Source organism: Mesoplodon densirostris, chromosome 19 (genome assembly GCF_025265405.1).
Source record: "Mesoplodon densirostris isolate mMesDen1 chromosome 19, mMesDen1 primary haplotype, whole genome shotgun sequence".
Classification (NCBI taxonomy): Eukaryota; Metazoa; Chordata; class Mammalia; order Artiodactyla; family Ziphiidae; genus Mesoplodon; species Mesoplodon densirostris.
This window is the reverse complement of record NC_082679.1, coordinates 646291-789166: the sequence shown is the minus strand read 5'-3', so window position 1 is coordinate 789166 and position 142876 is coordinate 646291. Positions and strand designations below refer to the sequence as shown.

Sequence of the window (142876 nt, the reverse complement as noted above, 5' to 3'; positions counted from 1 at the left end):
AGATGCAGACAAAGGACAAAATGCAAAATCTGTCGCTGTCAAACACTCACTGCATACTCAGAGAGCGCACAGACCTGGGTCAGTTTTTGGAGTTACGGCTGGCGGCCCTGACTGCTCCAACCTCCAGCACTATCCACAACTCAGAAACCAACCAGATTCAGGGACCACGCTGCCCAAGGAAGCAGGCAGGGCTCTGATTTTCACTGGGATGCAAGCCCCTTTCCACCGGGAGTCCAGGAGCAAAGAGCTCCTGGCCGGCAGCCCCAGCCCCTGAAGGATTCCGGCTGTTACCGAGCAAGGGGAGCCATGGGGGACTTGGAGCACAGATGGGACATGATGTGACACATAAGCTGACGGGCTCCTGCTGGGGAACTGACGGTGGGGAGGGCAGAGGCGGGGGGGGGCAGGGAGCAGTCCCGTTCCAGGGAGAAGGGGTGGTGCAGTGGCTGGACTCTGGAACTATACTGGAGGTGCAGGCGTGGGACTTTCAGGCAGAGATGATGTGGGGGTTGGTGAAAGGGAAACATCAAGGCAGACGGTGAGGAACGTGGGCAGAAGGCGGAGGCGCTATTTCCAGAGGGTGGAAGGACTGGCTTTGGGGCCCAGAGGTTCTGCTGAGGACCCCACAGTCTGAGGTGTCTGTGCCGGGGGACCGGGGGGGCGCGGTGAGGGTGGACGACAGCTTCAGGGGATTAGGGGCCTGTGGGTAAGGGCACCTCAGTCCACGACCGGGCTTTGGGGGTGAGGGAGAGTTCCCAGTGGGCAGGGGCGAATCGGCCTTTGGAAGAGCAAAGCGGGGCGGGCAGGAACAAGCCTGGGGGGTGAGGAAGACGAAAAGAGGGGAAAGCAGCCCTGGGAGCGCGACGCAGGGAACTAAACAGGTTGCGCAAGCCCAAACCTTGGGAGACTGCGGTGGAGGCGTTTGCACCTAGGCAGGGGGGCGGAGGGCTGCGCACCTGAGAGGGTGAAGACAGGCAAGGACCGGGAGGAGGTGAGGGAGTCGTGCCCAGGGGGCGGGAGAAAGAAGGGGAATCCGCCCACGCGGGAGGAGAAAGGACGAAGGGAGAGGAGGGGGATATAGGGGCCCGCGCCCCACGGGAAGAGGCGAATGGGGGCCTGCACAGCACGCGGAGGAGCGAACAGGGGGTCGGTACCTCACGGGTATGGGGAAAGACTAGGGGTTCCGCACCCCATGGGGAGAACGGGAGATAAGGGGGTCCGTGCCACTCAGGCAAAGGTGTCCCCCCCACTGCCGGGCACCCGAGCCCACCCCGCTCCCGCCCCGCCCGGAGGTGGCCGCCGCGCAGCTCCCAGTCGCCTTGGACGCCCTGACGTGCCCCACAGCCAGGCCTAGGGCTCTCTCCCCGCCCTGGGGTTGAAAACCGAGGCCCAAGAACCACCTGAAGGGAACTCACAGTGCCGGACACCTCACCGTCGACTTCCTCGTCCCTGTCAGCGAGCCACCTGGCTGTGCGCATGCGCATTCCGAGCTGTGGCTTTGCCGGGCGCCGGGGGCGGGGCCGGGCGCCGGGGGCGGGGCCGGGCGCCGGGGGCGGGGCCAGGCGGCCGGGGTTCTCTCCCAACTCTGTAGGGGGTCGTGGTGAGTCACTGCTCACATTGTCTGTGCTTACCTGGACTATGTGTCTTTGATGAACTTTATGAACAATATCAGTGTATCATTTTGATGTACGTTCCTTTGTCCCGAAAATGTGTATGAATGTATCTTTTTTTTTTTTTTGCGGTACGCGGGCCTCTCACTGTTGCGGCCTCTCCCGTTGTGGAGCACAGGCTCCGGACGCGCAGGCTCAGCGGCCATGGCTCACGGGCCCAGCCGCTCCGCGTCATGTGGGGCCTTCCCGGACCGGGGCACGAACCCGTGTCCCCTGCATCGGCAGGCGGACTCTCAACCACTGCGCCACCAGGGAAGCCCATGAATGTATCTTTGACTTCTAGCAGGTGATACAGTTCTCAGAACTTTTTGAGATCTCCTGGGTTATAATCCTCAGTTTGGCTCAAATAAAATCCTCCTCTTTCTCTTCTTAGTTTGATTGTTCATTGAATTTTCATCGACAGGTTAAACAGAGTTGCCATGTAACCCCGCAATTCCACTCCAAGGCATCTACTCAAGAGTACTGAAAGCATATATTCACAAAAAAACTTGTACATGAACAATTATAGTAGCCTTATGCATAAGAGCCCCAAACCGGAAACAACCCAAAGGTCCATCAACTGATAAACAAAATGTGGTATAGCCATATGATGAAATATTATTCAGCCATGAAAAGGAATGACGTACTGACACTTGCTACAACACGGATGAACCCTGACAACATTACGCTGAGTGAAGTCACAGCACCTGTCGTATGATACCATTTATATGAAATGTCCAGCGTAGTGAAATCTGTAGAGACAGGAAGTATGTTAGTGGTTGCCAGGGGCTGGAGGAAGGACGGAATGGGGAGTGGCTGCTAATTGGAGGGGGAGGGGGTAATGAAATGTACTGGAATTAAAGAATGGTGATGACTGCATGACCTCATGAAAATACTAAAATCCACTGATTTCTACACCTACAAATTTTTCTACTTAAAAATTGTTTAATCTATTTTACCAGAAAGGATTCAGTTGAATTCCTTTGGTCACTCTAAGCCTAGACATCCTAGACTTATGTATTTGCTATTTTCTTCTGGGTTAAACACACTCTCAACCTATTCACCTCTTGGGGTCTTAAGTGCTGCCCTTGTAAATGTGGGTTTTTTTAATCTGGCAAAGGCAGCCTTGAACCCTATACCCGCCTCTTCTCCAGTGAAGCCATTTCCCCAACTGCTGTCCACGAAGGGATTTCACCTATGGCCTTTTGCCCCTCCCACGGTGGAGGGGGTCTCTCCTCCCTAAATCCCGTTCTCTCTTGGTCCATAACATCACCCACCCTTACCTTCCCTCCTCCCTTCTTGGCCATTTCGTCTTCATCTGGCTGCCTCCTTTCCCTGTTTTCCCCATGGTTGCTTGCTTCCTGGGTCTCCTCCCTGAGTGTTCCCCTAACCTAATCTGAGGTCTACAAGGCTCTACCTACCTCATCCTACCCACTCCCCTCACCCCTTTCTCCCTGATGCCCCTACTTCCCCTCCCACATGAGCACATACCACTCCCTGTAGGGGCAGTCTTCCTTCTCTACCACTTGGTTAATCACTCCTCACAGCTCTCTGCTGTTATTTTGTTTCTTTTTCCCATTCAAGTTCACGTCGATGCTTTTGTGATAGCTTGATAAATGTCCATCTTGTTTTCTAACTAGCCAGTTCCACAAGGCTGGACACACTGTCTGTCGTGCTCCTAGTTAGACTCTACAGGGACCAACGTGCTGATATACATCGGAGATGCTCATCAAGTGTTTGTGGATTGAATGAACTGGAAGATGTTTTCCAAACCATGAATCATGATTGCTGGTGATAGCTGAGACTCTGGATGTGATTTCTTATTTTCATATTTTTCTGGACATTGCAAGTCTTGGCTTTCAGTGAGCAAGGATTACTTTAGAATCAGAAAACAACAAAGACATGTACCCAAGGTGTGGCTGCCCACTGTTCACTTGTGCTGGTGTACCTCCATCTAGCTATTTTAGTTCAACAAACATTTATTGAGTACTTATTGCAGTATTCCAGCAGCCAGGGATAAAGCAGAAAACAGGACAAGGTGTTTACAGTCCAGCAGGGAAAGTAAACAAGCACAATGCATCATGTATCAGTCGGATGGGTTGATGCCTTGGAGAGACATAAAGCAGGGAAAGAGGATGGAGTGTGACTGTTGGGCAGGGGCAGTTGCAGTTTTAAATAGAGAATTCGGGGAAGGCCTCACTGAGTACGTGCTGTGTGACTGATGAATTGCAGGAGGTGAGGATCTGAGCCAGAAGGTGTTGGGGGAAGAGGATCCTCATGGAGAGAACAAGGATTGCAGAGGCCCTGACATGAGAACATGCCTGGTGTGTATGAGGAAGAGCAGGGAGGCCACTGAAACTTGAATAGAGTGACCAAGGGGGAGATGGGAGAAGAGGGAACAGGGAGGTGACGGGGCTATCAATTAAAACATTATGGGGCTTCCCTGGTGGCGCAGTGGTTAAGAATCCTTCTGCCAATGCAGGGTACATGGGTTCCAGCCCTGGTCTGGGAAGATCCCACATGCCAAGGAGCAACTAAGCCCGTGCACCACAACTACTGAGCCTGAGCTCTAGAGCCCGCGAGCCACAACTACTGAAGCCCGCAAGCCACAACTACTGAAGCCTGCGTGCCTAGAGCCTGTGCTCCGCAACAACATCGGCCACCGCAATGAGAAGCCCGCACACCGCAACAAAGAGTAGCCCCCGCTCAGCGCAACTAGAGAAAGCCTGTGTGCAGCAAGGAAGACCCAATGTAGCCAAAAATAAATAAATATATATATATATATTAAAAAAAAAACTACACAAATGTATTCTGGAGCCAGAAATCTGAAATGAGTCATATGAGGCTAAAATCAAGATGTCAGCAGGGCTGGTTCCTTCTGGAGGCTCCAGGGAGGATACCAGTGTCCCTGCCTTTTCCAGCTTCTAGAAGCTGCCTCCATCATCATATCCCACTGTGACTCTGATCCTCCTGCTTCCCTCTTGTAAGAACCCCTGTGATGACACTGGGCCCACCCAGATAACCCAGGATAATCTCCCCATCTCAGATCTTTGACTTAATTACTCCTTCAAAGTCCCTTGGCCATATAAACCATCAGAGGTTCCAGTGATTAGGATGCAGACCTATGTGGGAGGCCATTATTCAGCCTACCAATGAGGGCTCCTAACTGCTGTGTCTGATTTTTATTTTTTTGTCTGCGCCACACAGCGTGTGGGATCTTAGCTCCCCAACCAGGGATCAAACCCTCCTGACCGATGTGTTAATCAAGTATTGCAACCCAGTCTGTGGGAGAACAGAAGAGGGCCTGGGTCTAGACAGGAATGGTTAAAACTAGCCGTACTGGCCACCAATCAGTCAAGGCTTGTAAGAGGCTATGCCCTGGGGCTGCCCTGGTGGTGCAGTGGTAAGAATCTGCCTGCCAATGCAGGGAACATGGGTTCGAGCCCTGGTCTGGGAAGATCCCACATGCTGCAGAGCAACCAAGCCCATGTGCCACAACTACTGAAGCCCACACGCTCTACAGCCCATGCTCTGCAACAAGAGAAGTCCCCACAATGAGAAGCCTGAGCACCACAACGAAGAGTAGCCCCTGCTCGCCACAACTAGAGAAAGCCCGTGCACAGCAATGAAGACCCAACGCAGCCAAAAATAAATTAATTTTTTTAAAAAAGGCTATGCCCTGGGTCTCTCTCAGATTCAGCTGTTAGCCCTGGTGTAGAGAAGCCCAACATCCAGTTGCAGCATCTCCAAAGCAAGAGCTGCTCCAAGGAGAGAGTTTTCCTCTTGCATTGCCCTGCGGGGGTGGGGGTGGGGTTGGTGTTCCTAATTTGTATGAAGGTGAGGTGTAGACTATCAGCGGCCCTGCTGCGGTCTCAGCCGGGAGCAGGCTGAAAGAGTGCAAGGAGGACCAGAAGAAGAGGGAAAGGGCAGGAAGGAGTTTTCCTTAATGCCTGTGCTAGTTTTCTATTGTTGCCATAACAAAGTCCCACAAACATAGCTTAAAACAATGCAGATTTATTATCTCATAGCCTTAATTAACTCAGTGACCTTCCCTCTGACGCTGCCTCCATAGGAACAAGTCAAACTTCCAAGGGGAGCCACCCCGGGGCTCCAAGGCTATGCCAACCAGTGTGAGCAGCTCTCAGCCAGCCAGCACTGCAGGGCCTCAGGAGGGATGCTCCCAGGTCCTCCCAGACCTCTCTGTAGCCTCCTACTCCCCATTCCCGGAGACCCACCCTCTTCTTCACAATAACACCCTCTCATGATCCAACTCCCAAAGAAAGAAGTTATTCTTAGGCCCTGAGCTGTGGGATGCTGATTCAGAGAAGTTTCTGCCGAGATGCCCCCATCCATGCTTACAACTGCCCTGCGACCCTGACTTAGCCACTTCTGGTTTTAAAAAAGTCCAAGGAAAACCCAAACTCACCTCTTTTTATCTCCACCTTTTTATTCCTCATCAAATGATTATAACAATGTATGATTTGTGATAGAAGAAAAATCATACACAAGTAACAGTCACTTAGGAGACCCCATGTTTATTTCTCCATGATCAACTCCCAACCTACATCCGTATGTGTGCACACTTTACATGGCAAATCTTCTATTTTATGCTTTTGGTTGCCGGCCATATTATAAGCGTTTTCAATATGGCAACAAAACCTTTATCATCATGGTTTGGCATGGTTGCATGGAGCAAATCACAAGTGTCCCAAATGAACAATGAGGGGTGACAACGTAAACATAACAACTCAGTGTTTTTCTGTTTGTTTGTCTCAACAACTAAAACAACGCATCATATTTCTCAGCAGCAGCCCTTTCCTTCTTAGGAGAACCTGCTTTGGTCTCCATATTAAGAGGGATAACATCACTGTTCATTCACAAGCGACTTCCTCACCCAGGTGCCCCTGCTGAAACGAGTCCTCAGCACCTGGCAGGAAGGTAACGCGGAAATACATTCAAATGTCAATCCGCTGTAATTCTGTGGTTGCTGTGAGCTGGAGCACTGTGTGGGGTTTTCTCACCAGCATGCCTTTGCTGACACAGCTAAGACAGCAAGGGCTCCTGCCGACAGCCTCCCTTGCTGGATTCCAGTAAGAGTTTGCTTACGTACAGTAAGGCAGACACTCCCTCTTAAAGGATTCCTCTTCCTGATTACACAGGCTCTTTCCAGTTTAAGGACTCGGATGTACGGGTAGGTGAGTTCTCCAGGGAAGTATCTACCTGACTTTCTCAGGTTTTATTCCAGTGTATACACTATCATGTTTGGTACAGGCTGAATCATCCCTGAAGCCTTTGCCACATTTACTACCATCCTGTATCCTCTGCAAGAGTTCCCTAATGTATAGGCCTAACAGGATGGCTAAGGAATGTCTCACATCCACCAGTTTGCTGGACAGATCGGAGCAGTCTTTTCCACTGACAGGGAGGAGCCACCCCTGAAGACACTTCTCCCTCACATAGGTTTTTTTTTTTTTTTTTTTTTTTTTCTTTTTTGCGGTATGCGGGCCTCTCACTGTTGTGGCCTCTCCCGTCGCGGAGCACAGGCTCCGGACGCGCAGGCCCAGCGGCCATGGCTCACGGGCCCAGCCGCTCCGCGGCATATGGGATCCTCCCAGACCGGGGCACGAACCCGTATCCCCTGCATCGGCAGGCGGACTCTCAACCACTGCGCCACCAGGGAGGCCCCCTCACATAGGTTTTTGAGAGCCAGTCGGAAGATGAGTGTGGCCCACGTTCATTAAATATCCACGGGTTGCTCTCCAGGGTGTGATCTTTGGTGTCGGATGAGGGAAGAGCTCCTTCTGAATGTTTTCCCACACTGAGGACAATGACTGGGACCCTCCCTGCTGTGGAGCCTCTGATGTACTGCCAGGTGAGAGTTCTGCTTGAAGGACTTTCCACAATCTGGACACTGGTACGGGGTCTCCTTAGTGTGAATTCTCTGGTGTTTGGTCAGACAGGAGCTGTCCCTGAAAGCTTTACCACACTGATTACACTCATAGGGCTTCTCACCAGTATGAGTCCTCTGGTGACGTATGAGGCCGGCAATGTTCCTGAAAAGTTTCTGACACTGATCACAGCCATAGGGCTTCTCACCAGTATGAATCCTCTGGTGCCTGATGAGGTAAGCACTCTCAATGAACGTTTTCCCACATTCTTTGCACTCATAGGGTTTCTCCCCAGAATGGATTTTCTGGTGCACAATGAGGTGAGAGTTACGGTTGAAGGATTTCCCACATTCCACACATTCAAAGGGCTTCTCTCCAGTGTGAGTCCTCTCGTGCTGGGTGAGGTATGAGCCATCTCGGAAGGCCTTTCCGCATTTGCTACATTCATAAGGCTTCTCCCCAGTGTGGATCCTGAGATGCACAGTGAGGTGGGAGATGTCGGTGAAAGGTTTTCCACACTCATTACATCTATATGGTTTTTCCCCTGTATGAGTTCTCTGGTGCAGAATGAGGGACGAATTTCGGTTGAAGGTTTTCCCACATTCTAGGCATTCGTAAGGTTTCTCCCCCGTGTGAATTCTCTGGTGTTGTGTTAGAGCTGACCCATCACTGAAGGCCTTCCCGCATTTACTGCATTTATAGGGCTTCTCTCCTGTGTGGATTCTTTGATGCACAATTAGGTTATAGTTCTTGGAGAAGGATTTTCCACACTCATTACAGGTATAAGGTTTCTCTCCCGTGTGCGTTCGGTGATGCAAAACCAGAGAAGAGCTCCGTTTGAAGCACTTGCCACATTCAGTACATGTGTACCGTTTTTCTCCAGGGCTGTTCCTCCTGTTTTCGTTAAGGGATGAACTCAGGGTAAAGAGGTCCCCACAGTCCTTACCTCCGTACAGTCTCTTCCCTCTTTCCATTATTGTTTGTTCACCAAGAGGGGCAAAACGGTTGACCGACTTAACGCGTTCAGGGTATTTACAGGGCTTCTCTCTGGCTTGAGTCCTTCCAACCTGAACAACTTCCATGGGGTGGCTGAAGGCTTTCCCACCGGTGTCACTGTCGTCCGTTCTCTTAGCTCCATAACTTTTCTGACAACTGTGCAAAGCTGGGTCACGGCCCAGGCTCTTAACACCCGAGCCACGTACACGGAAACCGTTTCTTGTGGAAACTCTCTGACGTCGTGGAAGGTCTGGGCTCAGGCTCAGATGCTCCCCACATCTGGGATATTCACGAGTTGCTTCCTGAGCTCCTGGTTCCTCCCGAGTTAAGGCTGATGGCCTCAAATGTCCCTCCTGGTTCTCACAGTCCCAACTGTTACCTAGAATGGAGAAATGAGGACCGTCTCGTGTAAATCCTTCCAGCTCCATGTCACAGGACAGTTCTTCCTCAGGAATATTCTCAGCTGTCATGTTCAATCTTCTGTCCCAGGCTGGAAAGCAAAGAATGAAAAAGACAGACTTAAGTACATGAAACCGTGTGTGGAAGAGGAATGAAAGATGGTGACAGGCCAAGTGTGTGAGTGTGTCTTTTTACTTGTTTTCTTTTTGAAATTCAGATCTATATGAGGGGGAGATACTGTGAGTCGACGGATGGAGCCAAGAACAGGTTCAAGAAGAGCCACATGGCATTTCCATCCTCCTAGAGAACAGGCAGGGGGAATGGTGTTGGGGGTAAATATCACCAAAAGTATTAGCCTGAGACGTGGGAGATCAGAGGCCAGGTGTCACTATGATCACACAGGAACACATCTCGGCCACTGTGTGCTTGTCCCCATCACCCACTTCCCCTACCAATAATCAGTACACACTCCAGATCTTCCACTTCACGATGGGTTTACAATAGCATTGAACGAGCACTTTTCACCCCACCTTTGTGGTCAGAGTTCTGCCTTCGTGGATGGGACACACACAGGCCTGGTGGCCTGAAAGTTCTGAAATTCCTAGATCTGTCAACGATCTTCCTGCAGGGTTATTATGAGAATTACATCATGTGTGCTGGCTCTGAGCTGGGGAACAGACAGTACTGTAAGTGGCTGCCAGTGTCTTCACTGTTACGGCTATTTCTCTAACCATGCTCCCACCCCTTTGACTTGAAGATATCACGAAAACTGGCTTCGGGCTTCCTTGGTGGCACAGTAGTTAAGAACCTGCCTGCCAATGAAGGGGACACGGGTTTGAGCCCTGGTCCGGGAAGATCCCACATGCCACAGAGCAACTAAGCCCATGTGCCACAACTACTGAGCCTGCGCTCTAGAGCCCACGAGCCACAACTACTGAGCCTGCGTCCCACAACTACTGAAGCCCATGCACCTGGAGCCCGTGCTCTGCAAGAAGAGAAGCCACCAGAGTGAGAAGCCCGCGCACCACAATGAAGAGTAGCCCCTGCTCGCCGCAACTAGAGAAAGCCCGTGCGCAGCAACAAAGACCCAGCACAGCCAAAACTAAAATTAATTAATTAATTATTTTTTTAAAAATTCCAAACAACAAAAAACAGAGTAAGAGTCAAAATACAAGTGGCAGGTGGAGAGACGATACTATAAAGTATAAAAGAGACAAAGGAATAGTGCCGGAGATCTATAAAAAAATTCTTACAGAACAGCACATAAAAGGGAAAAAAATGGGTAAAGGATACAAGGAGGAACTTGATGGAGAGAAAATAGAAATGTCCTGAATACATGAATTCTTGCTCATTCGCACCTAAAGGTATTTACAAACTGTAACTTTAAGAATACAAAGTATGCACATTTCACACGAGTAAAAGTAAAACAAGGCATGATAATATAATGCTTGAGCAGGTCATGCAAGAAGAGAGTTGGTGGGCACGTAAAGAGGTCAGTCCACTTGGCGGTGTAACTTGGTAGTGGCCATCGAAACATAAAACAGGCACATTCCGCCACCTTGCAATTCCACTTGGTGGTGTCTTAGATTCAAAAAGCCTGAGTCCCAGGCATAACTGGACATCAAGCTATACCTAAGGACATGGTCTTAAAGGCCACCAGGAAAAAGACCACTAGTGAAGGAATGAACAGTACTGTGATTAACTTGGTAACAAAAATAGAAACCTGATAGTAATGGAAGATTACCATTAAAGTGCCGAGGGAAAAAACTGTCAGAGTGAAAGTAAGGGACTTCTCTGGTGGCACAGTGGTTGGGAATCCGCCTGCCAATGCAGGGGACACGGGTTCGAGCCCTGGTCTGGGAAGATCCCACATGCTGCAGAGCAACTAAGCCTGTGCACCACAACTACTAAGCCTGCACTCTAGAACTCACAAGCCACAACTACTGAGCCCTCATGCCACAACTACTGAAGCCCGTGCCCCTAGAGCCCATGCTCCGCAACAAGAGAAGCCACTGCTTCTAACTGCCCGCGCACAACAAAGAGTAGCCCCCGCTCACCACAACTAGAGAAAGCCCACATGCAGCAACGAAGACCCAACGCAGCCAAAGTTAAATTAAAAAAAAAAAAGAGTGAAAGACAAAGGCAGCTTCAGAAACGCAAAAGCAGGGTTTATATCCAAGGACACTTGCCAAAAGAATTAGAAAAAAACTGTTCTTCAGGGGAAAAAAAAACCCAGAAGGAAGGAATAGAGAGAACATGTATTTAAATAAAATCCAGCACTGACCACATAAAATGAACAGTAACAATGACTCAGGGGTTAACAATGGGATGGACTAAAATACTGAATGGCAGTGGCCTGTGATATGAAAACAGGGTAGCAAAATTAAGTGTCCTGACATTCTTATATTGTTCATGATTCATGTTAGACCTGGTCAAGTCAGGAATATGTAAAACTTCCAAGCCCACAGAACAGTGGTTCTCAACCAGAGACGGTTTTACCCTCAAAAGACACTTGGCAACATCTGGGAACATTTTTGGCTGTCATGACTTGGCGTCAGATGCTATTGGAATCTAGGGATGCTGTGAAATACATTTAAAATGCAAGACAGCCTCTCACACATAGATGACCAGCCTCAAAACTCAAATGTAAATAGTGCTGAAGTGGAAAAACTCTGTTACAGGAGAAAAGAATAATAAAGAAAAGGAAAAAAGATCAATCCAGAAGAAGGTGCTAAGGGGGAAAGCTCAAAAAGGACAGGTTAAGATAGAAAGTATAAAATAGGACATCACCAATAACAATAAATGTAAGTGGCTTTGATGGGCAAGATAAACACTGTGTCAGACTGTATTAAAAAATGTGTTTGTGGGCTTCCCTGGTGGCACAGTGGTTGAGAATCTGCCTGCCAATGCAGGGGACACGGGTTCGAGCCCTGGTCTGGGAAGATCCCACATGCCACGGAGCAACTAGCCCCATGAGCCACAATTACTGAGCCTGCGCGTCTGGAGCCTGTGCTCCGCAACAAGAAAGGCCGCGATAGTCAGAGGCCTGCGCACCGCGATGAGGAGTGGCCCCCACTTGCCGCAACTAGAGAAAGCCCTTGCACAGAAACAAAGAGTCAACACAGCCATAAATAAATAAATTAATTAATTAAAAAAAATGTGTTTGTAACAGACACCAAAAGCAAAAGGACACAGAAGACAAAAGCAAAAGTTCGGAACAGACAAATGCTAACCAAACAAAGATTGAATGGTGCTTTGCTAACCAACAATAAACTTCAAGGATGATAACAGGGCAATATAACAATGGCAAAGATGTCTACATTAACAGCATGCCTCCAAACACAGAGCAAAGTCAGCAAATCCAACCATACTGGGAGGGTTTATGAACCTCTTTCAGAAATGGAAATGCAGAAAGACTGAATAGAGACAAGCATAAGAGAATGTAATTAGCCAGCCTGGTCACACAGCTGAATGAAGACCCACTACCAACAATTAGAGCCAAAGGCTTTCCAAGCACAAGTGGAACATTTGCTAACATTGGTCATAAACCAGGCCAAAGAATAAGTTCAACAAAGACCAGACCACAGTCTCTTGACTACAAATGTGGTCAAGTTAAAAACCAGTAACAGAAAGAACGCCAAATACAAAAAATAATAGTAAGTTTTTTTTAAAAAAAAAACCTATTTATTTGGAAAAATGAAAACCTGTTTCTCAGTAGTTCACAGAGAAATCTTGATGCAAATTAGAAAGCATCTACTTAGAAAACACGGAGAACGGAACAACTGATGATGATGGCACATCTCAAAACATGCAGCAAAGGAGGATGCTGCTAAAGAAGTTCCTAGGCGAAAAATGCTGGTCTTTAATGCGTGGGGCTTTTTTTTGGTTTGGTTTTTTTTGTTATTGTTTTTATTTTGTTTTGTTTTTGTTTTTGTTTTTTGTGGCCATGCCATGCGGCTTGCAGGAACTTAGTTCCCCAACCAGGGATTGAACCTGAGCCCTCAGCAATGAAAGCGCAGAGTCCTAACCACTGGACTGCCAGGGAAGTCCCTGATGCTTGTATTTTAAAGAGAAGACTGAAAGTTAGTGAGATCACTGTTCGACTTAAGAAGTAAGGGAAAGAGCCACAGAGAAAACCAACAGGAGGTGAAAGGAAGGTGATAATAAAGGTAAGATCAAAAATTACAGAAACCAAAAACAAGGAAACAGCCAAGAACATGAAGAAAACCAAAAGTCTGTTATTTGAAAAGACTAATGAAATTACTTTTGGCAAGAGTAATCATAAAATAAAGAACAAGAAGGCATACATAGGTGATATTCGTCATAAAAAGGGGATTTAATTAAGAAACAGAAGAAAGTTATCAAAATGGCAACATTAGATTTATCCTACAAAGGAAGGCCTATGAAACATTAGAACACCTACTGATACGATGCCCGACATTTTCAGATTAAAGTAGAAGACAGCCCCCTACATCCTATCTCAATAAATTCAGAAAGTAATTTGAACAAATCTCACCCAGACTCTTGATCAAAATGCTCTCAGATTAAAGTAGACCCCTTTACCCTACGTCAATAAACTGATAAGGTATTTTAAGGAAAGCTCCAACTCATGATGAAAATTCTTATCAACTATGAACACAGGGAATTAAGGTAAACATCACACGTGAGGAAACATGAGAATTGTTCAGTCTGAAGCCAAGGCCAAGACCCCAGATGCCTGCTAGGTCCACAGCATTCAACAGTAATGCAGAGGGGCCAGCTGGCCAGGAGGACCATATCCCCAGCTGTCACTCCTGGCTGCTCCTGCTTTTCAGACCTCCGGAGGCTGCCTTATTACCATGCTGCATGTTTCCTCTACTGAGCCTTCTAAGTAGACTGGGGCCTGGGTGGCCTACAGTTGTCCTGTGGAAACAAGAGATGGAGAGCACCTCCCTACAAGTCTGTAAGGGGAGGATGTATGTGTGCACTTAAAAGAAATGAGGTAAGTCAGACATATATAGGATGATACCACTTAGTGAAAATTTTTAGACACACAAAGTATTCTCGAAGTAAAAATATTAAAATGCCCTGGCAACACATCTACCAAAGCTGTGATCATGACTGTCTTGGGAGTGTGGAAGGGAACAGCCCTAGAGGAGCAAAGGGAATGTCCATTTCATCTATAATAGATACTTCCTTTATTGAAATAAGACTTACATACCACTAAGAAAGTGAAAAGACAGCCTACCAAACAGGAGAAAATATTTACAAAGCACGTATCTGATAAAGGACTTGCAGAAGATATAAAAAACTCTTATAGCCCAATAATTACAGAACAACCCAAATTTTAAAAATAGGCAAAGGATCTGAATAAACATTTCTCCAAAGAAGACATACAGATGGCCAATAAGCACGTGAAAAGATGATCAACATCATTAGTTATTAGGGAAATGCTAATCAAAACCCAGGCTTAGGGGCTTCCCTGGTGGCACAGTGGTTGAGAGTCCGCCTGCTGATGCAGGGGACATGGGTTCGTGCCCTGGTCCGGGAAGATCTCACATGCTGCGGAGCGGCTAGACCCGTGAGCCATGGCCGCTGAGCCTGCGCGTCCGGAGCCTGTGCTCCACAACGGGAGAGGCCACAACAGTGAGAGGCCCGCGTACCGCAAAAAAAAAAAAAAAAAAAAAAAAAAAAAAAAAAAAAAACAGGCTTTCACTGCCATAGGCCTGGATTCAATCCATGGTCGAGGTCAAGCTGCACAGCACGGCAAAAAAAAAAGACAATAACAAGTGTTGTGAGCATGTGGAGAAACTGAAACCCTCACACACTGTTGGGGGGAATGTAAAATGGTACAGCTGGGACCTCCCTGGTGGCGCAGTGGTTAAGAATTCACCTGCCAGGGCCTCCCTGGTGGCGCAAGTGGTTGAGAGTCCGCCTGCCGATGCAGGGGATACGGGTTCGTGCCCCGGTCTGGGAGGATCCCATGTGCCGCGGAGCGGCTGGGCCCGTGAGCCATGGCCGCTGGGCCTGCGCGTCCGGAGCCTGTGCTCCGCAGCGGGGGAGGCCACAGCAGTGAGAGGCCCGCATACCGGAAAAAAAAAAAAAAAAAAAAAAGAATTCACCTGCCAATGCAGGGGACACAGGTTTGATCCCTGGTCCGGGAAAATCCCACATGCCATGGAGCAACCAAGTCCATGTGCCGTAACTACTGAAGCCCGCGCACCTAGAGCCTGTCCTCTAGCCCCTGCTCGCCACAACTAGAGAAAGCCCGCGAGCAGCATCAAAGACCCAGAGTAGCCAAAAAATAAATAAAATGGTGCAGCTGCTTTGGAAAACAGTCTGACAGTTTCTCAAAAAGTTAAATAGAGGGGATTCCCTGGTGGCGCAGTGGTTGAGAGTCCGCCTGCTGATGCAGGGGACACGGGTTCGTGCCCCGATCCGGGAAGATCCCACATGCCGCGGAGCGGCTGGGCCCGTGAGCCACGGCCGCTGAGCCTGCGCGTCCGGAGCCTGTGCTCCGCAACGGGAGAGGCCACAACAGTGAGAGGCCCGCGTACCATAAAAAAAAAAAAAAAAAAAAAAAAAAAAAAAAAAAAAAGTTAAACAGAGTTATCATATGACCCTGCAATTCCACTCCTAGGTATCTACTCAAGAAAAATGTAAACATATGTCTACACAAAAACTTCTCCATGAACTATGAGTACATAACAGCACTATTCATGATAAACAAAAGCGGAAACAACCCAAATAAATGTCTACCAACCAATGAATGGATAAACAAAATGTCGAAATACACACAATGGAATATTCTTCAGGCTTAAGGAGGAGTGAAATACTGATAAATGCTTCAATAACACAGATGAATCCTAAAAACATTATACGCAGTAAAAGAACTCAGACACAAAAGACTCCATATTGTATGATCACACTTAAGTGAAACATCCGGAAGAGGCAATTCCATACACACTGAAAGTCAATTAGTGGTTGCCAGGAGCTGGGAGAAGGCAGTATGTGGAGTGACTCCTAATTGGTATGGGGTTTCTTCTTGGATTGATGAAAACGTTTTGGAAATATATAGTGGTGATGGCTGCACAACTTCGTGCATATACTAAAAACCACCGAGTTGTGCACTTTGAATGAATGAATCATATATGAATTATATCTCAATAAAGCTGTGATAAGTAGATTTACACCTATAAGGGGACAAGTTTCACCTAGGCTGACCTGCAGCGCTTGACCTTGGCAGTATTTCCCCTGGGGGCATCCAGAAATCTGTGGAGGTGTCAGGTTGTCACAAAGATGGAAGCAGGGTGAACTACTAGCATCCGATGGGCCTGGACCAGGGATGCATATTTGCTACCACACTTGGGACCTGCTCCACGTGATGTTTGACCAACCTGTGGACCAAAGTCCCTGCAGGTATTAACCTGGGGTATTGAACTATGGAACAATACTACATGTGTTACATGACATCAGGGAAAAGGTGCCTTCATTTAGGGGAAGGAAGTTGAATGGAAATCCAGATACAGCCCTGAATTTATGAACTCATTCCCTATTTTGCATCTCTCTCCTTGACCAAAACTGGCCGTTCCAACTCTACGCTCAATCAATGAGGGCCTGAGTGCCATAGCGGTTACTGCAAGAAGAACAAACAATCACAAGCATACAGGAGGACATTAGGACAGACTTCAGGGAAAGAGTATTAAATTAGGGTATTTAATGCAGGAACTACACTGAATTTCATTAATTAAGGTTGTTTTAAAAATCTTGTATTATTGCCCTCATACATATCTGTGTAGCTATTTCTGGCAGTACAATGATACCAAAACTATGTTGTAAAAACTTCACCTTGATGCTGTTCACAAATTTGGGGGGGGGGCGTCTCTATTCCCCCCCACACCCCACTCATCCTCTGACCTCAGATATTCACAATACCACTTCTCTGGAGCCCCGGTATGACTCATTTCCCCCAGCCTGTCCTTCTCTTCCCCATGGCCGCCAAAGAAGGTGGTCTCTAAGACTTTCTATACACTGAATGTTGCCCCAGCACATGTTGAGACTTCAGGTCTGTTTGGAGAACTGTTTTCTGTGATAGTGTCCTGATGTTGTTCCAGGTCATAGCAGAGGGGGTGACGGACCCTTCACCTGTCACCCCAGATCATCCAGGCAGCTTGGGTTGCCTTAACTGCCTTAAGTGCTTAGAACCTGCTTCCACCAAGGTACTTTCTTCCATTCCTATTTAATACACCTGGTCTGGATCCACCCACAACACTCACTGTTCCAGCAGCATCCAGCCATACCTCACCTCATTCAACTGCACTGAAGACAATGAATTCTGACTGTCCTATTTCTCTTAATCCAAACCTACAATCTGCAGCAGCAGACTGCTTCTTATGTTTTCAAGGTAGCTGTGCCAAACATTTAAATAGAGAAATATTTTTTAATACAAATGCCTTTCCTTTTATTGATTCTTTACATTTAATTTTTAAAGTTATATGGATATTTAATATTATCTATAAAATTCTTTTCAGGACAGTAAAAGGCATATTGCTACTATTGATCATAAAGACTGAGCATTGGGCTTCCCTGTTGGCACAATGGTTAAGAATCCGCCTGCCAATGCAGGGGACAGAGGTTCCAGCCCTGGTCCGGTAAGATCCTACGTGCCGCAGAGCAACTAAGCTTGCGAGCCACAACTACTGAGCCTGCACTCTAGAGCCCGCGAGCCACAACTACTGAAACCCGCGCGCCTAGAGCCTGTGCTCCATAACAAGAGAAGCCACCTCAGTGAGAAGCCCATGCACTGCAACGAAGAGTAGCCCCTGCTCACCACAACTAGAGAAGGCCCGTGCACAGCAACAAAGACCCAACACAGACAAAAATAAATAAAATAAAATAAATAATTTTTTTAAAAAAGTAGAACTCCTCCTGTGGAAAGAGCAGAGACAGAATGGCTTCAGATAATCCACCTTTAAAAAAAAAAGACTGAGCATTACACAAAAAATAACTCAAAATGCATCACAAGCTTAAATATACAAGCTAAAGCTATAAAACTCTTAAATGAAAAACATAGGCATAATTCTTCAGAAACCTGAATACAACGCCAAAAGCACAAGTGACACAGTAGATAAACTGGACTAATCAAAATTAAAACCTTTTGTGCTTCAAAGAATGTTACTAAGAAAGTAAAATGACAATCCACAAGATAGGATAAAATATTTGCAAATCATGTATCTGATAAGGCACTGGTATCCAGAATAAATAAACAACTCTTACAGTTCAATAATTAAAAGACCAATAACCCATTTCATAAATGGGCAAAGGATCTGAATAGACAATTGTCCAAAGAAGATACACAAAAGGCCAATAAGCACAATGAAAAGAAGCTCAATATCATTAACCATCAGGGAACTACAAATCAAAAACACATCGAGATACCATTTCACACCCCCTAGGGTGGCTACAATCAGTTCCACTCCTAGGTCATCCAAGAGAAATGAAGACATATTTCCACAAAAAAACCCCCACAAAACTTGTCTGTGAATGTTCACGGAAGCATTATTCGTAATACTCCCAAAATGGAATCAACTCAAATGGATATCAACTGATGAATGGATAAACAAATTAATATATTCATACAAGGGACTATTATTCATCCATAAAAATGAACCAAGTACTGATACACTGTAACATGGATGAACCTTGAAAGCATTTTTAAGTGAAAGAAACCAAAACAAAGGACTACATATTGTATGGCCATTTGTATGAAATGCCTTCAATAGGCAAATGCAGAGACAGAAAGTAGATTAGTAATTGCCTGGGGCTAAGAAGGATGGAGGAAATGGGAAGTGAGTGCTGACGGGCAGGGGTTTCCTTTTGGGGGATGATGAAAATATTCTAAAACTAATCTGTGTGATGGATGCACCACCTGGTGAACATACTAAAAGGCACTGAATGGTATACCTTAGAGGGTGGATTATATGGTATATGAATTATACCTCGATACAGCTATTTAAACAACTAAGCAGGTGTTGAATCTGCTGGAGTCAGAACTACTGGTCTAGGCTCCACTTGGCATGTTTCTGGTATCTTGGGATTAAAGCTTGCAGAGAGGGCTTCCCTGGTGGCGCAGTGGTTAGGCACATGCCTGCCGACACAGGGGACACGGGTTCCAACCCTGGCCCGGGAAGATCCCACATGCCGCGGAGCAACTAAACCCGTGCGCCACAACTACTTAACCTGCGCTCTAGAGCCCACGGGCCACAACTACTGAGCCCATGGGCCACAACTACTGAGCCCGTGCTCTAGAGTCCGCGAGCCGCAACTACTGAGCCCACGAGCCACAAGTACTGAGCCCGCGAGCCAACTACTGAGACTGCTCTCTAAAGCCTGCAAGCCATAACTACTGAGCCTGTGCGCCACAACTACTGAGCCTGCACTCTAGAGCCCACAAGCCACAACTACTGAGCCCGCGCGCCTAGAGCCCACACTCCACAACAAGAGAAGCCACTACAATGAGAAGCCCATGCACCAAAATGAAGAGCAGCCCCCGCTCGCCACAACTAGAGAAAGCCTGCGTGCAGCAACGAAGACCCAATGCAGCCAAAAATAAAAATAAATAAATAAATAGATAAATAAAATAAGGCTTGTGGAGAATTCCACTTCCAGGCACTCACCTCTGAAGGGCTTTATACCCAGTCTCTATGACCCTGCAGAGGGATCCACTTAAGCCCAATGACTGGATGTTTGACATCAATGGTTACCAGACCTCAGATGCCTGACCCCACCTGCATGGTTCTTGCCATCTCTGTGGACCACACGTGATAATGTTTACTTCTTCAAATGATACATTCTTTCACAAAAATAAATTGTTTGCCACTAACTTTAGCCCTGTCCAAATAAAGTTACCCACCTCATTACCAATTGTGATTAACAGCCTAACTTCATTTTTTTTTTTTTTTTTTTTTTTTTTTGCGGTATGTGGGCTTCTCACTGCTGTGGCCTCTCCCATTGCGGAGCACAGGCTCCGGACGCGCAGGCTCAGCGGCCATGGCTCACGGGCCTAGCCGCTCCGCGGCATGTGGGACCCTCCCGGGCCGGGGCACGAATCCGTGTCCCCCGCATCAGCAGGCGGACTCTCAACCACTGCGCCACCAGGGAACCCCCGTATGTCTTTTTTTTTTTTTTTTCGGTACGCGAGCCTCTCACTGTTGTGGCCTCTCCCGTTGCGGAGCACAGGCTCCGGACGCACAGGCTCAGCGGCCATGGCTCACGGGCCCAGCCGCTCCGCGGCATGTGGGATCTTCCCGGACCGGGGCACGAACCCGTGTCCCTGCATCGGCAGGCGGACTCTCAACCCCTGCGCCACCAGGGAGGCCCCTGACTTCATGTTTGATGACTGACTGCCGACAGCTGTCAGCCCCCCGTCCTCACCACCACCTACTGCCCCTTCTCCTTCTGCAAACGAGGCAAACTAACAGGAAAGCCTGAGTATTTTCTCCTCGGTGTTGGCAGGAAGTTCAAACCATGCAAGCCCCAACCAATGCAAGGCCACCCTCATCCCAACTCCATTAATCACTATAAAAGCCCAGCGAGCCGCCTTTTCCTGCTGGCTCACGAGTTTTGTTTATTTGGTTTTTGGCCGCGCCACGTGGCATTCGGGATCTTAGTTCCCGGACCAGGGATTGAACCCACGCCCCCTGCAGTGGAAGGGAGAAGACTTAACTATTGGACCACCAGGGAAGTCCAACTCACACTTCTTTGGATCATCATGGGAAGTCTGCCCTGCTCTCCAAGACAGTCTCATTATGTGAGTAATAAACCTTTTGTCTTCTTGTGGGAGGGTATGTAAGATATAAAAAGATCTGTGTTTGAGGCAGGGAGAAAAGAAGGGTAAAGCTAATGAGGCAAAGTATTAATAACTTGACAATCTGGATGGTTTTACAAGTGTTTATTGAACTATTCCTGCAACATTTCTGTAGGTGTAAAACTTCAAAATAAAAAGTCGGGTGCTAAGGGAGAGAAACAATCAATAGAAGGGAGAAAAGTTGCTTGCTGTGGGTGGACAAAATAACAAACTCTTAGCGTTCAAAACATATTTTTACAAGCCCAAGTCGCTAACAAGCAATTTTTTTTAATTGGCAAAGGACAAGGGATCCTTCTGGGGTGATGGTAAATTTGATAAAGGTTTGGACTGCATTTGCCAAAACTCATCCAGTGATACAATGAATATCTGTGCATTTCAATGTAAGTCAGTTTTCCCTCAAAAATTTAAAAAGCAATATTGAACTCTAATTGATGTTAAGCGTAGTAAGGTGTTTGAGGGGGGAGTGGAGTGATATCTGCCATTTACTTTGACTGTATCCCAAAAAGATTAGTGGGTGGCTAAAAGGGTGGACAAAGGGAACAAATATGGGGCACACAGCAAGTATTGCAGAGAGTTAATGAGTTGGTATAAGGACTCACAAGTGTCTCAACTTTTCTATATGTAGAAAAACTTTTATCATAAACTACTGGGGGAAGAGGATCTAAGGAAACGAACCCACTAAACCAAGGAAGAGGAAAGCGAAGTGGCCACCAACAGTTGGAAAAACGCAGCCCGCACTGAGAAGTGCTGCAAGATCTGATTTTGCAGCTATTAGGTGGGGAGAAAACAGGTGATCTGACACCTCCCGGTCTGCCGAGTGGTGGGAAACGGCACAGTCTGCGGGCGCAACGCGGCCACCTCGGCCCGAGACCCACCGACGCCCACACGGGCCCTCCCACTACCCGGCAGCAGAAGGGCGGCAGACCCGGGGCTCGCCCCAGCGGCCGAGCCAGGACACCCAGCAGGCAGGGGCAAAAAGGCCCCTATGGAAGGACGAGCTCAATACGAGCGCGGAACCGCCGGGAAACGCGGAGGAAATCGCTGGGGCGTCCTCACACTAAGAGGGAGCTTCCACACCCGCCGAGGTACGTCCACACCCGCAGCGGGGCGTCCACACTCGCCCGGGGGCGTCCTCAACTGCATGGGACGTCCACACTGCAAAAGGGGGTCGTCCACGCCCGGCGGGGGACATCCACACCGCAGGAGGGGGGCGTCTACACTGGCTGGGGGCGTCCTCACTCGCTAGGGCCGCCGCGCCTCGGGCGGACCCCCGGCCCTGCGAGTCGGACGCGCCCACTGCCCGCGGGAAATCCGCCGGCAGACGCTCCGCTCCTGCGTCACCAAGACCCAGCGGACACCGCCCCCCGCGACACACACACCGCCCTCAGGGGGAAATCGGGGCACCGAAAGGGCGAGGGGCGCAGCGGACTCACCGGAGGCCGCCCGGCGGCACCTGCGGCAGCGGCAGGGACTGCCGCGGCCATGTTCGGTGCAAATGCGCGTGCGCGCGCCGGGACCCGGATGTGCGCGTCCCAGGAGACTCCGCGGCCACCGCTGGACCCGTGCGGTGTAGAGACCCGAGTACCTGCCTTTCGCTTCTCCTCGGCACCGCGCCGGATCCAGTCCCCTCGCCCTGGGCGGGGGTCAGCCGCAGGGTTCCGGGCTCCCACCGCCCGCCCTGCGCCCAGTCTTCGCCTCCAGCCCAGGGACTTAAGAGCGGTGCTGTCAGGAAGAGAGGTTCCTTCGCCGCATTTACTTACTCAGTTATTTATTGATATCAATGTGGATTCACTGACATTTATTTTCGCTTTATCCCAGGACATCATTATTGTGCAGCCTTATTTTTATGTACTGCATAGTTTGCTGAAATAATTCTATATCATCACATTTTTTAAAGAAAAATATGTTAAAATTCAGATAAGGGCAACTCATTATCCATTGACAGTATAGTTATTTCCTTAGGAATCTAAACAGAAGCTGCACATTTTTGGAATTAATGGGAGTTAGGTAAGGATTTTAGATGGACGATTAGGAATGCAAATCAATGTATGTGTTGTGGAAAAATCAGTATATAAAAATTAGCAGCAAGCAGTTAGAAAATGTGCTTTTAAAAGAAATAAATGTTCGCAGTTTTATGTATGTGTATAAAATAAAACAATTTCAAAAAGAAATAATTAGTATATGTACAAAAAATAATAAATACCCACACTTACACTATCCAGCATGAATGTGGGGGGGGCAACCCCCAGAGTAGCCCAGGCGGGATGTGTGTGAGGTCTAGGGTACCAGGCACAGTTCCTACACAGCCTAAGGTGAAGGAGACAATTCTCAAAGAATCTCGCCCAATATATACACTTTTTTGTTTTCGTATTGGTGATTGTGGATTTTTTTAAATTGAAGTATAGTTGATTTACAATATTGTGTTAGTTTCAGATGTACAACAAAGTAATTCAGGGTTTTTTTCAGATTCTTTTTCCACTATAGGTTATTATAAGATATTGAGTATAGTTCCCTGTGCTTACAGTAATCCTTGTTGCTTATCTATTTTATGTATCATAGTTTGTATCTGTTAATCCCATACTCCTAATTTATCCCTACCTCTCTCTCTTTCCCCTTTGGTAACCATAAGTTCGTTTTCTCTGTGAGTCTGTTTCTGTTTTGTATATAGATTCATTTGTATTATTTTTTAGATTTTACATGTAAGTGATATATTTGTCTTTCTCTGTATGACTTACACCACTCAGTATGATATTCTCTAGATCCACCCAAGTTGCTACAAATGGCAATATTTCATTATTTTTTATGGCTGAGTAATATTCCATTACATATATATACACATATATGTATATGTAATGTTTACATATATAATATATACATACCACATGTATATATGTAATATATACATACCATATCTTTTTTTAATATTTATTTTATTATTTATTTGGTTGCACTGGGTCTTTAGTTGTGGCAGGTGGGCTCCTTAGTTGTGGCATGCAAACTCTTAGTTTCAGCATACACGTGGGATCTAATTCCCTGACCAGGGATCGAACCTGGGCCCCCTGCACTGGGAGCGCAGAGCCTTAACCACTGCGCCACCAGGGAAGTCCCCATACCTTCTTAAACCAATCATCTGCTGATAGGCACTTGGGTTATTAGGGTTTTCCTCTTAGTCCCCACCCAGGGACACAGGTCCCAACGTGGTCACTTTTCTTCCCTTCCTACCCAATTACTTGTGGATCTCTCTTACAGCCTTGGATGTACAGGAGTCTTTCTGCCAACTTCCAGTTCGTTTTCAGTGAGAATTGTTCCACATGTAGATGTATTTTTCATGTGTTCATGGAGGGAGGTGCGATCCATGTCCCTCTTACTCCACCATCTTGATCTATCACCAATAATCTCCCTTTTGATTAGGTTAAGGTCAACTGATTTAAAACCTAAATTACATCTTCAAAATCCCTTCATCTTTGCTGTACAACCGAAATGAATCAGGGTGTAATACCAGGAGGTGGAAATCATGGGTGCCGTCTTAGAATTTTGCCTACCACAATGTCCACTCTAGACGTTGAAATGCATTGATTTAACTTACAGGCCCTTGACAACCAGCAAGTCTGCACACTTCCTGTATGTCTGTTCATTAGCTACCCAATCTTTTTCGGGACTGGTCACTTCACATTGTTTATCCATGTATATGCTGGAATCTATCTCACAACTGTGTATGAACTTCTATGTAGCAGCTCCCCTGCCTCCTTTTCCTCTGATGTTCCTGTCTGGCTTCTCCAGGTGTCATAGTCAGGGTCAGCATACCCTGAGATGGAGTCAGAAGTACAAAAGGTTATTGGGGAATACTACTAGTAAAAGAATGAAAAAGTGAAAAGGGGAGAAAGCAGGACTGGCCAGGAGGCACTGTCAGACCACCATGCTGCCCAGCAATAAGCTCAGGGCAGACTGCCGGTGAGAGGAGTCTTGTGTGGGGTGCAAACATCCAGGCCTGTGGACCATGGACTTGCGCGCTTGGTGGCCAGAGGCTGCTGGGAAAAGAGTGTGACCTGGGCTCCTAAGGAGCTCACAGCTGACAGCAGGCCCCTCTTTGAAGGCAAGTCAGGGTAGCAGCCAACCAATAGTCTATCCTTGGTGCCTTGTCCTCTGTTGGTGCACATAGTGCCCTTAAAGAAAAAGATCCTTCACTCAGGTTACAAAGCCTTGCCTGGTCGAGCCCTGCCCCCCAGCTCCATCAGGTTCTAGCCCCTTGGTTTCTGTGGCCTCTGATCCTCTTTCAATTCCTAGACTTCTCCATCAGGAACAGAAGCCAGAGTGCTTAAGATTCCTTAAGGGTCTGCCAAAATGGTATCATTCCTTTTAAAATTAGAGGAGAAAAATGAATGTAATCCAGTCTGGCTTATGTTCATCTTTATACCAATGTAGTCATAAAATGTATTTTTTTCTATTTTTTGATGGAGGAAGGAGCCCACGAAGGCCAAAGTGCCTCAGGCTTGAGAAAGAAGGTCGGGATCTGCCCCTGCCTCACCCCTCCTCACACCAGGTTCCCCATTATCAGACTCCCCTGCTCTGCAGAGCGCTCTCCTCTGTACTCCCTCTTCTGGTCAGTGCCTCACTTTTCAGATTTTCCATTGCTGATGATCCCCAAGTACATCATACCGGCCCAGGTCCCTCCCTGTACTCCAGACTAAAACAGTCTCCTGCCTCCTTGACTCTCCCCGGAAGGCCTGAGGAGCAGCTTACACGCCCCAAAGCGGATGCCAGTGCTGTCCTCAATCCCAGCTCCTCTCACAGCGTTGCCTGTCTTGGTCACCAGCATTTCCATTCTTTCCCTGATAAAGGCCAAATCTTTTTATTTTTTGGTAATAAACTTATTTATTTATTTATTTATTTATTTATTTATTTAATTTGGCGGGGGGCTGCGTTGGGTCTTCGTTGCTGTGTGCGGGCTTTTTCTAGTTGTGGTGAGCAGGGGCTACTCTTTGTAGTGGTGCACGGGCTTCTCATTGTGGTGGCTTCTCTTGTTACGGAGCATGGGCTCTACGTGTGCAGGCTTCAGTAGTTGTGGCATGTGGGCTCTAGAGCACAGGCTCAGTAGTTGTGGCACGTGGGCTCTAGAGCACAGGCTCAGTAGTTGTGGCTCGCGGGCTCTAGAGCACAGGCTCAGTAGTTGTGGCTCACGGGCTCTAGAGCGCAGGCTCAGTAGTTGTGGCACACGGGATTAGTTGCTCCGTGGCATGTGGGATTTTCCCGGACCAGGGCTCGAACCTGTGTCCCCTGCATTGGCAGGCGGATTCTTAACCGCTGAGCCACCAGGGAAGTCCCAGGCCAAATCTTCTTTGGTGTCTGGACTCTGCTAATTCATATCCTACCTGTGACTGGACAGCAGGTCCTGCCAGCATCATGCTCAAACCTACCCAGAATGCAGCCAACTCTCACTGCCTGCCTGACGGCCAGCATCTCTTACAGTGATCATGTCACCAGCCCCCCTGGTTCTATCCTTCTCCCCAACTAAATTTCCCCATAGCAGCCAGAGACTTCCCATGGCACCTCCCTCCTTTGCTCAAAATTTTTGAGGGCTCCCAGCTCCCTCAGTGGGGAAAGTCCACACCACAGCCTGCAAGGCAGCCAGGTCAGCACTGAGCTCACTGTCCACACCTTTCTTTCTCTCTGCCGTACTCAGCTCCAGCCACACTCGTCCTCTCCCTGGTGCTCACATGCATGATATGCTCCCACGTCAGGGCCTTTGCACATGCTGTTCCCCCCTTGCCTGGAATACGTTTCCATCAGATATCTGCCCAGCTCATTCCTTATCCTCTTTAAGTCTTTATTCATACCTGGCACATACTAGGTACTTAATGAATATTCATTGACTGAAAACCAGTCAGTTGAATTGTTGGTCCCAATTTTTCACTGCCCTCCTTGAAGAAGGATTACATGTCCTCACATGTTGCTAGTGACTTGCAAAGCCTCCCTGTGCAAGTGGGAAGGAGGCATATATATGTGAGATATATATATATGTATATATACACACACACATATATGTCTATATTTGTATAATTATTTATATTTTTTCCAGGTTTGGAAACTGGATTCAAAAACAAAGAGTTAGCCAGAAATCAGGGCATTTCTCTTAGAATCATATGCTGTCCTGAAAATAGAAAGATTCACAAAGGCTGAACTACATCCCTCCACATTTGGCAGAGACCAGGAATGTGAGGCTCACTTAAAGAAGCAGCAGGAGAACCAGAAAAGAGGGGTGGAACACATGGCCCTTGAGGAAACACTGATTCAGGACAGAGGCGGCAATAATAATACATTTTGGGGAAAAGTTAATTAGAACTCAGTCCTTCCTTCTTCCACTATATAATGACATCAGAGAAGTCATACTCAAGAGAGATCATACCAATGTGTTGAGTGTACAGAAGTCTTAACAGAGCTCCACCCTTATAATGATGAGCAAATTCACTCAGGAGACAAATCTTACAAATGTGTTGAGTGTGGGAGAGTCTTTACTGAGAAAGATTGTCTTTCAGTACATTTTAGAACTCATATAGGAGAAAAATTCTATAAATGTATAGGCACAAATTATCCCTTACTCAGTATGAGAGATTTTATACTTATGAGACACTTCATATTTGCAGTGAATTCAGGAGCTTATTTTCAAGGTATGATTGCTTTATGTTACATCCAAGGATCTATAAAGGAAAGAAAGCCTACAACGTAATCATTCAGGGAAAAGTTTCATGCTTTTCTGTTACTCAACATCACAGCACACACACTGGAGAGAAACATATGGATATATTCACTGTGGGAAAATCTTTAAACATAGCTCAGAACTTATGATGCTACGTCAGAGAACTCATACTGGGAAAACCCTATACATGTAAATGGTGTGGAAGAGCCTTCAGGCGGTGTTCTCACTTTATCCAACACAAGAGGACTCATACTGGAGAACATTTTGAAGAGAGGCAATATTGGCAGGCTTTCGACTATGGCTTTCACATTATTTGACACCAGGAAATTCATATAGATTAGAGAAACCATTGAACATAATATGTAAAAGCTATTGGTTGGAATTCCATGTGATTTGATATCAGAAATAAACCACAAAGAAGGCAGAATCCACAAGTTATTTTTGACCCATAAACAGGTACCTGAATGTAATAAGACTCTGCACTTGTAACTTGCTGCAGTCACAGATAATGAGGTATGAGCAGTTATGCTCTGCATATGCCCTTGATTTCCCATAGAACGTCATTTAATGGGACTCGGGGTCTAGGCCTGATGGACAATGTCTCATAGAAATGACTGCCATAGATAATAAAATGTAAATGTTTCAATGACAACAGCATATTTTTTACATCATATAAAAATCAGAGAACCACAAAATTTGAAGTATCATGCAGAGATCATTTCTTATAGTATCATAGAGATCAACATATGTACAATTTTATAGTAGTCACAGAAGAGAGCTGAAAAATATGCCAACAATTTCTTTCTTGCATAGTCCTGTCACGTCAAGCAAATTACAGACTTTTATAAAAACTCACAAATGTTTCACAAGTGGCATTCCACTACTAACTTTAAGAGAGGTATCATAAAGAGTTGCCTGCATCTTCATGTTTCTAGGAGCATAGTCAGTGTTCAGGCAGGACTAAAAAGACATACCACACACAAAACTATGAGAACTCATCAGTGAATTCTGTAAAGTTGCAGGATACAAAATTAATATACAGAAATCTGATGAGTTTCTATACACTAACAATGAGCTATCAAAAAGATAAATTAAGAAAATAATCCCATTTACAATTGAATCAAAAAGAATAAAATAACTAGGAATAAATCTAACTAAGGAGGTAAAAGACCATACTGGGAAAACTATAAGACATTGATGAAAGAAACTGAAGATGACACAAACAGATGGAAAGATATACTGTGCTCATGAATTGGAAGAATTTATATTGTTAAAATGACCATATTACTCAAGGTAATCTACAGATTCAATGTGATCCCTATCAAAATACCAATGGCATTTTTCACAGAACTAGAACAAATACTTCTAAAATATGTATGGAAACACAAAAGACCCCATATAGCCAAAACAGTCTTGAGAAAGAAGAATAAATCTGGAGGTAGCATGCTCCCTAATTTTAAACTATACTGCAAAGCTACAATAATCAAAACAGTATGGTACAGGCACAAAAACAGACATATAGATCAATGGAATAGAAAGACCAGAAATGAACCCACACTTCTATGGGCAATTAATCTACAACAAGGGAGGCAAGTATATACAATGGGGAAAAAGATGGCTTCTTCAATGAATCGTGTTGGGAAAACTGGACAGCTACATACAAAAGAATCAAACTGGACTACTTTCTCACACCATGCACAAAAATATATTCATAATGGATTAAAGACTTAAACATAAGACCTGAAACCATAAAACTTATAGAAAAAACCAAAAGCAGTACACATTCTGACAATAGTCTTAGTAATTTTTTTTTTTTGCTATGTCTCCTCAGGCAAGGGAAACAAAAGCAAAAATAAACAAATGGGACTATGTCAAACTAAAAAGCTTTTGCACAGCAAAGGAAACTATCAACAAAATGAAAAGGTTGCCAGCCAACTGAATGGGAGAAGATATTTATAAGTGATATATATGATAAGGGATTAATATTCAAAATATTTAAAAATCTCATAGAGCTCAACATCAAAAAAAACCCCAATTTTTAAAAGGGCACAGGATCTGAATAGACATTTTTTCAAAGGAGACATACAGATGGTCAACAGGCACATGAAAAGATGCTCAAAATCACATTCAAAACCACAATGAGATATCACCCCACACCTGTCAGAATGACTATTATCAAAAAGACAACAAATAACAAGTGTTGGCAAGGATGTGGAGAAAAGGGAACCCTTAGCCACTGTTGATGGGAATGTAAATTGATGCAGGCACTGTGGAAAACAGTATGGAGGTGCCTCAAAAAATTAAATCAGGGAATTCCCTGGCAGTCCAGTGGTTAGGACTTCGCACTTTCACTGCTGTGACCCAGGTTCAATCCCTGGTCAGAGAACTAATATCCCACAAGCCATGCAGCACTACCAAAAAAAAAAAAAAAGAAAAAAATTAAATCGAACTACCATATTATCTAGCAATTCTACTCCTACGTATTTATACAAAGAAAATAAAAACACTAATTTAAAAAGATATACGCACCCGTGTTCACTGCAGCATCATTTACAATAGACAAGATATGGAAGAAAAACTAGTGCCCATCAGTAGGTCAGTGGATAAAGAAGATGTGGTATATATACACAGTGAAGTATTACTCAGCCATGAAAGAATGAAATCTTGTCATTTGCAACAACATGGATGGACCTAGAGGTATTATGCTAAGTGAAATAAGTCAGACAGAGAAAGACAAATACAGCATGATTTCACTTATATTTGGAATCTAAAAAACAACACCAAAAAAGAACAAACATAACAAAACAGAAAGAGTCACAGATTCAGAGAACAGGTGATTGCCAAAGGAGAGAAGGGTGGGAGGAGGAGAGAAATAGGTGAGAGGTATTAAGAGGTACAAACTTCCAGTTGCCAAATAAATGAATCATAGGTATAAAATGTACAGTGCGGAGAATATAGTCAATAATTATGTAATATCTTTGTATGGTGACAGATGGTAACTAGACTTACCATGGTGATCGTTTTCAAACAGATAGATATATCAAATCACTATGTTGTGTATCAGGAACTAACATAGTATTGTATCGTAGGTCAATTATACTTCAAAATAAACAACCATATAAAGTTATAGAAAAAAAGATCAGATTTGTGGTTACCAGAGGGAGGGAGGGGGTGGGGGGAGGGGGAATCGGATGAAGGCAGTCAGATGGTACAACATGATAAATATACTTAATGCTGCTGTATGCTATATACGAAAGATGTTAAGAGAATAAATCCTGAGTTCTCATCACAAGTAAAAAAATTTTTTCTGTTTATTTAATTTTGTATCAATGTGAGACGATCGAAGTTCACCAAACTTATTGTGATAATCATTTCACAATGCATGTAAGTTAAGTCATTATGTTGTACGCCTTAACCTTATACAGTGCTGGATGTCAATTATATCTCAATAAAACTGGAAGGAAAAAAAATAAAATGTTTATTTTTATTTATTTTTTTTTTAATTTTTTTTGCGGTACGCGGGCCTCTCACTGTTGTGGCCTCTCCCATTGCGGAGCACAGGCTCTGGACGTGCAGGCTCAGCGGCCATGCCTCACGGGCACAGCCGCTCCGCGGCATGTGGGATCCTCCTGGATCGGTGCACGAACCCGCATCTCCTGCATCGGCAGGCGGACTCTCAACCACTGCGCCACCAGGGAAGCCCAAAATGTTTATTTTTAAAAAGACATACCACAGCCTGGTGAAGTGTCCATACTCCAAGGGTGATACTGGGAGGACTGGGAGCAACCTCACCCATAGCTGCTCAAAAGGGTATATGGTTCTGGGGAAGGGATGAAGGGAAATGTCCCACACATGAACTCTGAAGACCTTCCTCTCCCTCTCCCTTTATGAGAATCCTTTGAAAATCTGGTTTTCCTCCTAAACCCAAGGGAGAGCTCCTGCTCTTCCCTTATAGTCCATGAATACCACCTTTCCTTTCCAGCACTACCATCAAATCCTCCACCAAGATCCCCATCTCCTTGCTGCTCCCTGGATGTTGAGACTTTGTTCAGTTCCAGATCTTTGCTGGTAGCAAGTCCAGAAACTACTAGCACCAGCTGCTCTCAGATGGGGCATATGTCCTTAGACCTCAACTTGAAGAGAGGCTTCACCCACGCCGGCTTTTGTGCCAGCCACTGTGGAGGGGTCACCTACAGATGCCCAAATGCGAGCCACCCTCTTCCAGCTTTTGTCACAGCCAGGACACGGACACGTGTGTCAACCTGAGCCAACAGGGCCTGAGGAAGTCTACAAGAAAGAGTGCTTCTGAAGAGAATGTATTCCTTTGTTGAGGTAGGCAAAGTAATGGCTCCCCAAAGCTGCCCACATCCTAATGCCTGGAACCAGTGACTATGTCATCTCACAGGGCAAAAGGAGCTTCGCAGATGCAATTAAGTTAAGGATCTTGAGATGAGATTATCCTGGGCCCAATGTAATCACAATTGTCCTTGTTTTAAGAAGAGGCAGGAGAAGTCAGAGTCAGAGAAGGCAATGTGATGAGGAAGCAGAGGTCAGAGCCAGAGAGAGACTTATAGATGCTACACTGCTGGCTCTGGTGATGGAGAGAGAGGCCACGATCCAAGGAGTGCAGGACGTCTCTAGAAGCTGGAAAAGGCGAGGAAATTGATTCTCCCTAGAGCCTCTAGAAGGAAGGCAGCCCTGCCAATGTTGATTTTCGCCCAGAAAGACCCGTGTTGGACTTCTGACCTTCAGAGCTGAGATGATAAATTCGTGCTGTTTTAAGCCACAAAGTTTGTGGTAATTTGTTACAGTGGCAAAGGAAACAAACACACTCCCTGATGGCTGTATCTTCAGCCAAAGGTTGTATGGCTTCATGTGATGCATGAAACTGTGACAACCTCCTTGAGGCCATGAGGACACGAGCCTTGGGATTAAGCAAGACAATACACTGAGGAGAGCTGAGCAGAAGATGCAGAAACCTGAAACCATCCCTGGAAGCCCTTGCTCTGGATTTCACGCAACGAGATAGTGCATGGTGGCATGTTCTGTTACTCATGGCCCCCAAAAATCTCACATGATAACCTTTCTTGCTCCCAACCAGCTTCTGCTCTCAAGTCTCTTGTTTAATCATGCTGAGACACAAGTCAGGGACTCCTAGGAGCAGCCATCACAGGTAATAAGGCTCTGCAGGCTCAGGCTGACGCTTGCTTCCCTGACTTAAGAGTCACTCCTCAGGAGGTGGACACCCCACAAGGAGCAGAGACCCACTGGTGAGCAAGAAGGGCCAGCTGCAGCCTGAGAGGCACTGCCAAGGGGCTACAGAGGAGGCAAAGAAACATTCCAGAGCTCCAAGGATATGATGTGAAAACACACAGGACCAAGGGCATATGGTGGATTCACCAAATTACACTTGCAGACATGGGTACACTCTCCCCCTCAGTCTTCATAGTGGGTGACATGAGTCCTTTCTGGGTAGGGAAAAAAAACAAAAAGGTGCTTGAAGAAAACCATACCTCCATTAAAAAAAAATCTGCCAACTTGTTGAACAAGATGAATGCCCTGTCACCACACACACACACACACACACACACACACACACACACACACACACACACACAATTCTATGATTATTACTGCATGCTGTTGATAGCTTTGAAGTCTAAATTTATTGCAAAGAAAAAGAATTTGTTTGAACTAGTACTTTCTGAGGGCATTTCTCCTTAACATGAGTTTGAATCCAACTTGATTGTTCTTGTGAAGATGGCGGTCAGCTCCTTCCCTCACATTTTAAAGGGGAAGGAAGTACAAGCAAAGTCAAGGGCCAGGCTCCCAAAGAGCCCACTGTAGTCCCGCAATCCCATTTGCTGTTGTACTGAGCCTAATGATTTGGGATTTATAGTTGGCCTTCCCAACCTGGAACATAATACTCATCTTCATCTATGCAATTTTACTTGTAATTCTTTCCAGAAACTTATCTTCCTGTAGGTTCCCTGCATTTCCCAACAAATTAATCCCAGACAATTACGTCTTTATGCTTCTACTCTGAATCTCCTTTTCAATATACTTGTTAAGGTTATACAGATTTTGTGTGTATCTGTGTGTTGATTCATGTATTTTTTTTTTTTTTTTTTTTTGCGTCACGCGGGCCTCTCACTGTTGTGGCCTCTCCCGTTGCGGAGCACAGGCTCCAGACGCGCAGGCTCAGTGGCCGTCGCTCACGGGCCCAGCCGCTCCACGGCATGTGGGACCTTCCCAGACCGGGACACGAACCCGTGTCCCCTGCATCGGCAGGCGGACTCTCAACCACTGCGCCACCAGGGAAGCCCTATCTTTATTTCTTATTGTCTGGTTTATTACAATCTTATGGATTTTTAAAATTTCCAATTGGATTTTTAAAGTATTCTAACGTTATATATATATTTTTTTAATATTTATTTATTTATTTATTTATTTAGGCTGCGCTGGTTCTTAGTTGTGGCATGCGGGAGCTTTGTTGTGGCATGTTAGCTCTTAGTTGCAGCATGCATGCAGGATCTAGTTCACTGACCAGGGATCGAACCTGGGCCCCCCGCCCTGGGGGTGGGGTGTCTTACCCACTGGACCACCAGGGAAGTCCGTAACGTTATCTATTAATAGAAGCATGTTTATGTTTTCTTTTCTAATAGTTACAGCTCTTACGTCTGTTTCCTATCTTTTTTGTGGTAACGAGGACATACAGAAACCTTAAACTTCAGGTTGCTGAAAGCAGATATCCTTCTGCACTGGATGTGTGTATCCGTCCATGGTTATCGAACAGAGGAGTGAATAAAGAAGAGAATGGAGACAGATGGGGGTCAGTTTTCATCAGAGAGGAAAAGGTCAATGTCCTAAGGCAGAGAGGAATATTGAAATGGGTTGTATTCAGGACCCGCAGTAAGCAGGTTGCTGGCTTATCCCTTGTCTACATCCTAGTGGCCAAAGGATGAGACCCTCCTACACTTGATGATACCAAGAGGGTCCCTGGATGACATTGGTGGCAGCTTAACCAGTACCAGGAACCTCCTACTTGGAGGCATTCACCTCAGTGAGGAGATGGTGTGTATTTACGGTAGCTGGATTTTCAGTTATTTACGGCTAAACACACCCTATAGGATACAGGGCACAAAGCTTTGAACTGGATTATTCCAAAGTCAGCTTACTGGTTTGTCCAGTATTCTGTGGACTTCCTACACTCCTTTCTGAAACAGATCACTTTCTGGAAGCTGTACGCGGTCTGTCTCTGCTCAGAGCTCAGCTTCTTCACCTTTCCCCCATGTGCTACATCCTGTCTGGATGATCGTGATTTTTTTTTTTTTTTTTTTTTTTGCATTACGCGGGCCTCTCTCTGTTGTGGCCTCTCCCATTGCGGAGCACAGGCTCCGGACGCGCAGGCTCAGCGGCCATGGCTCACGGGCCCAGCCGCTCCGCGGCATATGGGATCCTCCCAGACCGGGGCACGAACCCGTATCCCCTGCATCGGCAGGCGGACTCTCAACCACTGCGCCACCAGGGAGGCCTATCGTGATTTTGAACTTATTCTTGACGTGTGGGAGAACAGGCGAAGAACAAATGTGTAGCAGTAATAAACAGACCCCAAAGCCTAGTTTCAGGAAATGGTTATGATACTAATAATTTACAGGTAAAATGCTGATTCATTTATTCCTCCTTCTCTAACCTGAAGTTCTTAAGCTCTGAGGAGTTGAGAAGTGTCCTAGAGGTTCATGTTTTAAAGACAAAAAATATACATCTTTCTTCGTTTTCTTGTTTTTTAAATGACTTCTAAAGTGTTCCCCTTCACATGGAACACGTTGAGATGCTATGTGTGATGAAATAATAACGGTGAATGGAGATCAAACTGTAGGTCCATGATTCAGTCGATTGAATGCCACCAGCTACCACAGTGATTTGGTCAATATATAGTTTTATATCTCTTATTCTTAGTCATATATTGTTTAAATTAAACCAATAGTGGACTACTGATTTTAAAAAGCATATGAAAGAATGTTAAACATATTTCAACAATTCAGTATCTCAATAAACATGTTTTTCAGACAATACTAAGAGAGGAAAAGGGCAAATTAAACTTTGCAATTGAATGAAACAATTATTACTGCTAATCCAGCAATTTTCATAAATGATCCACAATGCCTTTTCTGCAATTCTAAATTCTAAAACGTTTTCTGATGAAAAGCTTCTTCCCCCTATTATGTATCTGCAAAATTTACCTGAACTAACACGGCTATTTACACTTTGTTTCTCTCTTAACTTAGTGGGACTCCTCATATATTTTGATAAAGATATACCCAGACGCTGCCCCAGACCTGTTGGGATGTTACATATTGCGCAGTGTATGCACCTTACTATACTGCTAAAATCCAAATGCTTATGAGTTCTAAAATACTTCTGGCCCTGAAGGCTTAGAACAAAGGATTAGGGTCCTGTATGCAAACAGGGTGCATAACATTTTTGACGTTTTACATGCTTAATAGTTAACATCTGTTCAGAAATTTTTTAAATGTAATCAATTACAGTAAATTAAATAGTGTGCTTAATTTGCTAAATGAAAAAAGAACATGCAATTTATTATTAAAAGTTGTATTCAAGTGGGTTTCATGAAATCAATCTCAAATACTATACTTATTTAAAAACACTTTTTAACCTAAAATCATGTTTTTATTCTATACCACACAAACAGAAAAAACTGAACTTCCAAGAAGGCTTTCTTTCTTAAGATGTTAAGGCCTCCATCAAACTTGATGGTGAATCACTGGAAGCATCTCTAGTCACACCCAAAACAAAACAATAATATGGCTAATTAATTGCCCAGTCCCACTACCTAGGGCTATAGAACATCAATTTTTTTAAAGTCAAAGTATGGAAAAGAGGCCTAAATTATTTAATGAATGGGATGTTGTTTTATCAACAGCCAAGTAAAATCCAGGGAAGTGCTGTTAGAAGTAAAGACATCTGCATAGTCTCTAAATAATAATATGCAAAAGTCAACAGATACACTGTCTTAACTGCAACAAATAAGATGAACAATGTGCACCCTGCACGTGGATATTCTCCACAGTGGCCATAGAAATTAACAACTCCTGGATCAAGTTTAGCATGCAGTGGACAGGATGATCCAAGCAGAGGAACAGGGCTGCTGAAACCTGCTAGGAAACCCCAAGGAAGGGGAGAAAGAGTACACTGCGCCCTGGGTCAGAGTAGGATAAGAGAGCCCCAAGCACCGAGGAGGAGAGAGGACATCAGAGCCTGGGCCCTGGGACCTAAGGAAGGTGAAAGGACACCAGATACTGGACTCTGAGGAAGACATGACAATAATTTGTCCTGGGCTCCCAAGGAAGATGAGAGTGGGCTGGGTTCAAGGAAGAAGAGCACACACCAGGTCCTGGGCAGCGAAAGACTTCTCCCATTTCCTAGCTATGGGCATCTCGCTCACAGAAGAGGACGCAGGGCCGAGAACCCTGTCCCGCCCACTCCAATTCCCTGATTCTTTGCTTAACCAAACATCAGACAGGCTACCCAGAACCTTCTCCCCAGTAAGCCCCATACGTGTACTTTCTCGTAGAATCCCATTTTAGCAAGAATCCTAAGTCAGTTTATCAAGAATTCCTTGATAAAGCATCTGGATATCTGATCAAACTTCTCATCTCCACTCTCTATCCCAGGTGATATCCCATCACCTGGGCCTGCCTTCAGTAAAAAAGCCTATTATCTTGGTTCAGCCAGAATCCCCCCAGACTTGATGTCTCCTTTTCTTCATTTTCTATCCACCAGTATCCCACTCCGCCAATCCTAGGCCATAAATCCCCACTTATTCTGGTTGTATTCAGAACTGATCTCAGTTCTACACTGGAGTCTCCCTTCCTCGGTTGCAATAGTTTATTGAATAAAATCTACTTTCACCGCTTTAACTTCCGTCTAGCTCTGGTTTGCCGTAGACAACAGCCACACTCCCATCCCTGTGCCTTGGGTCCACTTAACCCTGCCCTTCGCACAACTTGAGTAGACAGTCCTGACCCCCACTCCCTTCCCTGGGCCTGGAGGACATTTAGTCTCACCCCCTGCACACTTTGGGGCACACCCGTCCCTCTTTTCCTCCCAGGACCTCTGGCAGATTTCAGTCCCGCCTCCAGAACATTTCCCACCCTCCCAATCCGCCCCTTTTTCCTCTCCATTAGACGTGGACGCACCTTTAGCACCGCCCTCTTCCCAGAACTTGGCAGGACTTTAGCCCCGCCCCTCCGCACTTCCGTCCCGCCCCGCCTCCCCCTATGTTGGGTGTGAGCAGAAGCTCGCCCCGCCCCTCAGCACTTCCGGCCCTGCCCCTCCCAAGCTTCCCTTTCTCCACTTCCGGCCGGTCCCATGCGTTGCAGCCCTCGTGGCAGGGCGTGGATCCCTCCCGGCCTGCGTCGTCGCCCACCCAGGTGCTGGGGGCCAGCGGCCTGACTTGCCCCTCACAAGGCCCCCTCCTGCCCAGCGGGACCGCCGAGGGCGCTCTCCGCCGCCTGGGCTTCGCCTGCCGCCCCGAGTTGGCCGGGCAAGATGGCCGCCGCCCGCGAGGTGGGGCGCACCGCGCCGCGGGGATGCCTGGGAGTTGTAGTCCAGGCCGGCGCGCTGACGCACTTCGCCGCGGGCCGACGGGCGCCATTGTGCGCTGTGCGCGGGGTGAGTGCGGCGGGAAACTTGCGCCCGTCGGGGGCTCAGTTCTAGGGCCACTCCGCGGGTAGCGCCCAGCCGCGGCCCCTACCACACCAAGCGTAGCAGCCCAGAGGCAGCCTCGCCTGCCGTCCTTCCGCCGTGTGGCCTTTAGGGGTAGTGGGAGTCGGGGACTCGGGGCCCAGAGGACGCGGGGCGGGGCCACCCCCTCCCGGCGCTTGCGGGCAGACGGGGCGGGGGGCAACTCCCTCTCGGTGAGGAAGGTGGGAAACCGTCCCTTTGCGTGTTCAAGAGCAGGTGGAGACATTCCTTTAGGGCGTCTTCCGAGGTGGGGAATGGACTTGTCATTTCCCGTTGATTGGGCCGAGGGGGGCGGGGGGCCTTGGCGTAGCACTCACGCCCCTCCCACCTCCCAAATTCGACCTTCTCAGGACTCTGCCCACTCCCACGAGACACGTTGAGGAAGAGGAAGGTATGGCCACCGGGCTTCCGACGGCCTGGTTCCGTGTGAGTAGAGGCTTCTTTCTGAGTTTCTGAGTCTACCCCTGGATTTGGGAGCGGGGGTGGCGGGATGACGGTGGGACACCACCTTCCCTGAGATGCCCCCGGGCCCCGTAGCATCTCGGGAAGGGGAGGGGGAGTGGATGGGAAGAAGAGACCCTCGTGAGTGGAGAGATAGCAAGTTACTTTCCAAGGGAGTGGTTAGAATAGAGGTCCAAGTGTGGGGGATACTAATTTACCGTTTAAACTGGAGGTGGCGTGGGGGTATGCATTGTCAGGTCTAAACAGGGATCAGGCTTATATTTAAACAGTACTTTGGCATTAGAGCTTAGTCCCTGAGAGAAGAGAGCTGAGGATGAATCCTTGACAGGTGAAGGAAGTAGAAGCAGTATGGGCAGTGGGTGGGGGCTGAAGGCTGGGGTTTGATGATTCAGCTCACACAATCTCCTAGCAGGAGGTATACACACTGATACAAATGTTGGAATCCCCAGGTCAATAAAAAATGGAGAGGTTTTCAGAGAATGAAAAATCTTCTCCAGCCTCATGGGTTGTCTTCCTTGCTGTGACCTGATAGGGTCAAGCTTGGGCTTGCTGTTTTAGACAAATGCAGGAACTCATGAGGAGACACACCTGGAATGCTCAGGTCACCTTGCTGTGCCTACATGTGCTCAGCCAGCCTCCCCTTCCTGTCAGCATGGGTGAACAGGCCCTGGCTGAACACACACCTGTGGGTTTTAGGAACCAGTGACCTTTGAAGATGTGACCCTGGGTTTTACCCCGGATGAGTGGGGAATGCTGGACCTCGAACAGAAGTCCCTGTACAGGGAGGTGTTGCTGGAGAACTACAGGAACCTTGTCTCAGTGGGTAAGGATGGCCTCTGTGTCAATAAAGATCTGCGCTTTGCAGCACGAATGTGGTGCCTCTGAAGTGTGTGTCTGCTTCGGCTCAGCCTGCAGGGATCCGAGTTCAAGTGTCAAGGCCCTGGAGCCTGAGGGAGAGGGCCTTACTCTGTACCCATTGGAAAAGGGCAACTTCACATATAACTTCTGAAGCTTTACCTAGTCCATCCGTCAGAGGCGTTGAATACCAGGGAGGTGGGTCTATCAGGGATGTTTCCAGCTGCCGCAGTGTATGTTTACTGTCTTTGTAACAAGAATTTCAGGACGTGGTGTCTGTGTCTGACAGCTCAGGAGTATCATCAGAGACCCTGATCCTTTCCATTTTTCCATGGTTAGTGTGAAGTTTTCCATTCTTAGGTTAGTATATGCATGGCCGTGATGCCAAGCATCATGTCCGTGTTCAAGGCAGAAAGAAGGAGAGACGGCAACCCTGGCTAGTTCTCTTTCTACAGCTGTCATACTTACAAAGAAAAAAAAAATGCCTTAGGGCCCTAGCTGACAAACTTCCCTTTGTGTCTTGCTGGCCAAAACTAGGTCCCAGTGCCTCCTTTACTGGCAAGAGTCCAGAAAAGCAAGCAGCTGGCAAATGGGATGGGTGGGGTTATTAACACTGCCCTAGACCAGAAGTCATGCCCTAGCAGGGGAGAACACAGGAACAGAATTGCTACAGCAGGAAAGTATTTTCTCCCGAACACAGACCCCCCCCAAGCACTGTCTCTTTTCCCTTGGGCAGAGCATCAGCTTTCCAAGCCAGATGTGGTATCTCAGTTAGAGGAGGAGGAAGAGCTCTGGTCCGTGGAGAGAGGAATTCCTCGAGACACCTTTTCAGGTGAGAACCAGGCACATGGGAGTCCTGGCACGTGAGTCCTGGTTAGTGAGGAACTAGTGTTTTAGAAAAGGAGGTGGATGGGGAAAACCCCCAGTGGGGTGTTGTGATGAGTAGCTGCAGACATGCTGAATCAAGCCCTGCATTTTCCTCTGGCTTCAGAATCAGGGGTGTACTGCTTGGGTGAACGTAAACCTGTTGCCGGTGCCGTGTTGGCAGCAGGGGCTCCCTCACCCTGCTTCACTCGTCGTCTAACTGCCCTTCCAGCCTGTCATCTCCAGTAACTGGTGTGTGTCTCGGGCTAGATGTTTTAGATACGTTTACATTTACGGATATATGTTTGTTTTGGGGGGGGTGTTTCCATACTCAGTGCAGACAGGTCTCCATCATTCATTTTAGCAAATGCAGTGTAGTCCACATTTGATTTTTTGACTTTTTTTGTTTGTTTTTTGCAATACGCGGGCCTCTTACTGTTGTGGCCTCCCCCGTTGAGGAGCACAGGCTCCGGACGCGCAGGCTCAGCGGCCATGGCTCACAGGCCCAGCCGCTCCGCGGCATGTGGGATCTTCCCGGACCGGGGCACAAACCCGTGTTCCCTGCATCGGCAGGCGGACTCCCAACCAGTATGCCACCAGGGAAGCCCTGGATTTTTCTCTTGATGGACATTCAAGTTGTTGCAAAAAACTTCCTCGCATACTTTTTTTTGCAGTCAAGTTATCTTTTTGTAGGTAAGGATTTCTAGAAATGGAACTTAGAATCAACCAAGATGTAAATGAAAAAATCTGGTAGCAACAAACTGTTGCTAAGATCTTTTAAAATACATATAGCTGCTCAAGAACATGAGAGCTCCTTTTCCTTTTCATAAGATACCAGCGATTTATAGTCCTCTTTTAAGATTTGCAGATCTGATGGGAAAAGATATGTTCAGTTTAGTTCATATTTCCCTCATGAAGTTGCACGTATTTTCATAAGTTTACAGATCATCTGTATTTTTGCTTGTTTATGTATTTTCCCTTTTCCTATTTGGTTTGTCTTTGTGTGGTCAGGAGGACTCTATATACTATATGTTATGGATGTTAATACTGCAAATACCAGTCCAACATTTATCTTTTACCTTTATTTAGTCTCCATAAAGAAGTTTTATGATTTCAGATATTTTTTCTTTCAAATCTGTGCTTACTCGTATTCTAGGTTTCACGTCATACATAGGCAGGTTGTACAAATACTTTTGTCAATTGTGGTATTTCTGTGGGGGGTTTTTAGCTGTTTCCTATAACTGGGTTTTCCTGTGTATATGATGTGGGGCACAAGTTTTTTCAACACCGTTTTCTGACTTGGTTCTTCTGATTATTGGAAACGCCATCTTTATCACAGACTTAATTCCCATAGTCATCACCATGTGCAGGCCTTCTTGGCCCCTTATGCTCCCTTGGTCTGTCAGTGTCTGAGTAAACACCATATTGCTGTACTTATTGTAACTTTACAACAAACTTGGATAAATGGTAGTTCCTCTCATTATTTAAAAAAAAAGAAAACAACACACCTGTTATCTGTTCTCAACCAAATGCTCACTCACCATCAGCTTGTCAGGATTCATTGAGAAAATCTTGTTAGAATGTGTCTTACATTTGATTGAATTCAGACATTCCTTGATGCAGAACTGGTCTCAGCTGAGCTTTGGCACAGGTGTACAGAGGGATCTGCTTACCTCACCGTGCTAGTCAGGCCTTCCAAGTGCTGCTGGGAGTTCACTGTAGTTGCTGTTAATCTGCTCAGGTTAATCATCCCTTGCAGTTTTCCTTAGTTGTCGCAGATGAACCTGTCATGCTGCTAAAGTCTCTTATTATTTGTAACAGTTTTGTTAGAGTCTCACTAATTTTCTCAGTACAAAGTCATCTTACTGGCAAGTGTAAAGGAGGCAGTTGTATTATTTTACTTCATTTGCATGATCATGTCATTGCATTCATCGTATCTGGTACTTTCAAAACACTGGGCTGAGAGTGTGATGATTTGAGTATCTGGTCTTAGACTTAAAAGGGCAAGTCTCTGGGTTTTGACAAGCATGCTGCTGGATTCTGTGATTCAAATCAGTTTTTATCTGGATAAAGAAATAGTCACCTCACCCTTTCTAATAAATGAAAATTAGTAATAGCCCCAATTTCCCCCCTCCAAAGCGACCATGGGGATTTTCTCATTTGAACAATTAACAGTGACATAATCATAGAAGTGCCCTTGTTGTAATGTGTTGCTGGTGTCTGTTAACTTATTTTTTTAGGGGTTTTGCATCAATATTCATAAATTAGGTTGGGGAGGTGGGTGGTTTTCTTCTTTGTGTTTGTTATTTTTGGACACATCTGTATCAGAGTGTCCTGGCTTTATAAGGAAAACTTCGGGTGTTCTCCCCGCCTTTGTTCTCTGCTCTCATGAAAGTGGCTTCGGAGCAGCCTGGCAGTCTTCGGCTGTGAAGCCTGCACCTGGCCCCATCTTTGGCGATGACCTTCTGTTTGCCACAACATAGACCAGAGTCTCCACTGACTCTTTGTCCCCCTTTCCTGGACTCCTTTGTTAGCCTGATGGCTCAACATTAATATTTTGTTTTTCTTTTCCATATTCACGTCATTCCTTTCATTCTCTACAATGAAAACCTCCCTTCTAACCATGAGCACAGGTCACTAAACCAAACCTTACCTGGAAGGTCCCCAGCAACACAAGCACTTTGTATTCACCCAACATGGTTTCTGTTCTCCCTGGTTGATCCAGCCTCCTAAGGTCTCTTCCCATCTTTGTGGCTCTGGCTTAGGTCTGTGTCTCATCCTCTCTGGAACTTAGGTCCCATGTGGGCAAACCTCCCAGCCATGCAATTCTGGATGGTCTAGTAGTTTCCTAAATCTAGCTGCTGTCGGGGGGGGGGGGGGGGGCATTGGGCACCTATGGTTCTGCACATCTCAGGGGACCTGGCCTGACAGGTGACAGGAGATGCAGGGGTGGTGCCCCAGAACAAGAGACCTTGTGCAGGGAGGCTTATCAGGACACTTGCAGGCTAGGCCTGAGGTGATAGGTGCTTAACACGTTTCTGCTGTGTCACAAAGAGTCCTTTATGTGATTTGTTTCCTCCACTGCCTCCTCTTTCCTTCACAAATATTTGTGGAAGGCCTCTTGTGTCCTATGCAATATAAAAAAAACAAAAACAAAAAACTGTACACTTAGGTAGTAAGCCAAAGACCTAACATAATCCCTGCCATTGTAGACTCCTTAGTCTAATAGATGACAGCCTTCTACAAACAAGCTACATAGATATAACTGTGTAAACACAAACAGTGGTAAGTACTGAGAAGAAAAAGAACACGGTGTAAAGTAGGGAGCAATGGGGAATTACTCTAGAGGAGTTGGTCAGGTGACAATGCAGGGGTGAGATTTAAGCCGATTCCTGAAGAAAAGAAACTCAGCAGACGTGTAAGAGTGGTGGGGAAGAGTTTCCAGGTACAAACACCACTTGGGGTTACTGTGAGAATGGAGCAGGCATGGCACATTCTGGGAATGGAAAGTCACCCAATGGGCTGGGAGGAGGTAACCGAGGTGTACTGACGTGCAAGTTAAGTTTGGCAGAGCACACAGGGCTTCCTGAAAAGGGATTTTCATTGAGTTCATGTGTGGTGTGCTTTTCACAGCTCACTCTGTGAAGATGGAAGGGCACAGACGGAAGCAGGCAGCAGGCTGTGGTACCATCTAGGGAAGAGGTGCTAATACCTGGCCCGAGAGCGTAGCAGCGGGTTGGGGAGAAGCTGGCTCCTCCCCATTCGTAGGTGGATTCAGTGGGGCTAGTTGAGTAATTGACCCAAGAGAGCAAAGGAAAGGAAACTGCTGAGAACTGCTCATAGGTGAAAGCTTCAAGGGATTTCCTGTGACTATTCTTTGTAACATATATATTTACTATATACATTTTTTTAACGTATAAGTATTTCATTTTAAAAATACAATAACAGCGATATTACGACCCTGGAATTTTTGGCATTAGTCAGTGACGTGGTAAGTCTGATAAAGGCAGAGACTTTTGAAGGGTGGAAATAGAGGTTTTCTTTGGTTTTTATTTTTATGTTGAAATAGTTTTAGGCAAACAGTTAGTTGACTAGTACAAAGAACTACCTAATAGCTTTCACCTAGATTCAAATGTTTTTAGAACTCTCCCATGTCTTGGCTGGCTCTGTTAATGACGTATGAATGAGAGGGGACTTAGAAACACCCAGGTGGAGGTTTGTGAAGCCAGCTGAATGTATCTGCCTGGACCTCCTCCTGAGGCAGTGCATAAAAACATGGGAATCATAGGTGTTTGGAACGGCCTGCTTTACTATTAAGAGAACCGTCTCCTGCAGTGGTCTCTTCCTCCCAGCACTAGTGTAGCTGTGCCTCTCCTCAGTGCAGAGAACTGGAACTGAATGAAAGCTAGGCCTCTCTGGTGCAGCTCATTTTGCATGTGTCTTCAGCTCTCCATGACAGTAAAAATGGCAGCATAGGCATTGGTTGAAGTAGAAGGGAAACTGGATAAATGCTGAAGACAGGTATTTATCTTCAAGTAGGCACTAATTTGAAAAGATGCTATTAAGATAAGGAATGTGGAGAAATATTTGATGGCACTCAAATCTCCCGCCTTCTCACTCAGTGTTCTTCAAGAAAGTATTACTGTATGTGTGGTTTGGGTGGAAAGCTTGAGACATAATCTAGATTTAAACATTAGGAAAGCAATAAAGACACTGTTTTGAAGGTCATGATTGTAGGAAAGCCTGCAGGATATTTAACTTTTTTTGACTGGTTAAGAATTTAAGCAGGAGAAGAGCCCTGCAAATATGAATGTGGCAACTCTCAAATTAGTACAAACATCAGTAGAAAAAAATAGCTTGTACAAGAAGATTTTTTTGCTGAAAGGAAAAGAAGGAAATTCTTCTCCAGATTTCATCCTTTGTGTAGCCTGAGAGGACTCACATGGGCTATATAAAACCAACATGTGGGGGATGTAGGAAATCAATTGTCTTATACAAAGGATAATTCTTTCAAGAACAAGACTAGTGTGAGAAAGCCTATTCTCAGCTCAGCCTTTAAGAGAAAGCTCACACAGGAGACTCACATGCAGACTCACAGGAGACCCTGAATGGAGGAAGTCCTTTTCATCATGAGTTTTCCAACATGAGAACTCAAACATGGAAGAAATCTCAGGAATATAATCATAGCAGGAAAGGCTTCTGGCCTGATATAGTCTGATTTGAGAGAATTCATACTGGACAAAAAATTCCAGTTCTGTTAAATTTGGAAAAATTCTTATACCAAATAATTATATCTGAGAACTCTGAAATCATGGGAACATGATTGCTGTGGAAAGGTTTCATGAATAGCTCTCTTTTTCAGCATCATAGAAGTCATACTGGAGAGTGTCTGAGAAAATAATTAGTGTTAGGAAGGTTTCAGGAGTCACAGAACCCACTGGCAAGAAGCCCTTCAGTAGGAGTCCTCATTGTGTTCAGCATCAGAGGACTCATATGAGAGTAGACTCTCAATGCAACATGCACAGGCAAGTCATTAATCTTAGCTCTCACCTTATTTGACAGAACAACAGAAAAACTTACACTGAAGAGAACCACACTTAATATAAATGAAATGTCTCATTGTTTTTATATCAGATAGGTCATAAGGAAGGCAAACTCTGCAAAACTTTGATCACGTAAGGATAGCCATCCCTTGGTATCCATGGGGGATTGTTTCAGACTCCTATGGGTACCAAAATCCGTAGATGCTCAAGTGCCTTATATAAAATGGTGTAGTACAGTGCTCGCTTTGGCAGCACATATACTAAAACTGGAACGATACAGAGAAGATTAGCATGGCCCCTGCATAAGGATGACATACAATTCATGAAGCGTTCCATATTTAAAAAGAAAATAAAGTGGTGTAGTATAGTCAGACATGAAGGGTCAACTGTACAAATATATAGTAAAACATTCTGTTTTTCCAATTTGGGTTCTATTATCTATCTGAACTGAACATCTAGAACAAATGTTAAGTACCATGGGTGAGAGCATGCATCCTTATTTCAGTGTCCCTTGTAAGTCCCCAGTTGCTAGGACAATGACTGACTTTCTAGCTCAGGAAACTGTTGAGAGAATAAATGGTTGGAAAATTTTCAAGAGACAAGAGGGAATCTTCAAAGAGGAGACTCTGAAGACTAGGCCAGGCTCTGAGACAAGACAGTGGGTAAGGGATGATAAAGGGAAATCTTAAGATACTGCTACAAAGAACTTTGAGAGGGTCACATCCTTGGGGACGGAGCAAAAGTCTAGAATCTTGAGTGACCATCAAACATGTTTTGGCAGGAATCCAGCCTATCAGGGTGTGGTCACATACTGTGCAGTCTTTATTCAAGAATACTTTATGTTCTCTGTTACCTATGTGTTCTCTAGGACCATGTAATCTTAATCCTTTTATCTGGGGACCACTCTCTCTGGTGTCCAGATACAGTCCCTGGAGTAATTTCAAAGCCTGAAGTGCTTTAACTGTTAATTGAATAAGAAGGAAAATAAATGAACTAAGCATTTGACTCAAACCTTTTTTGGCAAAAAAATACTTCCAAAAGTCCTGAGGGAAAATAAGATAAAAGCAGGAATAAATGAGTCAGAAATGAAGAAGAAAAAAAGCCCATTTTCTGGATAGACAGAATAAATAAAAGGCAAGCTAAAAACCTATACAGGGAAAAGAAACTCTATTCAGATATTCAGCAATACATGTAGTTCTCATTATAGTACTTTACCCAACTGTCATAAAGAATAAGCCAGCTCTATGTACTGATATGAAACAATCTCCAAGGAATATATATTTCTTAAAATATGTATCTTTTAACATATGTATCTTCACATATATATATATATATATATATAGATGTACATGGGTTTTTTTTCCTTAAAAACATACACACAAACACACACCAAGTATGAATGTGTCAATTGGTTATCGTTGGGAGAACATAGAAACTGATAGGATGTAACTGTCTCCCAAGAAGGAAACTGGGTGGGAGGGTGACTTTCCATTTTTAGAGGTGCTGCCGGTAACTATGCTTATAAAATGGAAACGACTGTCTTCTTCCTGCTATGTCACCAGTTCCTGCCACAACGTAGGTGCTCAGTAATTATCTGTTGAGTACAGGAATGAACCAACAATAAGATGGAAAGATTTCTGGAAAAGTGTAAAGTTGGCAAAATTGGTCCCAGGAGAAATGTTAAAACCAACTTTTTCTTAGAACAAAGTGGCCAGTTAGTTGTGTTTCTATATTGACCTGGGCAGTGAATATTTTCCAGCTTCCTGTTAAAAGACAGTTTCCATGGAACATGAGCTACTCAGTGACAACACAGGGTGCTATGTTAACAGGTTCTTTTGCAATGTATACATAGCATCCTTCTCACCAAAGCACAAAATGAGAAAAATGTTGAAAAAGAGGAAATACTTGTAGCTTGTAACAATTAACACCTTTTTTAAAAAAAAGCTAATCCTCTGAAATAGTTATAAGAGTTGAGCAGTTGCAACAGATTGCAAATTACAGAAGCTAATAGCTCTGGCTTATACCAGGAATAACCAATTTAACACAGATAGAAGAAAGATTTTGTGAGTGATACTTTTTTGAAATGGAACCTAAGAATAAATTGTTAATGAGCAGGCTCAATAAATTGTTAATAGAGCCTGCTCAGAATGCCATGCAAGACTTAAGTAAGTACTGTAAAAGCATTGACTTCTTTTGAGGGCTTACAAAGGCTAGAAGTGTGTGAAGTCCCTTTCTTAAGTCCTATAAGTCCTCCACAGAAGTGCTGCTGTGGGAGCATGAATGCAAGTCCCTGACCTGGCTGGTCTGGGAAGAAGCAGGTGGGGTGCAAACCAAGTGTCCTCCTACCCCATGGCCTGCTTAGGCTCCTAAGTAAAAGATGGGAACTTTGTAGAAACAGCCATCCTCCCATGATAACTTCAGAGGGGACACTCACAGTGCCAGTGAGATTTCCTGAAATTTGAAATATGGGTAAATCCAGACATAAGGCTAAAAGGCCCAAATGTCTTGGTGAACCGTTCACCAAGGCACTTAGTAGCTGTGTTGTGTCAACAAATACTGCTTGAGCACCTGCCAAAATGCCAAGTACTGTTATAGGGGTGGGTCACCACGATGAACAGGGTGGAGAGGCCCCGGCTCACTGGGCTTACATTCATTCCAGAGTAGCCACTAGCACGTGTGGCTGATGAAACATAAACCGACTAAAATGAACTTACCAGTCAGTTCCTCAGTCACACTGGCCGTCTTTCAAATGTTCACTGGTCACCTGCAGCTAATGGCTACTGTGTTGGACAGTGCAGATCTAGAACACTTCCTTCACCAAAGAAAGTTCCACTGGGCAGTGCTGTTCTAGAGGAGGTGGAGAGAGAAATTAGTGAGTCAGATACTTTAAGGTGGCAATCAGTGCTATGAAGAAAAATGAAACAACAGGATATCTATCGGGGAGTGGGGAAGCATGGGTGAGCAATACTAGTTTAGAACTGGGCGGGAAGATAGCTCTGGGATGACATCAGAGCTGAGAGCTGGATGGGGAAGGAGATCAAGGTGGAGATGCTAGGAGAGACTATCAGGCAAGTGCAATGACTTCTGGGTAAGACACATTGGGGCACGTTTGAGGAAAAGTAAGATAGTTGCTGTGTGAAGCCCTCTTTGGTGTAAAGGGCATAAAAGAAGAGGGTTTGGATCCCAGCTGCTCCCTTCCCCAGTGTGTGGCCTTGGGCAGGTTCCTATCCTCTCCCAGCGTGGACTTCTTTTGTGTAAAGGTTGGACGCTATTGCATAGTGGGGCTGTGGTGGTGTAAAAGCCCAGGTCCTGGGGGGCCTTCATGAAATGGTAGCTACTGTTACTGATTCAAAGACTGACTGATGTAAAGATCGCCGTAAGTGGCTTTGGCAGATCCTCCTCTGGGTCTGGCCTAGGGGTTTCCAATGCACGAGACCCAGTTAGCAGCCTTAGCAGTGCAGTGGGGGAGACACGTTTAGAAGGCGAGATAGCAGGGTGCCCAGCAGAGCTGAAGAGAGTGATGGGGAAAGAAGGAGAAAGGGTGAGAGCTGGGGGCATCCTGGACAAGGAGGAAGAGGGACAGGGGAGTATGCAAGAGGGATGAGGGGAGCTGACCCTGCCCCCCAACAAGCTGGTAAAAGATCACTGTAATTAGTTACTATTATATTTGTGGACTGGGAGCCCTAGTGTACCTGGTTCATCAGTCCGCGTTCGCTAGGAAAGTGGGCACTATGAAGGAGACAGCTTACCTGGAAAGGGGGCAGCAGAGAGAACATGAGAGAAGAAAACGGTAATTAGAAGAAGAGAACAGCGGCTCCCATCAGCCTTTACCATTGTTCATGCAGTACTGGCTTTGGGTCCCTCATCACTTAGGGCTTAGGGGAAACTGAGGCCCAGAAGAATTAAGACCCTTGCCCAAAGGCTCCGTGAATTTGTGTAATAGCCCCCTAGCTAGATAGGAAGTTGGGGGGAGGGGACTAAATTGCCCAAATTCCCCCCAGGGTTATTCAGCTGGTGGGTTGAAAGCCAGTACTTGGAGCTGCAGCTGATAGGGATGATTTTATGCAGCCCCAGGCAGGTGGGTGGGTAAGTGGGCGGGTCAGTCAGCCCCGCCTCAGTGAGGTGGAGATCCAGTTTCAGCCTTGTTAGCTGTTAAACACAGCTGTCAAGTGGGGCGAATGCCGTGAGGATTACCTTAGAGGTTTGGGGGAGTGGTCCAAGAGATGAGAGGGTTAGAGGACTGAGGAGCCTAGGATGACATTTACGCATGGGTTTAGAGGCTTGTGGCCATCTCACATACTGCAGAGTACCCTGTAGGTGCTTTATGACAACTGCAGAACCAGTGTCCGCCTGAAGGGCTGCTACAGCAGGGAGAGGGCGGATACACTGGACTCTCAGCACCAAAAACATCGGCAGAGTTCCTGGCATCCAAACCCAGACAGGCTCTACAGTTTAAAACAGTTAACACTTTAAGTGAGCGTTCAATGCAAGATTCTAAGAAAACACCCTGGTGCCCCCGAGGATAAGAGGAGGAAGTAAATACATGATCAAGATTAAAGGAGAAGGGCTGGGGATGGAGGGGATGAAGTAGAATAAAAAGAACCCAACGTGGTTTTTTTAAAGGACAAAGCATGAAATAAAAATTCCTCTGATTAACCAAGGAGTACAAAACGGAAATTTCAGATGTTAAAAAGCTGTGAAGCAATACGGAGACTTAAGTTTTTTCTTAAGTGTCATGCATGCATGATTATTGCTCAAAATGGTGCCTGTGGCCCAGCACGGAGCCGCTAGGGAGCCCCACGCCCACCCCTTGTGGGGGCTGCTTCTCAGGCCAGTGTTGCTGAGATGCTGGTATAAACTCCTATCCCTGGCTTCCCAAGTTATCCTCAGAAATTCCAACGAAGCCTTAAGAGCTGTTAAGAGCTGTAAGTGAAAGAAAAGTGAACTAAGCTTTCAAATCAAGAATGACCGGGTTGCGGGGGTGGGGGTGGGGGTGGGTGGAGATAACCCTCCAGAAATCCTAAGGAACAGGAAGGGAACTAAATGCTCAAGATAACGCAGATATGAATTGGGCGGGCAAGCCTCCCGATGAAACGAACTCAAAACCTTATTTGGGAGGAAGTGGGGGGAAGAGGTTAGAAATGGGAGATCAAATGCCTGTCATGATTTTTATCAAGGAAAAACTCACTTTAAACGTAGGAAAGAAGTGACTGGCAGCGGCCGGTAAGTCATAGTATGGCCCAGGACCTGTTTTTCAACCCTGGAGCGCCCAAGGCCAGTCTGGGGTGGCGGGGCGGCCCCACCCGGCACTGGGCGACTCCTGACCCCGAGCTGACTCACTCCTCGGATAGCGCGCCAGCAACGGACGCCGCCGCCGACCCGAAGTGTGTAGTCCGGAAATTCCGAGAAGGGAAGACAAAGCCGTAAGGAGACAGGGGAAGAGTGTGGGGGAGGGGGAGGAAAGTGGGTGGGGAATCCGGGTGCTCGTTGCTCGCGGGGAAAGCGGCCGCGCTCCCTCACCCCGCGTCACCCAACGGGGAAGACCTGCAGCTCGGATAGGTGTGTGTGGAGGCTCCGCCGGCGTCGCCCCAGGACGCGTCCACTGTCGCCGGGGAGGCCGGGAGAGAGAACGCGAGTGGAGGCCAGAGGCGAAAGCCCCACCAGTAGCCGACCGGCCGCCATCCTGCCAAGGGCCTCAGGCGAACCCAAACCCTCAACATGGCGGGGCCGGAAGTCCGAGGCGTGGAGGCTCCTGGGAATTGTAGTGAGGAGGGTGCCTGACGCACTTCCGTCCAGGCCGGAAATCGCGGCCCCGCGCTCCTGGAGCTCTGAGAGGAGCGAGTGAGGCTTCAGGGTGGGCGGGGTGGGGCATGGGCCTTTTACTGCTTCACCCTTCGGAGGAGGGGCCGGGCGCGCTCCGCGGACTCTGCCAAAGCCAGCTCCTCAGTAGCCAACGCTGTCTGATAAGTGCGCCCGGTGGCCGATGTGACAGGTGCTTGGGAGGCCGCAGACGGCGAGGAAAAGCACAGAGGCAGCGTATGCAGGGAGCCGCTGCTCCTAATCGCTTCCTGAGTCTTTTTTTTTTTTTTTTTTTTTTTTTAACGCAATTGCAATTACTCCGCAGTAGTGTGAGCAAAGTTGCTCCTGTGCTCCAGGCATAGAAAGCCAAATTCTGACAGCAGGAGTTTGCAGCAAAGTAAGAGGTTATTGCGTGGAGACAAGTCTCAGATCCACTCCAACTTGGTCTTTGACTTAGGAGTGTTTTAAAGGAAGAACTGAGAGGCTAGGGTTAATCATCGTTTTGTGACATTACTTAATCGTGGTTTCAGAAGTCATCATGTCTCTGGTTTAGGATTGTCTGGCCAGGTGGTCCATGGTTCCAGGATCTGTTAGCTCATATTACCGTGAAGAGACAACTTGAATTTGTACTTTAATGATATTATCAATCACAGCAGTATTGGTCATCTGACACTGGTTGATTGATGTTCAGTTAGCACAGGATTGAGGTCAGCAGGGACAAGAAAGGGGATAAAGTTTTGGATAACAGAGGTTAATCATAAACTCGGCAGGGGAATCGGTTTTAGGAGGACTCATTCAATAGTAATTTCCTGTTCTGCTTCTTACTTCATGTGACAGGAACATTCCTATGTTGTCATAATCCCCCTAAAACCAGTGTATTAATTTTTTTAATGCTTACATGGAAATCTTTCACAATTTTCTTGACCTGTGTTTTAACACTACCTGCGTCTTCCAGTTTTATTTCATCATTTACCACATTGCTAGGAAGTGAGTGTTGTGGAAATAAAGACCACTCAGAGGAGGACATGCAGAGGCTGCTTACTCAGAGCCCAGCCTAGCAAGGGGGCAGCCACCGTCCCTTATGTTTGGTAGAGACTAAGGCAGGCTGGGAGGGGGAAGATTCATAGTGGGAAAAAGGAGAAGGTTCTGATTGGAGATTGTTGGCTTGGGGTCAAAAAGAAAACTCTATAAAACAGAAATCTAACCAAAAATAAATCATAGTCTGTGTTATTTACTTTTCTTTATTTTTTTAAACCTCTAAGTCATTTAGAATTAGCATTTCTTCTTGGAGTTACAGAGAGCTTTCCTTAGCATTTCAGGACCATCCTGGAGTTGTGTTCAGCAAATGCTCTGTGGACTCTATGACAAGACCCAGCGTCCCTGCCTTTCCCAGACATCCTTGTTCTTGGCCCCCATGGAGGTGGGATCAGGTTCTATTCCCCTCATGGCTGCAGGCATATACAGCATACCAATTCTTGTTATCTCTTGGTCTTTTTTTTCCTTCTATGTTGAGATATAATTTATATACCATAAAGTTTACCCTTTGAATGTATACAATTCAGTGGTTTTTACTATGTTCACAAGGCTGTGCAACCATCAGTATGATCTAACTTCAAAACAGTTTCTACATCCCAAAGAAGAAACCCTGTATCCATTAGCCATCACCCTAAAGCCCTTCAATTCCCCCATCTCCTGGAAACCCCTCATCTGCTTTCTGTCTCTATATATTTGCCTATTTTGGGCATTTCATATAAATGGAATTATACAGTATGGGGCCTTTTGTGTCTGGCTTCTTTCACTTAGCATAATGTAGTCAAGGTTCATCCATGCTGTATAGCTAGACCATATTTTGTTTGTCCATTTATCGTTTGATGGACATTTGAGTTGTTTTCCCTTTTTGGCAATTATGAATAATGCTGCTGTGAACATTCTTGTACAAGTTTTTGTGTTGACACATGGTTTCAATTCTCTTCGACTGAAACTCCCAGATCATGATACAACTCTGTGTTTAACTTTTGGAGGAGCTGTCAGACTGTTTTGCAAAGTAGCGTAGCAGTCTGTATTCCTGCTGACACCGTACGAGGGTTCCAGTTTTTCCACATCCTCACCAACAGTTGTTACCACCCATCTTTGATCATAGCCATCCTAGAGAGTATGAAGTTGTATTTCACAGTGGTTTTGACTTGCATTTTCCTGGTGGTTAACGATGTTGCTCACCTTTTCATGCATTTTTTGGCCATCTGTCTTGCTCTGCTTTTGACTTACAGAGTGTCCTGAGGCTCCGTTGGGCCCTCAGTTCCATCCTTTTCCTGCTGGGAATCCCCTGATGAAGATCGAGGTTGTTGAAATCCTCACACTGAACGAGGAGGTGGCTCTTCCCCGGAACGCCCAGATCCGCGCCCTCTATGCTGAAGATGAGGGCCTGAGCTCAGACATCCTCAGGGAGCCCACTCAACATCTGGATAAGCATCTCACTGACCCTGAGACCGCTCGCCAGAGGTTCCGGGGGTTCCGCTTTGAGGAGGTGGCGGGTCCCCGCGAGGCGCTGGCCCGGCTCCGGGAGCTGTGCCGCCAGTGGCTGCGGCCCGAGGCGCACTCCAGGGAGCAGATGCTGGAGCTGCTGGTGCTGGAGCAGTTCCTGGGCGCGCTGCCCGGGAAGCTCCGGGTGTGGGTGGAGTCGCAGCACCCGGTGGGCTGCCAGGAGGCGGTGGCCCTGGTGGAAGATGTGGCCTGGATCTCTGAGGAGGACGGTGAGCGCAGGGGACGGGTGGGGAGGTGGCAGCTCCTGTGACGGCGTTCCGCAGGGAGGGGGCGAGGGAACCCCGGGCTTCCGCGGGGGAGGGGAAGGCTGGTGCCCACTCCAGCTACACCAGGGGCATCTGCTCCCCCCGCTCCCCCAACCCCAGTTCAGGGATCAGAGCTTTATCTTTTTTTTTTTTTCTTTTTTTTTTTTTGCGGTATGTGGGCCTCTCACTGTTGTGGCCTCTCCCGTTGCGGAGCACAGGCTCCGGATGCGCAGGCCCAGCGGCCATGGCTCACGGGCCCAGCCGCTCCGCGGCATATGGGATCCTCCCAGACCGGGGCACGAACCCGTATCCCCTGCATCGGCAGGCGGACTCTCAACCACTTGCGCCACCAGGGAGGCCCAGGAATCAGAGCTTTAGACACGTGCTTGCTGACGTACCTGTCACCACCCCTGGGCCAAGGCTCTGAGAATGGCCTTCTCTCTGGACCCTTTTGTGGAAACGGAAGGTCTCAGGCCCCACGTCAGAGCTGCTGAAACCCTTGGGTGAGGCCTGGCACTGCGTTCTTTTTTTTTTTTTTTTTTTTTTTTTTTGCGGTACGCGGGCCTCTCACCGTTGTGGCCTCTCCCGTTGCGGAGCACAGGCTCCGGACGTGCAGGCTCAGCGGCCATGGCTTACGGGCCCAGCCGCTCCGCAGCATGTGGGATCTTCCCGGACCGGGGCACCAACTCGTGTCCCCTGCATCGGCAGGCGGACTCTCAACCACTGTGCCACCACGGAAGCCCTGGCACTGCCTTCTTTAATGAGCCCTCCACACATTTCTGATGGAAGCCAGCAGATAATGTGCTTCATTTTCATCCCTCTGGGATCGCTGCCATATCAGTATCAGTCACAGAGGTTTTGTATTTCTGGTACGCCTTCTCTTTTTTTTTAAATATTTATTTATTTATTTTACTATTTGGTTACACTGGGGCTTAGTTGCGGCACGTTGGCTCCTTAATTGCCGCTCGCGGGCTCCTTACTTGCGGCAGGCGGGCCCCTTAGTGACAGCATGCCAACTCTTAGCCGTGGCATGCATGTGGGATCTAGTTCCCTGACCAGGGATCGAACCCGAGCCCCCTGCATTGGGAGCGCATAGTCTTTTTTATTTATTTATTTATTTATTTATTTATCCATTTTTGCTGTGTTGGGTCTTCGTTTCTGTGTGAGGGCTTTCCCCAGTTGCGGCGAGTGGGGGCCACTCCTCATCGCAGTGCGCGGGCCTCTCACTATCGTGGCCTCTCTTGCTGCGGAGCACAAGCTCCAGACGCACAGGCTCAGCAGTTGTGGCTCACGGGCCTAGTCGCTCCGCGGCATGTGGGATCTTCCCAGACCAGGGCTCGAACGGGGTGAATGAAACCAGTTAGTGTTACAGGGGACGACGAAAGAGGCCTTCCAGGGAACCTATGAGTCCTGCGTTTGTGGTCAGCATGTCCATTGAACCTCTTGGGCATGACTGCCACAAGCCTTACACAGAGTGGCCCAAGGGAGAAGGACAATATATTGAAAAAGTCTAACGGTGATGCAGCTTCAGGCATGGCTAGACCCAGCAGCTCCACTCGTCTTCAGGACCCGTCCTCTCTGCTATATCATACTTCTGCTGGCCTCTGATGGCTTCACTCACAGGCACTGTTTCCATGCAGGGGCTCCCAGGATGGAATTTCTCTTTCCTAAATGTTCCAACAGATGCTCCTTTGGCTCTGATTGGCTGGCTGGGGGGCCCATGTTCATCCCTGATCCAATCATTTTGGCCAGGAGGAAGCAACGGCCTGGTGGGCCAGCCTGGGTCACATCGTGTGTCCCCCTTGATAGTGGGGTGGCATCATCATTATAGAAGCCCAAGGACCATGTGGGGATACATAGGGAAAGTCAGACATCAAAGAGCCATGGTCAAGAGGGGCCATAAAGCCAGGCACAGCTGTTTTCTGAGGTGGAAGAAACTTGGTAAAATTTGCATCGAGATGAGTTTGGGGGAATGAGTCTGGTCCTGGGGCCAGGGGAAGCTCCCCACTCCGTGGGGTAACAGGAAAGAAGGATGAAGGGCTGGAGGGCATGGAGGCCAGAAATGGGGTCTTTGTCTCCGAGGAGAAGGTGTGAGGCCAGCTGCTGAGGTGAGCATGGCGGTGAGGCAGCTACTTCGGTGGAGGGATGGGTCCGGAACAGTCCTTGGAGGGCGAGTGGGTGGGACCCGCGGTGGGGACAGTGGCGCCCTTTGGTCACACACATGGGGATGTGGGCACAGGCTTTGGGAGAAGAATGGGGGGCACAATAAGCTATGGGTCCCGGAGACAGACGTGGGCTGTCCTTGCCCCACCTAACCCCGCGCTGCCATCTTTTCCCAGCACCGCCCACCCAGGGCCCCACCAGCTCTCTCCAGACCACAGCTCAGCAGGAGGAGGACGTGGCCACCAGGCTGGCGAAGGCACTGCCTGAGGTGAGTGGGGAGTGTCACCCTTTCCTTCTCTGGTCCCAGCACCCCCTGCAGGCCTCCACGGGCAGGCCTTTCAGAGTTGCTGAGTGTGGAGGGCAGGCCTGCCCTCCGGTGACTGTGGTGTCATTGGAGACCATGACAGGGCCCAGTGACCAGGAGTCAGGAAGTCTGGAGGGAGGAGGGGGAGGGCCCAGGCGTCCAGATCAAGGCTGGATCCCAGTTAGAACAAAAGAGGCTTCATCCCTCAGAAACGCAGAGCTGGGTGTTTATAACTGAAACAAAGCCTGGGATTTGCTTCAGAATAGTCAGAGCTGGGGTGTAGACGAAATAGGACTGGCCCTGTCTTGCTGACTGTTGAGGCTTAGAGCGCAGCCAGTGATGGTGTCTGTGTGATCTTGGTCGGGGCTTACATCTGGCTTGAGCATAGGAGTGAATTTATCAGCTCTCATGTAGTGAGTGGTCTGGTGCAGGCTTCAGGCACAGCTGTATTCAGGGGCTCCAGCCTCTTCCTTCTCAAGCAGGCTCTGCGCCTTTTGGGCAAAATGCCTCCCAGATCCAGACAGAGGGCGGTGGGAAGCCTCTTCCTCCCAGAGTGCTGGTCAGCTCCTCGCAAAGGACTCATCATGGTGCGGCCCAGGCAGCCACCCCACCCCCAGGCAACCCCTGTCCCCATGGGGAGGGGCTGTTCCAGAATGGGGCATGCCCAGGGAGGTGCAAGGCTGGCCCGAGGGTTGGTCTCCGGCGGGAAGTCATGGGCAAAGGGTAGAGGCAGTTTGTTTGTGGCACTTTGTAGTTCCTTGCGAAGTAGGGCTCTTCCTCCAGCCTGGGCCCCAGACTCTGGTTTTGTGAGAACAGACCCATTGGACCTTCTACAGGCCCCAGTCAGTGTTTCCAAGCAAACCCCCAAAGCTGGGGCATCCCCAGCACAGCGAGCTCTGTCGGAATGTCCCCACCAGCCTCTCTTCTGTCCCCATCAAGGACTCCCTGACCCTCCTGCTGAAATACAAGGTGTGTGACATTGCAGGAACCGGTGACCTTCCTGGACGTGGCTGTGGACTTCAGCAGGGAGGAGTGGGGGCTGCTGGACCCGACACAGAGGACCGAGTACCACGACGTGATGCTGGAGACCTTTGGACACCTGGTCTCTGTGGGTAAGGCCCCTCCACGCTTCCGGGACTGGGATGCCATGGGGGCTCTGAGTCTGGGCTTACACACTTTCTGGGCCCTGGACATGCCCTCGAGTCCCCTGCACTGTCCAGGGCCTTTAGCTGACACTGTACATCTGGAGGGGTGGGACTCGTATGAACAGAGGCAGCCTCAGGTCCAGTGAAGGACTGATTTGCTGTCCACCCTGAGGGTGAATGAGAACAGGGACTCTGAGAGCTGGGAGACGCTCGCAGCCCTCGCCCAAGCTCGGTGTGCCGCTCTTTGCTGCTTCACTGCTTTCAGTCTCCCTCCCCAGGGTGCATGACTGTACTTGGGGGAAAACACAGCTTCTGGATATTGAATTATGTTGTACTGTCGACCCGTTTTAGCACTTTCTGTTTACAGTATCTGTACCTTTGTGTTTCTTTCAGGGTGGGAGACTACTCTGGAAAGCAAACAGTTAACTCCAAACCCCAACACGCCCGAGGAAGAGCCAGCCTGCCACCTGAAAGTGGAGGAATTCTCGAGGGATGACGCCCAGCCCTCTACCTCAGGAGACACCTTGCAGGCTGGGGCCCCGGAGGTCTCGGACACAGCGCTGAAACCAGTAGTGCTCACTCAGGAAAAAACCCTCCCTCAGAAGCCACCCGGTGAAAGCCCCAAACCCCAGGCAAGCACAGGTCCCGCCACAAGCCACATCTCCCTTCAGAAGATCATTTCTAGAAAACGCTTGCGCAAGCGTGACCCCAGGGTCAAAAAGATGACACACAACCCCTGTGTAAAACTTCATCAGAAGAGCTGCAGCAGGGCAAAGGACCAGGAGAGCGGGAGCTGTGGGAGGGCCTTACCCCGGAGCACTCAGCAGATCACGTTTACGCGAATTCACAAAGGGAGTCAGGTGTGCCGATGCAGCGAATGTGGGAAAACCTTCCGGAACCCCAGGTACTTCTCCGTGCATAAAAAGATCCACACGGGAGAGAAGCCCTACGTGTGTCCGGACTGTGGGAAGGCATTCGTGCAGAGCTCCTCCCTCACGCAGCATCAGAGGGTTCACACTGGGGAGAGACCCTTCGAGTGTCACGAGTGTGGAAGGACTTTCAACGACCGCTCGGCCATCTCCCAACACCTGCGGACTCACACCGGGGCCAAGCCCTACCCATGTCAGGACTGTGGCAAAGCCTTCCGCCAGAGCTCCCATCTCATCAGGCATCAGAGGACTCACACCGGCGAGCGCCCCTACACCTGTAACAAGTGCGGAAAGGCCTTCACCCAGAGCTCGCACCTGATAGGGCATCAGAAAACGCACAGCGGGGTGAAATGCAAGAAGAAACAGCCTACCTCGTAGCCCTCAAGCCAGGTGAAGAGACATCGCCTTTGAAGCCTGATCCTGCAGTGTCACATGAGCAAGCCTGGTTGAGATTCGGGACTGAACGTGGAAAGCCTTGAGTGATGAAGTTCTCAAGACCAAAGGATGACCAGGGAGACCGCCCTGCACGTAAGTCAGTAAGAAAAGCAGTGGGGAGTATCGCTAATGAATACATCAGTTGGAAAAACATTTAATTTTTCACTTAGTTGATTTGCCATTTTAATTTGTTCATTGGTTGTTAAAACTGATATTAGTGAAACCTGAAAATGCTTATAATCTAAGTTTAAAAAGCCAGGTACCAAAAAGTCTGTGCACTGATATTATATTTGTGGTAAAGTATTTATGCATATGGACAAGGATTGAAAGAGACCATAGATAAATAAACTATATATTTCTGTGGTAGGATCTCTGTGTGTTTTTTCCCACCTATTTGATTAAACGTCTTTTCACTAATGACTTGATTAAAAGAAGCAATGTTAAAACGAAAGGGGTGGGCCCTGGGTAGACCTGGGAAGTTGTGCTGGGGTAGATAAGGGGAGTGGGGGCCAAGGCAGTGAAGGAAGTGCTCTGGGAGCATGATCAGCAGGTGGCAGGGCAGGTGGTTGCACGAACCTCCTTCAGATGGATGGACATCTGTCAGGATTATATGAGGAGCCTGGATGATGAGCTGGAGGGTGACCAACCAAGGGAATGGTGGATGGTGCCACCAGGAGGGCTAGCAATGCCCTAGTCTCACGGCAGGAGCCTCTGTACTCACCACTCTCACTAGAAAAAACCTGAAGGTAATAAATGCTGAGTTAGGAAAGATTTAAGGCTATGGATAACTTAATATCATAAGTTGACTTCTTCAGAAGGTCAGAGAAACTCACCTCTGAGGTGAATGGAAGAGTTTCCACTTTCCTTAACGTAGGATGAAATGATGCAGGATTTGAATATACATGCGACTTCCCTGCTGGTCCAGTGGTTAGGACTCCACACTCCCAATGCAGGAGGCCTGGGTTCGATCCCTGGTCAGGGAACGAGATCCCACATGCGTGCCGCAACTAAGAGTTTGCATGCCACAGCTAAAAGATCCCCCATGCCACAACTAAAGATCCTGCATGCCACAATGAAGATCCTGCGTGCTGCAACTAAGACCTGGTGCAGGGCTTCCCTGGTGGCGCAGTGGTTGGGAGTCTGTCTGCTGATGTAGGGGACGCGGGTTCATGCCCCGGTCCGAGAGGATCCCACATGCCGTGGAGCGGCTAGGCCCGTGAGCCCTGGCCGCTGAGCCTGCGCGTCCGGAGCCTGTGCTCCGCGGCGGAAGAGGCCCGCGTACGGCAAAAAAAAAAAAAAAAAAAAAAAAAAAGACCTGGTGCAGCCAAATAAGTAAATAAACTGGTGGCTCCTAATCTTTCCCCAGCCCCACGTAATTCACACGGGTACCACCCAGGATTTCAGTCATAAATTTGCCATCAGGGCTCAGAATGTGTCTGAATATCCTGGGTGCAGGGTTGTGAGTGGCAGAATGATGGCCCCCAAAGATGTTCACTGCTAATACCTGGAACCTGTGAATATGGTACCTCACGTGGCCAAAGCGACTTTGCAGATGTGATTACATTAGGATTTTGAAACAGGGAGATAATCCTGGATCATCCCAGTGGACCCAGTAACATCACAAGGGTCGTTACAGGAGGGAGACAGGAGGATCTGAGTAAGAAAAGAAGATATGGTGACAGAAGCAGAGATTTGAGTGACGCAGGACCATAAACAAAGGAATATGAGGGGCCTCTAGAAGCTGGAAAAGGCAAGGAAATGGATTCATTCCCTAGTACTGGCAACACCTTGATTTTAGCCCAGTGATAGACTTCTGATCTCCAGAGGGTAAAATAATAAATCTGTATTGTTCAAGCCACTGGGTTTGTGGTAATTTGCTTCTGCAGTAATAGCAGGGGGTGTACATGATATGAAAGTTTCCACTAATGGATACTGTACCCAAAGGGATGGTGTATCCCTCCAGGAAGCACTGGATCTGGGAAAGGGAGAGGGGGCAGGCACTGTGCCTAGGGTTGGCAGACCGCAAGGAACTAGGGGCTTGGAATTGTGTGGAATGGTTCTCTGTTCTCACAGAAACATGGAGATTGCGTAGGAAATTCCAACAGTCTGGAAGAGTAGGCTGCTGAGACTTTTTGGTGAGCCTGGGACTTAGACTTTTGTCTGGTGGAAAAGGGTGCACATGTATCCTCTGGGGCAGAGGCAGCTGAACTTGTGGAAATGGATGAGGATAGTAACTGGGAGAATTACAATGAGTCAGCTGAAAGCTGGAGAAAGTGGAGAAGGGTCCCATTCACGAGGTAAGATGTGGCTTTCCGCTGCCCCAGATTCCTAGATCACAGAACATAGAAACAGCCACCATTATGGTTCCTTTGGAGCTGGAACTGAATGAAAGCCAACCAGCGGATTCTTAACCACTGCGCCACCAGGGAAGCCCACTGTGGTAAATCTGTTAAGTGGAGTTCTCATCTGGCTGCACATTAAAGAACTCATACCTAAGAAAAACTGTATAATGTAATCAATGTGGGAAGTCTTTCACCTGGTGCTCCCCACTTGTTGACATTACATAATTTGTACTAGAGAGAGACTCCATGCATGTGAATATGGGAGAGCTTTCAGCAGGAGGTCTTAACTAATTAGGCATCAGAAAACTCACACTGAAGAAAAACTGTTCTGTTGTATTCAATGTGGGAAGTTTTTTAGTCACATCCTTGATTTTAATGTGTATCAAAGAAAGAATAATGGAGGCACTTACCTGGTAGCGCAGTGGTTAAGAATCCGCCTGCCAATGCAGGGGACATGGGTTCGAGTCCTGGTCTGGGAAGATCCCACATGCTGTGGAGCAACTAAGCCCATGTGCCACAACTACCAAGCCTGCTCTCTATAGAGCCCACGAGCCACAACTACTGAGCCTGAGTGCCAGAACTACTGAAGCCCACACACCTAGAGCCCATGCTCTGCAAGAAGAGAAGCCACCTCAATGAGAAGCCCGCGCACTGCAACGAAGAGTAGCCCCTGCTCACTGTAACTAGAGAGAGCCTGCGTGCAGCAACAAAGGCACAATGCAGCCAAAAATAAATAAATAAAATTTTAAAAAAAGAATAATGGAGAGAAGCCTTATGAATGTAGTTAATATAGGAAGTGTTTCCTGCAGAGCTCTGGCTTTATTTCACATCAAAGAATTCACATTGAAAAGAAAGAAGCCTTATGATTGTAATCAGTGCAGGAAATGCTTCAGTTGGAGTTCTCACTTTGTTACTCTTCAGAGAACTCACACAGGAGAGAAATCTCATGAATGCCATAAGTGTGAAAAGTCTTTCCACTGGAACTGTCACCATATTGGACATCAAAGGATCCATATTGGAGAGAATCCATATAAATGTAATCAATGTGGGAAATCTTCAGACGGAGCTTTTACCTTACTGTGAATCAGAAAATTCATAAGGGTGAAAAACCACATGAGGGACTTCCCTGGTGGTGCAGTGGTTAAGGATCTGCCTTCCAATGCAGGGGACACAGGTTCAGTTCCTGGTTGGGGAACTAAGATCCCGCATGCCTTGGGGCAGCTAAGCCTGCACACTGCAACTACTGAGCCTGCGCTCTCTAGAGCTTGAGCGCCACAACTGGAGAGAAGCCCACTCCCGGCAACAAAGATCTGGTGTGCTGCAACTAAGACCCAACACAGCCAAGTAAATAAATATTTTAAAAATAGAGGCTTCCCTGGTGTCACAGTGGTTAAGAATCTGCCTGCCAATGCAGGGGGCACAGGTACGAGCCCTGGTCTGGGAAGATCCCACATACCGCAGAGCAACTAAGCCTGTGCGCCACAACTACTGAACCTGTGCTCTAGAGCCCACAAGCTGCAACTGCTGAAGCCCGCGTGCCTAGAGCCTGTGCTCCACAACAAGAGAAGCCACCGCAATGAGAAGCCTGCACACTCAACGAAGAGCAGCTCCCACCAGCCGTAACTAGAGAAAAAGCCCGTGCACAGCAACGAAGACCCAACACAGCCAAAAAGAAATAATAAAATAAATTTTTTAAAAAAACAAAAAACTTGAATGTACTGTGAAACAGCCTTCAGCAGACCATCTGACTTATGGAACACCAAAGAATTCATAGTGAAGGAAACCTTATGAATGTAATCAGTGCAGAAAGGCTTTCAAATGGTGCTCTCCCCTTGTTGGACATCAGAGAACTCATTCTTGAAGAAAACTGTTAAACAACAGTTTTTAGTGTAATGACATATGGTCAATCTCTGCTCTTATGACACAGTCCTACAAAAGCTGATCTACTAGTCAGTGTTCTTAATAGCACTGAGGCCTAAATCTGAGAAGGAACAAGAACGTGAAAATGAATAATATAAACACTGAGGTGGGGAAATTGTTTCCTCAGATGATTACAGTATTTGTACAGAGATTGAAACAGTTGATGGAAATGTAATATCGGTGTTCTTTTTTACTTAGATATTTTACCATTTGGGGACATTTGTGTAGTTTCTAATCTGTTTTATGCAGATTCTGTAAGACATAATTATGATGTGAAGTGAAAAATGCATGATGTGCATGATTGTACTGTCATATTAAAATATGTTTGTACATGGGCGAGAATAAAAGTGGAATGGATAAATAGTTGATTTGATTTGTCCCATTTAAAAATATTTAAATGTTCCTGTGATAATTACTTAACAACAAATTTTAAAAGTCCAGAACAAAAATAGAATCCTGTCGACCTTTTACCTCCTTTGAGGATATCAGGAAGAAGGACAAGGAACTAAGAAGTTAAGTGCTACCTGGCTTCTGGGAAGGATTTCTAGAAAAGCGTGTGACGGCCACAACTCCTATCATTCTCGGGTTCCCCAGAGAGTCACCATTGAGGACCCAGTAGTTTCTCAGGAGGTGACTTGAAATCCACTGGAGAATCTCATCACAGAATTGAAAGTGCCTGGGCAGCACAGAAGGTATGTATGCTCCAGTCATTGTACTCACTAGTGCCGTTTACCCAGAACGTCCTTACATCCTTCTGTGTCCAGCCTGGGGAGAGTGACCAGTGATGCAGGAAACCTAGAAATGGGAATGTTACCACCCAGAGTTCTTGGCTTCCTTAATCAATAGAAACTGCTGAGAAGCCAGCTAAGAAATTCAGGTAAGTCTATTAGGACTCATGCTGCAGCACAAGGAAGCGAAAACAAGTAACAGGTGCCCTTTCTCGCTCCATGACGGGGAGCCAGCTGGTTCCTTCCATGGGGTGAGGGTAGGGGTGAGTCCAGTGGTTGGCCCAGAGGGGTGGCTTAGGTGGTCTGCCCACCCGCTTGGTGGCGGTGTGTGCAGGGTGCACGTGCGGTGCGCTGCTCTTGCTCCCAACACCCTGCTTTTGCTGGGTTTTTGGTCTTTTTGTATCTTGTCCATAATTTGCCCCAACTGCACATGCGTGCAGCTGTTTTGTCCCTTATAGTTTCTTTGCATTTTGTTGCTCGAGGAGACATTTGTCCAGGTGCCAGCCCCACGGCAGAGGATCCTAGGTCCCAGGTTTCAGGTCCCAGGCTGTCTCAGGAAGGAAGAACTTCAACCCATTGCCCATCACCTGAGTCTATCTCACTTGAGTGTCTGACATGAAACCAGAGTGAGATTCATTCCATAAGCCGGCTGTAGTTTTCCTGGGGGTCAGTGTTTGCTGCTTTCCCTTAATGAAAGAAAGTTTATATTTTAAGGCAGGATGAAAAAAAATTAAACATAAAATTCTCTGTTTGTTTGCACCTCCTCTCTCCCTCCCTAATGTGCAGTGTGCATTTGAATTATGCAGTAACCAGAGGGCCTCAAAGATGGGAATGCCTGCTCAACCATTCTTCTGACACTAGCAATGAAACTTCTTAAGAGAATGGCTTTCATTCCCGGCTTTGTAGGGGGTCTAAAAGATCCTTCCCTACACTAAGCCCATAGGATCTTGTTTTTCACTGAAATCAAGCCCTCAGCAACAAGAAGCCCTCAGCCAGTTTCACTCTGCACCACCCCGAGGTGCATCTTAGGTATTAAGTTGGTGTGATGCTCTGACTTTAAAATTCTGTTTAAATAAAACATGTAGGGGCTTCCCCGGTGGTCCTGTGGTTAAGACTCCGCACTCCCAATGCAGGGGGGCCAGGTTCAATCCCTGGTCGGGGAACTAGATCCCGCATGCTGTAACTAAGACCCTGCGCAGCCAAATAAATAAATAAATAGAACATCTAGCAGAAGCCTGTAATTCCACCCCAGGCATGGGGCTTGTGGCAACCACCGTCTTCTGGGGCTTTAACAAAGGGAACTCTCGGGATCTTGCAGGTGTCAAATGAAAATAGCTCTGACCACAAGATCTGCATCTCAAAGGTCAGGCAGAAAAAGGCTTTGCTTTTACAGGGATGCTAAAAGGAACAGGCATTGGGCAGTTGATCAAGCAATTTTTTTTTAATTTTGTCAGCTGATTTTCTGGAGGAGTTGTTAAGGAGGGACTGGTCAACATTCTGACGCTGGCCCAGGCTGATGTCAAAGTTCACGGTCCTGTGGGAAGGACAGAAGATTAACTAAAACTTGGTCAACAAAAGTTCTAACTGGCAAATGGGTCAAACAGCTCAGTTAATCATGTGTGAGACAAAGAATGGAAAAGTGTCTGGTCTTATCCTAGATAAACAAGGGGGTTATCTGCGAGTCTTAGCTAAGTCAAGTGTGGAAGGGTGGTTCTTTGCAGTAAGAAGTTTCCAGGAGCACAAGGTAGAGAGGCTTCTTCTACTGCTGCTGTTTCCCTGGAATACAGGGCTGGGTAGCAGGGTCAACGTTCTCAGAAGTATATCATCAGGGCCACATTGGTGATAAGACAATCAATCAGAATTAGAGACTTTACTTAGAGGTTAACGTTTACTCACACAGGGGATAGCAACAGCTCCTATAGTCCAGGTGGCTGACAAGTCTTCTTACCTCTGCAAGGTGATCCCCTGATACAGCAGCGTAGCTGCTGCAGCTCTAGTGGCAGAGAATATCCCTGCTGTCTTCTCACTGGGAACAGCCAAAGGCAGGAATTCCTTTCCTTTCATGACACCAAGAGAAAGAAAAGCTGGTTTCAAAAGTTAAAAGCCCACAAAATGGGAAGGAAAGGGATGTGTGAGCAGTGCGTGGGAGTGGCGCCCCCTGGAGTTTTGTGAGGGGCTGCCCAATGGGGCAATGTTTTGCTCCTGGAACCAGGAGCACACCCAAGCCTGCGGGGGCCCAGCTGATCGAAGGCGAGCTAGTCAGCAGTGTTCCATCTGGTCCTGGGTGGGGTGCTGGGCTTCTTCCGCCTGCAATGTTCCCTCATCCATGTGAGGCAGAGTGGTTCCTGCCAGTGGCACCAACACTCAGCTTTTACACCCCAACTTTGAGGGCCCCCCCAGTAACAATGAGGAAATTGATCTTCCAGAGAAGAGGAGACATGGCTTAGGCCAAACCAGGAGTTGAGGGAATCTTGGATTTCCAAGTCAGTCTGGTCTAAAACTGGCAGATATTTGAAAACAGACGAACAAACAAACAAACAAAAAACACAAGCTCTGCAGCAAGATGTCCTCGGTTCAAATCTGGGCTTTGCGTCTTACCAGCTGTGCCCTTCGAGTTAGTTACTTAACCTCTCTGTGCCTCAGCTTTCCTATCTGTTCCAAGGGGAAGTTCATATAGAATCTATCTTATAAGGTTGCTAAAAGGAGAACTGAGTCAATACACACGTGTGCTTTACCAGGCTGGTAGTCAGTAAGCCCTTAATCTATTACTATTGTTATTACTATTGTTACTAGCTCCTCTTTCAACACTCGACAATTTATAAGCACTAAATAATAATAGAGAAAAACCAGAAACACCCTGAAAAACAAAGGCAATGAGGGAGAATCAGCACTGCTAGACAGTAAACTGTATTATGAAACATCTATAATTTTAAAGTTGTAGTATTGGCACATGAGTAGACAGACATATTCAACAGAAAAGAAAATCCAGAAATAGACTCAATTACATATGGAAAGTTAGTGTATGATAAAAGGAGCACCTCCAACAGTGAGGAAAAAGTAGACAATTTTGCTAAACTACTTAGTCTACCTGTGGCAAAAGATAAAATGAAACTCATTCCTCACACCTTACACTAGGATGAATTCTGAGTGGATCAAAGAGTTAAATGTAAAATATGAAGCTATACAAGTACTAGGAGAAACATGGGTGAATGTCTGCAGAACTTGAGAATATTTCCTACCCACGAATCAAAATCCCGAAGCAATAAAGGAAAATATAAATTTGATGGTGTAAAAATAACTATTTGCATGGAAAACAACAACAACACTATTAGCAACATAAAAAGATTACAAACTGTGGAAAATTGCAATTTGCAAGGTTAATATTGCTAGTAGGGAACTTCCAAAGCTAGAGTAAAAGACCAACAAAAAAAATGGCTAAAATATGAACAGTTCACAGAACAAGAAATGTAATAGTTCTTAAACATATTAAAAGATGCTCATAACTAGAGAAATTCTCACTCACTAGAGAAACACAAATTAGAACTGTATTGAAATACCATTTTTTACCTATCAGATTGGCAAAGATTCAAAAGTTTGGTGCCATACCCAGCTGATGAGACGGTGGGGAACAGGTCCTACCATACATTGTTAGTGGGATGCAAAAGCTATAACCTCAAAGGACAGGAATTGGGCAAAATTAAAAACACATCTATCTTTGACCCAGTAATCCCACTTCTAGAGATCTATTCCAAATACACACTGCCAAAAATGCAAAATGACATAGGCACGGGAGTATCCATTGCAGCACTGTTTGTAATAGTAAAATACTCAGTACAGCTTACATGTCATCAGTAGGGGGCTGGTGGAAGGAACTGTGGTCTTGCAACACAATGGTGCCCTAGCAGCTGGCAGAGAGTGATCGCCCACCAAATCACTAGGTATAAGCAACAAAGTACATCAGAGCACTATGTGTGGTATGGAATATTTTACCCAAGGAAGAGTGTGGGATACACATGCAGAATGTATTTGCTTAGATACTTTTTTAAATGGAAGGATAATCCAAAATTAATATAAATGATTACCAGTGGGAGAGGGCAGGGATAGAGGGAGGAGCAGCCAAAGAGGCTAGGCTTCTCTAAGCGTAATTTTGCTTTTGTAGTTTTCATTTTGGAACCATGAGAGTGCTTTGCATAATTAGAAATTAAGTTTTAAGTGATCTCTAAAAATTGAAAGTGTTCAGTGAAAAGCTTATCACGTGAGTAATTATTTCCATTAACTTTAAAACACAGCAATTTCACTGTAGAGATAGATCCTAAGGACAAAAAGAACTGCAGATAACTCTTGAACTGTAATAAGATTGGAGGTAATTTGAAACACAAAGCAACTAAGTAATTCTGCTGATGTAATTGGGAGCCAAGATTTTCAGCTTAAAAAAAAAGATCAAAGCATAAAATAAATAATTAAAGCCCTGTCACACTAAATTTGATATAGAAATATCAGGATAAATCTAAAATGTTTCTCTTTAAAATATATATATATATATATATCCCAATTTTTAAATGTCCACTGAAGAGGTTTTTAACAATAACTACCATAGTAGCAATGAGTACTAATAGTACCCAGATTATGGTCTCTAAAACACATTTCCCATTAAAAAGAACCAGGGTTCCTCAGCAAAATGGTCAATTCCAAGGCTGGGACTGGAAATTTACAGAATGAGCCTGTAACATCTTCTCAGACAGGAAAGTAAATAAGCTATCAAAGGCTACTGAGGTCGTGTCAAAAGGACACAGGAGCCAGACTGAAGGAGCTGATCTTGGCCAAAGTTTGGTTAATTGAAGCATCAAATTGTTCACTGAAATAGGTTAAAACACAGAGAATATGTTTAAAATCCAACTATATAAAACACACTCATTGTCCACCTTTGAAGGATGCTAACACATCTCAGTTTTTTCAAAGCAAAGGGAAAGAATGAAGCATTTATCCTCTCTCTCCTGTACATCTTAGGGAAACCAAAAAAGTTGGTAAGGGAAAATTTTTCCTTATGGAAGAATTCCAGCAAGTAGACACAGAAAGAATGATATAATTAGAAAACCACTATTTTGTAACTCCTAATGAAATAATGGGTGTAAGGCAACGATCATCAATGACTGCTAGAACCCATTCTATGAAAAATGTTGGAGAACTTTGTAATAGACGGATCAGGCTGTCAACACCTGAATGATCAAAATAAACATCAAAGAAGCATGCCAGATATCATGTGCCTTCTGATATGATGCAAAAGGAAATGTGCAACACCTATGAAAGACCGTCAAATATACATAAAAATCTGAATCTAATTAAGCCTCTAGATCCAACTACCAGTTTACAGGATAAACAAGGGAAAGAGAAATGACACCATAAGGATACCATTACCAAAATCCAAAATGTAGTAAAAATTTACAGGAAAAATTTACCTGGTTTCAACAAATAAATGGAAATGAAAAAGCATTTGTGGAGGAAATCCATAAACTACAAGACTTAAGCACACATTAACCAAATGCAAGGTGTGAACCTTTTTCAGATCTCAATTTGAATAAACAAAAAAATTTTTAAAAGACACAATTTGGGGTAATTTAAACACTGCATATTTGACATTAAGGAATTATTGCTGATATTTTTAGGTGTGTTAATGATTTTGTAGTTATATATTTAAACTCATTTTTTCCCATGATATCTTTTTTTTTAATCGCTCAGACATCCCAGGAAGTTATGCCATCATTAGCTCTTTTTTCTTTTTTATAACATTTTATTTATTTATTTTAAAAAATTTGGACTATAGTTGATTTTCAATGTTGTGTTATTTTCAGGTGTACTATCTTTTTTTCTGATAGATATTGGTAACTTTATGTACTGATTATTAACAGCTTTATTGAGACATCATTCACATAAAATTCACCCACTTAAACTGTACAATTCACCCACTTAAACTGTATAATTCAATGGTTTTTAATATACTCAAGAGTTTTACAATTTTAGAACATTTTCACCACCCCCAAAAGACACAGATATCCATTTAGCAGTCACTCACATCACCTCAAAACTCCTCCAGCTCTAGGTAACCACTAATTTACTTTCTCTATGGATTTGTCTATTCTGGAAAAAATCATTACCTTTTAGAGATACGTTCTTCGCATTTATGCATGAGATGATGTGTCTGGGATTTGCTTCAAAATCATCCAGCGGTGGCTGAGAGCAGGTAGGGATAGATTAAATTTAAAAAGCAGAATGCTGACAGTAAATGCAGCTGAGTAGTGCATAGAGGAAGCATGGGGTTTCATCATACTATTCTCTTTACTCCTGTATGTTTGTAATTTTCTGTAATAAAAACAAACAAGGTCGTCTATTTTACCATAATGAAAAGTCCCAAGGTGGGCATAGGCAATATTGATTCAGTGACTCCGGGAGGATCCCATTACTTATTCTGGTTCTTTCCATCTTTCTGCTCGGCCATTCTCAACATGTTGACTTTGCCTCTTGGGCTGGTTTCCTCATGGTGCTGGCATGGCAGTACTTTTCTATACATTACATGCAGACAACACTGTCCAGAGGCAATATAAGGGGACACACTAGTGTCTTATGTCCATTTTTAAGGGAGAGGGAAGCTGCCCCAGAAGCCCCCAGCAGACTTGTCATTTCTCCTTGGCCAGAATGCCCTTGACTAATTCAATCACCGGGCAAGAGGCATGAGACCACTCCATCAAGACTCTCCTTTGGGAAGCTAGGTTCCAGACATTCTGGAAGAATATACAAATTGCGGAGTCACACGAGCAAGTATGAAGTGTACAAATAAGAAGCAATGGCCTTGGGTAAAGCAACCAAGAAGGTCAACTCCATGAGAGTCAAGGCAAGGAAGACTGGTCACAGGAGCAACCCCGACACAAGAGCACAATCCAGGAGCTTAACGATGCTTGAGGTTCAAGTAGAGCCAGAGTGGTTCCCACCAGAAGGCAGGCCTGGGAAGGTTTCCTGTGGTCTCGCCCTCCTTGAAGAGCCAGGGCAGGTTACCAGGTCTGTGGGTCTTGGCCCCACAAACAACGGCCAGACCACATAGAACAGAACTCTCTGACCCACAACCTCTGTAGCAACAGGCCCAAAACAGGACTTGGTCACTAACTGCCAGCTTCCCTATTTTTTGCCCCTGTCCCACTTACGACCCACTGGAGAAAGCCAGATAAGCTCCCCTGAGCAATCACATAGGATGACCCACTACTAGTTAGCCGGCCTCCAACTTCCATACTCCACACTCAGGACACACCTGAGGCCATTTCTGTTTGTTGCTGTCAAGCTTTCCCTCTCCTGTGCCGGCCTTTGAGCCTTTGCCAAACTTAAAGACTGTGGTGGACTCCCCTGCTCTAGCAGGCTCTGAAAAAACATCTTCTGTGGTCCTCATCAGGTGGTCTCCCTTTACTTCCACGGCAGGTCTGGCCGTTGCAAAGGCCCACGAGGAAAGCACGAAGCCGTGCACGGTTCAGACACGAACGTCGCGCCCTCGACCTGTGTCGCAGACGCCCATGAGGAGAATCAGAGTCGTCCATTAATTCGGGGCCGAGGGGCAGAGCTAAAGGGGAGCAACATTCTCAGCCACAACCCGAGCTGTTGTAAGAGATAAAAAGTTGGGTCGCCGACGCGCAGACACCAAAGGCCTCGACGCTGCCGCTGCCGCCGACGCCCAGAGCAACGGCCGCAGCAGGAACTGGAAAAACTGCCACCGAAGCGAGAAAAACGGCCGCCACCCCACGGCCTTCTGGGACTTGTAGTTCGTTGCGCCAGCACTTCCGCCACCAACCGGAAGTGCCGCCATTACCCGCGGGCGCAGGTGAGCCTGGCCCGGGAACCCGCGTGGGGTGTCCGCTGTACCCCCGAGGCCACCCCAGCCCCAGAACATGGACACGTTTTCTTCCACTGGTACGTGGACTTTGAATTTAACTGGAAGAGAAAGCGTATGTTGTCCAGATGAACAAAGAATTAGGGGCAGTCCTGGCAGAGCAAATGGCATCGGGCCAACTCCGGACCAGGGTGTTGGCCTGTGTTGGTTGTGTTTGGTGATGCCCCAAATTAAGGTCTTGGTGTGAGAAGGGGCTGTATTGGTGAGCAGGACTAGTGGTGTGAAGAGCAGGGACACAAATTCCCTTGTGCGTGAGGGCTGGGGTTTGGATTACAGAGCCTCAGTAAGTAGAAGCATCAGGTGGTGGTTAACGCAGTGCAAGGGATAGTGCCAAGGGAGTAAAAAGAATGAGGAGGACTTTGACTTTCCATGTCTAGTGAGGAGCCAGGATGGAGGCCGTAGTGCAAGAGATGAGGAATCCGTGGTCACTCTCAGCTGTGTTGAGTCCAGGAGTCTTGTCAATGATAGATTTAATCCATAGTTGATCTAAGAAAGAAATGGAACTTAAAAAAAATTATTTGTTTTATTTATTTATTTTTGGCTGCACTGGGTCTTTGTTGCTGCGCGCAGGCTTTCTCTAGTTGCCGCGAGCGGGGGCCACTCTTTGTTATGGTGTGTGGGCTTCTCACTGGGATGGCTTTTCTTGTTGCGGAGCACAGGCTGTAGGTGCATGGGCTTCAGTAGTTGTGGCACGCAGGCTCAGTAGTTGTGGTTCGCGGGCTCTAGAGCACAGGTTCGGTAGTTGTGGAGCACGCACGGCCTTAGTTGCTCCACAGCATGTGGGATCTTCCCGGACCAGGGCTCGAACCAGTGTCCCCTGCATTGGCAGGCGGATTCTTAACCACTGTGCCACCAGGGAAGCCGAGAAATGGAACATTTTATGCAAGTGAACCTGAGGATTATAACTCAGGAAATAGTCTTTCAGAAAGCTCTGAGGACTGTTCCACCCTAGAGATCAAAGCACAGTTATATACCTTTTTGAGACAAAGGGTCATATATCAAGTGATGAATTGACAGTTTATGTAATCCAAAGCTGCAGTACAAAGCCAGTAGTGGGTCACTGTGACCCCTTACAAAGAAGGAAGTTTGTCTCCTAAGGAGATAGGGTTAATGAAGATACAGGATACACACTAAATGGGAGGGAAGAGACCCACACAAGCAGAGAAAAAGTTTATGTTTAAATTTTTCTTGTCGTAAAATATGAATTTTATTTCATCAAGTCTTTAGAGGCATGGCTGGATGTGAAGGAGGGAATGGCAGTGACAGGGAACCTGGGAGGGAGGTCTAGGCTGGACATAAAGCCTAGGGCAGCCCTTGAAACCCCACCCCCTCACAGGCAGGGAAAGAGGAAACTAGAAAAGGAAAGAGAAAGAGAGGCCACTAGAAAGAGGGACCCCTGCCAGACCAGCCCCCTCCTGGGTCCAGCATGAGGAAAAGAAGGGGAGTTTTATGTCCAACTATAACCAATATAATGAAATCTGCTGTGCGCCTACTGTGTGTCAGCACAATGTTAAGCAATTGTAAATGCAGCTCACATAATCATCACAGCAGCACCACAAGGCAGGGCCTGCTTTTCTCCCGGATGTCTAGAGATGAGGCTCAGAGAGGTTACGGAGGCCTGTTCAGAGTCCTACAGAGGCACGTGGTGGAACTAGGACTTTGAAAGCAGGCAGTCTGGGGCTTCCCTGGTGGCGCAGTGGTTGAGAGTCCACCTGCCGATGCAGGGGATACGGGTTCGTGCCCCGGTCTGGGAGGATCCCATATGCCGCGGAGCGGCTGGGCCTGTGAGCCATGGCCGCTGGGCCTGTGCGTCCGGGGCCTGTGCGTCCGGAGCCTGTGCTCCGCAACAGGAGAGGCCACAACAGTGAGAGGCCCGCGTACCACAAAAAAAAAAGCAGGCAGTCTGGCTGCAGAGGGGAGGTTTTCCCAGCCCTTACCCTGGGGTGTCTCCAGACTAGGAAGAAGAGAATCAGAGGGTAGAAATGGACACGGGTAGTAGGAGATTGCCCGTGGATGGATGGGAATGTCAGAACAAGGTAGCGTCATACATACAGAGTCTCCAGTGGCCTTCTTACGTGTGGTGAACATCTGTGTGTGTGCATGGTGTGGGTGTGCTTTTGGTACAGGCAGGGTGAGAGGGAGTCAAACATAGGGGTTTGGGGCAAGATCCGGGAGGATTTTTGCCTGGCTGTTTCAGTGGGACTGTCACGTGACTACAGCCAAGATACTAGATGGGCAGAGTATGGGAAGCCACGACAGTGGTGAGTAAAGCAGGGGATAATAGGTGTGGCCCACGGGCAGTAGGGCAGCACCCAGCAGCTCCAGAAGGATGATACCCGCCTCGCAGAGTGCCCTTAGCTGTCCTGGTGATTTTCATAGCCTCCTTGTCCCCATCCCCCACCTCCATTTTTAGAAACCAGCTGATGTTTCATTGGGATATTTTTAAATTGTATGATTAATTGTTTTGACCCTGCCTCCACTTCTCTCTATTTAGTATCTTGAAATAAGAAGAAAAACTGGTCCCTGCCTTATCTGAGTGTTGAAGGACTGCTGTGTATCTTTGGGCTCATGGTTCAGACACCCCAGCATGTGCCTCAAGGCATTTACATTGAGCCTAGGGTAGCCCAGGCCCGGACCCAGGCAGACTGGCCCTCTCCACAACTGGAAAGCTGGCTCGGCCACCTCAGCTGACCTCAGAGCTTTGAACAGGGAGAACACGTGGTCAGAGCCCCGCCTCCCTGCCCCTCACTCCCCAAGGGATGGTCCTCAGCTGGCATTAGCCACCCTCTCCTTTGGGGATGGGAATGGACTCAGGAGCGTGGAGATACTTAGGTGGGGCCGAATCCCTAATTGTTCCCCCAACCCCAGCCCTGCCTTCTGAGGACCTCTATCCTCTTCAGGACAGCTTCTCCAGGTATGAGGAGGAAATGGAGGCATATACTCAGCAGATCCTGTCTCAGGTGAGTTGGGGACCTTCACTTTCATTGCCTTAGTCTCCTTGGCTGTAAAATGTGTCCAAGGATAACACCCAACTCCTCAGGCCAGCACACACGAGAGTTCTGTAATGCTGCCCTATGCCTTGGGGTGAAGTCTACAGGCTCCCTGCGTGAACAAGCCAGGAGCTTCACAAACCTGGTTCCCTGGGCCAGGTCTGTGCCTCAGACTTTTTATTTGTGGTTTTTGCTCAGTGGGCCCTTGAGGGCAGGCAGAGCTGAGCCTCCATAAACATGCAGGCACTCTGGGCCCATTGATCCTCGCTGAAACCACTCAGGAGGGCATCTGAGAGTGTCCCCATAAAAAGCCAGAGTCGCCCTTGGACAGCTCACGGTGCAGCACATGGTGGGTGGGGGCGGGTCCCTGACCTCCTTCAGGGTCCCAGCATCATACACTTGCCTGTGCTTCCTGGGTGCCAGGGGTCAGTTGCACTCATGTCCTGTGAGACTCCCTGGTGCAGGAGGCTGTCTTCATAGTCGCATCAGGGCAGCTCATGCTGAGAAGTTCAGGGACACGTCCAGGTGTCTAGCTAACAAGTCGTGAAGCAGAGGGGCCAACTTAGCCTGGCCCCCAAGGCCAGGGCATGTGGCCCCTTACGTCCTGGCCTCCCTTGAGCATAGGCTTGACCAGCCTTTTCTGTAAAGGGCCAGGTGGGAACTATTTTAGGTTCTTAAGGCCACATACAGCTTCTACCTCATGTTCTTTTTTTTTATGTGGTCCTTTAAAAACATAAAATCCTTTCTCAGCTCTATTAGTCTACTTGGGCTGCTGTAACACAATACCATCCGCTGGGTGGCTTGGACAACAGCCATTTGTTTTCTCACAGTTCTGGAGGCTGGAAGTTCAAAATCAGGGTGCTAGCAGGGTTGGTTTCTGGTGAGGACTCTTTCTGGCTTTCAGATGGTGCCTTCTCTATGTCTCCACATAGTAGGGAGAGAGAGAGGCCTCTGGTTTCTCCTCCTCCTCTTGTAAGGACACCAGTCCCATCACATTAGAGCCCTGCCCTATGACCTCCATTAGCATTAATTACTTCCGTAAAGGCCCTATCTCCAGATAAGTCACATTGTGGGGTAGGACTTCAACATGGGGATTCATGGGGAAACAATTCAGCTCATGGCATTAGCCTTCTAAAAACACACCGCAGCCCTGATTTGTCCCATGGGCCACTGTGTGCTGACCCCTGATTTAGAGCATCCTCTTTGACTGGCTTCCAATCTGTGATTTTGTAGAGAGGCTGGGGATGGGGATCTCCAAGAGGGGTCCCCGTTGTTTCCCAAAACAGAAAATCGGGATCACTGGTGTGACCAGCAGTAGATGAGATACCCAGGCAGAAATGAAAACGCCATGGACCTGAGTCTGGGACTGATCTGAGCAAGGGGTTCTCCCTCCCCGGTACTGTCCTGTCCCCCAACCCTCCTCGTCGAGAAAGCAGGGTCCCATGGTAACACCAGTGATGTTTCAGCCCCCTGTGAGCTTCAAGGACGTGGCTGTGACCTTCACATGGGAGGAGTGGGGACAGCTGGACCTGGCCCAGAGGATGCTGTACCGTGAGGTGACTCTGGAGACCTGCAGTCACCTGGTCTCCCTGGGTAAGGCAGGCACTGCCCATCGCAGAACCCAGAGTGCGGCTCATCTCAAGGGTGTGCCCAGGCTGGGCCAAAACGTGCTGGAAGTGGGTCCCTTTGAGATTTGGGTCCTGGTATTGCCGCTTATTCCACCTCCAGAGCAGGTCTGTAGCTTGTGGTTCAGGTAGTGGGAAATCTCCTTGGGAGGGTGTGGGGGCCCTCCTAGTCCATTCACGTCTGACCCCAGGGGTGAGGGCTGGGCCTGTCACCAAGCAGGAGACCAAGCCCTCTGTTTTTCCTCCATTGACCAGGGCTTCTGCTTTCAAAACCGGATGTGATCGCCCGACTGGAGCAAGGGGCGGACCCATGGAGGGTGGAGCAGGGACCTCCCCAAGGTGAGAACAGGCCAGCTGCCCAATGGTTAAGGTCCAAGGAGCAGGGAGGCCGTTTTCGGGGAGTTTGCTCAGGTGTTCTCTGCTGCCTCCTCGTGTCCAACAAGGCAGCTATGTTCTCATCCACATCAGCCTGTCTCTGTGCCCAGCCCACCCACAGAGAACACTTGTTGCTGTCGTCAGGACATGTCTCACACATGGGTTCATTTCTGTCCCCGTCTTCCTCTGGTCTTCACCCCTCTGCTGCTGCATCTCATTCCCATGTCCTCATGCCCCCTCTTTTCCTCCATCCTCTCATCCTGACTTCTACCCAGGGTGGAAGCTCCTCAGCCCTCCCCTTCAGGCTGGTCTTTGCTCTGCCATTTGGGTGATCAGCCCTCCTCCATGTTGGACGTACCCATGTCTTCAAGATGATCCCAAGGTGTGGTAAAAACTTGTGCATCCAAGCCTTCCAGAAGGATTCCTACTAAATCTTCCTGGACCTGCTTTCCCACCTCCCCTCATCCCATAGGCCCACCTCCTACCCTGTGTGTCAGCCTAATTGGAATTATTTTTTCCTTTTCTTTTTTTCTTTTAGAGCTGTATCAAAATACAGTTTACACACCTTACAATTCACCCATTTAAAGTATGCAAAGACTCTTAGTATATTCGCAGCATGTGTATCCATCACCACGATCTATTTTAGAACATGTTCATCATACTGACTAATTGGGCTGCTTCTGATCTTCTGTTGTTTTGTTTTAATTCATAGACTTTATTTTCTTATTTTATTTATTTATTTATTTAGCTACGCCGCTTCTTAGTTGCGGCATGTGGGATCTTTAGTCACGGCATGAGAACTCTTAGTTGCGGCACATGGGATCTAGTTCCCCGACCAGGGATCAAACCCCAGCCCCCTGCATTGGGAGCACGGAGTCTTAGCCACTGGACCACCAGGAAAGTCCCCATTGATAGACTTTATTTTTTAGAGCAGGTTCATGCTTACAGAATGTACGGAGTTCCCATAGACCACCCCACCCCACACAGGTTCCCCTATTATTAATGTCTTGCATTCTTAGGCACATTTGTTACAGTCGGTGAGCTTATATTGATACATTATTATCAACAGAGATCAACAGTTTACATTAGGTTCACTGTGGTGGTGTACGTTCTGTGGGTTTGGACAAATATATAATGTTATATGTGCACCACTATAGTATCGTACAGAGTAGTTCCACTGCGCTAAAAATCCTCTGTGCTCCACCTAGTCACCCTCCCTCCACCCTAACGCCTGGTAACCACTGATTATTTTACTGTCTCTGTAGTTTTACCTTTTCCAGAATATCATATAGTTGTAATCATGCAGTATGTGTTCTTTGCTGAGTGGCTGCTTTCATTTAGCAATAAGCAACATGTTTGTCCTTTATACCACCTTGCCCCAGCCTGGAGGTGTTTAATTTATCTCATGTGTTCCTGCGCCTTTTTACTCTTACTCTCTTGCCTGCAGCTTCTGTTATTTCTTACTTCTGAACTCTTACCTACTTTTACTTACCCTTGGTTCTCAAATGACATCATTCTGAATCTAGTTTACCAACAGTGTCTTTCTTCTCTTCTGTCATAGGCGTTACTTTCTTGCTGACCCGCACAATCTGTCTTCCTCATTTCAAGATCTTGGTGCAGATGCTACTGTAGAATTTTAACCTCCTTTGCCCAGTTTCCAACAGCCAGGCACATCTTGGACATACCTTAGCCACTCGAAGATTTCTTTCCTTTCCTCCTCCAAATACCCTTTCACTCCCCTTCATGGGGCTGTTGTTTCATTTGAAAAGTTCTCATCATCAGAGATTCCAAGTCAGCACCCCAAAGGAACACAGCAGAGTCTTGGGAAGGAGAACAGTGCTGGTCGTGGGAGGGGTTGGGCATAGATAAGGACCTTCCCCATGAGGGAAAGAAGGTCTTTGTTGGGCAGAAGGGAAACGTCCTCCTGGAAGTCAAAGGATAGCCGAGAGTGTAGGTCATACTTTGCCAAATGGAGGATACTTATCTCCTTGGCAGGCATAGGGAGAGAAGCATGGGACCCTGGGCAAAGTCCTTGCTATTACTGGATGTGGGTGGCTACCTGACTGCAAAGGACAGTATGTGGGCAAAGTGACAAGTAAAAAGGGAAACCTGGAGGATGCAGGTGAGGATCATGAGCTGGCAGCCTGTGGCAGTCTTCATTAAAGGCCCACTATCTTCAACAGGCAGAGGAATCCCCTTTAGAACAATAATAAGGGTGATGACATCAATAGTACCGTGTATAGCAGTGCACCGTGTGCCAGACACTGTGTGAGGCTCATGTGCTGATTCGTTTACGCCTCAAAGTAACCCTTGTTAGCTAAGCATTCGTATTCCTAGCTTACTGCCAAGGAAATCGAGCCTCAGAAGTCGCCAGCTGGCAGAGTCCACCTGTGGCCCAGTCTGGCCAAGCACCCTGCTTCAGGGACCACAGCACTTTTCTGGGGAGTCTGTGACATCAATTCTGGAGTGGTTAAAGGGCCTTTTTTTCCCTCTGTGGGCTGCCTGAAGTGATGGTAGAAATGGTGCATTAAGAATATTAAATTAGTGTTGGTATTTGGGATCTTGTTTCAAGATCCAGCACCAGGAAGTGGATAGACTAAGATTGTGGATCATACGGTTGAGGTACATGTTAAGATCCTGTTTCCTGTGACTGCTATTACAGATTACCAACTTGGTGGCTTAAAACAACACAAATTGATTCTCCCACAGTTCTGGAGGCTACAAGTCCAAAATCAGTATCATTGAGTTCAAATCAAAGTGCAGCAGGGCCATGCCCCCTCCAGAGGCTCCAGTAGGGAATCCATTCCTTGTCTCTTCCAGGTTCTGGTGGCTGTGGGATTCCTTAGTCTCTGCCCACATCACTTCAGTCTTTAAGGCCAACACCTTCAGATCTCTTTGCTCTGTGTTCAGAATGCTTTCTCTGTGTGGATCAAATCTCCTTCTGCCTCCCTCATATAAGGACACTTGTGATAATATTTGGGGCCCATCCAGATAATCTCCCCATCTCAAATCCTTAACACACCTGTAAAGATCCTTTTTCCAAATAAGGTGTCATGTTGACAGGTCCCAGCAAAGAGAACGTAGGTATCTGTTGTGGTGATCGAGGGCTTTATACCTTCAGACCCAAATGTTTTGTGTGAATTTCTCCTTTAAGCGTCACCCTTCCCTGCTTAGTTTATGCCTCTGCTCCCTCTTTGGGGACCAGTCCTCCTGAGTCATCTCTTCATTATCTTTGCTTGCATTTTTGTATTTTACCACTGATTTCCTCTTTGCTGAGCCATCCCTTCCTTTCACACCCTGCATGAAATTACAGTCCCTGGATTAGAAACAAACCCAGAGATACCTCTCATACTTGGTGGTCTCCTTCATCCCACTCTCCCCTTCTAATGCCTCTCCAGTAATTCAGGCAATTTGGATTTCTTTCAGACTGGAAGACTACACTTGAAAAGAAAGAATCAGCTTCTGAAGAGGGTATTGCTGTGGAAGAGCCATCTCACCACATGGAAATGAAACACTGTGTACAGGAGGAGGGCCCCTGGTTGGTGTCATTAGGAGAAGTGCAGCATTGGAGGGACCAGCTAGGGAAACACCAGGAGGACTCTCTGAGTCAAACAGTACTTACCTCAGAGAGACTTTTAGCTCAAGGGGGTAGTTACCTGAGTCTAAGCCTTCTGCCTCCAACATTACCCACAAGAACACATTTCCATAAGCTCAACTCACAGGTTAAAAGGTTGAAACAGAACTCGGTTTTCATTAATCATCAGAAAAACTGGGCTGATCTGAAGTCCTGTGAAGATCATCAAAGTGCTAGAGCCTTCTGTCAGAGCATTTACTGGAATAAAATTGCAAATGTTGAAACGGGAAATAAAAAACCTTATGATTATACTGTCAGTAGTGACTCTTTCAACTGTGGTACCTCCCTTCATTTTCTTAATAGAATTTTTTCAGCAGAGAATGGCAGTGACAGTACGGACGATGGAAACAGCATTAACCATAGCATGTCTCTGCATGAACACAAGCCAGTGGATTTTGGAGAAGGTCAGTACGAGTGCGATGAATGCCTTGTACAAACCGAAATAAGTGATCCTGGAGAGGCACCATTCAGATGTGAGGAGGACTGTGGTGCCTTCCATGTGGCCTCATCTTTTCCTGACTGTGACATCATTCAGACTGGAAAGAAGTCATATGCATGTAATCAGTGTGCAAAATCTTTCAGCTGTTGCTCTAAGCTTGTTGTACACAAGAGAACACACACAGGAGAAAAGCCATATGAATGTACTCGGTGTGGGAAGTCTTTCAGCCAGAGCTATGACCTGGTTGTACACCAAAGAACTCACACTGGAGAAAAGCCCTATGAATGCAGCCAGTGTGGGAAATCCTTCACCCAAAGTTCCAAACTTATTAGGCATCAACGAACTCACACTGGAGAAAAACCATATAAATGTCATGAATGTGGAAAATCTTTCAGGTGGAACTCTAACCTTACTGTTCATCAAAGAATTCATACTGGAGAGAAACCTTATGAGTGTGCTCATTGTGGAAAGTCCTTCAGTCAAAGCTCTGACTTTGTTGCACATAAAAGGACTCACACTGGAGAGAAACCCTATAAATGTAATCAGTGTGGAAAATCTTTCGTTCGAAGCACTCAGCTTATTAGGCATCTGCGAATTCACACTGGAGAGAAGCCATATAAATGCGATCAGTGTGACAAAGCCTTCACTGGGAGCTCTCACCTTATTGAACATCAGAGAACTCATACTGGAGAGAAACCGTTTGAATGTAATCAGTGTGGGAAAGGCTTCACTGGGAGCTCTCACCTTCTTTCACATCAGAGAATTCATTCTGGAGAGAAACCGTATGAGTGTAATGACTGTGGGAAAGCTTTTCGGCAGCGATCTCAGCTTGTTGTGCATCAGCGAACACATACTGGAGAGAAACCTTATGAATGTCGTCATTGTGGAAAAGCATTCAGCCAGAGGTCTCCCCTCATTGTGCATCAGAGAATACACATTGGAGAGAAGCCCTATCAGTGTAACATGTGTGCTAAAGCCTTCAGTCAGAGGTCACGCCTTATTGAACATCAGAGAACACATACTGGAGAAAAACCCTATGAATGCATGGACTGTGGGAAAGCCTTCAATGATCGATCAACCCTTACAAAACACGAGAGAACACACACTGGGGAAAAACCCTATGAATGTAATCATTGTGAAAAGGCCTTCAGCCAGCGGTGTCAACTTACTAGGCATCAGAGCATCCATACTGGAGAGAAACCCTATGAATGTAATGAGTGTGGAAAAGCTTTCAGTTATAGTACATCCCTTACTCAACATGAGAAGACCCATGGGAGAGAAACCCTATGAATAATCAATACGGAAAAGCTCACTGCCAGACTTTCTTTACTAGACATCAGATGCCCAAGGTATGATTCTCAGAGTGTAGTCTAATGACCACATACATCAGAATTGCTTGGAGTGTGTGTGCTGAAACTGCATATTACCAAGCTTACCCTCATTTTACTACATCAGAATATCTAGCAGTAAAACCCAGGAGCCTGCAGTTTCCAGAAGGAGCACACGTGATTTGTATGTATACTAAAATTTATATACTTCTGCATTTAGGTCATGAATATGACCACTGATGAAAAACAGAGCTGTTAGCAGAAGTTAGAAAACTCAGAATGGAGCTCTACCCACCAGATAATCTTTTTAGTGCATACAGCCACCCAAACTCAATCAGACGTTGTCTCCACATTTATGGAAATGATGGGGAACTGAAAGATACTCTTTACACAGAGCCCCAAACACTCAACCTAAGAAGAAACCATTGCATGAGGAAGTTGGTGTTTGGAAATGAAATTTGAAGCCAGCCATGTTTAGTGTAAACCAGCAATTAAAAACACCAATTGGGGGCCTCCCTGGTGGCGCAGTGGTTGAGAGTCCGCCTGCCGATGCAGGGGACACGGGTTCGTGCCCCGGTCCCGGAGGATCCCACATGCCGCGGAGCGGCTGGGCCCGCGAGCCATGGCCGCGGAGCCTGTGTGTCCGGAGCCTGTGCTCCGCAACGGGAGAGGCCGCAGCAGTGAGAGGCCCGCGTACAGCAAAAAAAAAAAAAAAAAAAAACACCAATTGGGGAATTTTTTGGTGGTCCAATGTTTAGGACTTGGTCCTTTCACTGCCGGGGTCTGGGTTCTTTCAACGGTCAGGGAACAAAGATCCTGCTGCGTGGCATGGCAAAAATAAACAGAAAACAAATTGAAGGAAAACTAATGATGGGAAGTATTCTAAAATAATTTTTATTGGAATTAAAAGTAGACTGAATTTTTCAGGGACTGTGTCATGCTCTAATAAAGTTTGTTGCTCAGGTTGACTAATCAAAAGATATCAAGTGAAGTGAAAACTTCAAAACTCAAAACAGTATATACACAGAATGTTACAACATATAAAATCATGTGCACAGATGGTTGGTTAAGAAGGTCAACTCGGCAGCATGTTCAAAAAAAGGCTGAAGTGTAAATGGTGAAGCAAGTGGGAGAGGCCATTATTGGAGGTTTGAGCAAGGTGAAAGCAGGTGAGAGCATCGCCTGGAGATGCAGAGTGGAAGAGGCTGTAGCTAGGAACTTGCAAAGGGAGCTGCAGGAGTGGAGGTCACAGCCCCCCTATCAGAGCTGTAGACTGACAAGTGGGGCAGGAAAGCAGGGTTCATTGAAGGTCTGTATGTGAAACTCCTAATTTGCTCTCCCTTCTCTTGCATTAAGTATCTGACCATGGGTAAGCAAAAAATATAGTAGAGAATGAATTATGTGCTATAAAAAGTCTGAGGTCCCCGGCGCTGCCTACGGAGGTGGCCGCCATCTCTTACTCGGCATCATGGCTACCCCCAGACCCCTGATGAAGCCCAAGATCATCAAAAAGAGGACCAAGAAGTTCATCCGGCACCAGTCAGACCAATATGTCAAAATTAAGCGGGGGCTTCCCTGGTGGCGCAGTGGTTGAGAGTCCGCCTGCCGATGCAGGGGACATGGGTTCATGCCCCTGTCTGGGAAGATCCCACATGCCACGGAGCGGCGGGGCCCATGAGCCATGGCCGCTGAGCCTGCGCATCCGGAGCCTGTGCTCTGCAATGGGAGAGGCCACAACAGTGAGAGGCCCGCGTACCACAAAAAAAAAAAAAAAAAAATTAAGCGGAACTGGCGGAAACCCAGAGGCATTGACAACAGGGTGCACGGGAGATTCAAGGGCCAGATCTTGATGCCCAACATCGGTTACTGGAGCAACAAGAAAACAAAGCACATGCTGCCCAGTGGCTTCTGGAAGTTCCTGGTCCACAACATCAAGGAGCTTGAAGTGCTGCTGATGTGCAACAAGTCTTACTGTGCTGAGATTGCGCACAACATCTCCAAGAACCGCAAAGCCATTGTGGAGAGAGCAGCCCAGCTGGCCATCAGAGTCACCAATCCCAACACCAGGCTGTGCAGCAAAGAAAATGAATAGACAGCTCGTGTGCACGTTTTGTTTAATAAAACCATAAAACGGCCCCCCAAAAAAAGTCTGAGGGACTAGGGAATCTGGTGTATTATGCTCCAGAACAAGTGCTGCCTTATTTTGGCATTTCAAGGACGTTCATCCTAACAGCTGGTTCTTACCCTTTTAATCCTAAAGCAAAGTGTGCCATTAAACCAGCCCCACCCGTCTGTGGAGCTTCCCCTCTGCTTTCTGATAGCTTCTTCAATATCATGAGAGCTAGGGAGTGAAAGATTAAGAAAGCCTCCAACGTGAATGAAAAAATATCTGGGGCTTCCCTGGTGGTGCTGTGGTTAAGAATCCGCCTGCCAATGCAGGGGACGTGGGTTCGAGCCCTGGTCTGGGAAGATCCCACATGCCGCAGAGCAGCTAAGCCCGTGTGCCACAACTACTGAGCCTGCACTCTAGAGCCCGCGAGCCACAACTACTGAAGCCCACGCACCTAGAGCCTGTGACCCGCAACAAGAGAAGCCACCGCAGTGAGGAGCTCCTGCTCGCCACAATTAGAGAAAGCCCACGCACAGCAACGAAGACCCAACGCAGCCAAAAATAAATAAATAAAATTATTTCTTTAAATCTAAAATAAAACAGGAAAAAAAGGCAAAAGAGGAGAGATATTCAGGAGAAATAAATATTTTATATGTTTTATTCTAGGAGTGAGTCAAGAAATAATTGCAAATGAAAAATAAACCCAAGATGCTCTTTTAAAAAGAACAGACTTCCTGAAATTAAAAGTAAGACTGTTGGGCCAAAAAGAAAAGAAAAGAAAGAAAGAAAAAGGGAAACTTCTCCAGAGCTGAAAGATCTTCAGATCATGGATAAATCCATGCAGCATGAGAAATTGAGAACACAATTAAAAAGACCTCACAGACTGGGACTTCCCAGGTGGTGCAGTGGTTAAGAATCCGCCTGCCAATGCAGGCGACACAGGTTCGAGCCCTGGTCCGGGAAGATCCCTCATGCCACAGAGCAACTAAGCCCGTGCACCACAACTACTGAGCCTGCACTCTAGAGCCCGGGAGCCACAACTACTGAAGCCCGTGTTCCTAGAGCCTGTGCACCGCAACAAGAGAAGCCACCATGAGGAGCCCACGCACCACAACAAAAGAGTAGCCCCTGCTTGCCACAACTAGAGAAAGCCCGTGCAGCAACAAAGACCCAAGACAGCCACACACACACACACACACACACGCACACATAAAATCACAGAAACTTCTGGAAAGAATTTTGAAAGTAGAAAAGGAATATTTTTTAAGAAAAGAATGTTTCTTCTAATTTAAAAAAAGTTAATCAGAGACTTCAAAGTAAGCAAATTATTCAATAAAATGTACAGATTGTACAAGACAATTGCAGTCCAAATGTGAAGCAAATTTTTTAATATAAATTTATTTACTTTTGGCTGCATTGGGTCTTCAATGCTGCACCTGGGCTTTCTCTATTTAAGGCGAATGGGGCCTACTCTTCGTTGCGGTGCATGGGCTTCTCATTGCCATGGCTTCTCTTGTTGGGGAGCACGGGCTCTGGGCTCACGGGCTTCAGTAGTTCTGGCACTCGGGCTCAGGAGTTGTGGCTCTCGGGCTCTAGAGCACAGGCTCAGTAGTTGTGGCGCACGAGCTTAGTTGCTCTGCGGCATGTGGGATCTTCCCAGAACAGGGCTTGAACCTGTGTCCCCCGCGTTGGCAGGTGGATTCTTAACCACTGCGCCACCAGGAAAGCCCCTGAAGCAAACTTTAGAAAGGAGTATTCATTTGACCCTCGTGTTAATAATTCTTCCTGGAAGAGGCAGAGGACTCAGGAAATCGGAAAACAAGGGGGAAACAGACTTGTGTTGATGGGCCGTCACTGAACAGTGTCTGCATAGCTCCGAGAGAAACAGTAGATACTGTTCATTTTTAGTTTTCAATTTTAGGAAGAAACCCAGATCTGTGACACAATAGATTTCATAATGGCAACAGAGTGGCGTGCCATTGTTCCCAGTCCTGTCACCAATAGTCATGGCCCAGCCTGTGACTGTTACAAAGTAGAAAGGGGGAGAGAAGTAGAAAGGAGGGAGTGTATCCCCGTATCATCATCTTAGGAAGCGGGCTTTAAAATACAATACTTTAGCTTACTTAGGAGACCAAAACTAGAGCTCAAAACAGTAATATGACAAAAAGTTGGAAGCAAATAGAAGAGCAGCGATGTGAGTCAAATCTAAATTCCTCATCAGAGCAGGAAGCCAGTAAAGTCTATAGACTGAAAGATCAGAATTGCAGAGGTGGCCTCAGGAAGAACCAGAATAGAAATGGCTGAAAGTGGTTGATGGGATTTGTGACTGTTGGGTAAGGTGGGGCAGGAGACAACTGCTTTCCATTTTAAACCTGTAGTGTTTTATTCCCTGGTGGTACACTTCTTACTTGGGTAACATTATTTCAAATGTGTATGTATAGGTGAGCAAAACTACAGTGCATGAAGACATCTGCAGTTGATTTGGGAGTTATGTACACGTTTCCTTTTGATTCAGTGTCACTTGTAAATTGAAGATTAAAGAAGCAAGAGCTTAAAGAAAAGATGTCAGGCTCTTCTGTTTTGCCAATCAGAGTTGATTCCAGTAGAGCAGGAAGGCTCCATGGCTTCTTAGAATTCCTTGGAGTCCTTTTAAGGCTCTAAGACTTTATTTTCTAGAAGCCTTATCACCAGGAAGTCAGTGGGCCCCAGAGAGGTGCTGGTATCCTGTGACACCTGGGTGGACAAGACAGGTGTGTGAATTTGTATAACCACCACATAATGTACTCCCCCAAGGTCACTCTGGCAGTTACCTGGTATTTACTTTCCATAAGACCCTATAAGTAATGGCCCACATGATTCATATGAGACTCAGAGTTCGAGACAGGAAATGCCTTCCTACAGTGGCCGGGACAGAACAGAGGGCACTTTGCTGCCCGGTCAAGCAGTTGGTCCTGCTGCTGAGACCAACCTTATGTAGCTTTCAGAAGATGCTGGGGCCTGGGAGGAAGGACTTGCGCAATGGATCTAGCAAAGTGAGTGTTGTTTGACGATTCTTGTTGACCAAACACCTGAGATACATTTCCATTCAGCAAGTCTTAAAAGTAGCCTTGTTCAGTAAAGGCACTATTTAGGGACTCAGTACGGAAGATGCGTGTGATGCCGCAGTGCCCTGAAGTCCTTCTTCCTAAGATGGGGACGCCACACAGGAGCATAGGGGTTATGGGTTCCTGGAGACCACACCCTGTGGGAATCACACAAGAAGGATGCATGTAGGGGGCTGGGGGAGATGGAAGACAGAAGTTGCTGTGTACACCGTGAGTGCTTCAGGCCCTGCTCTGAGAGGGGTTCTACCCTTTCATAAATCGGAAACCGGAGGCTCTTAAGGACCCAAGAAGTGGGCTCACTTGAAATAGGAACCTGAGACCTTTCTGCCCAAATGATTCTCATACCCAGTGGTTCCAAATCAAAACGTACATAAGACACACCTGAAAGGAAGTGTTAGAATTACAGCTATTGGACCCATCTTAACATGTTGTAAAGAGTAATCTCAGGCTCCCCTGGTGGCTCAGTGGTTGACAGTCCTCCTGCCGATGCAGGGGACACGGGTTCGTGCCCCAGTCTGGGAAGATCCCATATGCCGCGGAGTGGCTAGGCCTGTGAGCCATGGCCACTGAGCCTGCGCGTCCGGAGCCTGTGCTCCGCAATGGGAGAGGCCACAACAGTGAGAGGCCCGCGTACCGCAAAAAAAAAAAAAAAAAAAAAAAGGTAATCTCAAAATTGTATATCCATGTATCTATTTCCTCTTTGTTGGTTTCACTTACATTTGTGGCTTAATTTTTAGAAGACCTTAAACAGATACCACACCTGTGTTACATGTGACCCAGGGGCTCCTTTTAACAGAAATCCATTCTCCCTGCCCACCCCCACCCCTGCTTTTTAAAACACAGATACCAAAATAATCATAATGTATTTTTGATACAACCAGTAGTGAATCTATTGGTGGCCCACAAGACCACTCCCACATCTAGAGATTTTTCTAGAATTCATGGGGCTCAGCATCTAACTGTATTCACGGCTGAGATTTACGGTAGTGGTGTACTAAGGATACACAGTTGTTGGGACTTCCTTGGTGGTCCAGTGGGTAAATCTGTGTGCTCCCAATGCAGGGGGACCAGATGCAATCCCTGGTCGGGGAACTAGATCCCACATGCCATGTGGCACAGCCAAAAACTTAAGAATAAAAATAAAGGATACGGGGCTTCCCTGGTGGCGCAGTGGTTAAGAATCCGCCTGCCAATGCAGGAGACACGGGTTCGAGCTCTGGTCCAGGAAGATCCCACATGCCGCGTAGCAACTAAGCCCGTGCGCCACAACTACTGAGCCTGCGAGCCACAACTACTGAAGCCCACGCACTTAGAGCCCGTGCTCCTCAACAAGAGAAGCCACCAAAGAAGCCCGCGCACCACAACAAAGAGTAGCCCCCATTCGCCACTACTGGAGAAAGCCAGCGCGCAGCAACGAAGACCCAACACAGCCAAAAATAAAATAAATAAATTTATATATTAAAAAAACTTTAAATAAATAAAGAGCTGTTCCAAGGAGAAGATAATAGACTCAACACCCCACCACCACCTTCTCCACCCTCTGGGGAGCTGCTGCTAAGGGGAAGGCAATAGATCCTCCTGGGACCTTCTCTGCCCACGGAGAAAGGATACCACCAGGAAATTTTGTTGGGCTCCCAGCAGAAGCCAGATTCGGTCTGGAGGCTGTCTGATCCGTGGTTCCCACAGCCACGGTGAGTGGTGAGTGAACACATGTTCCTCCTGGCACCGCAGGCCTGGTGGGGTTGGGTCCTGGGTGGGATTGCAGGGGAGATGCCCAGCAGATTGCAGAGCGGTGGTTGGACTGAAGCGGAGAGACGCAGGAGCAGCAAAGGGATGACAGGGATGGGAGTGAGTGCGGAAACTGCGCGCCCCTTGGAAGCCGGCTGCCCCATCCCCGAGGCTGCCCCATCCCCGCAGTGATCACGGTCGTTCACCCTTTTATCATGTTTGTGGTTTACTGTTTGTCTCTCCCCACTATACCAACAGCCCCGTGGGGGTGGGCGAGTATCTCTGTTCTCTGCCTTGCTGTCCCTGGTTCCTAGCACACAGTACATGATCAAATAAATATTTGTTCTGGTTCGACTGCATCCTGGTGAACATCTGCTTTTCCTTTCTTCTTTTCTAATAAACTTTTTAATGGACTCTAACAGAACCACAGATATGACCCTTCACAAAGGAATACCCCAAATCGAGAAACAGAACATGATCAGCTCTCAGAACCCGCCTGTGCCCCCTCTGGGCCACTAGCCCCCTAAACCTATTCTATTAACAAAATCTTTAAACGTTCATGTAATTGTAAAGCATCGAAATATTTTAAGCACAACGTCAGTATACGATCCACAGACAAACAAGGAAAGCCCCAGGCCTCCTCCTGCGCCTTTCCAGCTGGGAAGAGCAGGCCCAGATTTCAACCCGGGCCGTGGCATTCCAGGTTGCAGACTGGCTTTCCGATGCCAGGCCACTGGGCGCAGACTGGCGTTTGGAAGCGGGGCCGCAGGGCGCGGACTAGCATTTGGTCTGGGAGAACGATTCCCCCACCATCGGGTCCGCAACACCATAGCGACTGGCACTGGACCCCCGCCCGCCTAGGCCCACAGCGGCGGCCTGAGGGGCCCCATTGGCCGAAGGGCAAGCGAGAGGAAGCCCCCATTGGTCGAAGGCTCGATGAACGAAGGCTTTCATTGGTCGGGGCTGCAGCGCGCTGCACAGCCTTCTGGGAGCTGTAGTTGCAGCGTCGCCGGCGCGGCCGCCATTGTCCGGCGGGCGGCGAGTCCCGCGGTCCCTGTAGCGTGTGGGGCTCTCTGGTTCAGGATCACTTCGGGCGCCTGTCCTCGACCTGTCGGCCCAGGATGGACCCCGAGGAGGAAGCGGCGGCACTGGCGATGGCTACGGGGCTGCCGGCGGAACGGCTCCAGGTACGGCGGAACAATAACAGTAACAATAACAACGACGGCAGCGGGCCCCAGGCCGGGCATCTCCCTCAGATACTGACCCTTTACCCCTCGCAGCGCACGGTGAGCAGGGTCGGGCGTTATCCCCTGGTCATCCGGGGAGACTGAAGCCCAGGTCGGGCGCCCCGACTAGCCCAGGTGGTGAGGGGTGGTGTCGGGAATAGAACCCAGGCCTTCCAGTCCCCGATTGCGCATGCTCCGCAAGTCCCCCCGCCTTTCTGTCCCGGCCTAGAACTTGGGGTCATTCCCGAGGACCGGGCTGGCCCCGCCCCGAAGGCCGACCACCGTGAGGATGGGTAATAGTAACTGGAGTAGAGATGCTTCAACATGCGGAGTCAACCGACACCCACCCAGAGCCCCGCTCCCCGAACCCCCTGGCCCGCGGACGGGGACAGCCTCTGGGGTGAGGACAGGTGACCACACACCGCGTTAATGGGGCGGGAGCGACCACCGGGTCTGACCCGTACGGGGCTGTGGGGGACTGCAGTACAGGGTAGTCTGCTTGCAAGGCCGTCTGGGAAGGCGCGTGATTCAAAGCTGCAGCCTTTCTAGACAAAGTGGCCTCTGTTCTCCATGTAGTGCTGACTCCACGCAGCAGGAACCAAAAGAAATTCATAATTCCTGAAGCTCCGGGTCTTTGAAATTACAGACTTTCTGTCTTTTTCTTGTTGTCTGCGGGGGGTTGCACTTATTTCACATTTGGTATGCAGAGTGAGACTCTTGACAATCCTAGGTGTGCATGTGTTCAGAGACGTGTTGTTGCAGATTGGCAGGAAATGCAACTACGCTTTAGTTTGCTTTTGCTGTGGATGGCAGGGAGTGAGCAGTGTCAAAGAATACCAGAGCTGGACAGTAGTTAAAGCAGTAAAAACAGATTTTATTCGGGAACTGTTGCAATAGGGGGAAAGAGACTTCAGTATAGAACTGGGCTCTATTCCGAATATAACAGGGAAAAGCGGGTATTTATAGTGGGGGGGGGCGGGGGTAATTCTTGTTAAACTGACTTAAAACAGGATTATTACTGAAGCACCCAAATGAGGGGATGTTATCTGGAGGATTTAGGGGGATGAGGACTTTGAAAAGATATCAAGAGTGGTCAGGTATGGAGGGTGGGATTCTGGCTAAATCAGTGGATTTTTGCTAAAACTGGGTGATGCAGAAACGGACACAGAAGCCCAGAAGTCAAAGCTTAGTTGGGAAGAGGGTTGTGAGGAGCCAGACTAAAGTTTGGTCAAGGAGTCTTTGTCAGCAGTGAGAGGCTTAAGAGAAAGTGTGTTCATTATCGGTTGCTGTGTAACAAATAATGAAAAACGTACAACAATAAATATGGTCTCAGTTTCTGATGATAGGAACCCTGGAATGACTTAGCTGGTGGTTCTGGCTTGGGCTCATGGCAGTCGAGGTGTCAGCCTGGACTGCTATCACCTGAGACTCGACTGGTCCTGGAGGATCCACCTCCAGGATGGCTCATCACATGACAGGCAGGAGGCCTCTGTTCCTTCTCATGTGGGCCTCTCTGTGGAGCTGCCTGGGCGGCCTCACAACATGGCACCTAGCTTCCCACAAAGTGAGTGATCCAGGAGGGAGCTATGTGGAAGCCACAATGTCTTATGACCTGGGGTCAGAATTCACACCCTACTATATCCTATTGGTTACATAAGTCACACTTGCTCGTATAGGAGGGGGCTACAAAGGGCTGGGGATCCTTGGGGGCCATCTTGGAGGCCAGCCACCACAGGAGGCGAGGGCCCGAAGTGGAGGGCTTTGAGGTCCAGTGTATTAGCGTCCTCTGGCTGCCATAACGTTACTACAGTTGTGGTGGCTTAAAATATATACATTTGTTCTTAGAGTTTTGGAGGTTAGAGGTGTGAAGTCACCTTCACTGGGCTGTGATCGACATGTGGGCAGATCCGCCCTTCCTGTCAAGGCTCTAGGGTAGAATCTGTTTCCTTGCCTTTTCCAGCTGTTAGAGCTGTAGACCTTGCATTCTTTGGCTCATAGCCCTTTGTCCATCTTCAAAGCCAGCAGCGTAGCATCTGCTTTAGTGGTCACGTTGTCTTCTGTAACTAACTCTGCTTCTGCCTTCCCTTCAGAAGAACATTTGTGATGGAATTTAGGGACCTCCTGGATAATCCAGGATAATCTCCCTATTTTTAAAATCCTTAATCACGTCCACAAAATCCCTTTTGCCATTTATGGTAACGTTCACATGTTCTAAGAACTAGGACCCAGATACCTTTGGGGGCCGTTTTTCAGCCAACCATAGCCAGGCTAAAAGGGGTCATCCTGTATCCAGAGATGGAAAGGAGCCATTCAAGTGTTTTAAGCAGGAATGGCATGGGTTTGAGAAAAAACATTCAGGCATCTGGGGGTTGGGGGTAGGAGAGACACTGAGAGCTAACTAAGGCACCGGGTTGGGGGGAGGATGGGGTCTGACAAAGCCCATTCTCTAGGTCCCAAGAGTGCAGAGGAGGAGGAGGTTTGCAGGGGTCTGAAGACCTGGTGGCTGGGCTGTCACTGGTAACCCATGCAGATTAGGTGGTGGTGGGTGGGGGCAGGAGGCACAGGGAGCATGTTGTCGGGATTGGAGGGCCTTCTGAGTGGGAGATGAGGATATGAGGACAGGAGCAGAGACCTCTGTTCCCAGCCAAAGGGTTCTGCATATTTGCTGCACAATTTTTGTCAGAGCCATATGCCACCTGTACTATATTTCTTTAATATCTTTAATGTTTTTAAATCTGACTGTTTTTCTTAAAAGAAAATACAATTTTAAAATTGAAGTATTTGGTATGTGATGTTGACTTGCATTTCCCTGGTGGTGAATGATGTTGAGCATCTTTTCATGTGTTTATTAGCTGTTTGTATATTCTTTTATATCTTCTTGAAGAAATACCTATATAGATCCTATGCCCATTTCCATTGGATTGTCTTTATTATTGAGTTTTAAGAGTTCTTTATATCTTGTGGATACAAGTCACTTATCAGATATATGATTTGCAGTTATCATCTCCCATCTTTTCACTTTCTTGATAATGTCCTTTGGAACACAAAAGTTTTTAATCTTGATGAAGTCCATTTTACTTATTTTTTTATTTTATTGCTGGTGCTTTTGCTGTTATATCTAAGAATCCTTTGCCAAATACAAAGTTATAAAGATTTAGCACTATGTTTTCCTCTAAGATTTTTTTAAAATATTTATTTATTTATTTTGGCTGCACTGGGTCTTCGTTGCAGCACGTGGGATCTTTGTTGCAGCATGCAGGATCTTTAGTTGCAGCATGTGGACTTCTTAGTTGCGACATACATGCAGGATGTAGTTCCTGGATCAGGGATCGAACCTGGGCCCCCCGCGTTGGAAGTGCAGAGTCTTACCCCCTGGACCGCCAGGGAAGTCCCTTCTTCTAAGAATTTAATAGTTTTAGCTCTTACATTTATGTCTTTGATGCATTTTGAGTTCAATTTTATATATTGTGTGAGGTAGGGGACCAACTTTATTCTTTCGCATGTGGCTATCCAGTTGCCCTGTCAGAAGTGTTGAACAGCCACTGAATCCCTATCACAGCTCCCAAGGAGTGATTCTTTGTAGACAAGGAAACAAGGAGGCAGAGGTGGGTACCTGCTCTCTGCCTCTCGAGGAGATGGCGGAGCCAAACCTTCAATCCAGCTTTGAATCATGGCCACAGCCAGCCCACAGAGGGTTTCATTTGTGGGAAACATTTTAAATACATTGCGTAAACTTACCAAAATTTAAAGTTTTCACTTCATAAAATGTGACCGAATTTTCAGCTTCTCACCAGAGATGGGGAGTTTTGACCACATGGGGCCTGTATTTCCCCACAGTCAACGGATTCTGAGTCCCAGCCACCCCTGCAGACAGGTCACACATATTACTCATCACTTCCCGTGTCACCTCTTATAGGTTAAACCCTCGTAAGCTCTTACATGGGCCCACTTTAGTCACTTGTGAGCCTGCCCAGTCTCTCAAGGCCAGCGAGTTTCTGATCTCAACGGCACATCCCTCTTTTCAGGGAGGACGACAAGCCTTGCTTTGAATCTGAGGATTTCTTAGTGTGTCAGTTAGTTGTTGCTGCACAACAGACTGTCCCAAAATTTAGTGGATTAGAACAGTAACCATTTCTTTAGCCCACAGATCTGCAAGTCAGCAGTTTAAACTGGTCTCTGTCGGCACCGGCACCTGTCTGAGATCAGTTGTAGGTCAGCTGTGGTTGGCTTTGATCTTGCCTGGATCCTTTCTCATGTCCTCGCCATACAGCCCGCCCCCGCGTGAGGCAGCCCAGTAGGTGCCCAGTGAAACCTGACTTGCATCGCTCGGAATATGCACTCTCTGGACACTGGCCTGCTTGTCTTCACCTTCCCCTCTCCTCCTCCTTTTCCCGAGCGTGTTGATGAGGACAGTCCAGCTGATTGAGAGTGTGTGTGATGTTTCAGGAGCCGGTGACTTTCCGGGACGTAGCTGTGGACTTCACCCAGGAGGAGTGGGGGCAGCTGGGCCCCGCCCAGAGGACCCTGTACCGTGATGTGATGCTGGAGACCTTCGGGCACCTGCTCTCTGTGGGTGAGGCCCACTTCCCAAGCTGACGATCAGATTCCTGTGGTGACTTATTCTTCATGGGTTATGGGTCCTAGGGCCTCTGGTGTGAGGACTTGACCTGGGATCAGAGACCTTGAATCCTCATTTCCTGTGGGACATGCGGGTAGGAGGGTGTCTGCCTTTTCCTGTCCCAACGCAAAAACTTACGAGGTGCCCCCATGTCCTGACGGTCAGGAGTCTAGGGCTGGAGCCTGGGCTGGTTCTTTTTCTCCAGAGCAGGCTCCCACCTCCTTTGTCTTTTTCTGTTTCCAGGGCCTGAGCTTCCCAAACCCGAAGTCATCTCCCAGCTGGAGCAAGGGGCTGAGCTATGGGTGGCAGAGAGAGGAATTGCCCAGGGCTGCTGTCCAGGTGAGAACCCGCCAAGTGGGAACCCTTAACAGGAGCAGTTGTGCTGCTTGGAAGGGGTGGTGTGTCAGGGTCCCCGAGAAAGGATACAGAGGAAAGTCAGCAAAGGGAAGAAGCCAGTGGGGCCGAGTCCAGAGGGAGCCAGACGCCAGCTTCAGAATCCCTCCCTGGAGGTGCAGTGATTTGTGACACCAGGGAGAAGTGCTGGCTGCCGGGGAGGCTCACTATCGGCTCTGTGCCAGGGGGTTTACTCGGGGCTGGTCACGGGGGCACCCCCTACCTGGCACAGACCAAGACTCCAGTCTCCCAGGAGAAAGCAGGTGTTCGCCCTAAACCATATTGTTGTCACAGAGTTTGGGCACAAGTGAGCCTCTCTGACCAGTTAGGTTCATGGCAGCCCTCCCCAAACCCAAGTTCCAGACCCAGCCAAAGACCAGCCTTGAAAGCTGGCCCTCTTAGGATGGCAGCCTTGGGCCGACCCTGTAGCTCTTTTCTGCACAGGCAGTCTGGGCCCTGCCCTCCCGTCCCCTGCCTGGAGTGCTCCCGGTGCTCCGAGGCCTCCTCACCTGTGCTCCCCTTTCTCTGAGCTCAGAGACCTCCCGCCTCTGCTCGAGGGGTCAGAATGCACCACTTCTTCCCTCTCTCAGCAACCTTCCCGGCGCGCCCTTACCACAGGGTCGTTTCTGATGTGTGAACGTGCCCTTCATCTTCTCTGTTTCATTCTTGCACGTCCACAGCCTGTAAACCTCTTCCCTACACCCTTCTGTTCTCTCGGGAACAGGATTGTGTTCAGCCGCAAATACCTGACAGCTGGGCTAGAGCTCCTCAGAGCGAGAGCGCAGCATGTTTCTCACAAAGCAGGAACCCAGAGGTGGCCATTGCTGGTGCTGGCTTGGCATTCCAGGAATGCCAGGGCTGATGGTTCGGATTCTCCTGGCCTTTTCTTGGGGCTCAGCGTGGCTGCAGCAGCTCTGGCCGTCACATCTGTGCTCCAGACGGGCAGGAGGAGCTGGGAAGAATGGCGCCAGTCACGTTTGTCCCCTTTTATCAGAACTCCAGATGTTGTCCATTGAGGTCTCCTTGGTCAGGAGGGGGTCACCCCCGCTGCTAGGGAAGCTGGAAGGAGGGAGTCTAGATTTTCATCACTGGCTTATCCATCCCTTCCCTCGGGCTGGTGCATTGGTACCCTGACTACTTTCTGAAAGAAGTGGGCTCTGACCACGGGATATGTAACCAGCTGTACCTGCAGCCCAGCCTCCCACCTGAAAGCCTCTGACACCATCTGTAGGGAAGCCCCGGTACCTCCACGATAGGGTGTGGCCCATCACCCGGGGCAGGACTAACAAGTGCCCTGTCTCCTCTGAGGCCACGCAGCCTGTCTGACATCTTCCAGCCCCAAATGCTGGCCTTCACCCCCAGGCCCTGAACTAACTCCCATCAGGCCAGCCCGCTTCCAGCTGCCAGGTCCCACGCGTGCCATAAAATTCATCCATGTAAGGTGTACGATTCCGTGGTTTTGAGTGTATTCACAGGTTGTGCATCCATCAGCAGCGTCTAGTTCCAGAACATTTCTGCTGCCCAGAAGTTGTCCATTAGCAGTACCATGGTTTGTTTTTACCCACAGAACACTCCTGACACCAGACGTGTGGGGTTTCCACATCAACAACCAATTCTCCACCCCTCCAGACACTAGCCGCGTGTCCCAACGATTCAGTCCAATTCTGACGCTGTCTCCGTGGAGCTGGTGCAGACCCCACGGCTTAAGGACTCAGTCCCATAAGGCTGCCCCCACTTCAGACACTGGCCACGAGTCAGGGCCTCCCACACTTCTGACCGACTGGCTGTAAATCAGGAGTCCCCGCGGCCCCTCAGGTTCAGTAATGAGCTGTAACAGCTCACAGACCTCAGGGAAACACTGTTTACATTTACTGTTTTTTGTAAATGATAATATAAAGGGTACAAACGAACCGACAGATGTCAGGGGAGAGGGGCTGAAGCTCCCCATCCGGAAGCTGTCCAGAGGCCCACCAAGAGTCACCTCGTTAGCGTGAATTCACGTGGTTGAGGGGGACTTACTACAATTAACAAAAGACACTCCTGGCCCCTCTCACCAAGGAAATCCCAAGGCTTTTAGGAGCTGTGTCCGGGAACCAGAGAGAAAGACCAAATACATATTTCTCATTAAGTGACAATATCAAAGGCAGTCACTCTATCGCCTCATCCCTCCCAGCCCCCGGCAACCACTAATCCACTTTCTGTCCATGGATTTGCATATTCTGGATATTCCATTTAAATGGAATCTTAAAATATGTGGCCTTTGGTGTCCAGCTTTTTCTTTTTTTCTGTTTGTGTTTTATTTTTTATTTTTTTATTGAAGTATAGTTGATGTATGATATTATATAAGCTACAGGTGTACAATATACTGATTCACAATTTTTAAAGGCTGTACCCCACTTACAGTTATTATAAAATATTGGCTAAATTCCCTGTGTTGTATCAACGCAATATATCCTTGCAGCTTATTTTAATACCTGATGGTTTGTACGTGTCTGGCTTCTTTCAGTGAACATCTCGTTGTCAGGGTTCAGTCATGTTTAGCGTGTGTCAGGACTTCATTCCTTTCCATGGCTGAATCATATCCCATTATATGGATGGACCACACTTACGGACATTTGGTTTGTTGCCACTTTTTGGCTCTTGTGAAAAGTGCTGCTGTAAACATTCGTGTAGAGTTTTCTTGTGGACTGGCTGGTGTTTTTGTTAAGTACCCTCTGGGCGCTGTGCATGGAGTCCAGTTTGGGGACCGGGGGTGAGCGGGACAAGCGCCTGCTGCCTGGTCAGGCTTGGCTCCTACGGCACCTGTCCCCCGGCCAGTGCTCCCTCATTGCCTCGCATCTGAAGCGTGTATTTTTGAGAACCTGCTCCCTGTCAGCTCTAGGAACTGGCTGTGGACATTCTGGTGTGGTGAGATGGACCCTAAGTGAATGAATACATAGGGTGTGCTGTGGACAGGATTCCAGCAGGTGAGGAGGTTGGAGAGGGCTGGGGTGAGCCGGGAGCCTGGCCCCCAAGGATGTCCACGTCCTGATGCCCAGCGCCCGTCCGTTGGATTATTGGGCCAGCCCATTGCAGTCACAGCAGTCCTCTAGTGAGAGAGGCGGGAAGAGGACAGGTGACGTCAGAGACGTATTGGCAGGCGCTCCGCTGCTGGCTCTGGAGGCGAGGGCAAGGGCCAAGGAACGTGGGCGCCTCCAGACGCTGGAAACAGCAAGGAAACCCATTCCTGCCGCCTCCAGGAGGGGCACAGCCCTGCCAGACCTGGCTCTAGACTCTGCCTTCCAGAGAGTAGGCGCGTGCTGTTGTAGGGGTGAGTGTGTGGTAAGTTGTTCCGCTGCCACTTCACGCCTTGCCTGTGTGAGGGGTGATTCTGGAGGATCCGCAGGCCAGGTGCTGCTCCTTCAGGGTGTCCCCAGACAAGAGGGCACTTGCACTTGGGGATCTGGCCTGTCACACCTAGGTTTTCTGTACTGAGCTACTCGTTCCCCACCCAAGGCTGCTCCTTCTGCGCTTTGTTCAGTGTCTGCCTCCCCAGCTCCAGAGGGTCACTGCCTTGTCCCCAGCATCTAGGGCCAGACAGTAGATATTTTAGGCTTGGCGGGCAACTTGCATTTGCCGTGTTTGTTTTCTGTCACCGCTGAAACAGATTGCCACAAACACGGCTTAAGACAACATACATTTATTATCTCCCAGTTCTTTCAGACCTGACTGGTTTATCTGCTCTGGGGCCCACAAGGCCAAAGGCAAGGCGTCGGCGGGCTGGGAGTCGGGGGGCCGACTTACTGGGAGGCACAGAAAGAATCCGCATCTAGACACAGGCAGGATCCAGTTCCATGCGGTCATAGGACTGACATTCCTGTTTCCTTGCAGACTCAGCTGAGAGCTTCTCTCACCTTTGAGAGGCACCCGCATTCCCTGGCTCGTGCCCCCTGCCCAGCCAGCCTCTGCCTTCTACCTCCTTCTGCTTTTAAAGCTTGAGGGGATTGCTTTGCGCCCAGTCAGCTAATCCAGCATCATCTCCCTATTTTGAGGTTTAAGGTCAGCTGATGAATAAACTTCATGTCACCTGCAAAATCCCTTGATAGCAGTACCTGGATGACTGCCTGAACAGCTACCAACAGCTTCAGAATCCCGCCCATCTCTGTCACATATTTTTTTCCTACAGCCCTTTAAAAACATGAAAAGCATTGGTCGCTTGGGGGCTGTAGTTGGCCAGTTCCTGATCTAGGCCAATATCTGGCCCACGGCAGGTGCTCAAGAAGTTTTTGTTGAAAGGATGAATGAGTGAAGCTGTGTTTTCAGACAGGGCACTGGGGTCAGTGTGAGAGCAGAATTGGGAGGCGGGGCAAGAGGTTAGGTCACAGGCTCAGGGTGTGTCCGCCAGCCCCTCACAGCTCTTGGGTTTTCTTTCAGGCTGGGAGCCTGGACCTGAGGGCCGAGCACCCCGCCAGGAGCAGGGCCTTCCTGAGGAGAAGGGGCGGGAAGGCTTCCTGGGGGAGGCTCCACGTCCCGCTACGCCGGGGGAAGACTGGGAACATGAGGGCCGGGTACAGGGGCCCGAGAAGGAGCAGGGTAATTGGAGGCAATTGGAATTCAGCCTCAAGGAAGTGCTGGTTCAAGATGGAAGCCACGAAAGTCTCAGACTTGGGGAAAACTGTGTCCTGAGTCCAAACCCAAATCCCCTCCCGGAGACTTCCAGGACAGAGTGTCTGTGTGCTCCCGGCTCCCGGCTCACAAACTCGCAGCAGAACCCGAGCGCAGCCGGTGAGCAGATGGGCTCCTCGGGAAGACAGCCGTGTGACAACAACTCTTTTGGTCAGGCGGTTCTGGAACCAGAACCCGAGCCTGCGCGCAGCCAGGTGCCGGACAAACCCTACAAGTGCGCGGACTGCGGCAAGGCCTTCAACCACAACGCGCACCTCACGGTGCACCGGAGGATCCACACGGGTGAGCGGCCGTACGCGTGCAAGGAGTGCGGCAAGGCCTTCAGCCAGAACTCCTCGCTGGTGCAGCACGAGCGCATCCACACGGGCCACAAGCCCTACAAGTGCGCGGACTGCGGCAAGTCGTTCTGCCACAGCACGCACCTCACGGTGCACCGGAGGATCCACACCGGGGAGAAGCCCTATGCGTGCCAGGACTGCGGGCGGGCCTTCAACCAGAACTCGTCCCTGGGCCGCCACCGGCGCACGCACACCGGGGAGAAGCCGTTCACCTGCAGCGTGTGCGGCAAGGCCTTCTCGCGCACCACGTGCCTGTTCCTGCATCTGAGGACGCACACGGCCGAGAGGCCCTACGAGTGCAGCCGCTGCGGCAAGGGCTTCCGGCACAGCTCGTCCCTGGCGCAGCACCAGCGCAAGCACGCCGGCGAGGGCCCCTACGACTGCCGCCAGAGGCTGGCCTTCGAGCCCACGCCGGCGTGGCCGGAGCCCGTGACCCCTGGGGAGGGGGCTCCCCGCAGCGACAGGCCCTTCAGGTGCGGCCAGTGCGGCAAGGGTTTCACGCAGAGCTCGCACCTCATCCGACACCAGATAACGCACACCAGGGAGGATCCCCGAGGCCGGGGCCGGCGGCGCTCGCAGCCCTGCGCCCGGAGCCCGCACCTCGGGCGGCACCAGCTCGGGCCCACGGGTGAGAGCCCTGGGGCCGGGACGAAGGCAGGGCAGCCGGCAGGCCGGGCACTGGCCCTGTTTGACATCCACGAAATCATGCAAGAGAAAAACCCAGTGCATGTTATTGGGGTGGAAGAGCCTTCTGTGGGCACGTCCGTGTTGTTTGACATCAGAGAATCCACCTAGGGGAGAAACTCTGCGGATGACTTTTGAACCACAGGTACAAAAACGTGGTAAGTCCTACAAGGTGTTATTTATGGAAGGGGGGGGCTGGGGTTTAAATGCCCTCTGACTTCCTAAGGAAGCTTCGCTTCCCAAACACCTGAGCTCAGTGGTTCTCCAATCTTATCAAGCCCAGTACCCTGAAATGAATTCACAGGTAATGTAACCCACACACGTGTAATGTTGAAAAATCCGTACGTGCCCCCATTTTGTAAAGGATAATTAAAACGAAAGTAATTTACAGTGGGGTAACGTGTGCTGAGTTGGTGGTATCTCTCCCTGTGACCTTGTGGCCATTGTGCCCGGAGACCTGGGGCATTGCCTGTTGCCGTCTGGTACACGGGGTGTAGTGTTGACCATGGAAATATTACGAGAGGCATTCCTGTGTGGGTGTGATTTCCCAAAGTGGTGACTCAGTCTTGGAAAAGGTTTGAACAAAACAAAATGCCAGTGCATTTCTGGAAGGTTTATGTATAACATTTAAACTTGCAGGAATTAATTGGTTTGTACATGGAGTCAACCCAGGGTCTCAATTCATACATTACAGACAGGTGGTTTCACACATACATACACGGTCCCTGGGGGCCAGTTCTGCGCTTCAGAGCCATTAGAGCATGCATGGCAGCCACACTCATGCCCAAATCAAATGTCAGAGGAGCCCCCGTGAAATTCCACTGTGTTCCCTAGGGGTGTCACAGCTCCTGCTGGAAACCATCGCCTTAGAACAGCAGTGTGGTCTATGATGGAGGTTCTCACTCAGAGTGCTTTTGTTCCCCGGGAGACACTTGATGATGTCTGGATGAATTTTGGTTGTCATGACCGGCGGAAGGGAGGGGTGCCCCTGGCATCCAGTAGGGGAGCCCAGGGATGCTGCTGAACATCCTGTAAAGCCCCAGACAGCCCCTCGGCAAAGAATCACATGGCCCTGAGGTGGAGAAACCACGCCCAGCACAAGAGCCGATTTTCCCCAGACTCTGTAAATTGATTGATCAGGGCTGTATTAACAATCCTATATACATTTGATTTTAACAAGTGATATCATGAGCATGTGCACAACATGTTTTTTAGTAATTTTTTTCACTGTTTTTTAGCATTCGTAGTTGGTATGAAGGAAAAGAATCCACTTATTTTTCTGAGTAATCTAAATTTTAGCATTTTATTTTGGAAATTCCATGTAAAACATGGATAATACATTTTCACTGGCACCCCTGCCTGCCACGGGATTGTTTTTACATCAGCCCCAGAAATCTTGTCATTTCATCCATTTTTCTGGATATCTCTAAAAAGCATGGACTTTTAAATATGTATATAAAAGCATGTTAGCCCGTGCTGACAGAAACCATTTTCATAATCATTCTGAGCCGTCATTTGCCTTTTTCACCAAGTTGATGTTTGCGCTGATAGTGCAAAAGCAACTGGGTAAAACTGCCAGAGCCTGAGTGGGAATCAAGGAAGTGGTCCCGAGGTGGTTGTTCATATTCTCCCTTCCCCGGCATTTCAGTAAAGGAAAAAAAAAATGTTGGTTGTCTGGGATGAAGCAGGAAAAATGATTAATTTCGTTAAACCTCGAGTAAAACTGTATTACCATTTTCACATCTAAACAGAAATAACAGTAATTCTTCAATATATTATTAAGTATCTAGTGTTCAGATGTTCCTGGTTGCCTCATAAATTTTGTTTTGTTCTCTATTTGGTTTGTTCTAATCATGATCTAAACAAAAATCACACGGTGCATTTGCTTAATATTTTTCTTAGGTCTCTTTTAATCTATAGGTCTCCCTTCTTTCTTTTTCTTTTTTAGTCTTTTATATATTGGGGGAAACAAACAACGGGATAACCTAAATTTTGTCTCCGTCCCAAGCCTTCCCGTCAGACCCTCCTTGGCCTGGTGGAGTGACTTCTGACTTGGCGTCAGGTCACCAAGCTGTGCTGAGGGGCCGTGTGAATGGTGTGACTCACTGCTCCGTTCTCTGCCCCATCTCAAGCACGCCTCCCCATCTTGCTGGGGTCTCTGCCGGAAGACCTTCGGAAGACCTTTCAGCTGTCAGTGCCCAGGAAAGAGAGACGTCTGAGAAAATGGTTTATTTGTATACGATGCAGACCATTCTAACATGACCATTTTCATGTCCACAATTGGAAACTTCGTCTGGATCATCTTTTTGCTTTCCTCCAACTTTACTCCTCAGGAAAGCAAAGCCTTGTGACCTTTGTCTATGCTGTTCTTGACATAAAGAAGAACATTGTGTTCGAGATGTGATCCTTGGTATCTTATAGCAGAAAGGATGTAAAAACCAAGGATTTTCACCTGCCTGCTTTCTAACCTACAGTGAAGGAGCGAAATGCCCATCCCACCGGGACACTATGTCGTGTGCTCCAGTTACACAGCACGGTTGCCTTTTTTGGTTTGTTTGTTGTTCCCACTGCAGCTGAGTTCCAGTGAAGTTAAACACAAACCATAAACATCAAGAATTGGAAGGAAGGAAAATTGGTTATGGCACATCTCAGCTTGTGGAAATTGTTCCTAAAAATATCCACAGAATGTTGGCTTGGCAGAGCGTCAAGTTGAACGGAGGAAGTATCATCGTGGAAGGATACAGCGGCCAGGATACAACCTCTGGCAGGATGACTGAGCCTCCGAACTCTCACTGTCGAGACGCGATGCTCGAGGGCCAGAACTTTCTCGTGTCCATTTCTGTCCTTCGGGTGCTGTGGGTGTCACAGCCAGTGGGGTTTCCATCCCAGCAGAGCTGGCCTCCAGGACGCTCAGAGCCCGCCTCACCGCTCATCTCCAGAGGCTCCACAAGAGCCCTTGAAGCCTCGTGTTTGCGTCTCTGCGCTCACCTGTCCTCTGGGCTTGTCCTCATGGCCTTCCCTTGTCGGCTCTCACTGTCTCAACCCCTCTGTCCTCATGGCTTAGTCTGCACCACCTGCCACTTCGTTCTTAGCAAATAACCTTCTATTTCCATGGCTCAGAAAAGGTGTGTTTTCAGACAGGCAGTGCCTCACAGTTGTGTGAGGTGGTGCCATTTTACACGCGAGGAAAATGGGGCACAGGACAAAAGCGGCCGTGGCCAGCTCGCACGGCTAGGAGCCAGAACCTGAAGTCAGCATCCCGTCGACAATGTCTTAAACAGATGAGGCTGTGTCCTCAGGGCCTCAGCTACGTCACACGCAGTGTTTTCTCTCCCACCCCGTCCCTCCTCGTCGCAGGGAGACCGCTGCGGCCTCAGCGGTTGGTCCACAGTCAGGACTGGAGGACGGCGGGATTGGCAGGCCTACGTTCATGTCTCCAGTGAGGTTTCAAAGAAAAGCCTTTCCCCGAAGCTTCCCGCCGGCGCTCCTTATGTCTCCCTGGCCAAGCCTGGGTCACAGGGCGCTGCCTAACGACGAGGGCGCTTGGAAAGCTAGTGTTCAGCTGCTCTAACCTCTGTGGCTGGGACTGCACCAGAAGGGTGTCTCGGGAAGCAGGTAATGGATAGGCAGCTGGCAGCACCCTCAGCCCTCCTCCTCCAGTCTCTTGGAGGACTCGCCGGTGCTCCCCACTTCCTGATCAGATGCCGCCACCGCCTCTCAGCTCCGCCTCTTCATCCCCTGGATTGTTCAGCCTGCCGGCCAGGCCCCCTTGCCCATAATGCTGGGTCCCCTGGCATTCTGGAACACCCCACTCTTCCAGATCCCTTCTACCTCTCGAGGGGCTTCTTGCCCTCCCCTCCCCTCCCCTCTTAAATGTTGGGGTCCCTGGGGTGTGGTCCCGGAGGCCCATTGCATGCTCCGCTCACTCCCAGATGTCCTCGTCCACACCCGTGGCTTTGTGCTGCTCACTGCCACATCTTGGTCTCTGAGCTTCGGGCTAGAACAGCAGCTGCATGCTGCTGGACAGCTCCCCTAGATGTCCTGCAAAGTCCCAAAACACAGCCTACCTGGAGGGAAAGGCCATTTTCCAGGCCAAACCTGTTCCTTCTCCCCTGGGCCCTCTCACGGGGATGGTTGCCACCCCCCACCCCATCCCTCAAGCCAGAAGATAGATATCCTGTTGGTTTTACCATCTAAACATCTCAGCTCTCTTCATTCCATTCCATTCCCTCTGCCACCACTGGTGCAGGATGGCCACGAGAGGGGGAGTGACATGACACCAAGTGGCCTGGCCACCAGAGCCCTCCCCACTTTTGACTTTACCTCCTCACGGCCCCACCAGTGGTGTGGGGTGCAGACTCGGAATGCTCCCACTGCCAGTGTGCTCTGAGGAGGGGAGACCCCGCGGTGACTTCACAGCTCTGGACAGCTTGGAATCCAGGCCTGCGATGGCCCCGTTCCCTCCGCCTTGGCCCGAAAAATGGGAGCTGCCGAAGGGTCATGTTTCCACAGTTCTCCGAGTGGACGCTGGGTGGGCTGAGGCTACGGTAGCCTCACCAGGTAAGCCTGGGACAAGCTTGTCACAGTTCCCACTTGCTGCCCTCTCCTGTGCACTGCAGATCTTTGGGAATTCTCCATTTCTCTTTTTGGGTCACGTTTTCTGGGCATCATATTCCTACTAATTTCCTTACAGATGCTTTGAAACCAAGTTAGATGAGAAACTCCTCAGGGGAAATTACTATAAACTAGGGAAAATATATGGTTATATCAGTTTGTCAAAGTAATGCAAATTCTTTGTAGCAAAACCTGTAAAATGCACAAAAGTAAAATACACATAAGTATGGAGGTTTATTTAAAATTTAATTCCTCATACTTCCACCATCCAGAGATTGTCATTACCTTAAGATTTTGTTAATTTTCCTTGTAATTTTTTTCTTGAAATATACATGTGTGTATACATAGCGTGAACATTAAATCTTATACACACAACAGAAATATTTATGTGTAGTTATCTTGTGTTTAGAAAATTAGAATCCCTTCTGTTTCTCTTGTAACATGTACTTCTTACTCTATCTTGAACATTTTCCTCTGAAAATGGATTTCATGTAGCTTTTTAAATTACCTTTCAGGAGGATTGTAACAATGTGACCTCCACCCAGCATCTTACCAGCCTTGACTTTTATCCAAAAGGGGGAGGAGGGATTCATACACATTTCTGAAGGAGTATGAATTGATACAGCCTCTGTGAAGGGCACTTTGTTGGTTGCTGTCTAAATTACAAACACTTTGTCTCAGCAAGCCAGTTGCTGATAATGAATCCTACGGATATATTTGTACCCGTGCAAACTGTTTGTATGTAGTTTTAACCATGGTATTGATCTCAAAAGTGAAAATTTGGAAACAACCTCATTGTCTACCACATGGAACTGGCTAAGTGATTTATGGTGGACTGGCTGGCTTTTACACAGCCCTTAAAATGGGGACTGTCTTTATGAACTGTGGAAAAGAGCACCAAGATTGTTAAGTGAAAAGGTATAAAACAGTTTGTATGGTATGTTTCCATTTGTGTAAAGAAGCCATTGCTTATGCACACACACACACACACACACACACACACTATATCTGAAGGGTACAGAGTGAACATACATACTACTATATATACTACTTGCTCTTGGGGAGGAGAAGTGAGGGGAAAAGGATAAGGAAGAATTTTCACTCTATCTTTTGATATTTTTGAAATTTTGAAACATGTAAAAGTATTACCAGTTCAAAAAATAAATTTAAACAAAACCTTAATTCTTTAAAATTAAACTAAGTTTGTTCATTTGTTTCATTGTTCACTGTCTGTCTCCCCCCAGTTAAATGTCCCCATGACTGTGTGTCTTGGCCACACCTGTTCTGCAGGTGCACACGTGTGTGTTGAGCTAACAGGACCAATTGAGTGTAAAACAGCCTAGACTCCCTAAAGTTTCCTGCAAGCTAGTTGTAGCACATACATTTCCCATCAATAAACCAATCTATAGTAGGAATAGAAGAAAGTTTTATTTGAGCCAAACTGAGGACTATAGCCTGGAAGACAGCATCTCGGATAACTCTGAGGAACTGCTCCACTGAAGCATGGTTTTCAGTGCAGTTTTGTATCTTCTCAGAGCAAAGAGCATCAGAGAAGTCAAGGATACCTTCCTTCAAGGTTTCAAAAAACAAAAACAAAACCAGTCAGATCAACAGTGAGTCACGGGGCTTCCCTGGTGGCGCACTGGTTAAGACTGCACCTGCCAATGCAGGGGACACAGGTTCGAGCCCTGGTCCGGGAAGATCCCCCATGCTGTGGAGCAACTAAGCCCGTGAGCCACAACTACTGAAGCCCGCGCGCCTAGAGCCCATGCTCCACAACAAGAGAAGTCACCGCAATGAGAAGGCTGCGCACCGCAACGAAGAGTAGCTCCCTCTCGCCGCAACTAGAGAAAGCCTGGGTGCAGCAACGAAGACCCAACGCAGCCAAAAATAAATAAATAAAACATAAATTTAAACAAACAAACAAAAAACAGTGAGTCAGTATGGCCTTGGCACCTGGGAAGGGAGCCTTATCATTGAAGGAGGACCAGCATTGCTGTCCCAGGAAGGAAGGCATTTAATCTTTATTTTTAACATGGACATTCTTTACTTCTGGTCAGTGCACCCTTTTCTTTAATGATGAAAGCAGATATACAATGTGTGTGTGATAGGCTGCAAACAGGCTTTAAGTTTTAGTTAGCATAAAAGTAAAGTTAAATCGTGTACAAGCCAGAATGACTTCCCCGTACCTCAATACATGAAAATTTCTTCCATTAATACTTACACGTGTATATGTGTGAGGAGGAAGAGGAAAAAAAGTACATACGTTGCATATCTAAAAGGACACAGGGGGCTTCCCTGGTGGCGCAGTGGTTGAGAGTCCGCCTGCCGATGCAGGGGACACAGGTTCGTGCCCCGGTCCGGGAAGATCCCACATGCCGCGGAGCGGCTGGGCCCGTGAGCGATGGCCGCTGAGCCTGCGCGTCCGGAGCCTGTGCTCCGCAACGGGAGAGGCCACAGCAGTGAGAGGCTCGCGTACCATAAAAAATAAAAAATAAAAAAAAAAAAAGGACACAGGAAACTGTGCCTGTCACTGTATGTCCAGTCCTCCAACCCCCCCGGGGAAGACGGACTGACACGTCCCCACGCTCTTTCCTTGGCGGTGCACTTGGACTTCATTTCCCAGAAGGGCCTTCACCCTATGCCGGCTGTTTCCAGGCACGGAGCGCGCGGGGCCCGCTGGGAGATGAAGTCCCCAACCACCGGCGCTGGGCGGAAGTGGCCTTAGCGAGCCTGCACAGGGCGGCATGCGGGAGAGTAGGTGCGCCCTCCCATTCTGTGGTGAGTCCGCGGTCCCAGCGGGTTGGCGGTGCGAGTGTGAGGAACGAGGAGGCTCGTGTGTGCAGGCGGTGGGGCCCAAGGGGCGTGGACAGGGGCGGCCGGGCTGTGGGGGAGGGGAGAGAAGAGGCGGTGATGCGCGCCAGGGGGTGGGGGTGGGGGAGCGACCTATGCTGGCAGTTGAGACCTCAGTTGTGCATCCGAGCGCGACCCCGCATGTGTGACACCGCCTGTGTATGCAGGTGTGACCTCAGGTGTGTGCCTATATGCCCTGAACCCGTAGCCACCACTCCCCCGTTCACCTCCTCTCCAGCCCCTGGCAACCATTAATCTACCTTCTGTCTCTGTTCTGGACATTTCATATAAATGGGGTCCTACAATATGTGCTTTTGTGTGTGTGCTTTTCTCACTGGAAGTAATGTTTTCCAAGTTCATTCATGTTGTGCTGTGTATCAGTATTTACTTCATTTTTGTAGTTGAATAATATTCTATCGTATGGAAATAGACCAGTTTGTTAACTCAAGCATCGCTGCTGTGAACATTCACACACAGGTTTGTGTGTGGACATATGTTCTCAATTCGGGGGACTGAGGCAGTTGGTTCTCAATTCGGGGGACTGAGGCAATTGGGGAGCCCATGTGTATGGCTGTGGCCACACCCACTCCCTGCTGCCTGTGCTCAGCCAGCAGTACTTCATTTACGAGAATCCCAGCCCTGGGCCCCAAGGTTCAAGCCAGAAGCTTGGAGCCCCACTGCTGTGTGAGAAGTAGACTCTGGGGACAGGAATCCATCCCTGCCAGTGTCACCTACAGCCTGGCTCCTCAGCCTGAGACTAAGACCACTGTCATGTATCTGGTGAGGCCAAGCAGCCCAGAGATGGAGCAGAATGGCAGTTGATGGAGCCCAAGGCACCAGGTGAGGCAGGCGGCAGGGTGGTGGTCACAGGGCTGGACATTTTTCAGAAACCAGATCTCCCTCAAAACATGCCCTTCTCCTTGCCTTCCTCAGCCTAGTCCAGACCACCACCTCCTCACAGGTCTCTGCCTCCCTTTGCCCCTTCCATCTCTCTCCACATAAGACTGGAGGGGTTTTTAACCCTGCATGGTGAGGCCACCCCTCCCCTTAAACCCTCTGTCACTGCCCAAGTCATAAGAGCAGGGTCAGCAAACTCTCCCTGTAAAGCACCAGATAGCAAGGATTTTGAGCTTTGCAGTCCCAAGAGGCAAAAGCAAGGATGTCGTATAGGTTCTTATCTAACAAGAGAGAAAACACACATCCACGCTCTTTTCCTTTTTCCTGGCGTAATCCACGACTTTGTTGATGGACACTGAAATCTGACTTTCATGTAACATTTGTCTTCTTTTCACCTTTCCCCCCCCCCACCAGCCACTTAAAAATGTAAAAACTATTCTTAGCTCACAGACCACACAAAACCAGGCAACGGGGCCGTGTTTGCTGACCCCTGACTTGAAACAAGTTCACACTTCTTTCCATGTCTTCCAGGCCCTGCACGACCTGACTTCTACCTGTTTTCCAGGCCTCCCCTATGGCTCTCCCTTTGCCCATCATTCTCCTCCTCCACCCCACCGGCCACTCAATAGGGTATAAGCTTAGCCATTCAGAGGCCTTCCCTGGCCACCCAAACCCACATTATGCTTTTATCTCTTACCACGTTTGAACACTTTACACTTGTTCCCATTCATCACAAACTGTAAATTTCATGATGTGGTGCCCGGTCTGTGGGGTACTTGTTAATGAATGAACAAACAGCTTCCCACAAAAGGTATTATTACCCCATTTTACAGATAGAAAACTGAGGCCCCAGGGGAATTGAGCAGCCCAAGGTCACCCATCAGGGAGTGGTGAAGGTGGGTTTGATCCTAGATCTGACAGACTCCACTTACCCACCTCTGCTCGCTGTCCCCAGCTTAGCAATGACACCAGGAGGAAGGGCGCCCTGGGCCCCAGGGATCTGCTCACCACTCTCACCCCTGTGGGGAGGGTCAGAAGGCCTCAGTCAGCCGTTCCCTCCTGGGAGTCTCTGTCAGGACCTGAATTCAAGACAGCTGGGACTATGAGTTTCAGCCCTCTTGAGTACTCGCCCACCTGGTAGCTCCACTTCGTCCCCAACCGTCCCTGTAACGAGGGATCCTGAAATGTGCCTTCTGCTGCTGTTACCCATAAGCCTGAGAGAGCTTGGAGCTGAGACTTCAGACTGTTACACAGCATATCATTCACTTTGTACGAAGTTCAAGAATAGGCACAACTCATGCGCTGTCAGAAATCCCAGCAGTAACCACCTCCTAGCTGGGGAGGGCATTGCCTGGAAGGGAGCCAGGAGGGGTCCGTCCATGGTGCTGAAACACCCCAGGGCTGAACTTTCCAACTGGTATCTTTGAGCCACGTTGTACATATTGAAATCTGAATTAAAGAAATAAACTTAAAATCACAAATCTAGTTTCTCAGTCACACCACCTGCGTTCCTACTGCTCAGGAGCCACATGGGGCTGATGGCTGCCAAATTCCATCCTCACAGAAAGTTCTAGAGCTTGATCTGGACGATGGTTACACAGGTGTGTGCATTGCTCAGAACTCATTGAGCTGAGCCCTGATATCTCTCTTTTTAAAAATTACCGTTTGGAAGGCACAGACTCGTCTGACTGCCTTGTTTCAAATCCCCACCTACTGCTTCACAACCTTAGATCTAACTCTTCTGTGTCCCCGTTTTCCCCCACCTGTATAACAGAGGGTAGTGACAGTACCTGATTGTCCCCACATTAGGGAACTGGGCCAGTGTGGCACAGAGAGCCTTTGAGAAGCTCACAGGCTGGGGGTGGCATGGGGCTGCAGCTCAGGGACTCAGCCTAGGCTCAGGGACAGTTTTAGAGGCAGGGTCTGAGGCCAAGCCCCCAAGCATCAAGTCAGAGGGCTGCTTTCTATGGAGCCCTGAGCCCCATGACCACCCCCCCCGCCTTTTTTTTTTTTTTTTTTGCGGTACACGGGCCTCTCACTGTTGTGGCCTCTCCCGTTGCGGAGCACAGGCTCCGGACGCGCAGGCTCAGCGGCCATGGCTCACGGGCCCAGCCGCTCCCCAGCATGTGGGATCTTCCTGGACCGGGGCACGAACCCGTGTCCCCTGCGTTGGCAGATGGACTCTCAACCACTGCACCACCAGGGAAGCTCCTATGGAGCCCTGAGCCCCATGACCCCTTGCCCAGCCTAGGAGCCATGCGTGGATGCAGGGTGTAAAGGCTGTGTGGCCTTGGGCAGCCAAGGCCCTGTGCGCTGTTCCCGTGTTATGTTTCATTTCACAAAGACTTTTCACAGCATAGTACTGTCCATCCTCCCGGAGACTGTCCCTGCTGTACCTACGAGGAAACAGGCCCAGAGCAGGGATATGGGGCCAGAGGCCCAGGACTTCCTGGTCCAAGCATACATCTTCCCCGGGTCACCCTGGATCCATGGTGGCTGTGCAGACCCCTGCACCAGAGCCGAGGTGGTGTGCCGCGTCCCCAGACTAATTCCAGGGGCCCAGATCGCCGCATCTGTCCACGTGAACTCAGGCGTCGTCCCCGCTTGACGCCTCAGTTTCCTTCCTGTCAAATGGGGCGGGTGGTGTTGCCCCACTCGTGGGGGCTGAGTGAGGGTCAAGCAAGCTGACGGAAGGTTCGCACAGCGTGCCTGGCGCACAGCAAACGTTGGGGGCTGTTGGCTCTGTGAGCCCTGGAGGGCGAACAGGAGGGAGCAGGCCGAGGGCAGGCAGCACAGCAGCAAACGCCTGTGGGAGGGTCTGGACTGGGAGGGCCAGGGTCCCTGGGAAAGGGGCCACTGGCTGGCAGGGCTTCTGGGTGAGGGGACTTTGGGGCTGCAGTCCCTGGGGTCTGCAGGCAGATCTGGCCTCCCTCAAGCCCCTCCCCTGCCCTCCCCCAGCTCCTCCCTCTCAGGGGAGGATCAAGGACCATAAGCCTGAGGCCCAGGACACCACATTCCTGGCAGATGCCGTCCACATGAGTCTCCAAAATGCCAATGTTCTCAGCAGGCACACCCATTTCCATTTCTGCTTCTGCACCACTTCACCTGCGAGCTGAACTGGAGCTGCAGACCCCAGCGAGGGTGGGTCCTGGGGCAGGGCCAACCTCCTCCTCTCCCTCCTCTTCCTCCTCCTCTCTTCACCCCAGGGTGGAGCTCAGTGACTCTCACTAATCGAGGGCACCTGGGAGAAACCCTGACCCTGGGAAGATTTGGGACATGGGGTTCTCTGTGGCCACACTGTTTACCAGCCAACACCCAGGCTCGTGACCACATCTAAAACTAATCACCCCCAGCGGCCCCACCTCCAAATACCTTCACATTGAGGGTTAAGGCTTTAACATAGGACTTTGGGAGAGACACAAATATTCAAGTGGGATCACAGCACCCAGTATCAAGGTGATAACAGCGCCAACTCTTGGCTTGGGCCACTTAGCGTGAGTCCCCCCACTCTCTCCCCCATGACAACAGGGTGTTCACATCCTGCTGTTTCCCATGGGGCTGACCCCTGTCAGACATAGCCCCTGGCTGAGCCAATGCGTGTGGTATGTTTCAGAGCCAGTGACATTCAAGGACGTGGCCATGGGCTTCACAAGGGAGGAATGGGGGTTGCTGGGCCCAACGCAGAGGATGCTCTGTGTGAGTGTGCATGTGTGTGTGTGTGTTCATCCCCTGCCTCGTGCCCGGTCACTCACACCCAGATGTGTCCTTGCTCTGTGTCCCCAGCTGGGTCCCCGTTGTACAGACTGGATGCCTCTCCCTGAATCACCAGGGAGAGGGCTTTCCCATGCCTCGGGTCACACACTGCACTACTGTTCAGCCTCCTGGGGCCTGACTGACTTGTAGCAACCCCCTCCTCCTTTGTCACCAGGGACACGACTTCCTGATTCCAAACCAGACGTGATCTCCAAGCTGGAGCAGTGGGAAGACCCGTGGACTGTGCAGAGAGACGTCCCGAGAGGTACAGGTAAGTGAAGGAAGGTCTCTCTATCTAATCATTTTTTAAATTAAATTTCTTTTCTTTTCTCCCAGCTTTACTGAGGTGTAATTGACAAATAACGGTTATATATATTTAAGGTGTACAAGGTTGTATTTTGACATACGTATACATTGTGAAATGATTACCACAATCAAGCTATTGATTCAGAGTTACCGGGGTTTTTTTGTTTTTTCGATTTTTATAAATTTATTTTTTTATTTATGGCTGCGTTGGGTCTTCGTTGCTGTGCACGGGTTCTCATTGCGGTGGCTTCTGTTGTTGCGGAGCACGGGCTCTAGGCGCGCGGGCTTCAGTAGCTGTGGCTCGAAGGCTCTAGAGCACAGGCTCAGTAGTTGTGGCGCACGGGCTTAGTTGCTCTGCGGCATGTGGAATCTTCCCGGACCAGAGCTCGAACCTGTGTCTCCTGCATTGGCAGGCGGATTCTTAACCACTGCGCCACCAGGGAAGCCCAGAGTTACCGTTTTTTCACCGTGGTGAGAACACTTAAGATAAACTGTCTTAGGACATTTCAAGTATACAATGCAGTATTATAACTATAGTCACCATGTTTCAGATGAGTTTATTTCTCCTCCTGGGGCAAGGAGGTGGGGTGTACACCCAACAGAAAAGAGCCAAACCCCTTACTCATTAAGCAATCAGTCCCCCCAGCCCCTGACAGCCACTAATCTGCTTTGTGCCTCTGTATCTGGCTTCTTTCACTTTGCATAATGCTTTCACAGTTCATCAACATCGTAGCACATTATCAGTCCTTTATTTTTTGGGGCTGAATAATATTCCATCGCATGGATAGACCACATTTTATTCATACAGTCTTCAGTTGACAGAGAGTTGGGCTGTTTCCACGTTTTGGCTGTTGGGAACATTCACATACATACAAGTTTGTGTTTGAGTGCCTGTTCTCCACTCTGCTGGCCAGGCCCTGGTCCGGTGAGGGCGTGGCTGTGCCCCCCATGGCATCTGACCGAGGGGATGGCTCTCGGTGGCCTTGGCCCGTGCCTTTCTCTGTTCCCTTCTACCGTTTTCCTTCCTCGCTGTGCAGAAAAAGGTTAACACAGCAGGTCTGAGGCTGCCGTCCTTGGGAGGGCCTGATGCAAGGCTGGCCTTCGGCTGGTGTCTGAACTTGGATTTCGGGAGTGTGGGGTTCTCACCACTCCCTAAATGGTAACAGCGGCTCACTGGGCCTGAACCGTGGGTACCAACAACATGGTTCATACTGGGCACCTGCGTTCCTTCTGGGAGTCTGGAATTTTGGTACGTGCTCTGCGGTGGGTGCCCTTCCTCAGATGCAGGAGCCTCTGCTCGAGGCCGTAGGTTCCGGGCCAGCAGCTCGTTCTGTTGTCCAAGTCAGGCCGCTGGGGCTGTGTCCCCGCGCAGGTCGGCAGTGCACGTTCAGGTCGCCGCTTGAGCACGTTTCTTGCTTACATTTCAGAATCAGAGCCTGGGTCCCGAGCTCCCGACAGAGGGCAGGCTCCAGGGCAGGTGACGCGGGGGCTGCCAGGGCACACACCATCGTGAAGCCACAGAGCACAGAGGCCAGGCGGCAGCGGGGACGCGCAGCCGGCGGGAGCAGAGCCCCGAGCGGAGCCTCGCAGGAGGCTTCCCCAGGCTCGCCTTCCTCACCGAGCATCAGGACACGCGGGCACGGGCGCAAGCTCGCGCGAACCATGTTCGCCAAGAGGGCGTCGCGTGCATTTCAGCCCTGGATCCGGGAGAGGGCGTGTGCGTGGAAGCCTTCGGCTCTTTTCCGGACCACAGTCTCCCTCTAGGAGTCGACGCTGGGGAGGACGCGCCGGCGCGCGGTGGGTGGGGAGGTACGTTTGGCGAGAACGCGTGCCTCGTGGGCTGTCCGCCGAGTCCCGGCAGACGGAAGCCCCACGCGTGCGAGGAGCGTGGGAAGGTCCAGAGGACCCACGCGGGTGAGAAGCTGTTCCCGTGCCTGGAGTGCGGGCGCGCCTTCAGCGCGGGCTCGTCCCGGCCCAGCGCCGGCGCATCCACGGGGGTGAGCGGCCCTTTGCCTGCACCGAGTGCATGCCAAGCTGGACCCTAGACAAGCACCTGAGGGCGCACATGGACGAGCGGCCCTACGCGTGCGGGGAGTGCGGCGGGGCCTTCCGCCAGAGCCGGTCCCTTGGCGGGGGGGGGGGGTGGGGGTGGGGGGAGACCACGCGAACACAGCGGGTGTCAGAAAACCCTCCCTGATCGTTTGGTTCTCATGCGTCAGTGAACTGCGGGACGTGCCAGATGCGGCGGAGACCTGTCCGTCCTGGGTGTGTTGTCCCCCCAGCCTGAGAGGGCCCTGGGAGCGTCAGGAACTTGGGGCTGGTACAGAACAGCCACTGTTGTACTTAATGCACTTCTCCACGCAGGGTCACCTGGTTGGGTGAGAAAGCTGGGCATGGGCCTGGGACCTGTCCTCTGGAGATGCTTCTCCGTGAACTTCAAGGGGAGTCACGGCCACCCCCAATCCTCCCCCATGTGCAGGTAGGTTCCCACGGGTGCCCACTCTCTGGTAGGAAAGATCCACAGGTGTGAATGGTCTTCCTCTCAGCAGGCCTGGAACAGCTCGTTTCAAAGTTTTCGCCAAGGGAAAAGTGTAATTAAAAAGCAAACAAACGAGAAAAAAAAAACTATTTAAAAAAAGTTTTTTTTTTTTTTTTTAGTCCTTTGTGCCTTGCATTAACTCGGGCCATGTGGTTTTTTGTTTCCCACCCCACCCCCCAAAAAAGGAAGCTCTGTGTGCTGGAACGTGGTGTTACCAAGTCCAGCTCTTTAAAGACTGTGCGTCGCTCCTCAGCTTCAGCATGAAGACTTTGTTGAAATCCGCTGCGACGGCGATGCCCGTGTAAGGCGCCCACACTGTGTGAGCACTTTGCAAGTGTTGGCCCTATCTCATCCTGTCAGCGGCCCTGGGATGCAGGCACTTCTATCCCCACTTAGAGCTGAGATTCTGAGAGGTTAAACTGCTTGCCCAAGGCCAGCTGGAAGCCATTCACTGTTCAGGACGGAAATATTAGATGTAGCAGATAAGGAGAGCGTAGTGGAAGTCCATCCATCCCTTTCAGCGGACACCCAGACGTGTTCCCTGTGAGGAGGCGGTGCTGGAACATAAAGCCCCCTTGAGAATTGGGAGACAACAGGAGGATTGAGTCCCATCTGAAGAAGCAGTCGAACCATTTGACCCACTCGAGGCAAAGGCAGCGTGGGAACTGGGCAGCCCTTGCTCAATCCAGACGTCGTTGGTGAAATGCCTGCTGGGAGCCACGAGCTTGTTCCCATCACAGGCGGGGGCCTTTCACTTCCTGTACAACTTTGCTCAGGGCTTCCCTGTGGCCACCAAGGTAAGAACCAACCTCAAGCCCAGCCTCGAAGGCCCTCTACTTCCCCAGCGTGGCCCGCTTTTCCAGGCTCATTTCTCGTCATCCCCCAGGCAGCTTGCGGTGACCAAACCTACCTCCTTCCAGTTCCTTAGGCAGCCCAGCTTGTTCTGGTTTCCTGTCTTCAGCATCAGCTCCAGGGTGACTCCCTGAGCAAGTCAGAGGCCCGTGGCCTCCTCGGGGGCCCCCCACCCTGGCAGCACATCCCTTGTGTTGCTTTTGCCTGTGTCTTTGTTCAGAGCCCCCCTGGGCCAGGAACCCCATTAGCACATGTCCACTCTCTGTGTCCCTATCTCCTGGCACATATGGGGAATGCATGAGTGAGCCAGTGAGACACCGAATACAAAACAACTACTGGGGGGTCCCCCAGACCACCCTGTGGTTTGTGGACAGGGAATGTTGCCTTCATTCCAGTAGACAAAGATCAAGCCATCAGCCAGTGCATGCCTCCAGATGGTGAGCCCTGAGGGGAATTCAGGATGGAGAAAAACAGGAAGCATTCTGTGGATAACACAGAATGTTATCCATTCTGTGCTTTGGATACTGGCCCTGGATAGTTAAGATACATATCTAAGGAATAATTTCACTGAACCCAGACCCTTGCATCTTCCAATACATAGAAAAGCACGAACGTTATTAACTTAAGGTGTCTGTTCTTTGCGATTAGCAGTAATCTTTTGATGTTCGACTACATGTTTTGTCGTTCGTTTGTTTGTTTTTCCAGCAAAAAGACCTTCTCTATATCCTGGCTTCTCCCTTACCTCTTTGAACAATGTTACTGCGAACATTTCTGTATAAGATTTTGTGTGGACGTATGTTTTCATTTCTCCAACTGTTTTCCACAGAGGCTGCATCGTTTTACATTTCCACCAGCAGCGTATGAGGGTTCCTATTTCTCCACATCCTCACCAACACTTGTTACCTGTCTTTCAGATCATAGCCATCCTCTTGGGTGTGAAGTGGCATCACCGTGTGGCTTCGATGTGCAATTCCCTGATGACAGAGGATGTTGAGCATCCATTCATGTGCTTATTGGCCATTTGCATGTTTTCCTTGGGTAAATGTTACTGTCTTTGCCCATTATTATTTTATTTATTTATGTAGACACACTGTGTGGCTTGCAGAAACCACAGATTTTCCCCACCAGCGATGGAGCACAGAAACTAAGATTTTCCCCACCAGCGATGGAACCTGGGCCCTCAGCCGTCCTAACCACTGGCCCACCAGGGAATTCCCTGCCCATTTTTAAATTGGGTTATTTAGGGACTTTGCTGTAAGAGTTCTTTATATATCCTGGATGCAAGTTGTGTTTTTGTGTGTCTGTGTGTCTTTATGTGGGTCTGTATGTCTGTGTGAGCTTAAGTGTGTGGCTGTGTCTGAGCAGGTACAACTTTGCCTCCCACCATGGACATGGAGAAGCAGAGGGCATCATGATCATCTGGGAAGAGGAGAGGGTTTATTATCTCCGTGTTACAGAGAAGGAAGTAGAAGGCCGGATAAATGAAGTCATTTGCCCATAAAAGACTTAAGAGGCAGAACTGGGAATTGAAATCAGCTGGGTCCCTCTCCATAGCCTTTGCTTCCTACTGCATTATGCTGTTTCTTAGCCAGTGGCTCTCAGCCTTGCCTGTACATTAGAATCATCTGGAAATTTTTAAAAGTCTGGATGGGGACTTCCCTGGCAGTCCAGTGGTTAAGACTCCATGCTTCCACTGCAGGGGGCACAGGTTCGATCCCTGGTCGGGGAACTAAGATCCTGCATGCCGCATGGTGTGGCCAAAAAAATAAAAAAGTCTGGATGCCCAGGCCAAACCCAGACCAATGAAATTAGAGTCTGTAATAGGCAAAATAATGCCTCCCCCGCCCCCCAAGTTGTCCACATCCTAATCCTCAGAACCTGTGAGTATGTTACCTTACATGGCAAAAGGGAATTTGCAGGTGGGGAAAGTATCCTGGATTACCAGGTGAGTCCAGTGTAATCACAGGGTCCTCATAAGTGAAAAAGAGATGCAGGAGGGTCAGTCAGAGAAGGGGATGGGATGACGGCGAGGCGGGTGCACAGAACAGGAACGAGGGGAGCCTCTAGAAGGCGGAAGAGGCAAGGAAATGGATTTCTCCCCGAGAGCCTCCAGAAGGAACACAAACGCCAACATGGTGATTTTAGCCCAGTGAGACCCATTTTAGGCTTCTGACCTCCAGAAACCTAAGATAAGAGATTTTTGTTGTTATGAGCCACTGCATTTGTGGTAATTTGTTACAGTAGTGATAGGAAACTAATACAGCCTCTTTCGACACAAACCAGACCAGTTAGCAGAGCCGACTGCACCCATGTGTATAATAGGAAGACGGACATGACGGTTCACAGAAGTGATAGAATAGGAACCAGGACACTCCGGGGGTCCCTTCACTGGTGGGAGGCAAGTGAGGCGTGGAGGCAGGGAGGTATCAAGGCAGGTGCCACAAGACATCAGTGACGTGAAGCTGGGCTTGGTGGAGAGGGCAGGGCTGGAGGGTGGGAAGCAAGAGCTGCCAGAGAGAAAGCCTCTGGTGGTGCAAAAAGGGAGAGGGTCGTGGGCAGAGCTGACCACCTGGATGAGCTGACTGGGCTCAGTGATCGCCTGGCGTGCAAACGGGGCTCAGTGCAGATGTGGTTTATTGTCATGATTGTTGGGGGTGGGCAGCGTGGGGCTGTGCTTTTGACAACAGAAGTGAAGAGGACCACAAAGAAGGCCAAGAAGACCCAAAGAAATGAAGGCCACCAGCGCCACCCACAGGCCAAAGCCCAGCACTTGATGGGTGAGATGGGTCTTCGTTGGGGAAAGTGAAGGATTCCTTGGATTTCGGTGCCCATGGTGTGCCTACCGGTGGTCAGGAAATGCAAAGGGACCGTTTACATAAAATATCCAGAACAGACAAATCCCCAGAGGCAGGAGGCAGATTGGTGGGTGTCAGGGGGAGTAGGGAGTGACTGCTAATGGGCATGGGGTTTCTTTTGGGGGTGATAAAAGTGTTCTGGACATAGATAGTGGTGGTGGTTGCACAGCCTTGTAAAGATACTAAAAACCATTGAATTGTACACTGTAGAAGGGTGAACTGAAGGTATGTGAATTACAGCTCCAGAAAAATGGTAAAAAATTTTAAAGGGGAAAGAAAATGGAAAGAGGACCAGGTAAAGAGGCACTGTGACCACATGGTTGCAGCGTGTCACACACATTCCATACATGATACACAGCTTCCCACAGCATCCACACCCCTCACACCCCCCTCACACCTCTCACCTCACACCTCACCTCCTCACACCCACCTCACACCTCTCACCTCCTCACACACCCCTCACCTCCTCACACACCCCTCACACCTCTCACCTCACACCTCACCTCCTCACACCCACCTCACCTCACACACTCCTCACACACCCCTCACACCTCTCACCTCACACCTCCTCACCTCCTCACACACCCCTCACACCTCTCACCTCTTCGCACACCCCTCACACCTCTCACCCCCCACGCACCATGCACGGTTCCGCCTCCCGCACACCCTCCGGCCGGGTCATCCACACACCGCCACCACTGCCCCACAAAGTCACGGCCGCTGTCCCCACGGCCCATGCACCTGGCCGGACTACAACTCCCGGCGTGACCCCGGGCTGCTGGGGGGTGGGGGTGGGCGACGCGGCGCCTTCTGGGAATTGTAGTCCAGGTGGGCGGGCAGTCTCACGAGCCGGGGCGCCTGAGACGCGGCGCGTTCTGGGAGCTGTGGTCTCAGCTGGCGCGCGGACTCCTCACTCCAGCGCCGCCGCGTCGCCTCCCGGAAGCGTCCGCCCGCGCGCCAGCGGGTGAGGTGGGTCTGGGTGGGGTTCCTCCCGGATTGCCGGAGAGAAACTACGGGAAACCTCGAGGCGGCGAACGCCTGCGGTGGTCTAAGCGAGATGTGTGGGACCGACACGCGCAGATGGGGAGCGAGGGGCTGACCCCGAGCCGCGCGTGGACCGACAGACGGACAGACCGAGTGTGGAACTCTGTTCCAGTGCGGGACCGGCTGACTGACCAGTTGTATGTGTGTGTGTGTGGTTGTGTTTCTGTGTCTGACTCGTTTTGGTGTGTTTCTGACTGACAGGCTGGGAGCGTGTGGTCGGCTGATAGGATGTCTGACTGACCTGATCAAGTGTGCGACTGACAAGTTGTTTGAGATTTTGTCGGAGGGTTGTGTGTTGTGCGTGAGAGGGTGTGTCTGTGACTGACTGTGATTTCAGGCGTAACCGAGAGTCTGTGTATGTGGCTGGCTGAGACAGTGACTGATGATTATGAACGACTGGCGATGCTGTGAGCTCCTGTGTTTATTGGACTGACTATGAGTGACACTGAGAAAGTTTGGGTGCAGGGGTATATTCTGGGATATGACTGACAGACTATGCCTGAGGTAGGGTGTATGCATGTAACTATGCGATTGCCTGGGATTTGTCAGGGGGACTATATTTGGATGATTTGCAGGGAGTTTACCAAGTATGTGACAGAGAGTTTGTCTGCAGCTGAAATTATGTGACCTGCAGTCACCCAGCTGCATTGATGCCCACTAGCACCTTCTGTGGACTTAAGCCTGGCAGGGGCTGTGGAGTCATCAGATTGGGCATGTACTGCATGTCTGCTGTGTGCCAGGCCTGTTGTCAGGACGGGTACAGGACGGAGCAAGAAATGAAAGAACTGCTCTCCTAAGTGGGTTAAGCAGCTGTGGACAGGGGACCTCGACCTGATGTGAGGTCAGCACGTTGGGGGTGAAGCTGATCATGGTTCACGTCCCTGTGTCTCAGAGACTGTCCTCAGGGATTTTCCAAAACAGCAGTTTCAGGGGTACACAAGGGAGCTCGGAAACTGTCTCCGTATTTACTGTCAGTCCTGGCAACCCCGTTCCCCCTCCTCTGAACAATGATTCCCTGCCTCAAGCTCCGCCTTTCCTGGTCCCTCCGTTTTCTCAGCACCTGTTCACTGTGCACTTGCTATATAGGCACTGCGACTCCAGCATGCCCAGTCTCTCTGGGGAAACAAGGTTAGAGCACAGAGCTGGGGGAGAATGACCCGGGGCACTCAGAAGGATACTTAGCCTGCTCCCAGGTGCTGGGACAGCTCTTGGAGAAGATGACAGCTAAAGTGGGGCCTGGAGAACTAGGAGAAATTGCTCAGGTGCAGAGGGGGATTTTAGGACAAGAGACTAACAGGGACAAAGGAATTCAGGAGTTGGGATAATGGCAAAGGCAAGGTTGCAAGAGGCCCAAGTAAGCTTTACAGTGGAGTTAGGGGCTAGAGCACAGCTTTGCCAGAAATCACCAGCTGCCACTGAAAGGTTTCAGGATTGAGATCTTGTTGTATTCGTGTTCACTTCTCCCTGTGCCCAAGGTCATGGCTCCAGTGCCAACAGTTGTTATCTGTTATTTTGAGTATTACATCCTAGCAGGTGTAAAGTGATATCTCCTTGTGCTTTTGATTTGTAATTCTCTGGTAGCCGATGATGTCGATCATCTTTTCATGTGCTTGTTGGCCATTTGTATATCTTCTTTGGAGAAATATCTAGTCAAATCCTTTGCCCATTCTTTAATTTAGGATTATTTGTCTTTTTATTATGGACTTGTTCTAGATACAGGTCCCTTATCGGATATATGATTTGCAAATATTTTCTCCCATTCTGCGGGTTGCCTTTTCACCTTTTTTTTTTTTTTTTTTTTTTTTTGCCTTGTCACACAGCTTGCACGATCTTAGTTCCAACTCCTAACCACTGGACTGCCAGGGAATTCCTCTTTTCACCTTCTTGACGGTGTCCTGCAAATCACAAAGGTTTTTAATTTTGATGAAGTCTAGTTTATCTATTTCCTCTTTTGTCACTTACCTAAGATGGCTTTGCATTATTTTTGAGTGTATGTGGAACACTGACCACAAAACCATACACTGGGTCACAAACCAAGTCTCAAACCAGCAAATTTCAAAGGATTAAAACTGACCAAAGCACATTTTCTGAGCACAGCAGAGTTAATCTGGAAATCAGTAATAAAAAGACTATCAGAAAACTCTGAATTGTTCGGAAATGAAGCAGCAAAGTTCTAAGTAACCCATGGTTCAGGAAGAACCCAACAGAGAAATTAGAAAATAGTTTTAACTAAATGATAATGAAGATGCAAAACCGAACTTGTGGGTGTACAGCTAAAGCTATGTTTATAGGGAAATTCATAGCCTGAAATACATGTATTAGAAAAGAAGAAAAGCTGAATATCAGTTGTCTAAATATTCATCTCAGGAACTACAAAACAATTAGCAAGTAAAGTAAGGGAATGCCCCTGTGGCTCCCAGGGGAGTGGGTTGTGTGTGAGATGGAAGACAGACCTGCTCTGTGTGGGAGGAGCATAGGCCTGAAGCAGACTGGCCATGGGCTCAGGCTACTGGGGTTTGTAGCTCAGCAGCCACCCTTCCTTTCACTATCTGGGAAACTCTGGGCAAATCTCTCTCCTGTCTGTCTGTCTTTATACCATATAATGAGAGAAAGCCCCCACCTCCTGAGTTTGTTGTGAGTTTTGAACGAGTGACTGGATGCAAGCATTTAGAAAGGTGCTCAGCACCAAACGGGCGCTGCCCTGATTATTTTGATCATCTGTGACTCTGTGAGAGTGAGTCACATCTCACAGGCCCCAGGCCCGCATCTGCCCTACTCGGCAGCCACAAGGCAGGGCCCCAAGTTCACAGGATGACCAAGTTCTGATCTTCCTGCAGACCCAGTTCCAAGGCTCCAGCCATCCCATATCTCACTGGAGGTCTGCTGCCCAGTGGCCATCCCCAAGAGCCTTGTGAGCCCGGTGCCCTGGGAACAGTATGACTTTCTGCGAGTGAAGGTCGAGGATGAGGAGGCCAGCTTCTCTCAGGTCCAGGAGTCTAACTTTGGCCACACCTCCCACCCTGAGGCTGCGCGTCTGTGCTTCCGACTCTGAGGAGGCTTCCCCACCCACGTGAGGCCCTGGCCCGACGCCGGGAGCTGTGCCGCCTGTGGCTGCGGCCCGAGGCGCACTCCGAGGAGCAGATGCTGGAGCTGCTGGTGCCGGAGCAGTTCCTGGGCGCGCTGCCCCCCGAGATCCAGGCCTGGGTGCGGGCTCGGTGCCCCGAGAGTGGCAAGGAGGGTGTGGTGCTCGTGGAGGACCTGACTCAGACGCTGGACGAGAGAGGTGAGGGGGTGACGGGCACACGGCGCAAAGCCTGGACTGGAATGCTGGGGGCACAGGTTTGCACTTGGGGGCACTCGCCCAAACCCTCACACGCTGCGGTCAGCAGGTCTGTTTTGACTGCCGGTGACCAAAAGCGCAGCTCACACTGACGGAAGCCAAGGAGGGAGGTTTCATGGCTGTGTATCAAGAGCTCAGGTGACGGCATCAGGGTTCTCTCGTTCTCCTTTCTTTCTCGGTTGAGTTTTCCTACGTTAGGCTCATCTTTAAGTAGCTTCTGTCCCCAGGGGGACACAGTTGGCCCAGCAATCTCATGCTTGTGCCTTATCAACTTAGGAACCTCACGGGGAGAACAGCGAAAGATCCCCGAGCTGAGCTGAGCTGAGCTGGTCGGGGTCCTGTGCTTGTCTTTGACTGACCAAAGCCCCAGGGACTGATGTGAGCAAGGGAAGTTCCCCAAAGGAAAACCAGGCTGCTGCTATCAGATAAGGGGGCTGGATGCCTGGGGCTGGGGAGAGGGCAGAAACGCCTTGTGTCCCCACGCACCCCCTCGGAGCCCTCCCTATGCTGACCTCCAGCATCTGGGTGAGACAGACCGGCCCCAGGCCAGAGTGGGCACCATTGCTTAGAGACCCACTCAGACGTCGCGGCCCAGGGAGGCCCCATGGGACACCAGGAGGACCCAGCCCCACCTGATGGGAGCGTCTGGTGGGGTGGGTGTGCCAGCAACCAGGGCGGAGGTCGTGGGCAGGGAGACCATGGAGTCTGGGCTCAGGAGAATCATCGAGGCTTGGTACGTCCAACCACTCCTCTGCCTCCTCCTGGCTGTGTGTTTCTTTTGTGCCTCAGTTTCCCTGTCAGTAAAATGGGGATTGTAGTCCTAATACTTAGCTCAGCGTCATCGAGAGGTGTGAACAAGGCAGTCTATGCGGCCTGTGAAACGGTGCCTGCCCGAATCAGACGCGTGGTAATTGGAGCTGTTAGGAAAACGTGTTCTGCTCCCTGAGAAGCGAACCTTTCTGAAAGACCTTGTCAGCTGCGCTCCCTTGGCCCCGTCAGCTATGCCGAGACAGGACGGGGGAGGAGGGAGGGCGCGGCCCCATGCTTGTGTAGGGTCAAGAGAGTCTTCAGGGAGAATGCAAAACGGCACTGAAACAGCAAGAAAGAGCCACACTCCAGGCAGAGGGAATTTTGAGAGGCAAAGGCCCCTGGGGTATGGTATGCACTGCTGCATTCTGGGAAGAGCAGGTGGTGCAGTGTTTCTGGAATAGAGGAAAAAAGGGTGGTCGGGACCCAGCATGTGGCTAGGGAGGTTGAGGGACTTAGGGAACACCTGTGGGTCTAGAGGAGGAGATTCTAGAGCTGAAATCCCGACTTGGCCACTAGCTAACTGTGTGACCTTGTACAAGCGACTCAACCTCTCTGAATTAATCATGTGGTCTTGTACCAGTTACTCAAGACCTCCCCTCAGCTGGGCCTCAAGTTTCCTTGCCTGAGACCCAGTTGTCCAAGTGCCCCTTTCTGAGAGCAGAATGAAGCTGAAATGCGGCAGTGGGAGTTACCCGTTGCACTTGGAGCCGAGCCCAGAACAAGAGCCTAACGGCGGCCAGCAGCCCTGGGAGGCAAGCAGAATAGCATCCCGCTCTTGCAGATGAGGAAACTGCGGCCCAGACGAGGGCAGGACTACCCAACCCTTGGAGCTGGCGAGCGGCAGAGCTGGGGCCCCACTGTGGATTTAACCAGCAGTTATTCCGGCCACACACACACCCCCCCACTTCCTGGAATCTGTCCAGTAAACGATGTCCAGTCAGGCGTGCTAAGGTGTTCTGTGTACCCGTCAAGGGCAGGTCCGTTCAGGAATGCTTCTACCTGGTACACAAGCCAATCTCCAGCTGCCGCTCAGCCATGCGCTGCCTTCACAGCACATTATAAAGAGCAGGCCTCAGGCTTCCCGGGGGCTCAGGGAGGCCAGGTGGAGGCATCACCCACCCACCACAGCAGCAGGTGTCTACTTGGGGTTCAAGGTAGAGTCTACTGCATCCTGGATTGACTCCCTCATTCAGCCGGTGTTTACTGAGCATCTGCAGATGCATCCAGATCCAGGTGGCGGGGACGGAGCCCAAGCCTGCCCAGGGGAGCAGGTACACAGGCGCCTGGCGCGCTCGCTCTCTCCCCCTCTCCCTCCCTCTCTCAGATCCACTCCACCTCAGGGTTTTCTTCCTGACAGTTGTGACAAAATCAGGAGCCTTAAAGAAAGGAGAGTCTGTGGTGGGCGGTTTGAGGGGTGGATAGAAACATGTCATGCAGGCTTTTTTTTTTTTTTATTGAAGTATAGTTGATTTACAATGTTGTGTTAATTTCTGCTGTACAGCAAAGCAATTCAATTATACACGTGTGTACATTCTTCTTTATATATATATAAATTTATTTATTTGTTTATTTATTTATTTTTGGCTGCATTGGGTCTTCATTGCTACGTGCGGGCTTTCTGTAGTCGTGGAGAGCAGGAGCTACTCTTCGTTGCGGTGCGCGGGCTTCTCATTGCAGTGGCTTCTCTTGTTGCGGAGCACGGGCTCTAGGCGCACGGGCTTCAGTAGCTGTGGCACGTGGGCTCAGTAGTTGTGGCTCACGGGCTCTGAAGCGCAGGCTCAGTAGTTGTGGCTCATGGGCTTAGTGGCTCCGCAGCATGTGGGATCTTCCCGGACCAGGGAACAAACCCGTGTCCCCTGCATTGGCAGGTGGATTCTTAACCACTGTGCCACCAGGGAAGTCCCATACATTCTTTTTAAAATTCTTTTGCATTATGGTTTATCCCAAGATATTGAATATAGTTCCCTGTGTTATGCAGTGGGACCTTGTTGTTTATCCATTCTATATATAATATTTGCATCTGCTAATGCCAAACTCCCAGTGATATCGTATGGTATTTGTCATTCTCTTTCTGACTTACTTCACTTAGCATGATAATCTCTAGGTGCATCCATGTTGCTGCAAATGGCATTATTTCATTCTTTTTTATGGCTGAGTAATATTCCATTGTCTATATGTACCACATCTTCTTTATCCATTCATCTGTTGATGCACATTTAGGTTGCTTCCATGTCTTGTCTATTATGAATAGTTCTGCTATGAACATAGGGGTATCTTTTTGAATTATAGTTTTGTCTGGATATATGCCCAGGAGTGGTATTACAGGATCATATGGCAACACTATTTTTAGTTTTTTGAAGAACCTCCACCTGTTTTCCATAGTGGCTGCACCAATTTACATTCCCACCAACAGTGTAGGAGTGTTCTCTTTACTCCACACCCTCTCCAGCATTTCTTATTTGTAGACTTTTTGATGATGGCCATTCTGACTGGTGTGAGGTGATATCTCATTGTAATTTGGATTTACATTTCTCTAATAATTAGCGATGACGAGCATCTTTTCATGTGCCTATTGGCCATCTGTGTGTGTGACGCCGGTTTTTTTTTTTTTTTTTTTTTTTTTTTTTTCCTTTTTGCGTTATGTGGGCCTCTCACTGTTGTGGCCTCTCCCGTTGCAGAGCACAGGCTCCGGATGCGCAGGCCCAGCGGCCATGGCTCACGGGCCCAGCCGCTCCGCGGCATATGGGATCCTCCCAGACCGGGGCACGAACCCGTATCCCCTGCATCGGCAGGCGGACTCTCAACCACTGCGCCACCAGGGAGGCCCTGTGACACCGGTTTTGATGGTGTGGGAGGACAGCACTGTGCCCTTTTGTCATCCAAAACACCAAATGAGAAACTCTCCTTTGGAAATGGGGCCAAATATCAGGAGTGGCCCACATCTCCCCTTTCAGAGTGAGGCCAGGGCCCAGCAGAGAGGGGAGGCCTGGTATGGAAAAAGTGGTGACACTGTGGTTCGGGTTGTTACAGGCTGGTGCTGGGATCTGAGCTCTCAGAGGCGAGCTGTAAGCAGAGCAATTCGGATGAGTCAGAGCCGTTGGACAGGGCCACTGAAACCCTGGTAGGAGAGCTTTCCCCAGGACCCACCTTGGTGATGCCTGCGAACCTGAGGGCAGCTCAGAGAGGCAGGCTGGACTCTCAGGGAAGATGTGGACAAAGTCTGTCACCCAAGAGATGGATTTCAGGAAAACTTCAGGGCCTCACAAGGGCGCCCTCACAGACCAGCCCGGCTGTGAAGCTGGTGCTTTGGAGGACAGTCCCAACGTGTGGCCAGACTTCACCTCCCAAGAGAAGACTCCTTCCAGAGAGAAAGTGGATCCACTGGATGGTTATGGCACAGAGCCTCCAGGCACGTACTTGGGGAGGAAGCCCTCCAAGTGTGGTGAGTTGGAAGACGTTCCGGAGCCCCTTGGCCCTGGAGGCCCAGCAGAAGAGCCATGCTCGGAAGATGCCCCACACCTGCAGTGAGGGTGGGAAAGCCTTCAGCCGGAGTGCACACCTGGCCCAGCACCAGGTGGTCCACATGGGGGCCAAGCCCCACGAATGCAAGGAGTGCAGGAAGGCCTTCAGCTGGCTCACCCACCTGACCCAGCACCAGAGGATCCACACCGGGGAGAAGTCCTATGCGTACGAGGAGTGCGGCAAGGCCTTCAGCCAGAGCACCCACCTGACCCAGCACCTGCTCACCCGCACAGGGGAGAAGCCCTACAGGTGCTACGCCTGCGGCTGAGCCTTCAGCGACTGCTCGGCTCTGATCCGGCACCTGAGGATCCACTCTGAAGAGAAGCCCTGTCAGTGTCAGGTTTGTCCAAAGGCCTTTGCACAGAGCTCATCCCTCATCGAGCACCAGAGGTTCCACACGGGGGAGAAGCCCTACAAGTGCAGCGACTGTGGGAAGGCCTTCAGCCACATCTCAGCCCTCGTGGTTCACCTGCGGATCCACATCACCGTCCTGCAGTGACCGAGGAAGGCTCCCCACAGTGGCTTAGCATCGAAGAGAAACCTGAGTTCTGAAAGAGCTGGGAGGGGCAGGGTGGGTGACTGATGAATCCCCCCAAATTACCAGATGCTAAAGGGCAAACTCTGGGGCTGTCCGGGAACAACTCTTCATTCTGGGACCCAGATGGAGGCCCCTGATGAACATAAAGCTATTCAGGTCATCTGGCGAAGCTTCCAGAAGGCTCCTGCTGCCCTCCATACCCCACTCAAGCCCATCTCAGAGAGAGGACAGCTGAGCTGAGGATGTGGATTGGTCCTCGGAGCCAAGGCAGTCAGGGTCAAGTTGCTCTCAGGACTCAGTGGTCCCTGGATGCTTGGGGTGGGGAGGCTCCAGCTTCACATTCCCACATGGCGTCTCTTCTTGCCTGTTCCTCTCCCGCGTAGCCCAGGAGGGACACCTGCCCACGCCCACCTCTGTGCCTTCACACATGCTGTTTCCCTCCACCTGTTCATGTCTGACTCCAAGGCCAGCTTGTGAGGCTGCCTTTTTCAGACCCTCAGCCTCTATCACATCTTCTGTGTCCTAAGGTTACGGCTGGCCGCTTGCCTGGCATCCGTTTCTCCCTCCCTTCTCCTTCCACATCCCGCCAGTCGTCAGCCCTGCTGGTTTTACCTACAACCACCTCTGCTCCATCTCCTCCGCCTTTGTTACCTTCTGCAAGCCCACATCACCTGTCACCTGGCTTCCAGCAGGGGCCTCCTTCCTGACCCCTTCCTGCTTTCATCACACACACATCACACACCACACACATCCCAGACCACACATGTACACACCCCATGTACATACACACACCACACACATCCCAGACCACACACACACACACACACCACACACATCCCAGACCACACACATCCCAGACCACACATCTACACACACCACGTACATACACACACCACACACACACACCACACACATCCCAGACCACACACATACACACACCACACACATCCCAGACCACACACATACACACCACACACATCCCAGACCACACACATATACACACCACACACATCCCAGACCACACATATCACAGACCACACACATCGCAGACCACACATCTACACACACCACGTACATACACACACCACACACATCCCAGACCACACACACACACACACACCACACACATCCCAGACCACACACATCACAAACCACACATCTACACACACCACGTACATACACACACCACACACATAATACACACACCACACACATACCACACACCACACACATACACCCACACCCACACACCACATACACACACCACACACATACAGACTCCACACACATACCACATACCACACACATACCACATACCACACACATCCCAGACCACACACATACACACACCACACACATCCCAGACCACACACACACACACACCACACACACTCACCACACACACATCACACACATCACAGACATACACACCACACACACACACACACACACACACACCCCATTGTTTTCTTTTCCACACCAGCCTCCAGCAGGCTCTTTCCACAGCCCAAATCCGATTGTATCTCTCCATGTGGGAAGCTTTCCACTGCATCACCTTCTACAGCAAAGCTTCCTGAATGGGTTACAAGTTTGCCAAGATATAAGTTGCTTTGGGTGCCAAGCCGTCTCTCCAGTTACCTTCCTATGTGTGTAGGAATACTGTCATTTTTCTGTGTGTGCAGTGAAGATGGTTTCCAAGTACTGCCCTGCGGGATAAACCTCAGATCCGTCACCTGCTGTTCACGGTCATCCGTGACTGGCCCCCAGCCTTTGTCTCCCGTGGCCACACCTCCCACGCACCAGCCACACGGAACAACGTGCGGTTCCTGAAGAAGCCACCCTTTTTCCCGCGAACGTGCCTTTGTGCCTGTGCCTGGAACCCGCCTCTCTCCTTCCCTCCAAGAGGTTTCCAGTGTCCCTCCCCAGCCACCTCAGACAGCCTTCAGCTCGCCCCCTGTGCTTCCAGAGCGCCTCCCCCTTGCTCCTCTTAAGCCTCCTGTCATATTATATGTACTCCTTACAGAGCTTGGAAACTGTGTTTCCCAAGGACACTGTGAGCTTCCAAGAGCAGGGGCCATGTCTTATTCTCAGTATCCACAGCACACAGGGCAACAGGCCCTGACCCATGTCTGCTGAATGCATGACTGACGCCTTCCCGGAGGCGGTCACCACGCTCCACCCTACGTCGTCCTTATAGATGTTTACGTGGCTCTCTCCCCCACACCAACTGTGGGCCCTACAGGGCAAAACAATCCAGTTTCTCCAGGGCCCCAGCACTCAGACCAGCCTGGCATGCAGCAGCCTCAAAAAACTGTTCCTGTATCGAGTCCACCCTTTCCATGGCCCCAGAGCCCCCCTGATGCCATGGGCTCTGGCAGCCAGCATCCTGTCACTGTGCTCTCTGCCTTCTCTCACAACGCGGTATCCCTGTCCCTCTTGCAGGGCCCGTGTCTGTAACTGGGTGTCGCAGCCTCTGTTCCTAACTGCCAGGGCGTCAGCCTTCTTTCTTCTGTTTCTCTGATGACCTCATCGCGTGTGAACCATCTGACACCACCCCCCATACTGTTGTGCACTGGTCATCGTCACCGTCTCTCCCTGTGTTTCTCCCTCCGTATTGGATTCGTTCCTTCTGTGTCATGAGTAAACAAAGACCGACTGACGTGGGTGGCTCAGAACAGGAAGGCTGAGACCCAGGGACACGGAGATCCTGTGTCAGCATCTCTGAGAGAGTCCCAGGTACACATAGACACAGGTCGACTTCCACACAGAGTGCGGCCGAGGCCAAGAGACTGAGAAAGTTGACAGATGTGGGGGGAGACTCAGAGGCAAGAGATGCATGTTCCCAGTGTCCCCAGGCCGCCAACAGGCTTCAGGGAGTGGCCCTGAAGTCAGGCTGCTTTGGGGGCGTTGGATCAGTGACCTCCCTGCACCTCAGTGACCTACTCAGCCTTGTGCAGTGCCTGATCCAGGGCCTGGCCGCTTGCTCTGACCGGTGGCATTTGACTCCACCTCTCTGCCCCCACCCTCCCAGTCTCTGTCACTGAGGAACCAAATCTCCTTCCCCTCGGTGCTCTGAGCATCTCTAACACCCACTCTGCCATGAGAAGTGTGTCTGCCCATGTTTGCTAAAGGGGAAGGAGGTCAGGGGAAGAAAGGAATATTTATTAATGGTCTGCTTGTGTTGGTCAGTCTGCCAAATAATTTATATACAGCATCTCATGTAATCCTCACACAACACTCTGAGGGCAGGACAAGCATCCCCATTTTTTAAAAAATTTATTTATTTATTTTTATTTATTTTTGGCTGTATTGGGTCTTCGTTGCTGTGCACGGGCTTCCTCTAGTTGCTGTGAGCGGGAGCTACTCTTGCGGTGCACGGACTTCTTATGGCGGTGGCTTCTCTTGTTGCAGAGCACGGGCTCTAGACACGCAGGCTCAGTAGTTGTAGCACACGGGCTCAATAGTTGTGACTTGCAGGCTTTAGAGCGCAGGCTCAGTAGTTGTGGCTCATGGGCTTAGTTGCTCCGCGACATGTGGGATCTTCCCGGACCAGGGCTGGAACCCGTGTCCCCTGCATTGGCAGGCGGATTCTTAACCACTGTGCCACCAGGGAAGCCCAGCATCCCCATTTTATAGAGGCAGAGAGGGGTCAGAGAATGTAGAATAGAAGGATGGAAGCACGGGGATTTGAGAGCACATCCAAATATATCAGTGATTTCAGTAAGCATGACTATACTCCACACACCAAATAAGACAAATGCTAACAGATTGGATTTCTTTCAAATCCAGACATATGTTTTCTATTTTTTTATTTTAATTGTTTGGCCACACCACGGGGCTTTCAGGATTTAGTTCCCCGATCAGGGATTGAACCCATGTCCCCTGCAGTGGAAGCATGGAGTCCTAACCACTGGACCGCCATGGAATTCCCCAGACATATGTTCTTTAGAAGACATACACCTAAAACAAGGACATGGGAAAGTTGAGGGTAGAGGAACACAAAAGGATATACAAGGGATGCATGAAGCTGAAGCCAGCTGATGGAGCTGTATTAATTTCAGACAAAATAGCTGTTAATGCAGAAAAACATTAAGATCAAAGGATCACTGTATTTTTATAAAAGGAACAATGCATTAAGATGATGTAATAGTTTGAAACCAGGCAGGTTTTAACAGCCTTGTTATAGGACAGAATCACAATGAGAGACTCATGAAACCATAAGTATAGTCAGAAATGAAATCATATTATTTGTGATGATGGTGGAAAGAATATTTGAAGAAATAATGGCTGGAAACTTTCCCAATTTGGCAAAAGGTATAAATTTACAGGTTTGGAAAGCTCAGTGAACCCAAACAGCAGAATCTCAAAGAAATCCATGCCCAGACACATCCTAATCAAAGCTGAAAACTAAAAACATTTAAACTTTTTGAAAGCCGCTGAGAAAAACTATGCCTCACATAAAGATTAATACAAAAGATCATAGATTTCTTTTTTATTTATTTAGCTGTGCCACATCTTAGTTTCACAGGATCTTCGTTGCCTCGTGCAGGATCTTTAGTTGTAGCATGCTGGATCTAGTTCCCTGACCACAGATTGAACCCAGGCCCCCTGCATTGGGAGCACAGAATCTTAACCGCTGGACCACCAGCGAAGTCCTGTAAGATCATAGACTTCTTATCAGAAATCATAAAGGCCAGAAGGCAGGGAAACAACATTTTTAAAGTGCTGAGAAAAAGAACTGTCAGTCCGAATTCTATATGCAGTGAAAATGCACTTCAAGAATGAAAGCAGGGTCTTCCCTGGTGGCACAGTGGTTAAGAATCTGCCTGCCAATTCAGGGGACATGGGTTGCAGCCCTGGTCCGGGAAGATCCCACATGCCACAGAGCAACTAAGCCCACGAGCCAGAACTACTAAGCCCACGTGCCACAACTCCTGAAGCCTGCAGGCCTAGAGCCCATGTTCCACAACAAGAGAAGCCACCACAAGGAGAAGCCCGCGCACCACAATGAAGAGTAGCCCCCGCTCGCCACACCTGGAGAAAGACTGTGCGCAGCAACGAAGACCCAGTGCAGCCAAAATTAAATAAATAAAATGAATTAAAAAAAAAAAAGAAAGAAAGCAAAACAAAGACATCCTCAAGTGAAGCAAAACTAAGACAATCTGTTGCAAGCAGGCCTGTACTAAAAGAAATGCTAAAGGGACTTTAGATTGCTTACATTTGATCTCTAAGATATGTATGATGGTCGAAAGTAAAATTTATGACATTTTCTGGTAGGGTTTTCAGTGTATGTTAACATGGTATATATGACAACTGCAGCATAAAGAGAGGAGGGTATCAAAATTCATTCAGTGATATATTTGATATTTGTACATTTTACTGTATATAAATTATATCTCAAAGAAAACCATTAGTGCACAAGATTTTTTAAACAATTTAAAGAGGGGAGGATAAAGAGACCTATATAGTGATAAAGTTTCTAAATCCCACTTTAAGTGGTAAAATATTAATTCTAAGTTGACTATGAAGAGTTAAGTATGCATACTGTAATCCTTAGAGAAATCCCTAAAAAAGACTATACAAAGAGATGATCAAAAACTCAGTAGATGGGCTTCCCTGGTGGCGCAGTGGTTGAGAGTCCGCCTGCTGATGCACGGGACACGGGTTCGTGCCCCGGTCTGGGAAGATCCCACATGCCGCGGAGCGGCTGGGCCCGTGGGCCATGGCTGCTGAGCCTGCGCGTCCGGAGCCTGTGCTCAGCAACAGGAGAGGCCACAACAGTGAGAGGCCCGCATACCGAAAAAAAAAAAAAAAAAAACTCAGTAGATGAATTAATAAAATGGAACCTGAGAAAAAATAACCCAAAAGAGGGCAGGAAAGGGGAAACAGACGGATAACAGAAGGAACAAACAGAAAAGAAAAAGGTGGACCAAAACCCAAGCATATCCATTGTTACATGTAAATAGTCTAAACATACCAATTAAAAGGAATTTTTTAAAAAAGAAAATAAAAAAACCTACTTTAAATATAATGATATAGGTAAGCTTAAGGTAAAAGAGTGGGGAAAGGTATATAATGTGAAAACTCCATCAAAGAATGCTGCAGTGACTATATTAATATCAAACCAAGTAGGCTTCAAAACAAGGAAAATTACCAGGAATAAAGAGAGAAATTACATAGTAATAAAGGGCCAATTCACCAAGAAGACAAAACAATTCCAAATATGTATGCATCTAACAACAAAGCCTTAAAATACAGGAAACAAAACCTGGTAGAGCTGAAAGAAAATAACAGACAAATTCACAATTATACTTGGAGACTTTAACACCCCTCTCTCTAGAATCAGCAGAACAAGAAGACAGAAAATCAATAAGGATACAAAAGAACTGAACAACATATCAACCAACTGGATGTAATGGATGAACTGCCAATAGTCGATCTTTTTTTTGTTCACAAAGAAGTAATTTCCCATGATTTAAAGTAACACAGGGCTTCCCTGGTGGCGCAGTGGTTGAGAGTCCACCTGCCGATGCAGGGGACACGGGTTCGTGCGCTGGTCTGGGAAGATCCCACATGCTGTGGAGCGGCTGGGCCCGTGGGCCATGGCCGCTGAGCCTGCACGTCCGGAGCCTGTGCTCCGCAACGGGGGAGGCCACGACAGTGAGAGGCCCGCGTACCACAAAAAAATAAAATAAAATAAAAGTAAGACAAACCTATTTTTAAGCCTAATATTAGGCTGTTACTAATGTTTAACCCCAAAAGTCAATGACCTAAGTTTCCACATGAAGAAAAGGAAAAAGAAGAAATTAATTCAGAAGTAAGTAGAAGGAAGGGACTAGTAATGATACAAGAAGAGATTCACAAAGTAGAAAAGAGACAATACAAAAATGAGCAAAGCCAAAATGTAGTAAGTTCTTTGAAAAGATTAATGCAGTTGATGAGCCCCTAGCTAAACGGACAGAGAGAGAGGGAGAAGGGACAGTACATCAGTCATGAAAGAGGTGACATCACTACAGACCCTGCAGGCACTAAAAGAATGCAGGAGTGTTATGAGCAACTCCATGCCAGTAAATCAGACCTCTCAGAAGAAATAGGCAAATTCCTTGAAAAAACACAGTTTATCAAGTATTAGTTGATAATGGTAGCCTAATACCCAACTGCTGTATGCCAGCACTTCGAGGGCCAAGCTCCAGGCAGGGGCTGGGCAATAGTCCAGGAGGGCATCGGGTGGGGCAAAGGGGGCTCAGAATTGAGGGACAGTGGGGAAGGACAGGACTCCCACTCCTCCCACAGCTCCAAGCTCTGATGTGGGAGACCTGGCCTCTGGTTGGAGACACAGTCTGGCACCACCACAGGGTGGCCACTCAGACTGGGAAGATAACTACACAGTGCAGCCTCCGAACTGCCTCCCAGTTCAGTCAGGGTGTGTCTGGAGCCTCACGCTGCCCACCCACACCTGCTGGGGACGGGGCAGAGGGGACTGGGGAGCAGCTTAATGGAAGAAGGCAGTTGAAAAGTGGGGGCCCAGAAGCCAATCCTTGGCACCCCTACCCTCAGGATCCAACCCGGAGCCCATCCACCTTCAAGACCCAGGATCCCAGCCCACTTCCCTCGGCTCTGGGACTCCAGCCCCCCTGCACCGGGGCTGCCACTGGCCAAAGACACATTTTTAAAGTCTGTCTTCACATTTATTGATTCCTGGCATGGTTGAGGAAGAGCCATCCCTGCCCTCTCTCCCCAGGGGAAGTCCAGCTTCCAGCTGCAGGAAGAAAGATCAGAGCCAGACTGGAGAAAGGACTTCCCAAGGATACCATCAGCAGCGTGGGTCTGCAGCTGGATCAGCTTCCTAGACAAATTTGACAGGAGAGAAATGCTAGGGGAAGGAGGCTCCCTGGTGAGTCAGGGCAGACCTCACTGAGACCCCCCAGGAAGGAAGTGGCTTGGTCAGCTGCCAGCTAAGACCCCCCCTCCCACACACACACACCTGGGCCTCCCTCCAGGTGCTCCAGCTGGCCACGCCACTCTCTGCTTTAGGGCCTTTGCCTGTGTGGTTCCCTGCCTGCAATTCCCCCTCACGCACCCCAGCAGACTAGGCCAGTGTTAGTGGTGGGAGGAGGTGCGGGAAAGGGCACTCCTGTAGGAGGGTACAATCCGGGCAAAGGTGTCTCCAAATCCATGGTGGGTCACACATTGTGGAATTAACCAACGAGGGAGAAGGAACCACAGCTCCAGGCAAGAGCCAGGATGCGCCTGCAGGAGGCCCACGTGATGCCAAGTGTAGAAAATCCAGGCACAGGCGAATCCTACCTTGGCCGGCACACCTCCGACATTGCATGTTGGGTGGGCCTACGTGGGGCTTGGGGTTGGCCTGGGCCCTGCCCACTGCCTTCACCTGCCCCAGGGTGAGTGGGGATCCCAGTACTGCTCAGCTGTTGGGGGGAGGAGATGAGAGGCCCTGCAGAGGGGAACATGCCAGGAGGACAGACCCCCACCTGCCTCATTTCCTTCACGCCTAACGTGGAACTGATAGTAACACCACCTACTGCCCAAGTCCACGTGCAGAATGCTGTGAACCACAACAGTAGGTGCCTCATAATTTTAATATTTATTTTTATTTTATTTATGATTTATTATTTTATTATCATCAATTATTTTACTTATAAACAAACCGTCATTTAAATATTCGTTTATTGCTGTAATGTATTTCTTATTTATTATACTATATATTTCTAACATTATTTTATTATTTTATTAATTTGTTGTCATTTATTGCATTATCTATTTTTAATACTTAGTGTTTTATCCTTTCTCTCATCATTAATTAATTATTTTCACTTTAGTCATTTTATTACTTATTGGCAATTTTGTTTGCTAACTATGATTCCATTCTATTATTTAAATGTATTTGTTATTATTTATTACATTACTTGGTTTAGTATTTATTTTATTTTAATGTATTTCTTTTTTTTTTTTTGCGGTACGCGGACCTCTCACTGCTGTGGCCTCTCCCGTTGCGGAGCACAGGCTCCGGATGCACAGGCTCAGCAGCCATGGCTCACAGGCCCAGCCGCTCCATGGCATGTGGGATCTTCCCAGACCAGGGCACGAACCTGTATCCCCTGCATCGGCAGGCAGACTCTCAACCACTGCGCCACCAGGGAAGCCCTTAATGTATTTCTTTTCTCTCTCTCTCTTTTTTTTTTTCTTTTGCCACACTGCCTGGCATGTAGGATCTTAGTTCCCTGACCAGGGATTGAACCCTTGCCCCCTGCAGTGGAGTCCTAACCACTGGAACAGCAGGAAACTCACAATTTTATTTTTATTTTAAAAATGTTCTTGGGCTCCCCTGGTGGGGCAGTGGTTGAGAGTCCGCCTGCCGATGCAGGGGACATGGGTTCCAGCCCTGGTCCGGGAAGATCCCACATGCCGCAGAGCAGCTAGGCCTGTGAGCCATGGCAACTGAGCCTGTGCGTTCGGAGCCTGTGCTCTGCAACAGGAGAGGCCACAATGGTGAGAGGCCCGTGTACTGCAAAAAAAAAAAAAAAAAAAAGAAAGAAACAAGGATGACAGGAAGGACATTCACAGAAAGATAGACAAAATGAAAAGGCAGAGGACTTTGTACCAGATGAAGGAACAAGATAAAACCCCCAAAAAACAACTAAATGAAGTGGAGATAGGCAACCTTCCAGAAAAAGAATCCAGAATAATGATAGTGAAGATGATCCAGGACCTCGGAAAAAGAATGGAGGCAAAGATCAAGAAAATGCAAGAAATATTTAACAAAGACCTAGAAGAATTAAAGAACAAACAAACAGAGATGAACAATACAATAACTGAAATGAAAAATACACTAGAAGGAATCAATAGCAGAATAACTGAGGCAGAGAAACAGATAAGTGACCTGGAAGACAGAATGGTGGAATTCACTGCCATGGAACAGAATAAAGAAAAAAGAATGAAAAGAAATGAAGACCGCCTAAAAGCCCTCTGGGACAACATTAAACGCAACAACATTCACATTATAGGGGTACCAGAAGGAGAAGAGAGAGAGAAAGGACCTGAGAAAATATTTGAAGAGATTATAGTCGAAAAATTCCCTAACATGGGAAAGGAAATAGCCACCCAAGTCCAGGAAGCGCAGAGAGTCCCAGGCAGGATAAACCCAAGGAGAAACACACCAAGACACATAGTAATCAAACTGACAAAAATTAAAGACAAAAAAATTATTGATAGCAATAAGGGAAAAATGACAAATAACATACAAGGGAACTCCCATAAGGTTAACATCTGATTTCTCAGTAGAAACTCTACAAGCCAGAAGGGAGCTGCATGATATATTTAAAGTGATGAAAGGGAGGAACCTACAACCAAGATTACTCTACCAGGCAAGGATCTCATTCAGATTCGATGGAGAAATCAAAAGCTTTACAGACAAGCAAAAGCTAAGAGAATTCAGCACCACCAAAACCAGCTCTACAACAAATGCTAAAGGAACTTGTCTAAGTGGGGAACACAAGAGAAGAAAAGGACCTACAAAAACAAACCCAAAACAATTAAGAAAATGGTCATAGGAACATACATATCGATAATTACCTTAAACGTGAATGGATTAAATGCTCCAACCAAAAGACTCAGAATCGCTGAATGGATACAAAAACAAGACCCATATACATGCTGTCTACAAGAGACCCACTTCAGACCTAGGGACACATACAGAATGAAAGTGAGGGGATGGAAAAAGATATTCCATGCAAATGGAAATCAAAAGAAAGCTGGAGTAGCAATACTAATATCAGATAAAATAGAATTTAAAATAAAGAATGTTACAAGAGACAAGGAAGGACACTACATAATGATCAAGGGATCAACCCAAGAAGAAGATATAACAATTATAAATATATATGCACCCAACATAGGAGCACCTCAATACATAAGGCAACTGCTAACAGCTATAAAAGAGGAAATTGACAGTAACACAATAATAGTGGGGGATTTTAACACCCCACTTACACCAATGGACAGATCATCCAGACAGAAAATTAAAAAGGAAACACAAGCTTTAAATGACACAAGACCAGATAGATTTAATTGATATTTATAGGACATTCCATCCAAAAACATCAGATTACACTTTCTTAAGTGGATACGGAACATTCTCCGGGATAGATCACATCTTGGGTCACAAATCAAGCCTTGTTAAATTTAAGAAAACTGAAATCATATCAAGCATCTTTTCCAACCACAGCACTATGAGATTAGAAATCAGTTACAGGGAAAAAAACGTAAAAAACACAAACACATGGAGGCTAAACAATACGTTATTAAATAACCAAGAGATCACTGAAGAAATCAAAGAGAAAATCAAAGAATACCTGGAGACAAATTACAATGAAAACACAATGATCCAAAACCAATGGGATGCAGCAAAAGCATTTCTAAGAGGGAAGTTTATAGCAATACAAGCCTGCCTCAAGAAACAAGAAAAATCTCAAATAAACAATCTAACCTTACACCTAAAGGAACTAGAGAAAGAAGAACAAGCAAAACCCAGAGTTAGTAGAAGGAAAGAAATCATAAAGATCAGAGCAGAAATAAATGAAATAGAAACAAAGAAAACAATAGCAAAAATCAATAAAACTAAAAGCTGGTACTTGAGAAGATACACAAAATTGATAAACCTTTAGCCAGACTCATCAAGAAAAGGAGGGAGGGCCTCCCTGGTGGCGCAGTGGTTGGGAGTCCGCCTGCCGATGCAGGGGATGCGGGTTCGTGCCCCGGTCTGGGAGGATCCCATGTGCCGCGGAGCGGCTGGGCCCGTGGGCCGTGGCCGCTGGGCCTGCGCGTCCGGAGCCTGTGCTCCGCGGCGGGGGAGGCCACAACAGTGAGAGGCCCGCGTACCGCAAAAAAAAAAAAAAAAAAAAAGAAAAGGAGGGAGAGGACTCAAATCAATAAAATTAGAAATGAAAATGGAGAAGTTACAACGGACACCACAGAAATACAAAGCATCAATAAGAGACTACTACAAGCAACTCTATGCCAATAAAATGGACAACCTGGAAGAAGTGGACAAATTCTTTGACAGGTATAACCTTCCAAGACTTAACCAGGAAGAAATAGAAAATATGAACAGACCAATCACAAGTAATGAAATTGAAACTGTGATTAAAAATCTTCCAACAAACCAAAGTCCAGGACCAGATGGCTTCACAGGTGAATTCTATCAAACATTTAGAGAATAACTAACACCCACCCTTCTCAAACTCTCCCAAAAACTTGCAGGGGAAGGAACACTCCCAAACTTGTTCTATGAGGCCACAATCACCCTGATACCAAAACCAGACAAAGATACTACAAAAAAAGAAAATTACAGACCAGTATCACTGATGAATATAGATGCAAAAATCCTCAACAAAATACTAGCAAACAGAACCCAACAACACATTAAAAGGATCATACACCATGATCAAGTGGGATTTATCCCAGGGATGCAAGAATTCTTCAATATATGCAAATCAATCAGTGTGATACACCATATTAACAAATTAAGGAATAAAAACCATATGATCATCTCAATAGATGCAGAAAGAGCTTTTGACAAAATTCAACACCCATTTATGATAAAAAAAAAAAGCTCTCCAGAAAGTGGGCATAGAGGGAACCTACCTCAACACAATAAAGGCCATATATGACAAACCCACAGCAAACATCATTCTCAGTGGTGAAAAACTGAAAGCATTTCCTCTAAGATCAGGAATGAGACAAGGATGTCCACTCTCACCACTATTATTCAACATAGTTTTGGAAGTCCTAGCCACGGCAATCAGAAAAGAAAAAGAAATAAAAGGAATACAAATTGGAAAAGAAGAAGTAAAACTGTCACTGTTTGCAGATGACATGATACTGTACATAGAGAATCCTAAAGATGCCACCAGAAAACTACTAGAGCTAATCAATGAATTTGGTAAAGTTGCAGCATACAAGATTTTTTTTTTTTTTTTTTTTTTTGCTGTACGCGGGCCTCTCACTGTTGTGGCCTCCCCCATTGCGGAGCACAGGCTCCGGACGCACAGGCCCAGCGGCCATGGCTCACGGGCCCAGCCTCTCCGCGGCATGTGGGATCTTCCCAGACCGGGGCACGAACCCGTATCCCCTGCATCGGCAGGCGGACTCTCAACCACTGCGCCACCAGGGAAGCCCCGCAGCATACAAGATTAATGCACAGAAATCTCTTGCATTCCTATACACTAACAACGAAA

At 48.3% G+C, this 142876-nt stretch overlaps 4 protein-coding genes, 1 long non-coding RNA gene and 1 other non-coding gene across 9 annotated transcripts; 5 read left to right on the top strand and 1 right to left on the bottom strand.

The window, feature by feature from the left end:
- Positions 1–7339: 7339 nt before the first annotated feature.
- On the bottom strand, positions 7340–22260 carry ZNF329 (zinc finger protein 329). The gene is made up of 2 exons (XM_060084076.1): positions 22211–22260; positions 7340–9023 (listed from the first exon to the last, which is right to left on the bottom strand). Exon 2 carries the CDS (start codon positions 9001–9003, stop codon positions 7387–7389), a length of 1617 nt encoding a protein of 538 aa, XP_059940059.1. The 5' UTR covers positions 9004–9023; positions 22211–22260; the 3' UTR covers positions 7340–7386.
- A 15627-nt stretch (positions 22261–37887) lies between these two features.
- Positions 37888–107460, top strand: LOC132480131 (neurotrophin receptor-interacting factor homolog). 3 transcript variants are annotated; one of them, XM_060084036.1, is made up of 12 exons: positions 37888–38166; positions 38589–38664; positions 39397–39523; positions 40292–40387; positions 54029–54511; positions 56887–56978; positions 58000–58126; positions 58553–59305; positions 60027–60040; positions 81660–82764; positions 100943–101855; positions 103646–107460. In XM_060084036.1, exons 2-11 carry the CDS (start codon positions 38632–38634, stop codon positions 101806–101808), a joined length of 3696 nt encoding a protein of 1231 aa, XP_059940019.1. In that variant the 5' UTR covers positions 37888–38166; positions 38589–38631; the 3' UTR covers positions 101809–101855; positions 103646–107460. The 3 variants fall into 3 exon arrangements, with proteins under 3 accessions (XP_059940019.1, XP_059940022.1, XP_059940020.1); XM_060084039.1 differs by lacking the exons at positions 40292–40387; positions 60027–60040; positions 81660–82764; positions 100943–101855; positions 103646–107460 and having other exon boundaries at positions 37910–38166; positions 58553–59892; XM_060084037.1 differs by lacking the exons at positions 37888–38166; positions 38589–38664; positions 39397–39523; ... (5 more) ...; positions 60027–60040; positions 81660–82764 and adding exons at positions 90796–90960; positions 95446–95572; positions 95861–95956 and having other exon boundaries at positions 100424–101855.
- Positions 46199–46304, top strand: LOC132481033 (U6 spliceosomal RNA). The gene has a single exon (XR_009530740.1). It is a non-coding gene; the product is annotated as a U6 spliceosomal RNA (small nuclear RNA).
- LOC132480154 (large ribosomal subunit protein eL32-like) lies at positions 84300–84949 on the top strand. Its single transcript, XM_060084092.1, has 2 exons — positions 84300–84385; positions 84605–84949. Exons 1-2 carry the CDS (start codon positions 84300–84302, stop codon positions 84921–84923), a joined length of 405 nt encoding a protein of 134 aa, XP_059940075.1. The 3' UTR covers positions 84924–84949.
- A 1563-nt stretch (positions 107461–109023) lies between the features above and the next one.
- On the top strand, positions 109024–119203 carry LOC132480155 (uncharacterized). 2 transcript variants are annotated; one of them, XR_009530604.1, is made up of 6 exons: positions 109024–109092; positions 113990–114085; positions 115548–115929; positions 116485–116599; positions 116845–117456; positions 118426–119203. It is a non-coding gene; the product is annotated as an uncharacterized LOC132480155 (long non-coding RNA). The 2 variants fall into 2 exon arrangements; XR_009530605.1 differs by lacking the exon at positions 115548–115929.
- Positions 119204–121007: 1804 nt separating this feature from the next.
- Positions 121008–131654, top strand: ZSCAN22 (zinc finger and SCAN domain containing 22). Its single transcript, XM_060084775.1, is given in 8 exon segments — positions 121008–121194; positions 121286–121555; positions 124248–124454; positions 124457–124693; positions 125972–125975; positions 128591–128712; positions 128715–129009; positions 129011–131654. Coding segments are annotated over 8 exon segments (1893 nt in total). The 3' UTR covers positions 129582–131654.
- Positions 131655–142876: the final 11222 nt, after the last annotated feature.

Coding starts and splice junctions, on each gene's coding strand:
- ZNF329 (XM_060084076.1), bottom strand. CDS start 9,003: ATGACAGCTGAGAATATTCCTGAGGAAGAACTGTCCTGTGACATGGAG.
- LOC132480131 (XM_060084036.1), top strand. CDS start 38,632: ATGGCCACCGGGCTTCCGACGGCCTGGTTCCGT. Junction 38,665..39,396: donor TTCCGACGGCCTGGTTCCGT/GTGAGTAGAGGC, acceptor TGTGGGTTTTAG/GAACCAGTGACCTTTGAAGA. Junction 39,524..40,291: donor CAGGAACCTTGTCTCAGTGG/GTAAGGATGGCC, acceptor TCCCTTGGGCAG/AGCATCAGCTTTCCAAGCCA.
- LOC132480154 (XM_060084092.1), top strand. CDS start 84,300: ATGGCTACCCCCAGACCCCTGATGAAGCCCAAGATCATCAAAAAGAGG. Junction 84,386..84,604: donor CACCAGTCAGACCAATATGT/CAAAATTAAGCG, acceptor AAAAAAAAAAAA/AAAAATTAAGCGGAACTGGC.